The sequence below is a fragment of the Echeneis naucrates genome, chromosome 5 (genome assembly GCF_900963305.1).
Source record: "Echeneis naucrates chromosome 5, fEcheNa1.1, whole genome shotgun sequence".
Taxonomy (NCBI): Eukaryota; Metazoa; Chordata; class Actinopteri; order Carangiformes; family Echeneidae; genus Echeneis; species Echeneis naucrates.
Genome location: NC_042515.1, coordinates 9,402,789 through 9,531,670, shown reverse-complemented (window position 1 = coordinate 9,531,670; position 128,882 = coordinate 9,402,789). Strand labels below are relative to the sequence as shown.

Sequence of the window (128,882 nt, the reverse complement as noted above, 5' to 3'; positions counted from 1 at the left end):
AGTCAGTGTTCCATTAAATTCTCTTTCCAGTTTTATGGCCACTACCAGCCACTATAGAGAACAGTAGGGTATTCACATATGGAGAGATGGAAGGCTTTTAGTGTGTGTGGATTACCTTCATGTTGTGAGGAGCCAGATTCTCGAACAGGTGAAAGCACTGGTGACATAGTTACTATCATCCTTGGATGGATAACGTGCGGATGAATGTGGACCTTAAGGATTGGAAATTAAGTGCCAAGTGGGAAGTTCTTCCTGGCTAAATGCTGGTTTTTTTGGTTTGAATGATCAGATTGTGTTTCCTGTACCTGTGACATGTGCAATGACGATAAAGTTGAATGTAGACCAATCTAATTTCAAGAGATTTACATATTTTGAAGTTGTATTACAAAACGAATATGTATAAATGAATGTCTTTCACTTCCGAGCCTTGGCCAGATCACACAGTGCCAAGAAAGACATTTGTGGACCTGTTGTGGGATTGGCTTGACAGACAGAGCAATCAGAGAGCGTATGCTGGAAAAATCTGATAGTTTTGAGAAAGCAATCTGAGGCTTTGAAATCGACAGCAATGATAACCTGACATTTAACTTTCAGGAAATAGCAGTGCTTTTTTTTTCTTGTATGTACTCGCAATGCCAGAGAGGCGAGAGTTCATTTTCATTATTTTTGCCTTATCACCATATTTATAGCCATATTAGTCCTTAGTCCTTACCTCTGTGCACATGATGAGACCTATGAAGAAGGAGACTATAGACATGCCAAGAATCAGAAGCTCTCTGCGGTAGCCTCTCCTGAACGTCTCTGGATACATGTCCACCACAGCTGTCACTAAGCTTTCCACGCACACAAACTGGAACAAAAAAATATATATATATATAAAATAAAAAAATCTAAATAAATAAATAAATACATAAATAAAAATCATACATATATATAATATATATATATATTATGCACAATTCAATTACACAAGGCAATGAATATGTTCATAAAAACACAGTATGCAGTCCAAAACTAAACTACTAACTCATCTAAAAATCATATTTGGAATTTGCTAATGCCATTAAAACCAAGTGAGGAGTGCGGTGCTGCAGTACTAGAAGTAAAGTTGAGATGTTTTTCCTTAAAATTTCTGCCGTATTTCCAATAGTTTTATATGCAAATGTTCCCCTAACAAATAACTGATTATTTTAATTCCACTAAGGAGTCTAACCTGACTGTCCAGGCCGAGGAAGATGAGCATCATAAAGAAGAGACAAGCCCAAAGTGGAGACAGAGGCATCATCGTTACAGCCTTGGGGTAGGCAATGAACGCAAGGCCAGGACCTGCACGACAACATCCATGGCAGGAGTTTAAATGCAGAAGGAGTGAGTTATTCAAACAAAATGCAAGGCACAACAGAGGCTATAATGTTGTTGCTTTTCTTCATTTTTAGAAACTCGTAGCTTTGTAGACTGGTGTCAGTGATTATCCTGATGGGGCTTTTAGCTGAGCTTTGTTGTTTACATTATAGTCTTTTTAAGGTGGTAGTTGTGTGAGTTTTGCGGAACATTTAGCGTTCTCTCAATAAAACATATGCACTTCAGAACAAAATGACCTGCCAGCACAAGCGCAACAAAGTAAGAGTTGCACGAGTGCATAAAATGAGATGCTGTTATGAAATTGAGACTTGGCATGACGTCATAGCATAATCTTTTTTTTAGCACCTGCCAATGTTGAGAAACACATCATTTAAAACATTAAGCACTTTCTTCACCATTTTCTAAGACAAACATTTCAAATCACTTGCTCTGTCACTAAATCATTCATACCGACTTGAATAAATCATAATGCGCTGGTCTAAGAGCCGAGGTGAAAAGTGCAGGTTTATATAACTTGTTTTGTTTGTGCATCTTAGCAGAGTAGGAGAAGGGAGCACAAAGATTCAGACAGGCAGTTTCTGGTTTACTGTATCTGTGTAGCTTAATGACATAATTTGAATGGAGGTATGTAATGTTATATTGTCCGTCATTCTCTCACCAGACTCTGCCACAGCTTCGATGGGAACATTTTGTTCATAGGCCATGAAGCCCAACACGGAGAAGATGGCAAAACCTGCGATGAAGCTGGTGCCGCTGTTCAGACAACACAGCATGATGCAGTCCCTGAGGCGCAAGAGAGGGATAAAGAGTGAGAAATCATACCGACAGTATGAGCTGTCCCTGCACCTTAAACTGCAAGGAACGGTGACAGACTGTGATACTGTGAACACCAGTCTGTGTCTCACCTTTTAGCACCGGGGCTTTCCTACCGATCAGCAAACATCCCGGCTGCTGACGGCCAGAATTTCTTACCTGTAGCAGTTATTGTTGTAGGCATTGTAACTTCCCAGAGCAGTGAGACAGCCCAAGCAGATGGCGTAGGAGAAGAAGATTTGGGTTCCTGCATCCACCCATACCTGATGTGAAAGGGGACACAGAGTAGAGAGGAATGTGAGTATGCATGCAGGAGCATCCTCGTGTGAGATGTTGGTTCACCACAAGAAGGTGCCTGAAATTTGCTGCTACTCTCTGGTGTTTCTTCTTTTTTAGGCAATTTCACTTTCATACAAGAGACTGATATTTAAGGTTCGGATAGAAACTATACCAGTGAGAGAAATACTTTACAGACCATGCTGAGGTTAAATGTAATCAGTCTACACTACTAGGTCCAGTATGAGGCCCCTTGTCTAATTATTAACCAGGTTTTCCTTAAATTGTTTGTATACGCACAGCACACAAACACATGCCGAAATCAAAGTTTCGGAAAGATCTTTTATCATTCCTGATTAAAGTGTTGGTTTGACTCCTTCACTATTATCACTGAAAGTAATGATTCTTTATGTAATTTTTAAATCAATCATTAGCGTGAAGAGAATCCAATCCATCTGTGAACCACAAAATGCCAAGAGGTGACTTTTTATCTGGGCTAATGATACCACCTCCTTTTCTTTTGTTACCCTCCATCTACCAGATTTTTATCATTTCACTGACTCCATTAGGAAATTATGCCTCACTTGAACCATTTCCTTTCCTCCCTGAGAGGCAGTCAGAGCAGCAGCATGAATAATGGATTATTATCATGCTAAATGTAGCTACAAAAAAAGATTTGTCCAGTGTCTAAATAATAATTCTTCACTAACTCTGTGGCAGTGAGAAGAGCGGTGAATTGGTTTCATTTGTGGCCAAAGTTAGTTTTAAACTTCAACATTTAATTTTATTCGGTCTACACAATAGTCTGTGTATGGAATAGTAGGATAATACCATAAATTCATACACTTGAGTAAGCATGGAATGGCTCTGGCATACAGTAATTAAATAAATCACACTAAGCTACAACTACAGCAACCTGTTTAAGTGAAGAAGTAAATATTTGGTCATGAATACAGGTAAAGAGTTAGTTATTTTCTGTTGTATCCCATCTTTTATACACAATATTTAGGGATAACATGGAAATGGGACAGCACTTTCATTCATGGACTCCATGGGGATTTACACATGTAAGATTTCTGAATGAGAGAGCAATAAAATGTGCATTATGAAACTAGTTTGAAGTGCAGCACCGGACCCTAAAAACCCCCGTAGCGTGGGGTGCTAGAGAATTCAAACTTAATGCATCATGGCTCTTTGAAAACTCTCTCACATCACCATTCAGCCACTAATCTCATTTCCCCACCGAGAAACAATTGACAAACGCACGGTCTTCGCTCCCTCCTGGGAGTAACCACGGTAACTTCTGTGACCTCACAAACACAGGACTGTTCCTGTGGAAGAACAGGCCTTTCTCTCCTAATGTTCATTAATGTTCCCTTTAGTTCACCCTCGGCTGATGGCCGCACAGCGCCGTGAAACCTTAAAGGCCCAGGCTCGGAGAGAATCACTTGTTGATGTTGTGCCTAATTTGGCCAGCTTGTGTTTGGTTATGTTGAGACTGTGGCTCCAGGAAACTTTTCTACTGTGTGAAAGCTGGATGACAACAGCTGTAAGATTGTGTTCTTTTCTTTTAGGTGCTCCTCACATCCTCTCTTTTAAGGTATGAGATCCACAGGTATTTCTGTGACGCGTGACACATCCTGCTGAAATAAGTCAGTTTCACTCACTGCTTGCCTTCACTGGAAGGAAAAATGTGGCAAGACACATAAAAACACTCTGCGTTGAAAAAAATATTTTTTATCTCCACAATGGTTTCACAAAGTGGTTTGATTACCTTCAAACTACATTTATTGGTCCACCCACCAATGAAATTTTTTTTGTTCTGTTGTAAAAGACATCACGCTTCTGCACATCTGCCACCAAACCTGCTTCTAACTATCTGTGATACAACAAAAGGGTCCCAAATTAAACCCAGATTTAAGGTCAGCACAGAAAAACTTTCGTCTTCACTAGATTAATTTAAGGTTATGCGAAAATGCTAAACTCATAACAGAAGTGGTAAAAAGTTAAATAAGTAATAATAAAAAGCAGAACTTATTTGAATAGACAACAGCTATGAACATTGCTGCAATTTAAACCTCACAGAAGCACAACCAACAATGCAATTTTTATCCAAATGTATTTCTTGGAAAGGCTACAATAACCAAAGAAAGCCAGAAATGTCTCACCACAATGTATGAGAAAAAAAGACAGGATGATTGAAATTACACTGCATTATATTAGATATTATTTTTTCTTCAGTTCTATTGAATGGAATATTTCCATATGTTTGAATAATTTACCAAAACTAGGTATGCACAAAACAAATTGTGTTTTTATGGAAGCACCTCAACATTATCTGACGTTAACGGATGGCTCTGGTGTTCTTGTTCTCTTCAGCATCATTCTGGGTGAGTAAACAACTCCATCATGCCCAGATTTTCTGAAATAATTGAAGACATTCATCTCTTTGTATCAGTGCCAAGCTTTCACCTTTTTCACACAGGTCATACACTGATAGATGAACACATCAATCTTTTAACAAAGCAGCTATAACCGGCATTTTTACGCTAACAATAGATTGCATAACGTCTTGCATGTATGGAGACTGGACCCCCGTGAATGATCACTCTGCAGTTCTCCCAGAATATTATGGTGCTTCAGGGTGAAGTTTAACATCCCGCAGCTTCAGTGTTTTGACTGCTCACTGAAAACTGCTTTCAGCCACAGCAGGCAGCTGGTTTCTGCAAAAGAAAACCCTCAAATCTCAACTAGTGGCTGAAAAAGTGGAGCATTTAGCAGCTAAGGCGCCACATAGTTTGCTCAGGGCTAAAAGGGGGGAGGACTGGAGGTCAACACAGGCAACTAACTTCAGATTATACGTCAGTGCTGTTTCCTCATTTCGCAAAATCAGTTATTGCAGCTTTAAGCTTTGACTCCACTCGCTGTTCTACTTTTTGTCAAAGAAGGGAAGAAAAGCATTGTGTCTCTCGCTGTGTTAGGAAGTTTGCCTACGGATACAATAGCTTTGGCACGAGAGGATCCGGAGAAGGGAGACAAACCAGCTGTATAACATGGGAGGCTAACAGCAAACGCTTCGGAATAAGAGCGTGTAAGAAGTGTAAAAGAGAAGGGGTGATGCAGAGCGCTGGGTGGACGGTGACGAGGCGGGGGGGGTGACAATGAAGTTCAGGGGTGTAAAAAGAGAGGGTGACAGAGCCCAACACACACCTACTCAGATACACACTCCACACAGCCTGCTGGACAGAACAGAGCGCTGATTGTCCTTGAGGAAACAAATTTCACATTGGTGTCAGAAGTAATGTCTTCCTCTGCCAAGCAGCAGCACTTCTTTATCACCCTGCTTCCCTCTCTCTGCACCTGTGTTTGTGTCTTTGTTTGTCAACCCTTTTTGTTCTTCAACACCCAGTTGTTCTATGCAGTTTTATTTTTCGAAACTGCACACATGCAACACTCGGCTCCTGTGTATTAAAAACTGGAGATTTGCTCATTTCTACATGTATTGCAAGGAGCTGCCTGTTTTCTGAAAATGTTTTATTGTTTATTCTATTATCTATAAAATGATGGAATACACAATTTTATGTCCTGTCGTTTTCTTGTCCTGAACAGTCATAACAGCAATATGGAAAAATACTGGCCACTGTGCGTTCACCACAAATGAATGCTCATGCGATATAAAGTCAACATAGCATGACACTGTTGCTTTGGACCGTCTGCCAGTGCAGATACAAATAAACTGTATTTCTGCAGCATTTCACTGCTAACATTTTCTTGCTGTCATGTGATTAGTCTGCTGTTGCAATGAAGCGTGTAAAACTGGTGTTCAGATAAGAGGAGGTGATCAACAGTCTGCTAGCAGATAGTTCTGCAGCACTGTGATATGACCAAATGTGATACTTGACAGAGAGGTGCAATTTTTAAAGCAAACTATATTTTTATGAAAGTAAACAGGCTTTGAAAACAGGCACCAGCATCAGTGTCTTCATGCCTGATCCACTGGGAACTTGCCAAATTTCAATCTTGCTTTCTTAATACATTATCATTGTGATATATATACGCAATTAGAAATTTACAATGATGATACATTTATTTTTCAGCACAGGCGTCCTCCGGAATATACATTATGTGTTTTACCTCAAAAAAACGGAGCTGATATAAGAAAAATGCTTGCCGCTTCCTTTGACAACACTTTGTAACACTTCGTTGTTTTCTATTAGGCCACCTGCCGATAGAAAGATGTGAAACTCTGTACGAACAAACGTGTATCTATCAGCTCCAATCTGTTTGCTGTGTTCGTCACTCAGACTCTTCATCAGTCCCAATTTATGTTGCCATGACACCCCATCCAATGGCATTTTCTAGTGCACTGTTGCCTCGCGACCCAAAGCTGTCTGCCTTTTCCAGATGAGGTTACGGAGGATGCTCTCTGTGTGTGTGTGTGTGTGTGTGTGTGTGTGTGTGTGTGTGTGTGTGTGTGTGTGTGTGTGTGTGTGTGTGTGTGTGTGTGTGTGTGTGTGTGTGTGTGTGTGTGTGTGTGTGTGTGTGTGTGTGTGTGTGTGTGTGTGTGTGTGTGTGTGAGTTAAAGCACCAGCACTATGAGCCTCAAATCCTGAACTTTCAACCCGTCTGGGCTCTCAGAGCTCGCTGCTTATCTGACACTTGATCATCTAATCACCAGCAGGAAGACTCGGCAGGAGGACAAGGCATCGTTGTGGCATCATTGCCACAAGAGCGGTGTGCCTCAATATGCTTCCCTACATCTGCTTCTCCCCTTTTGCTAGGTGGGAAATAGCTTTCTTTCTGCATTACAGTAACCAGAGCTAACTAGCGATATGTAGGATACAAAGTACTTCTCTCCTGTTGCATTATATCAACAACACCACCTGTCCCACTGGCAGCCTCTCAGCTCCAGACAGGTGGCAGTGAGGCAAGGTTAGAAATGTATTCCCACGAGTCTCATGTCTTTTGCCCTTGCAATTCAGCAATTAGGATGGTGACAACAGTTCACTTGGTTTAAACACAATAGAGATCATTGGTCTGCCTTTAGCTTGCGGTTGGAATTACACAAGAATAACAGAAACATGGGTGTGAAGATGGGGAGAGTTAGAATTATCTGTGCCTCGGAGCGAAATGTGCAGTATTTATCGTATGCTATATAAAAGTCAGCAGTGAAATGGCCACATATAGACGTGATATGGACAAGTTACAGAGAAGGCTCATAATCAGCTTCAGTAACCTGCCAACCTGCTGCCCTCAGCCTCTGAGCAGCACAACTCAAGTTATTTTTCATGTTTCTGACCTGCAGTGTCTGGATTTGTTACATATGCATTTTAAAACTAAGATGTCAGCGGTTTGCTGACATTTTCTACTGACTGTTAAGGAAGAGTAGATCTTTTAAACTGCAGTAGGTGGCCCGGTGAATGTCCTGTGTTTCTGGTTACTTTCTATATGGGAGGGATCCAAACAGACAACTACAGATCACAGCAGGTGGCAAGTCCTAAAACAGCAATAACAAACTGCAGGTGGCTTTACCTACATGCTACCTGATTTGATGTTCATTTCACGATGACGGTCTGGTGACCACACAAAACTGTGGTTCGGCCAAGCCTACCTGAGGGTCAGAGAGACGGGAAATGTCTGGGTAGAGGTAGAACTTGATGCCGTCAAACGCTCCTGGCAGCGTCACACCTCTGATAAGGAGGACCAGCAGCATGACGTAGGGGAAGGTAGCTGTCACATATACAACCTGCAGATATAAACATGCACAAATTTCAAAGATTAATGACAACATCGTGAGTAACTGACATTACGTAAAATGAAGCCGACATGAAGTTGTGCAAAGCAAAAACCATGCAGGCAATAGTCAGGATTTATTAATCTTGGGTGCTGACCAACATTACAACCTCTCGTCCACCCACTTGCGTTGTTTTGTTTTTTCCAGATAAATAATAACATGTGACTGCTCACATCCAGAGGTGAAGGGATGCGACATTAACGCTCCACACATGTTCAGTCAGGAAAAGACAGGAGAGTGGGAAGAAAAGTGAGGTAGAGAAGAGATAAGAAACATGACCACAACTGACTTAGCCATGCTGTGCTGCAGTGTGGCAACTACAGAGAAAGAAAATTAATTGCTTGGGTTTTGTGTAGAACAAAGGAAGCATCCAGCAAGTTCTAACCAATATGGCAGATGTAGAGGTTGGGAGAACTTCTGTTCTATACACTATACACGAACTCCTCTGATTGATGTATACTGAATGTAGTGGCGGAAAGATAGTGATAGCTTCAGGTGCTTTTCAGTATTGCTCCGCAGCCAGTTTACTGGCTGTTTGCAAAACCAGATGAACCGGCCCTCCCCGTCAAAGCCAGTGGTTTCTATCCTTCAGTCGGGGACCCACTAGACAAACGGGTCAAAAAAATTACAGGGACACAAATGTAATTTCTGTTTTGTAGTATGAAGTTTTGGATCAGCTTACAGCACTACATCACACAGCCTGGTACCCACAAACAGCCATAACGGTACTCCTGTTATATAAAGCGATACATGTTGCACAGGATCAGAGTCAACTCCCGGACAGGAAGCCCATACCATCTGTACAGTAGCTAGCACTTTCTAACCATCAAACCTACACTCCCTTCTCTTTCATAGAACTATTCAGGTTTTGCAGAATTGTGCTCAACATCTCAAGACTCTTAGAAACCCCTTGAACAAAAACCCTGGCCTCTTGGAAGGCAGAGGCGGGCAACATACATCCCCTGGCTTGCTGGCATCCAGTCAAAGTCCAATTGAGGACAAAACAGGACAGAACAGAGCCAGGCCAGGGAACTGAAAAGAAAAGAAGGCTCCTCTGGCCCCATCTCTTGAACAGGAGAAGCCCGGAGGAGTGATGCTGGCAGTGTGGGAAAATGTGCTTCTCTTTGAAGCATGCACAGAATTGCGTGAGTACACACACACACACACACTTCATTCACAACCTTGAAATGGGTGTGCACATACAACAGATATGGAATCAGACCATTTGGCCTAAACACATAGAAAACACAACCTGTGAACATTAATTCACAGGTGTGCACCGTCTGGTCACATTAGTCCACTACTGCAAGCTAAACTTTTATGAATGGGCGATCCTCTTCGGGTGGGTGGGCAATGGGGTGAGTGTGTGTGTGTTTGAGAGGGAGGGGGGTCCTAACCAAGGTACTGTCTGAACCAGAAGGATGCATGAGACTTAATGAGATTGTCCACTCTAAACTCTCTTAATCCTGGTGTGGCCTAAAGGGAAAGTGTGGGAAAACCTGTCTCATGCCCAACAGATCCCTCCTTTAATTTGTCAGATAAAATGATTACACATTCTAAACCTTTTTTTTTTTTTTTTCCCTTTTTCTCCCCATCTTTCTTGAGATGAAATGCAAAATATTCAAGCTCTCCGTGAACTTTTGATGCTCCACATGCACCTTCCAGCTCACCACGGGTAAAGATTTAAGCCCACAACAAATTTACTGCTCAAACTTGCCCCTGCCTCGTAAATTTAACGGGAGGGCTTACATGTGAGAATGAGCGGCAAACACAGCCAACAATAGCAAACAGCCTCACAGAGTTGGAACTGAATGGGCTGTAGGGTCTGCGGAGAAGAAAGCACCTCTCTCTTGCAATGAGTGAGCTGCGGTTAATTTCTCATAGCCGGAGTGAGAGGAACAGAGACAGCAGAAGCGGAGGCTGAGGATACAATCTGCATGCTCCTCATGAACACTCTCCTTTCCCCCAGTGAATGCAGGAATCAATCTTGGACCAGCCGCTAAAGCCCAGCCACGAAGAAGCATTCTCCCCTCTTACTTCACAGCCACACAAAAGACACTTCAGGGAGATATAGGCACTGCCGCCTAGTTGTTTTTTCTCCCCCCGTCATGTAGAATGTGAACCCATTCATTTTTCGCTCTACTCTCTTTCATTCCTCTTTCTCGCTCCATCTCCATCTCTCTGCTCATTCTGGCTCATTGAATCTGAGAAGAATTTCTTGAGGGCAACTGAGCACTCATAGCAAGGTGCAGACTCCATGCTATCGTCCTCAAGGCTGCAAGAAGAGACTCAAAGAGGACATTAAAATGGAAAGGGTGACGGGGGAAAAGGTAGAAGTGGGTGGCACAGACACCCCTTTTGTTTCAGCTTGTAAGAGGAAAATACTTGTGGCTTCCTGTGAGGGAGTTCTTTTGAGGACATGAAGCTAAAGTGCTTCAGCTTGTGTGTGACTGTTTCAGCATTTAAGACAAAAATGAAAATTGCTCAAAGAAATAAAATTGGCATCAGCAGCAGCAAAAAAGCATCCGCCCACATTCATAAAGATGCACATGTTCCTCCATCATCTCAATTGTAACCATGAAATTCCAATCACTCTTTGTATTGCATGAGAAACAGTTCAAGCACACAAACATACACAATCACACACACAAGAACATAATAGTAAACATGCATTACTCTGTCTTACTTTGCCAGTTGACTTGGGCCCTTTCCAGATGCAGAAGTAGCAGATGAACCATGCCAACGCCAGACACATGGCCAGCTCCCATCGCACTCCCCCCATGTGCTCAATACCATCTGATATTTTCAGTACTCTGCGCCTGTTTTAACGCAGAAAACACAGAGGATTGCTATCGTTTTGATTTCAGGGGCAGAGTTAGTTAGACATGTTAAGGCATGGGAGAAATGCTTTCTGAAAATGCTGAAGCGATATCACTTCGTGGTGCCTCTACAGAGGTTTTAAAATCAGTCTGCAGACATTCAGAGCACAAACTCTATTTAATACATTATTAAATTAACTCTGAAAAAGAAAATGAACAATTTACGCACTGGTTTTGGCCACTGAAGCTCCTCCACTGCAGAGCAATTTCACGGAATTTACACATATTCACACCGTCTCTCAGGATGATTGATCATAGCCTTTTCCTGATCGTAACTGTCTCCCAGTGACTGAAGGAAACACAACATGGAGCACACCTACTGGGATCAAATGTCACTAACTCACTCAGTGGCTAACCCGAAGACCACTAACTACAGGGTTGTTACTGCAAAATCACAAGGAGCAGATGAGGAATAATGTCTGCTTTGACTAAGAACCCACTTTCTGTGGCTGTAAAAGCTGCACAGAAACCATCTCAAATGTTGATGGAATGAGGCCAGACCTATATGACAAAAGCTGTAGGTGGCAATGCAGTCTGAAGGGAAGATGGCACACAAGGCCACAACCAGAAAATCAATGTTTTCTTTGCTGCACTCCCTTGGCCCAAAGGTTTTCCCATAAAAGAAATTTCTATGTGTGACCATAAGCTGCTGACATCGATGGTCAGTAGAGATAGATAAAAGTTAACCATAGGAAAATGGAGGCTCCTCCAAAATGTTCAATTTGTGCAAATGTGAAGCTCTGCAGGAAGAGTGTGATGCCAAGAAGAAATGCCACGGTTATTATAAAGGCTTTACTGCGATACACCTACAGAGGTGGTGGCGTGGCTCACAGCATGTTTTCTGCGATAATGACATCATAGCTTGTCAGCTATGGTGAATCAACAGTTCATTTCCTGTTTGTTGAAGCGTAGCCAGGCATCAGCATTGATGGGAGGATGAGAAGTGGGAGTCGAAGCCACAGAGCCACATGGTCCTGCCAAATCTTTGCCACCAAGTTCATCCCCGGAGCTCCTGACCAGCCATTGATCATCGTGACATGTTCTTGGTGGCCGGCCACAGGCTACGTCCAACACAGCCCCCCTGCCCCTGCCTGGTCAGTCGAGAGGGCAAGATGTGAACGCTAATGTGTGTAAATACACTTGTCCGTGGCCTAAAGTGTGGGTGAATTGGTTTTGTATGGGCGCATAGAGTAGCATTCCTTTTGTGTGTGACTCACTCACATGCTGTTTATGTGATTTTGATGGAGTAGGTGTGCAAAGTGAAAAGAATGATCTATTGCTGTTTCTAAGTTTCCTATGTTGAGATATTCTCTACCTGATGAGACAAGACCAACAATTTGGGTTAGTTTGACCATTTGTGAAAATTTTAAATGTAAATGTTGATCTGGTAAAACTCTTACTCCGTCCACTTTCCTCCCTGATTGCAGTATTTTGTCTCCTGAAATATTCTTTTCTTTTTCAGACCACTTTTAAACCACTTTTGCTGTAATATTATTGGAAGTTTTCTTCATTATTACCATTACCCATTTACTCTACTGTCCAGACTCTGGGTGTACCATCAACGAGAAAAGACTTTTTTATTTTAAATGGAAGTTTGAATAAAGGAAATTTTGTTGAACCAACATAAAAAAAAAAACAAAACAAAACATACAGATGGCAAAATACAGCTTGTTTAATTTACGAATTTGCGGTTTGTTTACGCTGTATATACAGTACAGAACACAACAGTCTGTCTTGGCAAAGACTGAACAAGGCTCAGTAGGTTGCAATTTTTGCCAGCACCGTGTTGGTTGGCTCTTTGGGCCATGTCTGTCTCTGGGTTTAGGTTTGTGTTGCTGGCTCAAATTTGACATTTCCATCACTTTTACACCAGCCATTTCTCTTCTATTGGATTTCAGTGAACAACACACATTAACATTTAAACATAAGTGTCGTTTACCTAAAGTATTCATTTTGAAAAGATTCATCAGCGGCTTGAAAATGAGATTTGACCCAGCAGTGTAAACACAGCCACTGGCACTAGGACAGGAAGTGTGGTCAGCATTACACAGTGACAAGGCCTGATCTGTTGCCACACACATGGTTCTAGCTGGGAGGCAGCTGGCCTACCAGGCCCTGCTGATATACAAATATGAAAAGGGCTGACTAATTATTGGGGGAAAGGCTGGGGGAGGGGTCTGTGACACAGTCTGGAGCCATCATCAGCTCGGCATTTCAACAATAATGGTATATGATGACAGGACTTGTTAAGGACTGCCTGGACTGACAAAGCATCAACTCACGCCAGGGCAAATGCCGCTGTAACATTTAGCACCCACAGAGATAAAAGCCACAGCTACAGTATGTTCTTTAATGTGAGGTCCTACACTGAGAAAGAGAGGGAAAATGAAGATCAGGTGAAAGGATTTGTACTCACTCCCAGAACTCCATGACTGGAGAGGTTGCATTGGGGTTTGTGATGTTGGTTGCATTTTCTCCGTAGTAGTCAACGCAGTTCTCTGTCAAAAAAAAACACAAAACAAAAACAAAAGAGGGTGTACTGCAGGTGACACTGCATACCATACTCTGTATTTATAAAAAAACATGGACGTACGTGATGCTCTATGGTTGCAAGATTATTTTACTGTCTTATCCAACACTCCCTCCTCCTACCTGTGTTCCAGTAATGCCCACATCCAGCCCAGGGCAATTCAGTGGTGAAGCAGTTGAAGAGGTAGAAGATAGCCCAGGCTAGGATCACTACATAGTACACGTTTAGGTGAGCCTCGATCACCTGCGTAGCATATCCAATCCCTGAAAGGCAACGATTAAAAAAAGGAAAAAATGGGAAAGCAATCAAATGGTACATTTGATAACATTAGATCTGACCAGTGCCAGTACGAAATCCATAGAAGTCAGTAGTGATACAGTTGGGAGAAACTGGCCAAATAAATAAATACATAGAAAGCAAATAAATGTGTCACGATCATCGAAGGGAAAACAACCTGATATCATGCACGTGTGTTTGCGTACAATAAATAATTTCATCAGAACACTAGTATTTTATGCCTGTAAACATTGGACTGATTAAAAAGTAGTGAGAGTGTTCTCACCCTCAAACAGTGGGCAGACTTTCCTCCAGCAGGTGATGCCTCCTTCACTCGTGAACTGTCCCAGTGCAGTCTCCAGGAAAAACACGGGGATACCGCAGCACACGAAGAAGATGACATACGGAACGAAGAACGCACCTGTACGCACAACAGAGGAAATGCTTGTGTACTAGAATTACAAGGCAGATAGTCTAAAAGTTCCAACAAGATAATACTTATTAAATCCAATTTCTGTTAGGATTTATTCCGATTATTTCAGGTGAGGATGAGGGCAGTTGCTGTGATGCCACACTCATTGAGCAGGCTGACCTTTTTAGATTATGAGGAAGCTCCACACTGTGATGTCTAATGGTGCCTTAATGAGGGACGCCACCTCTGTCACTGACACAACTGTGCATAATGGATGTAATAATAAAGGACATCATATTGTGCTGCTTGTCGCTGTTCTGTTTACAGTCAGCAAAGCTCTCAGAGAGGAAATTTACATCCTCTTTGGCTGAAGTATTGCGAAACTTATGTACACAGTAATCTGTCGTACATTTTACCGGTCGAATCCTTTTCACCTTTATCTTAAACAGATGTGTTTCCCCTCCAGTCTTTCTAATCCCAGTTTACAGGTCCCTGTCATACCTCCTCTTATGCCAATCACTTTATTACAAAACATGTCCCATCACCTTGACTGTGATTATTGTTGTCTCTTGTGTGCATCCTAGAAACTCAGGTGAGAAATTCCTCCCTACCTCCTCCATTCTTGTAGCAGAGGTAAGGAAACCTCCAGACGTTGCCCAGCCCGATGATCTCTCCGGCCACAGACAGGACAAACTCGATCTTGTTGTTCCAGTGGCCCCTCTCATTGTACTCCCCGTTGTCTAGGCTGGAGCTGGACCCTTCCGGGTCTCTCCCTTCCTCTGGCTTACCGTTTATAACGGGCCCACTCTTCTCAGCTGTCATGACGCTCCAGCAGCCCGCTGAGAGACAAAACAACAAATAGACAGACGATCAAAACCAGGTGGTGCCGCAACAACAACTTTAAAATGGACTCTGACTTGTTATCTGAAATTTGAATCCGTCTTGGGACATCTAACTCTCAACAGGACTGCCACATTTATGCAGCACCAAAGCTGTCTGAGAGTCCACAGAGTCCAGAGATACATGTGGACTTCTTCACCAATAAACACACAACCAGAATGATAAATGCTTGTAAGTGCACAAAAAAAAAAAAGAGCACAACACAGTCCTTCAGTAACCTGCAACTAAACAACAAACTGATGTGAACGCCACTTCACTTCAATTATAACAGAATAAGAACACAACATCTTAACTTACTGAAGTGGCCTCATGATCCATCAACCCAATCATCATGATGTACTTACTACATATACAACAGCAGCCTAATGACGTTCACGTGCCAGTCAAATGATAATTATTATGGTTATTATTAAACAGAAGGGATCATGCCATCATGAATCAAACAAACGCAACTTGAGTGGCAGTACTCACCAGTCTCCTATGGATCAGTGGCAAACCTCCTCTTGGCTCCTGCGATTGGCTTCCCAAAACACGGGATGGTTAAGCCTGATCAGTGGGGTGAAAAAAGAGGAGAGAGAGGGCAACAGAGGAGAAAGAGAACAATCTGTATCCGCGTGGAGTGAAGTGGTTTTGTTGAGTCTCTCGTCTATATAAAGGAAGATCCCAGACGTGGCGGAGTGACGGTAGATCTTTGCAGCAGGCGATGGATAACCTGCGACTGCGCTCCCACTCTCCAAGCGGTCCACTCTCAAGCGCCTCCAGTTGGATAAGAGCCATGTGGTGACCAGAGCAGTCCTCACATCAGAGGGAGCAGGGTGGCACAGGGAGACGGGAGAAAAGTTCAAGTATCAGATGAAAAAAATAAAAATAAATAATAAATAAAAATCTACGTCGACATCACCTTGCTAATAATGACATGTCGACCAATATTAAATATGCCTACGCAGCTGTTCCAGTCAGCATTTTGATAATCAGCAAAATATGTCCAACATGCTGGTTGGATGTTTTGCTTTCCTTTTTCTTATGTGACAGTAAACTCTCCAGATGACTCACTAAATCGAAGGTATTTGTTAGAAGCCTCATTTAGTGTTCAAAATATCTTATATTCAATCCCAAGATGTTTCAATGTTTCCAAAGACACATCAGGACGTCACCAAACTCAATAATTATCCTCTATTTTGATTACTATACTGTATACTATATATTATTGGTACCATACTACTATAATATAATTAAAAATCTATTTTGGCAGGTTGCTAATGGCGCCTTTCAGTAGAGAGAACTACCTTTCTGGACCCATTTCCTGTTTTGAGTCTGTTATAGGCCCAGCTGGACAGCGTACATCATATAATTATTAACTTTTGCAATCTTCGGAGCTCATGAAGACTGAGAAGAAGTAGTGGTAAGGACACATTTATTTCACAGGGGCAATAAATACCACACGCAGGCACATATTCACGATAAGATCCAATAAACCTAATAGATTAACTTGGTTAAAATTGTTGGTTGGTTTTATCTCCCCACACATAAATGCTAGCTATATTGGAGTAATGCAGAAGATGAAGATGTTGCACACCAACACATTACATCTTCTGACCACCAGTGGGCACTGACAACTTTATTTTGCAACTGTAAATAATACCTAATAGCATTAACAAGCAAATTTCGCATGTAAAGCTTTATCAAAGCTTTTTCGTATGTTCGATAAACTTATGGTGGCCCCATATGTCATGAGCTTTAAAAAAAAATTCACACAGTGTTATTGCCATTAAAAATGCAGCATGTGTTGGGACCTAGCCATCTTGAATATGTATGTGATTTTATTAAAATGAGGTGTTCTCAACACAGGGCTAAACACCACCTTCCTCGAGGTGCTTGGCGGTACTACACTTGCAGGAAGTTGAGTCCTGATCTTCAAAGAGTCAGCGGCCCTGTTTGATTTATGAATTGATGTCAACAGTTTGGCCCCCTTTGTTAATGCACTTGCTGCTGGGGTCTGCTCCCAGCATACCAACTTGCATCTCTTTGTCCCCCTCCAGAAGTCACTCTGCACCCGAGTATAAGATCTGAATAGGTTTTCCTCATATACAATCTATCACTGTTGTTGTTGGCAAGCTGATGATGAATGATCGGCCCGTCATAGAGTCTTATAAACCCAAGCTGCTTGAAAAACAGCAGTTTTTTAAGTATACTTCAAAAAGGAGTTTGTAGTATTTGTAAGGTTTGTTCTTGCACATGTTGATCGCCTGGTTTCCAGGCGTGATAGACTCGGTGCACTAGGAACTCCCCTGACTCTAAAAGCCTGACCTAGTCTCTAAGAATCCCTTCACGCAAGGGTCACTCGTCATTAGAAGCTTAAAGGAAGTGCTCTGCATAAAAAGTATGGCCACCCAAAGCGACTGGCAAACACTCGCAGTGCTTTTCAGGCAGAGTCAAGTTCTTTATTTACGTTGCCCTGTCAAACATTATCAGATGGAGGAATGCTCGATGTGAATCAAACTTTGATATGTCTCGCAGGTACAGTTCGAGTGCACCAGAGGCTCACTGTTTTCGAAGCACCACATCAAGTCCTGCTAAAAGTGCTGCTTGTAGCTGCTGTGTGGTGAGTGGGATGGTAGTCAAGTGCAAAAAAACAACTTTTCACACCTCTTAGTGCAATGACAAGTCTCCCCTCTCAAACTTTGTGAAGGGCTCCAGTCACTTGTGGAATATGACCTGAGAGGGACTGATTGGAGGGGTCACATGTTAGAAAAAGAAAAGATTTCACTGGATGGTCTGTTGACACGACAGCCATTATCCTGCGGCACTACTGACTCCAGACAAGCAAGATGCTACAAAGTTATTGGCTGCTTCACTGCCGAGGGAGCACACAGTTGTTGTTCCATTGGTTGTGGGAGTCAGGAGGGGCAAAGTCACTTTGCTGTCCAGTTAGGAGACACAAAAAAAGACTTGTTGCTAGGATCAGTTTTTTACGAGAGACTGTGAGTGGGAAAGAAAGAGATTAGATAAGTGGAATAAAGGAGCTGTGATGTGTTTCAGGCAGCGGTGGAATGAATGAAAATGGAAAAAAAAAAAGAAGATAGCTAAAAATACAGAAGAAGTACTGAATGAAAAAAGAAAAAGTGGACTGGATATCACTGTTGCCTTCTACTTACCTGTTGTTATGGAACTCAGCACAACCTGCAAAAGGATACAATACCAGAACACACTGACCTCTACTGCACCATTTTGGGGTTGGATTGATGTATTTTTACACAAATACACTTATTTATAAGCCTTATGATACATTTATTACAGGCAGACACAACCAGAAACTCAGGGTTTGTTGAAGAAAACCAGCCAGACAAAAGGTTAATTTCAGTAAGTTACTATGGTAACTGACTCTGAACGTAGGTGATCTCAGTTCCTGGAGCAGAAACCCAGAAGTTCATATTAAGAAAATCTGAGTTTTCACTAAACCTGCTTTCTGAAACAGGACCCCGGAATAGATACTTGGTGTTTTAGGGGGTTGGGGTATTATGATCTTTCTTAAAAAGAAAGTAATTTAAAAAATAGCACAGCACTAATGATGCAATTATTACGCTCAGTGACAAGCTGATCTGGTCAGAAAAAATTCAGGGCTGCAGCTGCTGGCTGCTGTTTACATCTTGTTAGGATGAAAACTGAAGCTTGAGGCGTAAAGTGGTTTAACTCAGTCAAATACTGAAGATAACAGCAAAATAGGACATTTGACAGCAGCTGCAAGGTGATTGTTTTATGGATCTCATGATCATTCTAATTTTCTGGATTAGAAATAAATCAAATTACAGATTTGGTAAATAGAGAAAGAAAAAAAAAAAACAACAACAACAACAACCCAAAACTGTTGTCAAGCTTCATCCTATAGGACGATGTTGGAATGAAAGAGCATGTCTCTGAAAATCCACTTCTGATATGCTTGACATGTCTGGCGCTAAGCCCAATCACAACAATGACCCAAAGTGACTGACAAAAGACAAAGTCATAACTTCAGCCGGATCTACCATTCACCGCCTCGCAATGCTGCCGCGTCGCCAAGTGTAGAAACCTCCAGTTCAATGGAGACACCACCCCACATCTTCATATCAACAGCAATTTGTTTGAGCAACCCCCAGACGCCCCCAGAACATTTAAACACGGGTCACTTCACTGAGAAAGCTTTAGACTGCATTGATGCACAATTTTCACCACCAACAAAAAGAAACTGCAAGGGAAAGTGAAAAGAAAAGAAGCTAGGGGAAATACAAGACAAAGAGCCCAGCGCAACAGATCCCAAACTCAGGTTCAACAAACTGGCTGCAGCCAATCCACCGCGTCTATTCAGTCCACTTGAATTCAGCATTTCTTTCATCCCTGTGCAACAATCTGTCTGGTGTCCAACAAAGAGTAATATTTACATTCACAACAATAGCCTGAAAGTATTAGATAACAGCTCAAATCAACGAGAGTGTGACAATTTAGTTTGAATCACAAACATGCACGAGGGCACGCATCTATATACAGACACACACACACACCAGTGCAGACACACTCACTGACACCACCTTACTTTCCTTGGAGAGTCCAATAGCTTTCTTTGCTTGGCAAGAGCAGAGCATTAAGTAGCTACCAGGCCACCCAGTAGTGAGTGAGACCTGCCAGCAGCGGCTCTGGGCACATGCTTATAGAGCTGAGGGGGCCGAAAACGGTATGCTGAATATTGATATTATCGGGGAACGCCGCACATAAAAGAGTGCATGTTCAAATGAAGCACCAACATGTACAAATATAACCCTCTGAAACCTCATCATGGGACCCAACAGGCGTAATCGTTTGGTTTAGGTTGGTAAATACGGTGGAAACGCATTTTTATCTGCTGCGGATTTCATCTCAAGAAAATGTCCAGCACTTTTTTCATTTAATCACTTCACCTCCTCGAGCACATGGCAACTGGAAAACGTGCTAAGTCATTACAATTCAGGAAAATGAGCAGCAAGTGTTGCAGAAGGAGATCATTAGTTTCTCATTTTCTATCATTTAATCTGTCAGCGTTATGTCTTTGTTTTATTGCTCTGTCAAGCAAATCAGAATGTGAACAGACTAATGAGGGGGATGTCAATCAGATACCATCTGTACATGCCCACACATTCATGAGAAGATGTTGAATTAGGCGAAATAACACTTGTGTTGGTGTGTGTTATTATATGACTTTTGTTTTTTTGCTCTGTGTTAAGATGAACTATTTTAGCTCACTCAGTAAATGTTCTGCCGCATTCGTACTCCTTGGACGATCTGCTTTCCTACTCGGGATGCTGTTCTTCCAACTTTGGTGTGAGCACGTGCTTTTAAGTCAGAATTTGTAAACAAAATGGGTCCTGGAAAGAAGATGTGCTGTATCTCATGCTCTTCTGCAGGATTTGTGTTGCGGTTATGGTTGCACAGTGCTGACAAATTAGAAATTGCTTGTTAGCAAAAACAAACAAAAGAAGCTGCAGATGAAGTGACGTCCTCACACAGAATGCAGCCGTTACGTCAGGTATTTGAATGTCTTGCTATTGCACGTATGTTGACATTAAGAGTTGTTTAGTAACTGGTCTTAACGGGCTCTTCATCCATAGTTGCAGTTACAATACGCTGTAATACTCCCGCTGAGCAGCTCTTGCAGTGGGCAGAGTGCGGTGGATTGAATGGTTTCAGATGAAGGCCCATTTTTTTTGAGCCCATGTTTGTTGATATCTTCAAAAATGAAGCGTACTGAATGAGGTGTTTGCTACATTTCATTGCACTGAACTATTTAAACTGATTCATGGACATATATTTGCAATGAATTGTAACATAAATGTCCAAGAGGAAGTCCTGAGTCCATTTTTTTTTTTCAAAGAAGTGGCAATTGAGTTATTGATAACTATAATTTTTCAGTCACACGGTAACTGGCTTTGCAAGCACCAAGGTAATTTCTCATGCATATTTAACTTGATGTGCAATTATATATTCAGCCAATTCTTAATTCCATCTGTCACCATCCTCACCTGCCAGACAACCTTTTGATGCATGAGCTATTAGTACATCCTGGAGTGCAACTGACCAAGGTTAATGAAGACAAACTGGAGATGTCATACAAATAATGGCTGCTGGTGGCATTTCTCTCTATCAGTCATCCATCTTCCTCCACCTCTTCAACTCATCCTCAGATGAAGATGAAGTGTAGATCAAGCTTTGTTATATGACACCCCCACATCTTCCTTTGGATTGGCCATTTTACTTATCGCTGGCTGACATCTCAGTATTGACACAGTGAGCATGGGAATGGGGCTATCATACCTGAGAGAGTCAGATGTGGGACGGTAATCACGGACCTGTCCATCTGCTGTCACCAGAGGATTGAGTGCAACTGTGTGTGTCGGTGTGTGTTTGAGGGTGTGAGAGCAAGCAAATTGGCATGTTTGTGTATATGTGGTGCATGACTCTGCCTGTGTGTATATGCCAGGTATTTCAGCGTGAGGAGTTCAACTTTCAGAGCTTTATTAGCAAGATTTAGCAGTTCAATGTGATGAGGCCAGAAAAGCAAAAAAGATCTATGTGTATTTTGTTCTGGACTATATTGGCTCTACGTGTCAAAAATAATTGCACTGTTAAAAGCTCTTAACCAAATCTTGGCCTTGATTCCATTAGGTCATTTTATATACGCAGCTATAAATTGAACATTATTTTCGTAGAGCATGATGGGAAATATCACTAGAATTGGTCAAGCTAGTCAAACACGATTTTTTCTACGGCTTACAGTGAAACAGCTTTAATGATGGAAATCATTACAATTGTTGGTCTTATTGTTTAATAAAGGCAAGAATTTGAATTTATGAAACATTCCGATAAATTTTTTTATGAATTTTTTCATCATTGTCTTTTAAAGATACCAAAACTAAGAGCAGAGTGTGCCCCATGGGTCCGAATGAACATTAATCTAATTGGACTCATAGGAAAATATAAAATTTAGGATTAGCACATTAGATTAGCTCTTTGTTTAACCTGTCTGATTTCTTGCTTGTAAAATACTGGACAGTTCCTCGCGAAAACTTTTTCATCACTCTGTGAAAGAACTCTTCGAAGCTCATATGCAAATAGGTATTGATTTGTGGTTGGAGACATCAGACAAAAAAAGTTGGTAACAATTGAAATGGCAGGTTTATGTTAGCATGAAGGCCACAGATGACCCCTACTGGTCCTGAATCTGTACTGCACTGCTCTCTCATCCTGAGTAATGTACAATGTCAATTCTTCCATTCTCCTTAAATGACCCTCACTTTAGTTCCACATGAAAGTGTGAAACAATCATCATAATTAAAAAGAGCCCCATGTTCACCTCTGTGAATGCAACACAACGCTAAGTACATGAGTCGCTGCCATTTCTTTTTCTTTTTTGATTATGTTTGTGTTTTGCTTTGTTTTTTCAAACAAACAAACAAACAAAAAAAAAATCACTCCTGCCTAAAGGTATGTCATATCTGCTTTGGCCAGTGTGCTGAGTATTTACAGCCCTGTGGTGTATTTGGGAGATAACAAGTCACCACATATCGCATTCGCTTTGAATCAACCCACAACTCAGCTGTTAGTGCCATGAAAGCAACGTGTGTGTGTGTTTTCCCATGTCATTCCCACAGTCCCATCCCTCCAACAGGAACCATAGTCTCCTCTTATCCCATTAAGACAATTGCCAAGACTGGCATTCAAATGTATGCACGTGTGTGAGTGTCCTTTTTAGTGTGTGTGTGTGTACATGTGCATGCAACCGAAGACACACAAAACCCACATATACGGACGAATGCACACAAATATACCAAGCCATACACGGACTGGGCAGAGAAAGAGTAATTTCAAAATCAATCCTTTTGGAGAAAAAGAGTGAGAAAAAAAGATTGAGAGCCCCAAAACCTCCACCAGTGTTGGCTGATTGTAAAGGACTGTCAGTTACTGCAGCTCTCTATTGGGCCAAAGGGAAGCAGCAGGATTCAACTTGGGGCCCAATAAAGGTCTATTCTTCCTGGAAATCGGCCCTTGCACATGGACTTGAATGCACTCAGGCGCTAATCTTCTGAGCTGTGGGAGCCCACTCTATATTCACAGACTGTGCCACCCCAGAAGGCACAGCCACGCATGCTGATACCATCAGGCTACTACCAGGCTAACGCTGCAGCGTACACAGGGTTAATGCTGCAGCCCATCTGACTGTGGGATTCTTTTCTAACGCTCACGCTAAAAGCGATGGAGGCAGCTTTCTGTCTGGGATTCTGCCAAAATGGTTGTGAAATTACAGACGTGTAAAGCAAAATCAGACTCCCGCATTTCTAATTATTTTGTTTACAGTGCTGGGGATATATCTAAGCGTTCTACCGCCTCACAGCACGACAGAATTCATCAGGAAACATCACTGACAGTGAAAACCTCTCCCAGTGTCTTGTAGAGATTAGCCACAGTAACCAGGCATGCTGCAGACGAGTCTTTTAAATTCAATTTGTGGACAGCGTGAGCACCACGGGCACGATTGTTTTCAGCTGCTCTGTAGTGGGTGTAAAGTAGAAACGGCACACTGGGATATGACAAATAAATCCATCTACATGGACAGATACCACGGGGAATGAGCGGATAAGTGTGTTTGGTTGTTCACGGCTTATTTCCTTGTTTGTTTGGGCGATGTAATTTAGGTGACACAGCCCTAAAAATGATTCTATTTCTGATCTGGCAAATTTACAAGTATCCTGATCCAAACCTGAAAGACACGAAATAAAGCAAAACAAACGTTGCAACTCAGCATGTGCTGATGCAACCAGCACATATTTGACAGAGGTGCAAAAAATGGGCTTTAACGTCACGATAGCTCCTGTGTAGTACTGGGAACAGCAATGGCAATATGAAAGCACTTAAGGAAGATCAAAAGTAAACTAAGAGTCTACTCTGAATGTGGATATGATTTGTAGCCTATATTCACCCTGCAGTTCGCTAGGAACGCCTCACCATCTGCTCATTCATGAAAAAATCCAAGCAGCCAAATGTGTGGCAGCAGTTCAGCACTAAAGAGCAAATGCGGGTGAGCATCTCCTGTTGATAGGCACATCAACTTTAGAAAAACAGATGAAAAATGTGATCTCGGTGGCTTTTGATTTTATTACGGTCTCTGGACTTTTTACTTAAAATGGTGCCAAAACAAACAAACAAAAACGACAAAAAAAAAAAAATAATAATAAAAAATCCAATCAGCAGCAATTCTGAAATAAATAAATAAATAGAATAAAAAAAAATGCAGATCAACAGCTGAGATAACCAGTCATTCCAATTATGGCGAGCAGAAAAGTGCCTCAGCAGAAATTCAAGTTAGATGCTACTCCAAACAGCTGAGGACAAAATCATTTGACTGAATTTAACATCTGCAGCATGAATTTATGGGCCTAACCTATCTGGTCAGTTCTCTGTGCACCTTGGGATACACTTTAAGCAGAAACTGCTAATTATGAAATTCAGCATGCTTAACTTTCCAAATGTAAAGAATAACATCCTGAAGTTCTTTTATGTCATACATGCAACAATCTGCAGCTCTTAAATAGCATAAGTTTAATGAAGCTGTATATGATGTGATTTATGGCTCCCGGTGGCTTTAGATGGGAATCGCGCCCAAATGGCTCTTTTAATGCTGAAGGTTGCCGACCCCTGGCCCAAAGAATGGACAGTAGACTTACTTACAGGTCCAGTTCATACCTGCTGGCGATGGTGCGAGTCCTCACTCCTCTGAAGTGTCGGAGCCAGCTGTCAACCTGCAGGAAAACACTATTCACTGTCATGTTTATGCTGAACCTGCAGCCCTGCTCCCTGACCCAGCCACATTCGTGGCCTGACCTGATTCTCTCTCTGTTCAGGTGAGCGCCAGGTAATAATATTTTCCACGGATGGCACCACACCTAACCAGCAGCATGACTGTGGTGGTTGTGACCTTGATCACAACTGATTTTGTACGTAGTAAATACACTGAAAACTGCTGTGCCACTGAATCCAGACCTTTGTTGTTATTATTATTGTTATTATCACAGCATCTTAAATCTCTTTAAATCTCTTTTAAATCTTTTTAGCTTGTCCAGTGCACCAGTGCAAAAACAGAAAAGACTGATCTCTAGCTACCACTGTAAATTATTAATTAGATTTGGAGGAGATTAGTGACACCAGAAACGGATTTAATTACCTTCCCTAAACACCTGAGATGACTGTTGGACTTTTATTGACCATGAGGTAAAGTAAGTAAATGAAGACATCTCAGTTCTCATATTTCACCAAATGTATTCTAATCGATGGACTAATTTGAAAAGGACGAAAAAAATATCTCCACCTTGTGTTTGTACAAAACTTATGGTCAACCTAATTGGGTCTGTAAGACTGAAATGATATATATATATAGAAATGAGTTGCCAGTGATCAGGATTTCCTCTTAAAGTGTCTGAGTGCTTTGCTTTTCAAAATGACAACACTGAACAACAATATTACTTGTCTCGTAATAAAAGAACACCGATGCAGAGGAAACACTTTTCATGCTAAACAGTCACAACGGTGTCTTCCGTTATCTCTGATAAAATACTGCCCTCCTGTGGACTCAGTAGATATTCAGATAAAACGTCCTCCTCGCTGACCTTTCTGTTACATAACAAGCGCCTTCAAACACCCACAACATCATCACGTCTGTTAAATCAAACTACCGCTGGAGGAGCGGCTAATTAGCAAAAAGACAAAAACTGCTTTTACGTCTGGTGACTGAGCGGCAGTTTCCATCTCTTAGTTTGAGCTTGTGACCTTGATATGTTTGAGTGAATTTGTGCTGAGCCTTTCATTGAAAAGATGTCCAACAAAGGGTCTGAGTGATATCACTACATTGGTGGACATTTCAGATTACATGGAAAGAATTTTAAATCAGTGCAACTGTAATTTGTTGTTAAGGCACCGTTTCTCCCTTCTTACAAGAAGCTCCTTTAGCTCGCTGTAGGTTTCAGTGTTAAATCTGATAGATATTCGGCCAACAGCGGCTCTTGAAAATCGCTTGCCAACATGGTCTGGGACAGAGATACTGTTGTGTATTAACAACAAGAATAAGTCGGTCCTGTCACTTTGAATATAATCACCACTGTAAAGAGAGCTGTGCTACCTGATGAAGGAAACGTGGGAGGAACTGGAATACTTGCCCCTTCCTCGTTATCAGAGATGTTCTTCAGCCAAACCCTTCATCTCCAGAGGCCACAGATGTAACTGGTCTCTTTACTGGACTGTTTCCGGACTTACAACTGGAAGAATGGACAACCACAACCACTAAAAAAAAAAAAAAGGGTCAGCTTCATATAAAAAGTTTTAAAATGAAAAAGAAGTGACTTTTTCTCTATAGTGCAACTTTGAGGTTGACTTTTTTGATTCGCTATCAAACACATCATAAATACTGGATGGATATCTCCAGTCCCCTTACGTCCCCTCAGGATAAACTCTGATGACTGGCAATCCCAAAACTTATCCCTGAATGCTGTAACCATAATATATTTTACCTTTCAGTAAATGTTAAGACGCTACATGTTAAACTAGGATGATGAACAGAGTTAAAACTACAGAACTGTGTATTGGGGGTAAAAATCAACATTACTTTGCTTCACTGTGCCAACAACAGAGCCAGGTCGCTGTTTTTTGTATTGGAGGCTAGACAGACAGAGCCCACCCTGAGCCGGGAGCGGTGCAGTTACAGTCATAAGATTTTAAACCTTGGCTTACAGGATACCCCAAAGACTAAGGTGTATTATCTCACGATTTTCTTTGGCCAAATTAGTGAAAATGAAAAGGAAAAAACAAAACAAAACAAAACAAAACAATCCAAGTCAAAGTGGTTGCGAAGCACAACGAATCAGAACAGGACAGGTCACACGGGGCCAGGACACACCATGCTGGGTCATGCTGCTCTGGGAGATTTATTAAGTAATTTTTCATTTTTTTGTTTTTATTTTGCTTTTCACTTGCGCTCCTGTCAGAAGTGTGGTAAATGGGACAGTCAAGCAGCAAGAGTCACAGTTCATTATCATCACCATCATCATCATCATTATCATCATCATCATCATCATCATCATCATCATCATCATCACCGTCACCACCATTATTATTATCATCCACCTCGTGGTATCATAATAATAATAATTTTCATTTAACTTTTTCCTCAAGCTAGAAAATAATTTACATCACATTGTTTTTACTGACTTTTGAGACCATAAACATTCCAGCAACACACTCAGGGTTAAGGGTGGGTAACAATCAGAAAAGCATGACTTTTTGCATAGTATTAAATGAACAAAGACATTGACTTCTTTATTTACAATTATTGTATAGATAAAAAAAATATCATAAAAACAAGATGAACACTTAAATCACTTACCCATAAATGGAATGCCAAAAAGTTATCTGTTGGCATTTCTCTTTTTCTTTGTTCCACAAACTGCATGCTGCTAAATACAGTACATCGAGGCAGGTGAGAGTATATTGCAAGAAGTACCATTGATATCATCATCATCATCATCATCATCATCATCATCACCATCACCATCACCATCATCACCATCATCGGTGTCATCAACATAATTATTGGTTGTTACAACACATGTTATCATTTGGATGTAATCACGATGTTTTTGAAGTGTTGTCTGACAGGAGCAGTGATTGATTACATACAGCCAAACAGCTGTCGGCAGTATGACTCGTGGTGCATGATGGTAGACGTAGTCAGGAAGAGTTCCTGTTTTTACACACCAGTCCGCATGGAGTTTCTGTCCGGGGTGGACTCATTCCTGTATTTACAAAGATTATTTTTAAACTCCATGTCTTTGCATCCTCTTAAAGCTGAATGTCCTCCTGGATGTAAAAGTGGTTTGAGAATGTTGGCTTAAGTCTTTGTTGTCAGTTTTTTTTTTTTTTTTGTTTGTTTTTTTTTTTTTGTTTTTGTTGTTTTTTTTAAATTGAAAATGCTGTCGTTGCTGTTTGCGGTATTTTGTTGTTGTTGTTTTGTTTATTGTTTAAAATTTTTTTTACAGACAAATAAACAAATAAATTGTCAAGTTAAAACATTGGAAAATAAACTAAATAAATCAGCTGCTTCTAAGCGGAATATCAGAATCCAGACTTTCTTGTTTCTTTTTTTTTTTTCTTTCCCAACTCAAAGAAGACAGATTCATATTCAAATGGTCCATGTCATGTTTACAACACGCCTGAGCTGACCGGTAAAGCTTGTGCACCCTCTCCAGATGAACGGATTGACTGGGAAATGACAGAGGAGGAGGATATAAAAAGAAAAAGGTGGAACTGCTCAGATAAATGATTGTACATACTGTAGTAGTGTATAGGATTTTTTTTTAAGTAGAAAATTTCTCAAGTTGCATAATGAGCCTATCACGTCATGCTTGCCAATGACTTCGGTTAGTAATAGAAATAACACTAGCACAGACTAATTAAGTGGCCTTGTCCTTCTGAGTGCAATAAGACTTGGTAAATGTGCCTTCCGTATGTAACTTCTCTCTGGTAATGTCTGATTGGTCAAAGCACAATAAATAGTTCACAACTAGAGAGTACAGTTGAGATGCTAGAGTACTGTATATTCTGTGACGGCAGGAAGACAAGCTTGGTTAAAACACACAAAAGCACATCTAGAATTACACCACAGAAGTTTTTTTTCATTCATAACCAGATAGTGCAGAAAATGATAATTTTTTTTTATATATAGAAAAAGAGTCAAAGCAACATTCCATTTTGTTGTATTCTTTTTTCTTTTTTTTTCTGTGTCAGTTTTCCATTTTTTCAGATGTTAAAAATGCCAACAACTTTTGCATGTGTCTCTCTGGCCGAGGAAAAGAAACTCCTTTGAACCAAAACGAATCAAAATTTAAATAAAAAATAAACAGCACAATATATTCCATATTTGAACAAAAACAAAATTGAAGAAAAAGTCTGATTTAGTGCGGTACAGATAAGCCAAATATAACTTTGTAAATTTCTAATATGACTCGATTGCAGCCATTTGATGGTCATACATATTTTTAAAACATCAAGTCCTTCGAACAAGCAGGTTTATCTAGACAGTTCACTGAAAAGGTCCTGACATCAGCCTTTGACTGGAGCACTCAAGCCAGCACTGAAGCACAGAAAAAAAACGAAAACAAAACAAAAGCACACAAAAAAAAAGCAGAGAGAAAAAAAAAAAGAAATATTCCTCCTCTGTCACGAAAAGGAGGCCTCTGTTTAGAAAAACCAAAGGCAAGCCACTCCAAATTGATCCCAACAATCATATAGAGTAATACTAAGATTCCACATTTACTATGTATCCCACTATATTTTGGTTTCTTTTTGTTTGTTCATCTTCTAAAAATATCTACAGTATTTGACAAGATAGCAGGCAAATTCCAGCAAATGGTTTTTCAGTAATAACACACCAACACAGCTGTGGACCTTCTGAGTTTCAGCTTCACCTCCCTCTTTCTAGAAACCAGGAAGTTTATCTCTACGAGGTTGTAAACAAATTACATTCTCTTTAAGACATAAATAAGTCAAAGTATTTTTGAGCCATTGAAGCAGGAACAAGGCAACATGCCAACAAACAAAGATAAACTCTCTCTAAATATATTTATATGAATTTATATTTATAGAATATATCCCATAAATGCTATCATCATCAACATTACTTTGTGTTCCTCTTTTCTGACAGGTGCAAAACTACTGTGCAAGTTGAGCCCTACCACCTCGTTACACATTTCCATTTATGGATGAAATAAATTTTTACAGTCCGGTATATGTTCATGCCACACAGAGGAAGGAACTTTTGCAGGCCGGGAACTCAGAGAAGCTGTCTTTAAATTAGTAGTTCAGCGTGAGGCCTCGCCCATCAGAACGAAAGAACTCCAATAAAATGAAAAACCCTTTTAAATAAAACTTGAGTAATGTACATTCATGCAGGAGCAACAATAATAACAATAATAATCAGAATCAGAATAATAATAATGTTTTTTTCAATTGAATTTAAACTATCATCAGTATTGACAATGTTATTGTTGAGGAGAGGGGGTTTGAGGGGAGTTTTTAGAGTTTGTCCTGTTTCGCACTTTTCCCTCCTCAGCAGTGTCTCTCTGCTTGTTGTCCTCCTCCCGGTGCCACTAAAGACACAGTTCTGACATATGTGAAGTCAGCGGCACACTTAGATAGTACATGCTAACACTTACAGTCATACACACCACCGCTGCTGCCACCAGACACATACAACCATAAAAGCAGGATGGCTGTGTAGGATTTGTGGCTTTGTTGCGCTTTTTTGATTGTATGTTAGTTTGTTTTTTCTTTTCGCCTTGCAATATTACTTTAGATTTTCTCCATTTCTGCGGGGGTGGGGTTAGGGGGGCTTTAAGAGCTCAGGGTTAAGGGGCAAAGATGGACATTGGACCGGTCCTGTGTAGATGGTAAATTGGGGTTTTGGGGGGGTTGGAGGATAACAATTCAGCTGGCCTGGGTGAAATTTTTGGGGCTTGACATTTAAGGTTGCAGTTAAAGGTCTGGAGGGAATCGGAGGAGGCACACCCAGATTGCAAGGAAAGGAGGTTAGAGGTTAGAGCTGAGGTTAGGATCGGGGTTAGAGGCTGGTCTCCAAGCTGTGCAGAGGGCTGGCTGGGCTGGAGGAAGCAGCTGATTTACTGGTGTCGATGGTGAGATTAATGCCACTGTCGATGGCGTTGTTGTTCTTGTTGGGGGACGAGGGCTGACTGGAGTACTTCCTCCTCCTCCGAGCAGATTCTTCATCCGTGTCATCGATGAGGGGGATGTTGGGTGTGGAGTCTTCTATCCTAAACTCGGGGTGTGTCATGAAGTTGTGGATGGATGTTCTGGAGTCTGGTTTTTCCAGGCCTTCATAGAGGGAACTACGGAATGCATTCACAACACGGATCTGTCGTAGAAAATAAGGAAAGACAAGAGAAACAATAAACTATAAGGTCAGAGATGTGATGGAAGGGCTGGAGGGACCCTTAGGATGAGAGAGAAGGAGAAGGAAGTGAAAGAGAGGTGGGAAGGTAGAAACCTCTCATTTGAGGATAAAAAGGTAAAGAGGGAGGAGAAAGTGAAGAAGCAGCAAAGAGAGGAGGCAACTGCAGTCTGTGTTCTGCTTTCACAAGATAACTACTGTTCACAAATCACTCAGTTTTACGTGCAAGGAGGAAAACAATCAGAAAAAAATCCAACCAAATCATACATTTCAAGGAAAACGAATACCAAAGCAACACAAACGCTCGTTGTAAGTATACGCTTTAGTCCAATGTGCTGTATACCTAGAAACAAGCCACGTTAATAAATGAAATGCTCACAGAAAAACTTAAAGGAGAATATCACATGCAAGTTGGAAGAAATCTGGTGGACGAGGTCAGTAAGAAGGAAGGAGGCTAGATCTGAGAGATCCAATTAGGTGGTTTCAAAACTTCTGGAGGTACCAGAGCACTGTCTGGTACAATATCCACACAGACTCTGAATGGGACACACGTACACAGAAATATAGCACAGGGTGGGTAAAGCATGGTCCCAAACAGGGTGATGGACAGAGTCAAGTCTGCATGAGAAGGCTGCTTCAACACAAGCATCGCAGTGTAAAACTCACAACAAAACAACACATCCCAAAAAAGGTGGCATTTAGACAACAAGCAAACACAGCAGGTTACGATATTATGAACACAGTAAACAAGAGATAAACACAAATCACATGCACCAAGACGACAGGATGGTGAGGGAGTGGACACCAGCACACAGACTGCGAACACAAAACACATGGAAGTGAATGATGAAAATAATAACTTCACTATCAGAGGTCTGATGGGTCAAAGCATGTTCTCAACTCCATGCACATCTAAGTAAACACTCAAGTATAGGCCCCAAAGAGCTACTTGAAACTTTACTGTCATAAACAATCATCTTTTAAACAATCATCTCCTTCCCTTTGCAAGCTTTGTTTGCCTCCTCCGAATCCCTCCAAGGCCTCGTATCCTGTCTGCAAGTGAGGTATCGTCAACAATAATGAGGTTTAGGAGTTACAGGAATCATCTGACGCTTAAAAAGATTTGATTTGATGTTTTAAAGAAAATTCAATTATCAACACTGGAGGATATATGGAGGCAGTGGCGCCTGCAGCCATAATCTTGTACACACTCTGCGTACTTTTAGTTGATTGATTTTGTTTATTTAACCAAATGGTGACTTTTACTGCTCTTTTCTCTGGCGTGTTTGATGTAGTTTATAGGATCTTTTGTAGCCTACCATTCAAATAGATGTTGTTGTTTTCAGGCTTGTTGGTTGGTTGGTCTTTGGAAAGAAGGTTGTAGGCTAATCTGAGTTTTATGGGGGGATTGTGTCTGTAACACGAAAAACATCAATGTCTCTCTCTCTCTCTTTTTCTTTCTTGCTCAATGAGCAGACATTTATGTGTGTGTGTGAGAAATCTAAGGGCAGCCTATAAACTGATGGGTGGTCGTTGTGCGTACAATGAAACATAATTTTACAGCGCCACTGCACAGAGCGTATCATGTAACTGTGCATTGATTGCCTCTGTTGATGCCACTAAAGTATTTCTGCAGGATCAGTCCGGAATTGTAAAGCATTACAACTCAAATGAAAACTGTATTATTTTGAGTAAAATAGAGGATAAAGAGACAAAACAGAGAAAAAAAGCCTGTCTGGATGAGTGCATGTGACAGGATGTCTGACAGGTAACACTGATGGAGTGTCAGAAAAGGGTGGGGGGGGGGGGTGTTGAATTTAAGTTTCTGGTCTGTTACTATGGCAACATGACAGTCAACTACACTGACAATATGGAGCGACAAGACGGGATGAATTATTGGTACAGCACTGCTGAGTTTCTCAAGTACCCTCCATTCCTGTCCAACACACCCTAAGCATTCATAAATCCGGAGAGGAAAAGTGGGTGAAAGTGGGTGTGTGTGTGTGTGTGTGTGTGTGTGTGTGTGACAGAGAGAGAGAGAAAGAGAGAGAGATAGAAAGAAGAAGATGTTGATGGAGAAAAGCATTAAATACAGATAGTGTCCTCTTGTGGTTAGACTGTTTTGCACCGTTTGGGATCCCCATTTCACTTATCTTCTTTTAAAGATGGTACTTCCCCACATACTGTAGAGTCATTTATATTTCATCATTGTCAGGAGCAGAAAATAATTTTTGCTTTAGGTCGATCAGCGTGATACGTCTCCACAGAAGCAAACTCACAGATTAAATAAGACAACAGTGCAACTTATACTTGAATGTTTACCCAGTCCTTCGGTGAGTTGATTGCAATTAGTTCACATCAATGTCTCTCAAGACGTAAAAATGGGAGAATTAAGGGATGGGGTGATGGATGGGGAATGAGCAGAGGGAGACAAACTCACAACCTGAAATGTCACGCCGTGGGTATCACCCTTAGTCCTGCGCTCCTAGCACTCTGGGGAAACAAACACACATTCACCAATGAGAGGACAGTACACCCAAGGCATGGGAGGAGATATCAAGATGAATTTGAAATCCAGTATGAACAGCAAGGAGAGAAGAAAGAGAGGAAATGAAAAAAACAAAAACAAAACTGAGAGCAAGGAAGAAAAATAGACGAACCTTCAGAGATGCCACCCCGTGAGACTATTGCACTACTTTGTATTAAGAAGAACATGTGGTGAAAAGTTTGTTTTTGACGGGACGGCACCTCTGAAGCAAAGAGAGCAGAGAAGCAGACTGACAGAGTTCTGACTCACGGCCAGTAGTGGGAGGAGCAGTAGCAGCAGTAGTGCTTGTAGGAGAGGATAGGGCATTGGACAAGGACACGTGACTAGGACTAGAAACATTGGTTACATCCTGGGTCTGGCTGGTGGTGGATGATTGGCGTCTCAGAGCCCCCGCCCCCTGAAAGGAGGTGCCACTCTTGAAGGTGTTGACTACTTCAATCTGTAGAAGGAGAGCGGGACAGGAGAGGACAAATGGCTGCTCAGAGTGACACAGACCAGATGGCAACACAGGTTGACTGGCTGGGTGACTTTGGTGGGAAAGGGAGTACAAAGTATCTCAATCATGGTACAGTGTGTGTGTGTGTGTGTGTGTGTGTGTGGGGCTGCAAGGGACAGCTAGGGGTCAGAGTGTAGTACTGCATCATAATGTCAAAGGTCACTTAACCCAAATGACAGAAAAAGGAAAAAGAAGAGAACGTAAACTTACTGTTTCTGCCAAGTTTTGGATTTCTCTAACCCAAAACAACGGTTCTATTTCAAAACATTGAAAATAATATCAGTGTCAATGACACTAAATGTGTTGCTGTTTAATTATTTTGACACATTTTCAGTGCTGTTAGAACCAAAGACAAAATTGATCTCTCATCAGTGGTATTGTTTACTTGGATTTATAAATCATACACACACACACCTCAAATTCATCTTCAAGCCCAAAAACCACTTAAGATGGAAGAGAAGATATTTTTGGGGGATGAAGTGATTGTTTCAAAGACTGGCTAAATGGAGATTTTATCACACTCACAAACAGCCATTTATATCATTCAACATCTACTGTTTGTTTTCCGGCATTTCCTATCCCATCACTATAGGTGTTAAAGGAAAACTATGGTTTATTTCAGTTTTTTCCGGTCCCTTCTTGATCAGACCTGGAGAGTATTTATTATTTATTAAAAGAAAAGAAAAGGATGTAGATTATGATTGGTTGATCTTAGACGGTCTTTGTAGGTCACTTTATATAAATATATGTATATATACATATATATATACATATATATGTATATATATATATATATATATATATATATATATATATATATATATATATAAGGAAAACATAATGATTTCCAGATTAAAATAAATAAATTGGAAATAATTTGGATAGGCAGATGGTTAATCCAATTACCTGCCAAGTATTTTTTTGCAAGTGTCTGCACATTTTCCAAAGAAGCCTTCCCAGATGGTTCTGTGTAACAAACCATCTGGTGTGATAGGTTATAGGAGAACTGTAGGAGCGCAACTACAACAAGTATAGTAAGTCAAAGTTGAAGCAGGAAGTTGGCCTGTAACCTGTGATGGACATTAACAATGCAGTTTGTTTTCTACATATAAATCCGAATAATCTGGATTGTTCTCCCACTATTTTGGTCAAGATAATGTTATCAAATCTGCTCAAAGCGGTGGCTGTAGCTCTGACACGAAAAGTTGAAATAAACTGTAGCTTTCCTTTAGTATTAATGACTAAATAAGCCTCATAAGCCTGTTTTGGCTGCTTTTGTGGGACACCGATGCGCTCTATAGTTTCGTGGGATAGCTTCACCCTGGAAGTGAGATGAGATCATTGAACACCGAAATTCAACACACAGGCAAAACCGTCTTGAATTTCACAGTGATGGCGGTCTGCAGAGTTTGTCACACTTCGAACAAATCAGTGATATTTCCAGTTGTATGTAACTCAGAGCTCTGACCACAGATCTTCCACAGGTCCATGTTGGTTTTTATGTCAAGTCCAACGAGAAAAAGCTGCATCTTCAAGCACCTAAATAAGTTGTCTTTAAAAAAACAACAACAACAACAACAAAACAACTTTATGGCTGTTCCAGACTAACATGTACAACATATAGCATGGCCTAGCATTTTTTCGGGGAGGTACGGTAATGTCTGCTGTGGTGCAACCTATTACTGAAAACTGATTAAATGAGAAGGACAACAAAAACGTCACAAAACAGCACTGGTGAAAATTAAACTTGATGGTGTCAATTGTTCCTTCAACAAAATCATACATTTTCTGATAAATGCATGATAGTATTTTTTAAGTGTCTCCCTGTTTTTGCATACTCAATGCAGAAAAATCAGTTTGAATTGAAAATGCAAATCTCAGTTTGGGGATTGGACTCTCTCGTGCTCTCACCTGAGTCTGAATGCGATTGAGTCCTCTGAACCATAGTATCTGTCCTCTCCTCAGCTCCCTCTCTGCGTGGTCGATCTCTTCGTTTTCTTCGTTCACATCCTCTTCCGGTAACTCATCTTTCTGCGTTAACTGGCCAGCCCTCCTTAGGAAGCGCAACCTACTATTGGGTATAGTGGCTATAACCTAACCAACAGAGAGGATGGAGCAGTGGGTCAAAAGAAAAGCAATAGTACCGTAATAATGATGCCGAGATGGCGAATAAAACAAGTCAACAATGGCAGTGCAGTGGGAAAAACTAAAGCCAGAGATGGGTTTTCGTGTTACCTGGCCCCAGACAAGCTCCCCTAGCCCGAGGAAAACACACCACATCCACTTTTCCAGGTCCAGAGGCTGACAGCTGAATGGCTTCCCCCCAAACTGCACAATCACAATCTAAAAATACAAAGACGGAAAAAAGAAAGAATCATCTCTCAGTAGTTCACATCATATCATAAAATCTAATAATTTCAATCAGCTTACCTGCACAGCAAAGGTGCCAAAAACAATAGAGCAGAAGATGGGGTTCCTGAAGATACCATCAAACACGTTTCGCTCTCCGTGGATTTTTCGAGCATTTATCTCATTAAAGAGCTGCATCATGACAAATGTGTTGAAGATGATGGTATAGTGTTCCGATGGAGGAGAGTGCAGAGGTGCGTTACGGCCGCTGTCTATGTCAAATATTTGTTCACCTGGAGGGTAAAAAAAAAAAAAATTATGTATTTGAGCCGTCTTTATGTCGCTTCTGGAGGGTGCAGAATCTCTGATGTGCTGCAGAGCAAAATTACGGTCCGTACCAACAAAGAGCAGTGTGAAGATGATAACGAGCTGATAGACGCCGTGTCCTAAGATGTTCTTTGTCATGGTGCTAGAGATGAGAGGCTTGTTACGGCCATATGGCTTCCTCTTCAACAGAGACTCTGTGGGAGGCTCTGTTGCCAAGGCCAAAGACGCAAAAGTATCCATGATCAGGTTTACCCACAGCATCTGCACTGCCTTCAGGGGAGAGTCCTGGGAATATGGGAGGGAAACTCCGATAATTCAATAACACTAGCAGAGGTGGAAGGCAACAAATAACCACCCCTTTAGCTTCTTTGGATGACGGACCTTTTCACTCACCTGCTTCCCTGATTACCATCTGAAATATGCTATTCTTCTATTCGTTAAGCACCGCACTTCAATTCTCTTGAATTACATCTTAGACTAGGTCAGGGATCTATAAGCCTAGAGGTCAATGCTCATGGAAAAAGGACATGCATTTAATATATATTTCTGCATAAGCTGAAGCGAGCTCGACAGCTCAGATGTTACAGCCTATCAAAGTGCCGCACCTTTTCACAGCGATTGTACTGTTGGCCAAGTGAGACTATGAGCTCACTCTGTTTTAATGAAACTATTCATTGAATAAAGAAAAACTTGATATTATCTAATCAGATCTCAACGTGATTTTATTTAATTTCACAGAAATTTCACAGAAATAAGTAAATCCCGTGTACCAATGTAGCACCGCCTGTAGGTGCTCTATTTACCAATAACAACATTGCATAATTCTTAATGTTAAAGTTCAGCTGCAGTTCATGTGCAGTAATTAACACACACACACACACACACACACAGACAACCTGACCTGTGTGATACAGGCTCCGGTGAAAGCCACTATGACGGCCACAACATTGACAGTAAGCTGGAACTGAAGGAACTTGGAGATGCTGTCGTAAACGTTTCGGCCCCACATTACCGCCTTGACGATGCTGCTGAAGTTATCATCAGTCAGAATGATATCTGATGCCTCTTTGGCCACATCTGTACCAGCAATACCCTGGAGAGCAGACGTGGTGCAGTGATGAAGAAACAGGTTTCTTTCACATTATAGCGATTCTAAATTAGCTTATTTTCCAATATACAACACAGTGACGATGTGGATGATGTGGACTTATTAATTAAATAAAAGCTAAGTCTACACAGGACACCCTTCTCAGCAAGAAACCCAAATGGATTAATTGAGGAGCAGAGAATTGGTCTGTTGAGGGATCAGAGAAGAAAGAAACCAGCAGGCAGTGAGACAATGCATATGAAGATAGTTGACAGAGAGAACATCACATCAGTCTTTCTTCTCTGTGCTGTAATCTACTGCAGGGAAACTGTGCAGGCTCATTAATCCACTAGGGGGAGCATGTAGCCTAGACAGCCTCGGGCAGAGTGCCTGTGAGCAAACCCTGAATACTGCAGAGGTGAAGACATCTGCAGATATTGTCTCACACAGACAAAAAGGGCTACATTACCATAGCAAAGCCAACATCAGCTTTCTTTAAGGCCGGTCCATCATTGGTCCCGTCACCTGTCACAGCCACCACCTGCCTCTGGTCTGCCATCGTGCTGTCAATAATTCCTGTCAAGCACACATACGCACATAATGCACCGAATGCTGACTGAAAAAAAAAACCCAAAACAAAACAAAAAACAGAACAAAAAAAAAAACAACAACAAATCATTAGTAGTGACCAGAAGGCAGCAAATCAACTTTGAATTTATGGACACCAGGCGCGATCACAGCCATTTGATGCTCTCACAAAGCTCTGACTAATTTCATGCCTGGTAAAAGACGTGCTGCTGTAACCAATTTGAAAACAGGCTGCTTTTGTTTTCTCCAGAAGTAAATCAGAGTATGAAAAACTGAAGGTGGTTTACCTTTGACGAGTGTGTGTTTGTCAGTTGGGGAGGATCTGGCCAGAACTCGGAGTTTGGGCCAAACCTTGTCAATACGCTCCTGCTCCACCTGGAAGTCCACATGAATGTTCACACGTATGCGTACACACACACACACACACACACACACACACACACACAGGGAAATAGGACGGGACAGTTGGTTGCAGTCCCACTCTCTTCCCTTGGCATCCCATGTTAACTGGCTCACTCTGGCTTTGGTTACAGTACCTCTCCCTTCTCGTTGCGGATCCTCCTGTTGAACTCTTTGCCGTCGATGCAGAGGAAGTCCTCTCCAGGGTGGATGATGCCACACTTAATGGCTATGGCCCGGGCTGTGTTTATGTTGTCTCCCGTCACCATGCGTACTGTGATGCCTGCGCGCTGGCACTTTTGGATGGCATCAGGCACCTGAAATGTGGCACATGGATGGACGGCTTAATTTTTTGGGCCTTTTTTGGACAGTAGAAGAAAAGCTGTGAATTCAACGCTGATGTAACACCTTTTAAGAGGATATGATTAACTTTTAAACAAACGGTTTTCTATTAACAAATCAATCGTTTGTTCAGATTTGGAACTAACAACTAACTTTTAAAATTGATATGGACCTTCAGCTACTAAATGCTACACTGCGGTTATCTGCTAGCTGCTAACGTTTTCTGAGTGCCGTTCAGAGCTGGATAGACAGTGTATGTTTGTCCGCTGAAGCCAGTGAGACTGAACCAGTGAGATACTGAGTTAGACTATTACATGAGCTGAAAAATGCTCCTGTACAACAGGCAAGAACTGCATTGTCAGATAGTTGCCATCTTCACCAATTACAGCATCTTCCCATAAAAATAGTCATGTGATCCGGTGAAAATATTGATATATTCATTGTAACTAACGAACACCAACGGTACTCATACACATACAAGTAGAAATACAGAGTGATTAAATTCCACTTTGCTTTTACAGCTGTATCCTTCTGCCTCTGCCCCTTTTTGTGTTGCCAAGATGCATAATGAAGCATATCTGCATGCTCTTCCCTCTAGACAGCATTCAAGTAGATTAACAGGCAGAAATTACTGTATGGAGATTGATCAGTGTTGGAATAAGTGAGCAAACGCAGAGTATGAATTCAGAAACATGTCTTCTTCCTCATGAAGGTCAATGTGGGCGAGCTCTGCTCTCCAAACCCACACATAAACAAATGTGTGCTCATACAGTAACAGCAACTCACATGTACTCACTGATGCCTGTATTCTCTCTGAGGCACACACAGAGTCAGAAAGTAGATACAGTAATACTGTTAACGAGGCCCTTTAATGAGCTGGATGTTTGACCAAAAAAAAAATATATATCCAAATTGTAATTCCATATGTTATCAGTTTGTTGTATAATTGTAGGCAGGTGAAAGTGAGATTTACTTGACAGAAGCCAAAGGTGAAAAGCTGAAGCCTTCTGTTGGTGTACATTGAGTGAAGACAGTAAATTAAGTAAATATTCACCCACGGTTTGCTAACACAAGCCAACATTAAATATTATTAAAGGAGTGAAGGGTGTGTTTTATTGTTTTTGAATTAAACCTTTCATTGTAAAGAAAAGTAAATATATTCTCTCTGTCAAAAATATAAAAATTATATATAACTATAAAAATATTTCATGGACCTTAGAAGAGAAAAAAAAAAAAAAAAAAAACAACTAGATGTGTCTCAGGAAATTTCCATGTAGCAAAAAGCATAAATTACACTAAACCATTTGAAAACGATATGATCTGACGAGGGAAAGAAGGTCGTACATTCACCATTGTGGAACGCAGAGCACGTCTTTACTAAGTTATCAGTTTCCCATCTGCCAATCTGTTATCCCTGCTGTCTATTTTTCTCTGCTTTCCTCTGAATTCACAGTGCTGGTTATCCAAAAAAAGAGGAGGAGAGAAGAATACAATCTGGCCCAGCCGAAGCAGAGGGCAAATAGCTAGCAGGTGAGACTGAAAAACAAGCCTCCCGTGTCTCTAATCTGGATATGGTTACACTCTCATTTTCCTCCGTTACTCCCGTTACCTGTCTTCCTGTCCACCTGACATGAAACTGATTCTGAATGTTCGCCTTTATCAGTCAGTCTGTCTGTCTGTCTCTCTATTTCCCTCCTGCTCTCTTGAGTCTCTACTGGGGTAACCCCACAAAGCTGCTGGTTATTAAAAGAACAAATTAGAGACTATTAAACAGACCAAAAACCAGTTTATCACTCTGTGACCTTTTTAGCAGCAGGGAAAGTCATCTCATTTCCAATATTAGTTTTACAAAGAGGCCTGGAAAGGCGCGCAGGAAAACAGCAGTTTTCTATTTCGGTTATTGAAAATGTCAGATATTAAGTGGCCTTGTTTGTGAGGGGGAAAAAAAAAAAAAAAAAATTCCTGCCTTAGGGGGAAAAAGGAGATGAGAGGAAGGAGCTCAATAATGCAACACTCAGTTTCCTACTTCCCTGAAACTGTAACTGTTAAGTGAGGTCAGTTTTCCTACTGTACGCTGATACCTCCTTCCACTTTCTCTCTCCCACATACAGTTCTTCTTTCTTTGAGGTGAAATTCATCATGAAAAAAATTATTTGCTGATGAATAGGTTATTGGATAAGTTCTATTTAATCTAATTTTGTTGTGTTGTATCATCAGCACAACAGCAGTATACTATCTTGTAATTTCTTTGCATAAAAAAAAAAGCTTCAAATTAAAACAAATCACTAAAGACAATTAAAGCATTGCCACTATCAGCTAAAAACGTGATATTTTATTTTCAGGCCGAAATTTATTTTGGAGGGTATCTTCCAAAGCCGTGGGTTGTTTGTTATTAGTTTTCCTGGATCATGAAAGCAAACACATTCCAGTTTATCACTGTCACAGCACAAATGCACAGATCTGAGAGATTGTGACTGCCCCGGCAATAAGAAAAATACAAAATGGAGGAGCAGCAACAGGTAAACGGGAAGCGCCAACATATCGAGCACAGCAACAATTATAAATAACGCTGCACGTGCGTGAAAATTGACAAATAGATGGGACGTGGCAGAAATCGCTAGCTTCTGAAAGCCGCTTGGCCCTGTCTTGAGTGTGCCTTTCATTAATCAATAATCATTTAGTGAGACACTCATTAGCGAAGCAAATTCTCATCTGAACACCCAAAAGTCAACCCTTTCATAAGACGCGTCTCCAGGATGTGACTACAACCAGATTCCTGCTGCTGAGTTCCCTCCCTGAGCTCCACATTGAGAGCTGATACAGTGTTCAATAATCACTGTAGTCAGGGATTTTGCAATATATTTATTCTTTAACTGTAATAAACAAAAAAGCTGTAATAGCTGAATCAAGATTAAAAACCTAAATGTAAATATGTGAGCATGCCTCACTGAAATACTGTTACCTCATATTTCAGTCCCAAAGGTCTTATACACAGAATTATAGGCAGGTTGAAGATTGTCTGATGAAATTAAAAGCCGTAGAAAGTGTTATATTTTAATCTCATCTGTATTGGGAACAACCTCAACTACAGTGTGTAGCACAGTATGTAGGCAGGTGGGGAGAGTCTGCAAATGCTGTTTAATGCTAATTAGGGTTTCAGAATTGGTCTTTGAGTCTGAATCCATCTGAAGTCATTTAGTTTAGGAGTGCGTTACCTACATCAACATGCCAGACACTCATACACATGTATGAAATGTTTCTATCTGCATCAATACCATACCTCACATTTTCTTCCTCTCCCACCATTGACATTTCCTCTTTGCTATGACTACTCACGCTTACCGCCAGACTTCGGCGTCCACTACCCTAATCAGCACACTTGTTGATAAAGCAAATATAATGACTATCTCTGCATAGTACAACCTCACAACAAAACAGCCTTCAAATGCAGAATATATATGACTTTGTTATCTATCATTTTTAGGTCAATGTTGGGAGACTGAAGTCTGACAGATCAATAGTTCTTGAGGGAGAATTACATTGTTATGGCCTAAATACATAGCACAGAAAAGCGATAATGAAAAATGCTTAAGATCAAACTGCTGTCAGAGCAAACTGGAGCAGAATATGTTGAGGTTGAAATTGGCGCAAAACTGCTGCTTGAGCCAAGATCGACTATTCTCAGTGTGTAAGGAAAAGAAATCCCGCTCTCCTTACCTCTGGCCTGACAGGGTCCTCTATCCCGACAACACAGATGGCTGTGAGGTCACTAAGGATGTTGTTCTCCTCGTCCCAGTTCGGCTCAGGATCACTGGAAAAGTCACGATACGCCACACAGATGGTCCTCAAGCCGTCGCATGCCATGGGCTCAATCACCTTCTTCACCATCTCGTCCTTGTCCCGTGGTCGGAACACCCTTGACTCGCCGACCTCGTTCAGAATATGGCTGCATCTGTAGTTTGGCGTAGATTGGTAAGGACAGATGTTTTGAAATATGTATTGTTGCTGTTGGTTCATGTGCTTCACTGATGTGACCAAACATGGAAAACAATAATTACACCCTGATAATTAGATTTTTTTCTTTTTATATCATCTTTCAAATCTGTAGAGAATGTGTTTCTAAATATACAAAATATCTGCTACAGTTTCGACAGTAGCTCATCAGCAGTTTTTAACTACTACAGCCAAAAGATATTTGGATTTCTATTTTCTCAAAAGAAACTGCAAACGGGACATAAATATTTATACTGATGTGCAGGTCAACTCAAAGAGGTGCTTGAATTAAACTGTTGGCTTTAAGGCTTTAAGGCTTTAGCCTTAAAAAAAAAAAAAACTATGAGCAAACATAATTTAGGTGAGTGAGTCTGTATTAATAATTTCTCCTTTATCCATCATTCCCCTCTAAACTGAATTATTTGGAGCTTTATCTGTATTAACTGTACAGAGTGTACATGTATATTGGCAGAGTAACAAATTTAGCAAGTACACATGACATTATGATAAACACGTGTTACGTTAAAGGTTTGTTTTTAATATTGTTCAGTCTCTGAAGCAAATTTCTGCCTCCATGCTAAGTGGCTGAAGAAAGCACCAGAATGAAGTCTCTTATTTTTCTCAGAGTTGCTCATTTGTTGCTGTAATTCCGCAGCCATGTGCTGTAAAATGTCATAATTATGTGACCTCTTGTGGAAACTCCCACGCTCAGCGCTGAGAGAATGTGCAGTCGGTTGTGCCCTTACATACATTACTTCTTCACCTTTGCTGTGTGGTGTGAAAAAATAAAATATATAGCAGAGCTGGATTATATAATGTAACAGTAAATTACTGTAGCTGCTGTTATTACTGTCAGAGCCATTTCATTATAATCACAGAACTAGACTCACTTTTTGAGGACAATCTCGGAGGCTCCTTTGCTGTACATGCGGAAGCTCCCATCAGGCAATTTGATGACAGTGCTCATGGACTTCCTCACAGAGTTGAAGGTGTAGACTTTGTAAAGCTTCTCCTCTGGGATCTGGTTTCTTATTGGCTGGTAATCCCGCTTCAGTTCCAAAACCAATCCCAGCAGGCCGCACTCTGTCTTGTTGCCCACCTGCTTTGGCAGACCGCCTTCCTTATCTGGGGGCTTAGGAGACACAGAAGAAGAGATTTTTTACAGTATATTCAAACCCTACTTGAAAAATAAAAAAAGTGCTTCTTATTAATCTCAGGGTGGTTTTTCTTTCTTTATTATTGAAGAAAAAGATAATTTTCATAAAAGTTTGACTACATCACCAGTTCATTCAAACTGTCATCAATCTTATCCTGCACCTGTGGTTTCTCAGAAAGACTTTTCTTGGAGTCTCTTATAGGAACAGGCACAATTGTCTGTTCTGTGATCTGTTCCCATCAGTGACTGCGCTTGTCTTCTCTTTCCTTCAGTGCAGTTCGACTAATGCAAGGCTTGAAATAGCTGCTCGTGATAATTAAGCAGCTAGCAGGTGAAAGGGTTTCTCTGTGTGGGAGGGGAGGAGATCAGATGGATGGGATCATATTTGGATGTTTTTATTTCAGGCATGTTGCTCAACCCTTTGCAATCTATAATTGTGCATTAGAAGCCGTGTTTTTCTTAAGATCACAGCATCCACATGTCGGCATGACGATAAGCAAATGAAATGGGCCTTTTTTCCTCCAAAACAGTCTAATACTCAAAGCCATTTTCTTTTTTTTCATGGAAATAATTTCTTTAGTTTTTCTACTAAAGATTTTTCCCCCTGCTTGCTGCTGGTAAACTCTCTAACTCGCAATATGCTAACAACTGCTAAAGGAAAATAATTAGTGACAACCAAAGGAAATGGAACTGTCAAAAAGACCACCTGCCAAAATGACACTTGCTTGATAGTTTGACAGTTTGCTAAGTGAGTGGAATCTGGTTTGAGCTCGGGAAGCAGCCAGTGTTAATTCTGTTGACGAATCATTTCTGGCGAAGTCTATGTGACAACATATTTTTTTCTGCCGAAAACGAGACAATAACTCAATAAGAAGTGATGCTCCAGAGCAAAAACTCTGACTAAACTTTTCTCCCATTTATTCATGCCACAGTTGCAGAGGATCTCTGATGACATGAGCGGGCCCAGTGCAAAGAAAGTGGTACCGTCCCAGCAGAATATGGCAACAGCGCTGCAAATAATTCAAAGTACAAAAGTAATTCAAAAGAACAAACGCCAGAGGAGGAGGCCATAGCTGAGTGGACTGGGTGTACAGTCCATTAAACCGATAAGTGCATGCAGGAACTGAGCATCTTGAATGAGAAGATTACTACTATAATAACAGACAATGACTGTAATATGTTGACTAAATTCTTTTCCTTTTTTTTAAGCTATTTTCAAATCCAATTCAATTAGTGTAACAAGCAGCAAATGCCTGCTTTTTAAAATCAAAAATCATAGGTTATTGGTCATTTTTGTTTCATAATTAATTGACTAGTAAAACTGTTGCTGATTCATTTGCTAATGACTAACGGATGTATGATATGTTCCCACTGAGCAGCAGGAAAATATAATGCAGTGCATGATGTTAGAGGGGTAATTTCTCCGCCTCTCAGAGCTGGAGTGTGTTTATTATCAGCCAACAGCAACAGTTTAACCTTTTATTGTAGGTTGTGTGCACGCGTGCTCGAGTGTTTCGGTTCAGAGCTGCGCACAAGGCTGTTCACACACCATAGGATGCGTGTGCAGCACCACACATCCTCATTGTATATGCAAGTGTGCGAGTGTGTGCATGCGGTCAGCTTGTGGAAGACGCAGCGTTGCCATCGCAACACTGGGCAAAGCACACTTGGAAGGAAAGGCTTGGGAAAAGGGAGTGCGCTCTGACACTTGGGAATTCTTACTCTTTGGATCTGATTCTCATACAGGATTTTCACTCATCTCCCATCGCACATGCCCTTCCATGTCTGCCTGTTTTCCTTTTCATCTTTTTCTGAACCATGCTTATCAGTATTTCCCAATCCTCACTCCATCTGCTCACCGTTTCCCCTCATAATATCCCACAGACATGCGAGCAAAAAAAAAAAAAAAAAAAAAAAGAATGTGGCATGGCTATAAATCTTTCTCTGAAAATCGTCCTGACAGAACATATCTCATTACCATCAATATCCTACACAGGCTCTCCAGCGCACTGACCGTCATACTGGCACAGACACTGATGAGCTCGGACAGTGCTCACTGTCATTATTCCTAACCTGCCTCTTCACATAATCACACATTCTCAAACTGATGGCCATTTTAGTCCAGCAATGAATGAGTAGGGATAAAAAAAAAAGTATAATATTGTTGTTATTTATTGCTGTTACACAGAAAATGAGTGTAATGTCCCAGAGCTTGAAGCAGCAGCCTCAAATTCTTTATGTACATCCTCCAATCCAACATATATGCAAAATGGCAAATCTTAACACTTCAGGGGCTTCAATCAGAGGATTTTCAGTCTCTTTGCTTGAAAAATAACAGAAATTATGATGAAAGTAATTCATAATCTGTCACATTTTGGGAGGGGGGGGGCAGTACAGTGTGTCAGAAGCACGCTGAACCTTCAGTCTGTGCCATTTGACCCCAAAATAGACTGAGTGCAGGTTTTCTGTTCGGCTTCTACACAAGCTTCCAAACAAGACTTCATTTGAGAGGACATCTTGACATTTTGACATTCCCGCTGTTTATTTTTTCCTCACTTGGCACTTTCTGCAACGTGTTGAGAAAGATTGTGCATCTGCAGTGAAGTTAATCACATAAACAGTTTGTTGGGAATGGAGCATTCACATTCTCTCCTTTGTGATTAGCAGCAAGGTTTTGAAAATGGACGCCGACATCACTTGTCTTTCTAGAAGATGTAGCATCCATGCTCTGTTGTTTCCTGTTCAGGTTTAAGGATGGCGGTGTTGCACTGTATGCTGTGTACACTGTAAGGCCTTTTAAGGAAGATTTGTGTGATTTGTGCGGTTTGTGTAATTTTGGGATACTTATACCTGACTTGACCTAACTTGCTTAAGAGCAACAGCATCAGGGTTCCACGTTTGTGTTTGACAGATTTGGTTTCAGTAAGTCCTGCATCAAATGAAGCTGAATATCTTGAAAGGATTTTGAACACTTTGTGGAAATTTAGTTCAATGTCTGCTCAAACAGCTCAATATTTTGAAAGCCTTTTTTTTTTTTTTTTCAGAAACAATGGCCGTTAATTTGTTCAGACATATTTTACACGATTCTTCGGCTGCAGCTGATTCTGGTTTTCCAGTTCAGAGGTTCAGAGAGAAAGTCATCTAAAATCTCATTAATCATTAAAACCCAATCAGAGAGCTGGCCCATGTCCACCTAGTAATTGGACATATCTGTTTAATGTTCAGCTGTGTATCCCGCAGACACAATGTATAAATACTTTATACAGTTTGTTTAAATAACAGAATTAATGCCTTTTCCTAATGACCAATGATTACATCAGGAAGACGCTGCCTGTCATTGGCTAATGAGGGGATGGAACAAATGGGCTCATCTGCAATGTCTGCTAAATGTTTGGAAGAAAAGGCTCCCAGCAACAGAACAACAACATCCTAAAGCAGATAATACAAATGACAGCCTATTTTCTCCACACAGTTAGCACATGACGTTTCCTTGTAAATACAAAATGTTGTGCTCACAAGCTAACTACTTGAAGAAATGCAGTGCTATATTGAGCATGTGAACATGAAGAGCAGAGGGCCTGTATCAATGATTGTAATTATTCATTATGCATATTCACTGCTTCTTCAATTTTAGAAAGAAAAACATCTCAAATGAATGAAGATTGCAGAATATTGAATGTACAATGAATGACACTAGTCTACCTTGTTTTGTTTTTGGGATATCTAAACAGATCATACAAAAAGAACCCCACATTTTTATGGGAAATACACAAATCATATTTAAATTAGAAACGAGACGTTTAACTCCCACCACACTGTTAAATCACATTAATACTAAGAAATGTGCACAGACAAAACTAAAGGATGCAGGGCAGCAGTGAGTAAATTGACAGAAAACAAACATGAGCCATTTGTAGAGATTCCGTAGAGGTTCAGCTTGACGTGGGTTTCTACGCACAAGGGCAGTTGCTGGCATGGGATGCCCAGCATTGGCACGACTCGGCCACTGTTGGCACGCCCTCGCCTGGACGTGGCTATAGACCAGCTGCCCTCTCCCTGGTCCTTGGGTGTTCCCGCCGGCAAGGACATATGCCAGAGGGAGAGCTGGCAACTTTACTTCCTATACCACCTGGGTCTCTCCTTAATCCATCCCTCCTGTTCCTTCTCTCTCTCTTTTCTTCCTTGTTCTCTTCACACTCAACCCTGCTCTTTAACCGCGCCGTTTACTATCTCTCATTTTATACATTTCCTGTCTTCCCCTCTCACATTTCACTGTTCCTTACTTCCTCCGTCCTCCAGACTTTCTCCTCTTTCTTTCTGTCAGGTTCCTCGGTGTCTCACAAGTCTCGCCACCCCCACCACCTTTGCCTTTCTTCCCAGTGCCTCTTTTCATGTAGGAGTGAATGATATTCAAGCACTCCACATGACTGTACCAGCCAACTGGGCTAAGGCCTGGAGGCGTGCTGGAGGGCAGTAATACAGTCTTTCAGTACATGATGAGGACACTTGTCACACAAGTGTGATTTCTCTCTTCTCTTCTTGTATAATTTTCACATATTCTGTCATTCTTATTTGCGCTAATCCTTGCTTTACTTCCCTCCCCCTTTACATTCCCTTTCAGCCTCCTCCTCTAAACCTCTATTTCATTTATTTTTTTGTGTTTCATCTTCTAATGCCTTTTATATGCCCTTTCTACTGCAATATCGCAATAGAGATATGATAAAATTCTGGAAATACTATCCAACTGCCATAACAAGGAGAAGAGAGGAGAACACAACAGAACGGAACAGAACAGAGGAGATTTGGATTTGGATGAGTTTCTGTGTCTTCGTTGTATTCCAAACTTTTCCAAACACTGCGTTCTTCGAGTTACAGACATCCAAGACACTCTTATATCTACGCCATGTTGTGCAAACAAGCATATAATGTCCAGATAACAAGCTCACATAGCCAAAGCCAATTACATCTCCACCTCACTGTACACAACCGAAACGAGGCTGTTCATTTTAATTACAAGCTATACATTCATCATTTCAGACTAACATGTGACGTGAATTTAATTTTTCAATTATCTACATGTCAACCTCCAACACATGCTGTTGAGTCATTTAACTGTCCGCTAATTTCCATAAGCACATACACTAAAGAACTCAAGCTTGCGTGTGCATGGGCATGTGTGTGTTTGTGGGTGTGTTTGTTATCTACCGCTCTCGTGCCTGACCGGAATAATGACCTGAGCAGGTGGTTGAAGCAACATGAGCCTGAGTTCCCAGGACACTCACACAGCCAGTCTAAACACACACCACTGTGCTGCAAGAACATGCATCTGTGATCCGAACCCTCACTGCAGTGTCTGTCTGACATGACAGATACATGAGTGACATTTGTGTGTTATCCAAACTTCACTCGTTGTGCATTACGCACACAGACACACACAGTGTTGTAATTGACAACGTTAACAAGTCACATACACATTGAAAAGTAAAAAGATGTTTGCTTTAAATCCTTTTGAAACAAACATAGCAAGAAAAAAACATTTTCAAGGAGCGGCTGTTCGGTATGAGGCTGCAGCCGCTGGGGATGACGCACGTTCCTTTGATAGGATGTTGCTGAATGACGCTACACATTTCTATGTACCATGCATGATTTGACTTCAAGAGACATCCAAGGCTAAGTGATGAATTAAGGGTATGCTTGCGTGTTTTGTCTGCAAGTGTCCTTTTCAGAATATATGAATATGTGTGCACATGGACACAGTGTCTATGAACAGTGTCAACACATGAATGTCCATGTACTGTATGCGTGTGGGTTTTCACTGTGCAAATGTGTGTGCATTTGTCCCCCGAGCATGAAGCTTCTCCACTTCAGAGTCAGTATGTGCTGACAGAAGAAGCAGAACTACACCAGTGGCTGTATTATGAAGCCAGAGAGGCAGTAGAGGGACTGATACGGGTATCAAAGCCTGCCTCTTTGCCTTTGTGCCTTTGTGCCTTTGTGTGGTGGCCATCAAAGACTTCCATAGCCATCCTGGCATCCCACAGGATTGGCCTCTTATATAAGAACACACCATCCAACATACTGCAGGAGTGGCGCCGTGGGAGTCGGGGTGGTTGGTGGAAGGAAGAAGGCATGCAGTAAATATTCCTCAGATATTTCTATTTTGCATCCTTCTTTTTTGGTTCATTTTGTTCTTTAATTATATCCTTCCTTCGTCTTGCTTTCTCTTTGTTACTTTACTTCATTCTCGTACAGTCCTCAGGAGATGAGTATGCATAGAAACATGGTGCGAGCTGCTATTTACATCCTAAATTATATGTGCCAGACAGTAATTATCCAAGTATGTAATTTGTGTATTTATTTGTGTGTCTAGATTAACTGATGCATCAGGATTTATTATATATTGTTTTCATGAATTCACTGAAGTTAGTTAACTAGTTGGCAAACTAACATACATGCAGGAAGTTGAAGGTAACAAGAGGTTATAAGCTGACGACTGAAGTTTGCCTCTTATTACTTTGGTGCGGGATATAACCTCTTTTATGAATGAAGAGATGAAAAGCGCCATTTTATCCACCAGGGCTAAGCTGCACTGCGCCACTGCCTAATTCTCAGAGTCCCAACAGTAAAACTGATTCATACTTTCAACTAAGCAGGAATACTCATTTATCAATCATCAATAATATTAAGCCATCTACAATTGATGAAGTCACATACTCTATACAGGTCTGAAGTAGTCATAGTATTCTTCTACTATTATCTGTGCTTGGCCTTGAACACGGATTGCACCTAATGCAGTTTTTTATTCTTTTTGGTTGTGTCTTCGTTGACTACTTGAGTCAAATGCAAGTTCGTCAAAGAAATTGAATATAATATAATGTGCACAGCAAACGTTTTCCATTTGGGATACATAGTTCTACAGAACTTTTTGGACTTTTTTTTTTTTTTTTAGATAAACCACATAAATTTCTATTTCTGAAGGAACATGAACATAAGTGTAAATCAGTCCATATTTATTCAGCACACACCAGATCTAATTAGTAGCACTGCACCACAATCTTTACTGTTCCTATCTAATTTTAAACTCTTTGAGTTAAGCTTCATCACAGTTGTCTCTGTCTGTGAACAACAGTTCATCGCAGCACGAAGAATATTAGATGCTTTATTTTCCTGGCTTTGCTGTGATAGTAAAACCTTCATTTAAACAAAATAGGACATGTTCATGCTAAGAACCTGTTACAGAAATAAGTGTGATTGTACCTCTAAGGCTTGTCATCAAGTTGTGCCGAGGTCTGATAAGGAGCCGCTCATTTGAATCATCTAAAAAATGCAGAGCAGTAGCTCTCCAGTGCTGGAGGTGGAGACCTCTGCTCTAAGGTGAACAAAGTGAAATCTGTGGGCCTGCTCAGCTCATTTTCCATGCAAGCCGCATCGGGGCATTTTTATGGGTTGGTCATCCATAAATGGATTGAAACTATGACGGTTTAAGAGGCTTTTGTCATAAAGACACACAAATGATATGCATGCAAGTGCAGGTGAGTGTATATGGTGGCGCTGGGAGAGAGACTACCCAGCATGTTCCTTAATTCATCCTTCATTTTCAGGATATGTTTGCTGTGTGTAGTTATAAAATACAGCAGAATGTGTCAGCCTGCCTGCCCATCTACATATCTATCTGTTTCCTTTTGCATGCAGGTCTAATAGGTTTTTGGGTAGATTCCTCTTCGCTGCATTCACTGTAAACAACAGACCATCTCCAGCACTTAGACAGATTGGATTCAATTACAGTCTGCTACGCTCAGAATATCAGATAAGACAAAATTACACAACCATTCTCAAGGTGACAAGTTGAGCGAATGCCTGATGAATCTAAAGCAGCAGCCAAGGACACTGACTGCCTACGTTGCCAAGAAGAATGCGCTGCAGAACCGTCTCATTGTATCAGACCGGCTCTCACGTCAAAATCTGAAACGTACGTCTCAACCAAATAGGCTTTAGCAGACTAAAGTGTCTTGAATATTGTGAGCTGAGTTCATGCAGAGTGCAACATAGGTTTTATGCAGTGATATATTACATGCATGCTTCTCCAATGAGAGAGGTTGAGAATGAAAGTGTCTTAACTGGGTGTTGGGGATTTTTGCAGGTGGCTTACCAGTATCTTGGTGGTATAGGCACTGTTAATGGAGATGGCATTGATCAGTAACTCCAGTGATTTGGGTGGCAGGACTCCAGGATCTGGGATTTCTTTGTAGTGCACATCTCCGACGTAACACTGCACAGCTGTCATGCGGTTGGTAGTTAGTGTGCCTGTCTTGTCGGAGCAGATAGCGGTAGCGTTTCCCATTGTTTCACACGCATCCAGGTGACGCACAAGGTTGTTGTCTTTCATCATTTTCTGTTGGTAAGGAAAAAAAAAAAATCATAAGCTTGCTCTGCTTCAACTTCAAAGGCTATAATAATTATCAACACCAAAAGAGGGATACAGTATCTGTGCTTACATAAGACGTGAAACTGCTTATGTAAAACCCCAACTCCAAAAAAGTTGGGACGCTGTGTAAAATGTTAATAAAAACAGGATACATTGATTTGCAAACTCTCAAAAACCCATATTTTATTCCCAGCAGAACATACATCAGATGTTGAAAGTGAGATATTTTTTGCCATTTCATGGAAAATATTAGCTCATTTTGAATTTGATGGACGCAACTCATCCCAGAAAAGTTGGAACAGGCCGATGGTTACCATCGTGCTGCATCCCCTCTTCATTTAACAATTGTCTGCATAGGTCTGGGGAGCGAGGAGACACGTATCTGGAGTTTTAGGAGAGGAATGTTGTCCCATTCTTGTGTGCTCAACAGTCTTTGGATAACACGGTGAACTGTGTTCACAGAAGTGCTCCTGAGAGTTCCTGATGCCCAGAAGGGAATCATGCAATGCCACGTCAGTGCCCGAAGATCACAAGCACCCAGTTTTGACCTTCGGCTTGTCCCTCGCCTACAGAGATTCCTCCTGATTCTCTGAATCTTCTCATAATACTATGCAGTGAAGATGGTGGGATCTTCAAAGCCATCATAATTTTATGTTGAGGAATATTTTTCTAAAATTGTTCCATAATGTTTAAGACACAGTTTGTTGTCTCCAATTAACCTAATTAGTAGTCAAATGCTCCTCCAATTTTCTTTTAATTTGGGCTGATTACTTTTACAGCCTTTTGTTGCCTCCATTCTAACTTTGTTGAGATGTGTTTGCTGCCATCAAATGAGCTAATATTTTCCATGGGATGGTAAAATGTCTCAGTTTCAACATTGATGATGTTGTTTATGCTCTCCTGGGAATAAAATATGGATTTATGCGATTTTCAAATCATCGAATTCTGTTTTTATTTACATTTCACAAAGCGTCCCAACTTTTGTGGAACTGGGGTTGTCATTCACAGCAACAGATGTGCTCTACATGGCCCTCACCATAATTGGCTTTTCTGTTTTTGGATGTGAGGAGATATGAACAGTTGCATGTGGCGTTTTTCAGTTTTGAAAAGTTTAATTAAATTAACCCCTTGATGCCAGTTGTGATTCAAACAGCTTCCATTCAGAGTGGAGCCATGATAGCATATTTATTCCCCCAATGCTGGTTTGCGCATATTCAGTGCATACCTTCATTTATTCTATGTGTTATAGTCAAATCGACAATCTACTCTTATGTTAGCACCTGCTTGAAAGCCAAATAAACACAAATCATTAATTTTTTTATAGATTTGTAAATACTGGTATCAAGAGGTTAACAGCATCCTGATGAAAATGATGCAAACTGCAGTGAAGCTCAGAGAATCTACATGTTGTGTTTCCAATTGATAAACCTACACACTATGTAATGCATATCAATGTGTACAATGAGCAACATTTAAAGCAGATATACAACAGTACCACAGTATGTGTGCACTATGTGGCATTCCTCACCTTGACAGAATAAGCCAGGGAGATGGTGACGGCCAGTGGCAGCCCCTCGGGCACGGCCACCACCAACACAGTCACACCGATGATGAAAAACTTGACAAAGTACTGGACGTAGATTGGAGTGCACTCTGGCATCCAGGGGTGCTTCTGCATCACGAAGGTGTCAATGGCGAAATATAAGACCAGGATGATGACTGTGATGGCCGACATAAGCAAACCTGAAAAAGAGAGCAGGAATGAGCTGAAAAAAGGGAAGATGGAACACAACACAATTTGAAGTATGCATCTGAGAAAAAAAAAAAAAAAAAGCGTTGTGCCAAAGGCGCCAAGCGTCTGGTGATATGGCCCATGAGTTTAGCAACATGGAGAGTAAGTCGAGCTCTTGCCAGTGCTTTAGCCCAGAGTGAGTCCAGATTTTAACTGTCACATGCATGTTTTGGTGTTGGCAGCTTCACTGAGCCACCGTATCTGCTTAATTGAGCTTCACATGACCTTTAGTTATTACTTGTAAGCATGCCTAGAATTAACACAATTTGTTTCGGTTGCTTTAAAGTATGTGCAGGCATGCAAATTAATCTTATTAAATTAAAAACGGGCATTTGCGATGTGGACATGCGTAATGTGAAAAGGTATTGAGGGGGCTTTGGTAAAATAAATATTAATTAGACTATTATAATGCAGTTTCATTAGAATGGGGTACATTAACGGAGCAGTTCTGCCGAGGTGCATTACCTGGCTAGGTGTACGTGGGGGAGTCGTCACAGTTTACAGCCCAGGTGAGGCTTATTAGATGTGTGTAGAAATCAATACAGTGTATATAGTATTGTATTGGCTGCACACACAGGAACACAGTGCATGAATTTTATACTGCGTGCTAATCCGTCCATGGTATTTCATTGTTTTGGCTCCACGTCCTCATTCCATCACTCACACAACAGTCTCATGTAACAGCATGCTGCCAAAACACGGACTTCTAAAAATGTAAAACCTTCATTGGCTGCTTTAATAATGTCTTGGGGGTCAGGTTCTTTTATCTAACTGGAATAGCAAGCAGAATATTTTCAGAGTTTGAGGATTCTACTTTAAAGAATCCTGAATTCTCCAGACTGGTCCAGAAACCTTGGGATTTCAATTGTTCAATAGTAATCCTCCTAAATTGCTGCTAGGAGGACACCCACAATGTGGGCGCGCAGGAATGTGGGCATCTGTTACTAAAAATGCTTGCTGGTACAGATCTATTGCAAGCATGTTACACATCCAGTTCTCAGTGCCACTTTAATTAGTTTTGGTATTGGCTGTATTTGCTGTGGGCAGCATGGCGGCATAGTGGTTAACGCTGTCGCCCCGCAATGAGAAGGTTGTGGGCTTGCATGTTCCCCCCCTGTGTCTGCATGGGTTTCCACCGTCCAAAGACATCAGGTTTGGGTTGACTGGTGACTCTAAATCGTCTGTAGGTCTGAGTGCGAGTGTGCGTGGTTGTTGGTCTCTGCCTGTCTCTGTGTGTTGGCCCTGTGGTGGACTGGTGACCTGTCCAGGGTGGCCCCGCCTTCACCCAGATTGAGCTGGGATTGGCTTCAGCGCCCCCGTGACATGGAAATGGAAAAGCGGTAGAAGATGAATGAGTGAATGAATGGGCTGTAAAATGGGAACAGTAAACAGGATCAGAATCAGAATCTGAAATAGAAACACGCCACTAATCCCCAGGGAAAATGAAGTGCATATTAAGACGCTTGGTAGAGTTACTCTGTCATGAGTTCGATAAATCACTGGATTACAGGTCATTTAGAGGAACACAGGCTCCTATACTCTTCTGTAATGACACATAATAAGCATTCTTCCTAATCGCTCTGATGTTAGTCTTTGAGTCTTGTCTTCATGCCGCCTCTAGTTTTGACGGACAGGATGATGGTTCAGTAACTTGCCGTCCTGATTTTTACTGCTTAAGTGAGTAATGGACTTCTGTCTGTGAGCAATTTGCTGTACCTGCTTTGCCAATCTGGACAGCCAGTTTGGTCAGCTTCCCTTGCAGCACAGACTTCTCTTTCTTCGAAACTGACACTTTCTTCCTCTCTTTTTCATCAGCCTCGCCACCTTCAGCACTTTTTAGAGGCTGCATCTCCATGGCAGCTGCTCCAGTTTGCTTCTTTACTGAAAACACCATAAAAACAGACCACAGAAGTGTTAGAATTGAAGATTTAACCAGTGAAATGAGGAGGAAGTGGGCATATCCAGGTGTTAAATTAGAAAAGACCATATGAGGTCCCATGAACACATGGGACTAAATAAAAACCATTTATGTACCATAAAAAAGGATTGTCTGTGTTTTTCCCCCACACCAACATCTTTGTTACATCTAACGAATCATCTTAATATGAAAAATACATTTAAAAGAAGCAGCTGATTCTCATCATTTATCCCGCCTTTGCATTCCAAACATATTTACAATAAATTAGAAATAATGAATTAGTCCTACATCCATCCAATGTAGAGACCATGTTCCCAGATTATCTAAAAGCCTTTTGGCAGAATGTATCAGTGTGTCACAGTCAGTGTAGCACAATTTCACACAAACGAGGAGAACTCAATGTGCTTCACATAAAAAAATTGAAAATATCCAGAACAGAAAAGACAAAGTGTTAAAAGCCCAGGTTTGTTTCATGGTGGAGTCCATTACCTTAAGACTGCTCGGTAGCCTTTTGCTTTTCTGGTGTTTTATTGTGATTATTTTCTGTCTTCCTTTTGGAAAGTATTTTAAAATTTTACCTTGGAGGGGGTGAATTTTCTAGATGCAAATATATTCTAGCAGCTCGGTGATGTGCAGAGCATGCTGTATAGATGTATTATAGCGCTCTTTAAAATCTGTAATATAGCAAACTGGAAAACAGATGGACAGCTCAGTCACAGGTTATCTAAACACATAAACAAGCAATAACATGAACGCTGCACTGCATTAAAGATCACAGAGTTTGAAACCTGTTCTCTGATAATCATAACAGGAAACAGATCTTTGGAAGTCCCTTAATAGTAAAACTAAGTAATCAAACATCTTACTCGACAAAGGATCTCATCAGCAGGCACAAGCCGCACTGACCCTTACAAAAAAAAATCAATTCAATAAAACGTCTTTCAGTCGTCAAAAAGCCAAAATCAAATGACTCACTTTCCAAAGTGTATACTGACCCGAATATATTACATATAAAGCAGTTGCCTTTCTCACTTTGACAGCAAGAGATTCTGATTCATGCTGAAGAAACAAAGTCTTTACTGTTCGGGCTCTAAAACCAATTTTCAATAACCCCATCTGTCTCCATCTCTGTCCTCACTCTCTCTCACGAACACGCACACAAACACACAGCGCAGGGCTTCTCTGTTAATGTAACCCATTACCATTTCAGCCTAGGTTCCCAATCACAATGAGGCATGTGTTTCATGATTACGAAAAACCTTTTAACGTTCCACATTTGTCATACACTGTGGCCGTGCGTTCTTTTACCACCTCCACAGCCCTGGACAGAAAGTCTATTGTCTGCATCGAGTTTTGCTGCAGAAGACCATACAGCTAAAATGAAAACACTTTCAGGAGAAAGGTGCATTTTCTGAAAGCTGCAGCTTTTGTCCCTTTCTCTATCCCACCATGGTTTTGTTTTAAGACAGCAAAACATAGTGTGTGTTTAACGTCCGTTACCTTCTCCAATGTCTAATGTCTTTGGTCAACTCGTTCAATGTGGCACAAAGATTTTGACAAGCACCAAATTGTTATGAGTCAACTAATGTGTTGGGGCATCTCAGGAGAGAGAACTTCACAGCTTAAATAAAGAAATAAAGGATCTGCCGCTAAAGCTGTCCGGGGTCTATTGGAGTCGGTGCCTCTGAAGGTTGGAGCCGCTTTGGCTGCATATGAAGGATATTAGGTGTGGGTGGTAAAGTTGTTTTAGCTAATCAGTGTAATCTGACATGAAATTAATGCTTAGACTTCTGAAATTTTTAAACAAGACAGTTAAATAGCCCAAATAAATTAACAATATCCAAATCAAAGTTTGGAAAGAAAAGTATTCTAGTAGTAAAGAATACGACTGTCAGTAAGGCATTACTGATATGGGAAGAGAATGTTTCATTGTTGTCTTGCTTTCATCATTTCAATTAAAAGCTGACTATAATAACAAGCAGTCATAAAATTTTTTATGTAATTCCTTCATTCTCACACAAATATAAATCCTATCTGATATAACAAACAGCAGAAAGGGGAAACCAGGGTGTCCAGATTGTCCAGATTTTGGTGGAAAGGGGGAGTCTGTGTAAGACGCTAACTGAGGACTAGGTTGCCGTTCTCTCATAGAGAACGAGACAAATCAAACAACACAACAAGAACAACAACAACAACAACAGAACAACAGACCAGGGACAACACATCGATGACAGACGGAGTGAAGAGGAGGAATTTTCTAACCTAATATGATCGCAGGTAAAACCTCGGTCAAATAACAAGTCTGATTCCTCTCAAGACGCCAATATATGGGACTGTCAGCGGACGGACAAAGTCCCTTATAGTCCATTCTGATTTAATTCTGCACAGGCCTCTGAGAGACCATGTTGTATTTAAAACAATATAGGCTGGAATAAATGAAGTAACAGAGGAGTTTTCATCTGCATTTGACCCAGAACTTACACCACACACGACAGAAGAGGAAAGATGAGAAAGTGGAGGAGAGGGGGAAAGATATGGTTTGGTTACCTTTAATCTGGTTGCTCTCCATATTGCCATCTTGCATTTTACCTATGATGGAGACATACAAGACAATAACAACAAAAATAACCAAGGCAGACAAGTCAACAAATTATCACCACAGAGACAACACACAGTGAGAACAAAAATCACAAATAAGAAGACAGGAAAATGACTTTTAATACAACCTCTCTGTGACAGTCACATAGAAAGGCTTGTGATATGTAAGTGACGTAATGTAACCAGCAGCTACACCTACAGGCAAGGGGGATGATGAAATAAATTTTAATTGAAAGTTGTTCTAACTCAATTTAAAGGTACATGCTGCTGTGTGCAGAGTTTAGTGTAATGAAGTGGGAGGAAATTAGGCTTTAATAGAGTTCATTTTATTGCATAAGCAAATAATCATGTAATTAAAATGCTTAATGGGCCTTTCTAATATAGTTATTTTTTTTACATCAAAGTATGTCAGGTGTGACATGGTATGATACATTTTTTAAAAAGCTGAATACGTTCCCTCAAATTTCTCTTTGTCTTTAAATTTTGTCTCGAGCAACACTCACAAGTAATTCCAAACACAAGATCAATACGCGTCAAATCGTCAGGGTATAAAGTTAGATATCGATACATAGATAGAGCATTTACAGCGGACACTGAGTGTAGGGAAGAGTACACAACAAACACACAGACACACACCACACACACGTAAGATGCACACAAACAAGGAACAGCATGCATAGGAGGGAAATTCAGAGAGCACATGCAAGATCACACACTCAGTGGGAAGCAGACTGGAGATGTGAGCAGGGCTGAGAGAGAGAGGGAGAGAGAGATAGATAGATAGAGAGAGAGAGAGAGAGAGAGAGAGAGAGAGAGACAGAGAGAGCGAGGGTCTGAAGGGAAAGCCTCCCACATGGCAAAGTTACATAAGAACAACTGGAGGAAAGCTGAAATCTAAGTTTGGGGACAGCGCATTTATTATGCTGTTGGAGTCAGCTTAGATAAGGAGTGAACAATTAAATGGGTGTTTAGATCAAACAATACTGTTATAAAATCGATTTGCTTTTGCTCTCACAGATCATCGAGGATCGATCTTAGAAGAACACATTCAGTATACACCATTTTACAGATGAAAAGAAAAGAAAGAATCTTGTGTTTTTGAATGAATTGACTGCCCAACGTTTACAAGACATTATAATTAAGAGGGCATTTATCATATACTGAGGAGTTGATCCCATTATCTACCCAGGGTATTATTATACAGATATGTATTGTGCGCCTCAGTGGTAAGCAGGCTAGAAATTGCACAAAATCTGCAATGCTCTATGCTCAAATGCCAGCAAGAAAATCCCTCAGGTAGAGCCAGGAGACCTGATTTTCCTTGAAATCCTCTGCATGTTTGTGGAAAATAAATGGCTCATTTCACCTCCACCTCCACATTTACCAGCTCTCCAGAGTCACAATAAGGCTGAAGATGACAAATTGCTCTTTTCCAGCCCAAGACAGCCCAAGGTCACCATTACAGCGCAAATCATAACCCTCCTGCCTTCAGTGCAAACACTTTGAGTCTGCTCTCCGAGGAGACCACCATAAAACTGAATCCACAGCAACAGAGAACAAAGTTAATCTTTCTGCATCCGCGTCCAGCTAACATAGACAAGGAGGATTTACGTGATGTCATCTCAGAGGACACCCGAATAAGAAGAGATGGCCTTACAGTCACCTTACTGCCACCTGAATGTACTAAGTATCAATCCAATCAGATATATATATTGCAAGGGGAGACCAGGAAAGGTTGTAATACGGGACAGTTGCAACACAGCTAGAGCGCTAACACTCACTGTTCCAGTTTTACAACTGTATATATTTCATAAAACCATTGAAATACATTGTTTGAGTGGCTGATATCTCGAAGTTTAAAATGTATGTAAGTGGGCAATATAGCATAGCAATATAACAGTTTTTGAATTATTGGAAAAATCACTAAAATGTTTCAGCCATCCCCGGTCTCCCCGTATTCTTTTCTTTTTCCTAAGCTGCATATACAGCAACACTGATTAGCTCTGTTTTATGGAAAATACACTTGACTTTCTAGTCCAAAGTAACGCGAGCAGATGAAAAGATCAACGTCACTCTTAGTTTACGGACAGCAGACAGCTAAACCTAGCGTCAAAAAAAGTTAAAACTGTGTTTGAGTTTGGTATAATTCGTCTAGTGATAACATAATCCACCTACAAGCACCTTTAAAGCTCACTAATCATCATGTTATGTTTGTTAGATTTGTTCTTGTTTAATCTGTACAAAAACCAAAGTGAAAAACAACATGTGGGGGTTATGAGCTGGCCTATTTATTGGCTGAGAGAAGTGGTAATAATCCACTAATCTGTCAGCAAGAATGGAAATAAATATTCCACAGAATGTTAGACCACTTCAAATAATGAATATTAAACAGTTTTACATGCGTTTTCCTAATTTAACGTATGAAGGGGCCTGATTTGTTTCACTTTAGTTGGCATTTAAGCTGCAAAAAAAAAATCATTGCCAATTTTCTCCACACACGAGTTGAAGCATCACACGGAAAACAATAGCGTAAATAGAAGAAAAGAAACAGAAAACTAATTTCTACAAATAAAGAAGACATGCACTGAGAGCATGGATACAAAGGGGTCCAACACAACTGAGAGACGACAGTGAGCACTCATGGTAGCAAGCAGTTGGACAATGGAGAAGGTAGAAGGAGTCACAACAGAAAGAGGTCAGAGATCGGATCTTATTATCAACCTACCATTAATTAGGCTGGCACTGCCAGGGGCATTAATGCCTGCAGCCCCATCCGTGGCTATAGTTGCAATTGGGTGGATTGGGGGATGGGAGCAGTCTAGCCATGAGGGCCAAACATGAATGAACAAAACAAACACATGCACACACCCACGCGAAAAACACACACACGCACGCCCACACACGCATGTGCACACACAAGACAGTAAACAGAAATAACATGGTTATAGCACATTCGAGAGATTCAGCATATGTGTGTGTGAATGCTAAAATGTGACTGTTGTGAATTATAAATACAAAGATTTATTTAATAAAAATGAAAGGATGAAAATTTCTTTAATGAAAAAATGTATTACAGACTCCTGTGATTTACCAGAGGTAAAAGTGGGATTGTTAATAAACAAGCATCAGACAGACATGTAACAGGAAATCTTAACGTAACGTTGAAAACAATAGAACAAAAAGTGAAACCAGAGCCACAAAAAAAAACTACTGTAAAATTATGTACTATTTGATTGTGCATTTGTGTATTCTATTTTTTTTTTTTTTTTGCAGTGTGAATTTCATTAAAACCATGTTATTCATGTAAAAGATTTTTGCATCAAAAAATAATCATTTGAGCAACAAACCCAAAACAAATATAAGGTGTTGCGTAACCAATTTGAAATGAAACTTTCCAATGTAAAAGTAAATAAAATGTAAAAGGGTCCAAGTATTAGCCAGGCACACGTTCCAAGTAAACTAGCTAAGTCGTGGAAATACATCCATATATTTCTTTTTTAAGTTGTCCAAACTATAAGGGGCTTATTTTGCATTGTATCTTAACATATATGATAACTTTGCTCAGAGTTCAATCTTAATTAAAGCACATGTATTTATAGTAGTTTAAAAGTTTTATTACAATCCAGCATTTATTTTACCTAAAAAGTAATTACCTCAGTGACGAAAGAGCCAAAAGGTTGGAATTGGGAGCAGCAATGTAATCTCAATAATACCACAAAACTCTTAGCTGATCAACAAACTCATGATGTCGAACCTTGTTATGTAATCTAAATGCAATTTAAAAAACAAAGTTAACTATTAAAGCCAGCCTTACCTAACATATTGACTATAATGTAATATAAAATATAGTATTGTAAGATATGTGAAGGATTAGGCGAATCAGATATATTAATGTAAATGACTTGGATATATTTAGACAATGACACCGTGCTTGGGCCCAGATTACATGTTACACTTTTACAACAGTTTGTTTTTAGTTGATCAGAGGGCATGACTTCCCTGGGATGATTGGTCTGATTGGACCGATCAAATGTGGGACATTAATGTCTCACCACCGTACTACAGTCAGATCACAGCCGCATTGTTCAGGATGCCTTAACATGTGGTATTATTTACTGTTCAGATCAGATTAAGGAAATCTTCTCCACATGCATGTGGGCAATGTGATCATTCGCAAACAGGACTGAAAAAAAAAAAACACAAAACAAAACATAATATGCTATCTGTGCAAGCTGCTGGTGTTCATGTTTATTGAAATTACAGGACTGTTGGAAGATGCACAGGTTACAGTGGCAACAAATCATTACTGGTTCATATGTAAGGTGTCAAAAGCTCCTAATACGAATTTTCTCTCTACTGCTGGTACACATGCTGCACAACTGCAAGGCTCTATTCGTGCCATTCAACATGGCAGTGACACAGGACTGCTGTTGAATGCTAGCTAGCCAGTCAGACGATTACAGCGATACCAGGAGAGGACTAAGCATTTTGAAAATGTGTAATCTTTTTCGGCAGTATTTTGGTGGTGAGGCTTCTCTTTTTCAGGGAGGGACTAAATTAAGGGGAAAGGTGCTCGGCTACAGGAAGAGACTGAGGCGTGATAGTGGGTTACGGGGAATCATCAGGGGTTAAAGATCAAAAGGCTCAGGTACCACTCCCAGGGGTCAGAGAAAGGTGATACTCTACCTGTGTTCTGGTGTCCGTCTTCCACTGCCCCTCCTTCGAGGCGAATTTGGAACGATAAGAGAGTAAGGACAATAATGCACCTGAACCCACAGAACCTGGATACTGCAGCTCACAACTGTACCACCAACACTCATTTCAAACAGTGAGAATATTTATAAAAAACACACACACACACACACACACATATATATATATACACACACACGCACACACATGATGACACATGTCAGGTATTACAAATACCTACAAAAAAGTTCACTTTGTTGTTTTATTGAGTTAAAAAGGAGGACATTTGTTCATTTTAGTTTATTTTTTAATACCCTTCTGATAACAAGCACAGTCTAAAAGACTAATGTTATGTAATGAGCATACACATAAGGTAGTAAGACGACAAATAGCTTTTTCAAGGGTACGTTGCCGGGCAACACTGTCAAAAAAACCCCAAAACAAAACAGTTTACCTCAGTACTCCTCAAGCAACTGGAGAAAACTCTTAACAGACTTGTTTGTAAAATTATAAATTCATGAGATAACCCTCTTACCTTTCTTTTCTTTCTTTTCTTCTTCTTCTGTTCCGGCCCCCAGCAGGGTGAAGATGATTCCAGTCTGAGAGTTGACACCGACGGCGGTCACCACCATGCGCCCTGACCCCTCCATGACGTGAGTCCCTGCGCAACAGGCCGCAGAGTGTTCAAAATAATACACCCCAGCTGGATTACAAATTATTTCAGCGTTTCTTTGTGTCAATATTGTGCATATTTGTGTTCATGAACAGTGACCTGGCAGAAGTCTCAACCCCGCCCTGATAATATACAACAGCATCATATAGAGTATCCTCACGCAGCAGTTATATTACTGCCAGTGTGGTCTAATTATAACAAATAGGAATTGTTAATATCCCTGCTTTGTGCTTCAGTTACACAGTACAGCAGAGTATTACTGTAACAGCGTTTTCGTTGCAGCAAGACTGACTTCAAGTACATTTAGTGGGTTGCTTTCAAAAAAGGATTTGTTGCTTTGGTTCTGTATATCAAACATTATTTAATTATTTTATTTTAAATTTAAAATGGGCTGGAGTTGACTGAGAAAAATGGCACGCAAATACGTCCAGGCTGCACACTCTTGTGTACGGGAACATGTGCAGTGCACACACAGAAGATGCTTAACCTTTTGTCAGTCCGTCGATGTGCGTGAATAGGAGGCTAATTAAAGGAGGCGGCAAAAAGGCACAAAGCTAATTATCCACAGGGAAAAAAATTAAACAAGACATGAGAAGAGATTGGCCCATGTTTCAGTGATATTCTTCATTTTTAAGAATCACACAGCTGCAGCAAATACTAAACCAATCAAGAGAAAAACTAGATTGAAAAACAGTGTCTTCCAGGCAGTTGCCAGCGTCTTCTGCATTAATGTCTGGTTCATAATTAACAACCCATTGTCTTCTGTCTGGGGGAATGGCGAGACTGTGAAATCATTTGGTTTTATTCACAATAAATTCTAAAAAAAGGAGCTAGGAAAACCAAAGCTAGGACAAATAAGTAACAGCAGGCACAACTCAATATTAGAACAACGTGAAGCCGTGAGGCTCTGGAGTTTAGAGTCAACTGAAGTGATTATAAGCACTCATGGTTGTTTTGCAGAGTTTCTGGAAAAGAATATAATTAAATATAATTAAAAGGTGACATAAGGATGGTAAATATAACAATGCAGGCACATGCTCATGCCAGATGCAGGTTCACACATTGGCTTGAGTCTATTGGGCGAAACGAGACATTTTTGGGTTTGTTTGAGAGAAAACAGAAATAATTCTCCCACATGAGGATGGAGGATTGTCCCTTTCTACTTTACACAAGTGACGAGCAGTATGCGCCGCTCCGTCGCAACAGTGCACAAACTGAACGTCGTACCAGATAACAGCATCGGGTCCTTGTCTGCAGACTTCTTGACGTGGTCAGACTCGCCGGTTAGTGATGACTCATCGATCTTCAGGTCATTACCCTGGATCAGCACTCCATCAGCAGGAAGCAGATCACCTGCAGCAGGAGAGACGGCAGAGCTCCTGTTTTCAATCGACAAATGCATACTTCTGGAGCTGATGTGATTCAGGACAGACGATGACGACTGTAGCATACATTATTTTATTATGAGAGGACATGTGCTGCTTCTATTGTTAGTTACTCAGCCATGGGAAATATGTTCACAGTGGACAACGATAGTGAAGAGTCAGTGGGCGCATCCATTTTGAAAGTGGTCTGCATCTGCTTAAGGTTCAAACATTCAATGGCTTCTGTTTCGAAGAGCTGCTCATGCCTACCATACTTGATCTGTGCGATATCCCCCACTACTATGTCAGCCACGGGCAGCTGGATGACCTGGCTCCCACGGACCACCTGGAACTTCTGCTCCTGCTCGATGCGACTCTGCAGCCCGCGGAACTGCTTCTCTTTTGACCAGTCATTGAAGGCCGTCACCAGCACCACACACACCACAGACAACAGGATGGCCGCACCTTCGATCCAGCCAGCATCCGCCTCGCCCTCATCCTCCACCCCACCAGCTGCCGTGCCACAAGCTGCCGTTTGGTAAGCGTAGCAGCAAGGATAAGAGGAAACGATATGGCTGTCAGACATTTAAAGTGCAAATCATATATGTTTACAGACTGTTGCTAGAGGTGTTCTTATGCTTTCATATACAGTTGTACATGTTTATTCTGTGTGCAGAATAATGAAAAGAAAGAACTCGTGAAAAAAGCCTTTTCATTCATTTGCGCCCTGATATCTTGCACTCACACAATGCAGTGTATTTAAGAATGAAGCAAGGCCTATTCTCAGTCCTCCTTTTACGACTTTTCATAGTAGTCTGGGAAATATTGTGCAATACACTCCTGACTGCCTGATTTTAAAAGCCCAAGGAGGGGCAATTTGATTTGGACACTATATTCCATTTTTAACTGACACGAGCGAGTGCAGACCTCTTATTACGGACATTACATATGCAGGGTTTGAGTCAACAAACAGCTAGACTCTAATTTGGACTAGCTGGTGTCCTGTAGGGGGAAAATAGAGGGAAATGCATGCAGCAGGAAAAATATTCTCAAAGATCTATACGACAACCACAACCATTGCACACACATGTTTTTATGTGAGGTTTTTAGCATAGTCATATTTATATACAATTATTTTGTAATTGGATTACTAATGGTAGCGTCATTCCTTCATATGTATTTATTTTTCTTTTCACACTGTTTTGAAGAAAAATAATTGCAATTCAAAGAACACCTTCTGATGTTATTTGTTCAGGTTAAAGTTACAGCTCATTTGTTCAGCTATTCAGAGATTTGTCTATATCCTTAAAGATTATGCATTTTCAGATTATGCGCAGTTTGTGAGGTGAAGCTGGCTGCAAAAACAATGATCAATAAAGACATTGTTAAGAAAAAAAGTCAGTGGATTCTTTCAAAGCATTTCCAGCCAGTCAACCGTGCGACTGCAAACACCGAGAGCAAAATGAGGAGTGGTGGCTGTCCATGGTGCTGAAATACCAACGACCAGACAAAGTTTAGATAAATCTGATGTTTGCAGCCGTTAAATAACAAGTCAGTAAATGTCCATAAACTTCAGATGCAGTTAACTAAATGATTTGGATCATTTATTTTCAGCGTCTACTGTATTTTTCACTGTTTTATTTTGTTACGTGTGTGTGATACATTCAACAGCCGATTCATTCAACTGCCGCCAAGCTGCTTCATATGTAAATGACAGTTAAGTCATCCTACCACTTTCTATTGATGGACAACGGCGCTATGTTTTTTGACCTAGTAATAGACAACACTGTTAATCAGCAGTGAAAGATGTGTGCCTGTGCACATCTGGTTGGTTCGTGTTAACGTGTCACTTTTGCTGTGTCCTCATAGAGTTAAGCCAATTTACACGAAAGTATTATTAGAAGCCAATATAAGTAAATGTGTAATGCTATTCAGTGCATATGTGTTTTATAGATTCAACTTTAGAGTAATTTCTCTGTGTGAATTTGGAAGTTTAGGGAGTTTATGTGCGATTTGTACTTCTAGTTTCCAAATATTAATAGTATTTTCAGATTTGCATCTTTTTTGCTTCAAATCAAAGGAAAGCTCATTTATGTGTTTGCAGTTATTAGCATAATACCTGCTTAGTATTTCTCAGCTTTATTTGGACTTGGTGATACTCATTTATAAAGTAATCCAGATCAAAATATACACAGGAGATGGGGAAAGATTTTAATTGATGAAATTCCATTATAACTACGAAATTAATTGAGAGGCTAACTAACCTGGTATTTCTAAGTCTATAAGAGTGTTCGAACCCCTTAAATAATGACTGGTCTCTTTGGCAGGATAGCTGAATTCCATTACTGTGATAATGCTGCGAGCAATGAGTGATGTTGCTGACTCAGCACCTCGTTATGGCCTCTGTCTTCATTTCCTGTTTCAGGGCTCGAAGGGCTGATGTATGGGCCCTGAGAGCTCAAGGTTATTTCTCTACTCAACACTTCATTAACCTTCCTGGTAGCTTTCATACGCACATTTAACTAATTCATAATGCGCACACGCACACACACTCACACAAAAATGTGCCCTGTGCTCAATGAGTCAGTTGACCTCTTGAGGCAGGTCACAAACAAAGTATGATCCGCCTTGCCAATTAAAAGCTGTGTGTGCATACATGTAGGTGTGTGTGTGTCAGCAGGTGTCAGAGGAAGTGATATCAGTGGGCGAGCGCAATTATAATCCTTTGCTGTCCTCTGCAGTGGCGGAGATATGGTTTGTGCTCTGTGTGCATCTCAAGACCTTGAACCAGACGACACGGAGGAAGTTTTCCTGAAAGTGATGTCACAGGAGCTGCTTTACTCACACTCTCCGCCAGTCTCTCCAGGAGGGTGGTAGAAGGAAAGGCCCAAGGATATCAGTGCGGCGATCTCCAGGATGATGAGGGTGACATCCTGCAGGGCCTCCCATACCAGCTGCAGGAAGGTTTTTGGCTTCTTTGGAGGTATCAGGTTTTTCCCAAATATTTCTTTTCTCTTATCCAGGTCAAGTTGGGCACCTGCAAGACCTGGGAGAGGAAAAGGCTTTGAGATTTATTGACAGTATAGCAAAATGCACAAAGATCTGAGGGCATAGGATATTCTTTCCGATGTGTTGCAGTGAGTTTTCAATGCGTCGTTAAAGCACAGCAGTGCAGATCAAAAGCCAGCAGCCTTTTTCTTGCATCACTTTTTATTTCTGCATTTCTTCTCACTCTCACACCACACACAAAACACTTCTAATTACCAGATCGAGCCATGGCCGGCCATGCCTCTGCATTCCTTATATAATTCTGCTGAAGAGATGAGGGCTTTGAGCTTTGACCTCATCCACCTCCTCATACAACATGAAACTCTGTTCATAAATATGTTTCACTGTTTCATCTGCACCACTTCACCCTGGCTTGAGGCACAATGTACTTTTAGACTAATGTCCAGGAAATTATTCTTAAACAGCAGCGGTGCTTTGACAATGGATGATTTAAGGCTCATAATCCAAACAGCACTACCACAAAGGAGCAAAATTTGGTGTGCCATTTTTTTTTATTTTTTTTTTAAAATTCAAAGTGTACTGTTCATGTTTTCTTTTTTAACCCTAATCACAGAACAGTGTGCACTGTGTATGAACGTGGGGCATTACATTGATATAATAATATAATTTTCGGGCCTTAAAACAAAGTATACTTTACCTAAATACTGTGCTTACAGTATGTCATGAAGTAAGAATGATATATGTTCATATAAATCAAATTATATTTATCACAGCTACACTGCTGAACCAGAAAGTGCTTTGAACCTTAAACTACATGTACATCAAACTTTCAAAGCTGGAGGGATGGAAATGAGTCCTCTCTATCTTCATTTGAAACTATTCATCACAGATTCCTATTCAGCTTTATCACTGGTCTGTATAGGGTTGTTTTCCAGCGTAGCTCTGCTATCAGGTTACTGAGCGCACAGACACACACACACACACACACACACAAGCACCATGTGCAGTCATTGTCTCTCTCAATCTATGTCTCACTCCCTCACAACCACACACACTACCACAAGATTATGTCACACATGGCACGTCACCGGGTCTCCCAGGAGTGGCCCTGTGCTCCACCTGATAGCATCACTGCTGCGCTCCACCGTTTCGCATGTCTTTGACTTTGAAAATCTTTAATGTTGCCCCGAAGGGCAACTGGTTTTGAAACAACATTTATCCCTACAATGCATATCTCATACGAGCGCAATAAAATCAGACACCATACAAATAAATACAATGAATGCAATGAGTACATGGAGTCATCACCATTCCACCGCTGCATCAATCCCTTCAGCTCGCCTACAGCTTATTTAGAAAATCAATGGCAGATGGGACAAATGATTTAAGGTACCTGTTTGATTTGGCCTTGCAGGGAAAATTATACAGTCTCTTAGAAAGGAGAGGGTGAAACTCTGCATGAAGAGGATGAAGACGGTTTGCCAAAATGGCATTTGCCCTCTGAGTGGCTCAAGCTTTGTAAACAGAGTCAAGATCATTTAGGCCAGTGCCGCTCGTCTTTTGGCAGAGATTAACCACGTTCCTCAGTTTATCCTTGTTTGGGATGCTGAGGTTACCAAACAACGGATCATAGCAAAAGTTAAAATGGATTCAATAAAAAATAAATTAAACATTTTAAGAAACTTTTTTACCAACGTTAAAACAGCTCACTTTCCTCACATAAAACAACCTCTGAATGCCACCATCTAACAAAATAGTCAAAGACTGGTCCCACCTCATGGTCCTGCAAGAGGCCAACAATCACAGAGCCATCAGTAAATTTTATTAGAAACCTTGACTCGAACATGCTCTTACAATCATTAATGTGGAGCATGAACAGGCGAGTTGACAAGACGCACCCCTGAGGCGAATCAGTGGAGCACAACAGGCTCTCAGGCAGAGTTTCATCAACACAAGTCCTCTGCAGTCTCCTTGTCAGAAACTCAATTAGCCAACATAAGGTTCCAGAATCAATGCTGGGTATTTTAGAAAGCCTGTGAGCAAGAATATGAAGAAAATGTGTCGCTACAGCCTCATCCACCCGTGTCCTGGGTTGATAAACAAATTGGAGTGGATCGATCACTGTCTGTGTCATCCATCCATCCATCCATCTTCTACCGCTTTTCTGTTTCCAGGTCACGAGGGAGTGCTGCAGCCAATCCCAGCCAACATTCTGTACACCCTGGACAGGTCGCCTGTCCATCACAGGGCCCACACACAAAGACAAGCAGAGACGAGCAACCACTCACCCTCGCATTCAGACCTACGGATAATTTAGAGTCATGCGGACAATTCCTTTTTTCCATACGCTCAAAATTTTTCATCACCACTGAGGTGAGAGCCACAGGACAACAACCAGTTAATATCTTTGGTGATGGTACCTTCACCACTGGGACAATATTTGATGTCAGCACATATGATTTATGATTTTGGACATATGATGATGCATCTGTATCCGACTAAGAAGAAAGAGGATAAAGAAAAGACAGAAACAGAAATAGTATGAGAGAAAAAGAGAAAAGAGATCAGCTTCACTTGCTTGAAGAAAAGGAGGAGTTACAAAGAGGGAGAAGGAGCGGACAGAAGGAGGGCAGGCTGAAAAGAGAACAAATCTAAGCTCCTACATAGAAGAATGCCCTGGTTACAAATAGATCAACTATAAATAGCCTCATTATCCATTTTCTTTTAATTGCCTCTTACATGGGAGGGCCTTGCATGGTCTTCCATTGATCCACAGCCCTCTGCCTCTCATCACACACAAACATATCTGCGTGTGTGTTTGCGTGTAGGTCTGCGAGTCATGACCTCTTGCATGTGCTATGTGCATTGAGGTGTGCGTGTGTGTAATAAGGTTGCCCAAGCATGCCTGCAGTTGCTTGCCCTGTCACACTGTAAATAAAACGACAGCTCATATCATCAGGCTTTAGCCAGCTGCAGTTGGTTAGACACACAAACGCACACATAAGCACATGCACAAGCAGAGATTAACTTCTTTATACATATCCACTTTCAACTTGTTTTGAACCCCTTTGACGTTCTTACCGAGGACAGGTAGACATTTGCTCTGACAGGAATGCTAAACTGCTATAGGCGTAGTTTAAAAATGCACCATTCTGCACCTGGGAAGCCACTTAGTCTTTTTCTGCTATGTCATACTGTATGCAATGGTGCATTGGTTCAGGAGGTAAAATGCTTGAAGTACATTCTCCTTAAATGCCCTGGAGATGTGAGCTATGCTGTGATCAATCTCCCTAATCATTAAATACTCATTGCTTCCTGGAGAATCCTCTATTACATCATCATTCCTTCCTGGATTGCCAATCGCAGTGCTGCTTACTGCTGGAGATTCATTTGCCAGATTTTGAAACATTGCAGGCTAAATACTGTCTGCCCACCTAACTGCTCTGGCAGTGGATTTTTACGAGGCAGTGAGAGGGCAGAAAAACTCTGGTGATACACACATGAGTCACACAATTCTCAGAAAGGATTAAGGTTGATAGCAAATGAATCTTCTTGCGAAAGCTCATTATCAATTACTAAAACCTGACCAGATGCAAAAGAGTCCGTACTAAATGCATGTGATCGATCAATGGGAATGGATATGAAAGGGGTGCTTAATGTCAGTGAAGCATATTGCAGTTGTTTTTATGAAGGTCCAAAACGTGAACCCATTTTGGCAAGGAACTTTGAGTCCACTTATGAAATGAGACAGGAGATGACACTTTATTATTAGCTTTAGCTTGCAGTTCCTTTTAAGAGCATCAGCTGATGGACTGAACAGACATTGGGCATCTCAATATGTTAAATGGCAAAGACATATACCATACCTGCAATACATCCTGCATTACAGTCAAATTCATGAATTAATGGTTACACCGGTGATCATAGTTATCATGGGTTAGGGTTTCCAAATGAGACTTTTTATACTAACTTGAATGTATACATTAGAGGGATACAGTTACAATTTTGAATGTGAACACCCATGAGACTTAGAGACATGAGGCTTAACTTCTAATCATGGCATTCATCATTATTTGGTTCTTTAGGTTCAGGGGGAAGGGAAACTCTGCTTCTGTAGTTTAGTAACCAAGTTGGCTTTAAAGGAGCTTCTTTAGAAGACCATGCAGTTTGGCATCATAACAAAACTAAAGTGATTATAATAAAATACTGTACCGTTACAATTAAATTGTTTTACTTGAGCTACAAAGGTTCTTTTCATTTATCAGTCAATTAATTGGCTGATTTATCGTCACAATTTTTAATTTGCAAATGACTGAGCAGAACCCAAAGGTATTTAATTTACGTTGATATACAACAGCAAATGTTCCCAATGAAGCTGGAACCACCAAATATTTGGTCTTTTTGTTTATTAATAACTGATTACTAAAACTCCTGTAAATTAGTTTTCTGTCAACTGACTAACTGACAAGGCTACGCTACATAATTGTGTTGTTAGTTACTTTTTTTTTTTTTTTTGACTAAATGAAGATTCCTCTCACCCTTTTCTTCACCATTCTTACTGTATAATTTATGGCTAGTAACGCACTGATCTGTCAATCAAACGTAGCAGGATGTGTGATTTAGATCTGCTGTCAGTCCATACCTAATAACCTAATATCCAGGTATCAAATAGACAAGACAGAAAAATGCAAAAAGATAAGAAAAAAAAAAATCTTTTTTCTGCATGTGAGGATGAGGATTTTTTTTTTTCTTTTTTTTTTTTTGTACACTGAGCGGGAACATGATGGTGTATTTTAACAGTTGGCCGTTTTTTGTCACTGGCTAAAAATAGATCTCCATGGAAACACTATGCATCCCATTCCTTTGGTGGAAATACCCATGACTCTGAACCTTAGAGAATATGCAAATAATGGAAGTGTGTGCGTGTATATATGTGTCTCTTCTTTGTGCTTCTTGTCTGAAGGCATGTTGGCATGAGTACCGGTTTGTTCTGACAAAGAACAGCTAAAACAGATGGGATGACCTTCAAATGTCCTTGTAACATAGACACGTCATAGACGAGCAGCACGCAAACACCGTTTGGTTTTTCTTTTTTACGGCATGACACATTACTATAGGTCAGGTCAAACGTATCTCGTTGGGTCTCAGAACGCAGAACGCGCTTCTTTCTCCCTGCTTTGGTTTTATGTTTGCATCAACTTTTTTACCCGCTTCACAATCCTGTGAGCCACAGTGTTCAAAACAAGTCACCATAGCAACAGGGTTGTGCGATGATCATCATCACTGTAATGGCGCAAAATATCGATGCTTTTTTCTTCAGTGAATCAATGGCTTCAATCCGTATTTTTTTCAGCTTTCATCATTTTAAAGAGAGAGGGGCATGTGGGGGGGGGGAAGACAGAAGACAGAAAGGGTTGAAGTGTGACTCATGAAACATAAGAGAGTGAAAACGAGGGAGACAGGGACTGGAACAGAATGAGAGTAGGCTGGATGTGGAGTAACTCTATGAATAATAACCCATCAGTGGCTAAAAGGTGGATAATTATCATGCCTTCATTAGAGGATCGAAAGATGGAGTGACGGAGAAATGTGTCACGCCATCCTTGAGAATGACCTCTATCATAACGACACATTTTACGCCATAAAAGAGGAGCAGTTTGATACCGTCCATACAAAGACAGGATCGAGGAGAAATGGCCTCAAAGGGCGAATGTTTCTAAGCATGACACTAAAAGAAGGTAGAAATGTTACGTGTCGATTAACGACTTGTATAGCAGGCTTTTGTTTGTTATAAGAGACAAGGTGGGAGATGCTACACTATCACATTCATTTTATTTTATGGGGCTAGTTCAAGTTTGTAAAAGCAGTGGATACTTTCACATTAGCCCTCTACGTATTATCCTTCTTGTGTGTTCATTTGTATACAATGTTCTTGACGTTGTATATATGTCCAACAAAAATCTTATCTGATACATCTTTGGAAAATATTTGTCCAATTAAATATAGATTAGGTTTTTCTTGTAGTACATGTGTAAAATCATTGTGGAAATGGTCCATGGCAATGTTTAATGCAATTTTACTTCATTTTACATCATCCAAAGTGATACATCTTCCACACAATAAGTCTGTGATAAGTTAAATTCTAATACATTTCTCTAGAGAGAATAGAAATAAGATAATATGAGGGGATTAATCAATGCTGAGCGAGATATTAGGAGATAAAAAAAAAAAACAACGAATTTACAGTAAGCACAGTTTTAGAGGAAATGTTTCTCTTCTATTTAAAGATTACTGAATAAATTAAAATGAAAATGTGTTTTTCCTTTTTGGATACGTGCTTGCATATTTATGCTTATGGCGGGCTGATATATGGGGAAAAGGTGAATGCAAAGCCCTGGGCCAGCATTAGGGTAAAAGATAGTTACTATTTTTGAACTACTTTGAATTTGAACAACTCAATTACACTAACTATTCCTAAGGGTGCCCCCCCCACCCCCAGCAGCACAGCAGGCCCACCCACTGCTGAATGAAGACACTTTCTGTTGAATTAAGCCCTTTGCCTCCATTAAACTTTTTCAGGGATGGTTCTCTAATTTGTTTTAGTGTACGCCTGTTTGACGGGCTCATTGCTCAGACAGCAATGTGTTTGTGCATGCACTGATTTTCTTTATGCGACGTGCACTGTCAGGACTGAGAGGGCACAGCAGGAGCAGAGCCCTCTCCGTGAGGATGAGATGATGTGACATGTCTTCATTGTAGCAAAACACACGCAATCTTGCACTTTTACATACACACCATTGAGCACTCACATTCTCGCAGGCCAAACATTCAAGCAGACACACTGCAGTGTATGCAAACAAACAGCTGAGGAAATACATTCTCTCATTGCATGTACAGTCACAGGGTCACATGAGCATGAACACATGCTTGCACGCACACACACACACACGTATGCTCTATCATTCACTCCCCTATGGACAGCCCCATCGAAAAGGTAATGGACTGGAAAGTGACTCTGAGTAGTGTCTGACACCATGTCTATCCCATCGTGAGTGTGCTGTATGTATGTGTGTATGAGTGTGAGACTCATGTCACCATTCTGCGCTCCATAATGGTGGGCTTCTGCTTGTGTGGACAGCATCATACATCAGTCTAATATGGCAGATGCCCAGTGCTACATCGTGACACAAAACAGAAATCTGCTCAGAAAAAAAAAGCCGTACTTGCCTACAAGGGACCACCTTTAAGGCCTTTTAGCCTCAGTTTTTTCAGTCCTTCATTAGAAGCCTGAACATTTGAAAATATCCTTTGACGTTTTCTACGAACATGTCCAAATTCCAGAGCATTTTTCAACAGTTACCCAACAACCCAAATTAAATGTATGCTGAAATGCCAGAAATTAAATATGCAATAGTGTGCGAGTGTGCATGTGCTCGAGTCTACGGGGGCAGCTGTACAAGTGGGTGAGTTTTGCTGTCAGGCTTTATGAGCTCTATGAGTCTGACTCATGCGAGAGATGGTGAAGCGGAGTGAGGGAACACAGCGAACAGCTCTCTCTCTCTCACACTCACATAGACATACATGCATACATACCTTCATGCATATGGACGATATAAATACATCTAAATCGATGCATGTGAAGTCACAAACCTAAAAAGGCAGACCTCTCTTTCATTAGGATAAATCATTTTTATGTCACAATCATATCTTGCACAATAAACTAACATAAATGAGCAGGAAACTTGTATGGCTACATCGCGAAGATAATTATTAACCTCACATTCAGCTTATAGCTATTAATACTCTGACCTAATGTACACACCTTTCTTCTGACGATGCCTCCTGCAGTCGTGAAGAAAAAGCTGATTATGTAATGTTACGCAAGACAAACAGGCCTCTGCAATTACAGAACAACAACAACAAAAAAGACCAAAAGCAGTGATTGGTGCATGCTGCTAGGGACGACAGCATTTGAATATCCTAAGGTTCACTTCTGAGACATTTTTTGGAGGCCTGAAAAGTAGCGCATGAAGAGCAGCACATAGGGGAAAACAGAAACAAGCTGAGAGTGACTCATGTGGGATGAAAGCGTCAGTGCAGATGGGCCTTTCATGAAAACTCTGTGCTTGGGTGAGGGTCCGGTTAAACCCAGTAGGTTTGAGCATATGACCAATATGAGAGGGAAAATACGAGTAATCGTATTACTCGTAAGATTACGCCTCTATGTGATCTCATTCTTATGTGGCTATGGTTCTGAAATGTTTGCATTGGTGGGAAGATCCACTGCGTCTAACCAAGTGCTTTAAGCTGTATCAAATAAAGACAAATCTGTGGGCATCTGTGGGTGTATGCTTCACCAGCTGGATCAGATAAAAGGTTCACCGGGTTTCTTCTGTTTTTGCTAATCTGAGCTGCTCTTCACCCAAAACAAAGGTCTGAAGATAGAGGATGTTCCTGGAGGCATTTTTTTTTTATTTGTGATGAAGGGATAAATATAAAAGAATATTTGATTTGACTTTGTTAAACTTGGTCGTTGCTGCTCGGGTGTACGTCTACTGCGTCAGTGTGAAGGTTCATTGTACGAAACAAAGAACAGCTGTATGTGTTCCCGCTCTTTACAAAGCTGCTTCTTATAGAACAGAAAGGTCTACCAAAGACGGCAAACAATGTGCATCTGAAAGTATCTGACAAAATTTAGGATACTGTGAAGAGCTCCCCCTCTGTGCCCATGGCAGTGAGTGATAATAAGAAAAGAGCTTTAGCAGGACATTATGATGTCACATTTAAGTTGAAACTTGATGTTTTGGCTATAAAAGGTTAAGATTCGATTCTATTATAAATTTGTTTAGATTTTTTTCAGTAATATTATATGAATTATGTGATCTTACATTATATTATTATCTTAAATGTTAAAATGGAAACATTAAGAGATTATTGTTCTTGGTCTGTACCCATAAAGTTTAGCTGAGATGATTTCTATTGAAAAGATTTTCATTATTAAAACAGATGATGTTGTGCTCAGACAAAATAAATCACCAAAACTTCACTTTGTTCTCCTGTACCAAGATGAATGTGTGAACAAATGTGTTTATTAAGCATGAAAAATAAGGGAAATAACAACTTGAGCCTCTGATTGAAGTTATTAGTCATTTGGTGTAGCTGTTTTACCAAAAGACCATCAGACACTCTAACGTTAGCTGGACCGACTTCCCTCGACGTGGAGACAACATAAATGAGACATCTGTTTACTGCTTCACTTTGTAAGGGGAGATGTGCGTGTGTGTGTGTGTGTGTGTGTGTGTGTGCACAAGAAAGGGAAAGCGACAGCATGTGAGTGTGTTTAGACACAAGGGCTTAATGATGAAGGTCATTAACAAGGTCAGTAACTTAAGCTCGCAGTTTCAAACTGTTCGACATTTCTGTCAGTCATCTAGCCATCTCTTTTAATCCACTAACTGTCCAGCGAACACGATTTCTGTAAAACTGCTGGAAGTGCTGACAGTCTTCAGTCTCCTTCGACTGATGAAATGTCACTGAATTCTTACTTACTTTGGAGACGTTGTGATGAATAATAAAGAGCCGCTGCTGTCCACAAGCTTTAACAACCCAACTGTGCCTTTTTCACGTCTGTCTCTCATTTCCACGCGTGCATAAAGTCAGACACCTGTTATGCTTCATTTTATGTGTAACCAGGTTGTAACTGTAGTTATATGGAGCTGTTACAATGACTTTTTAAAAGTGTTAACATTATGGAACAAATGACAGCTTACTGCAGATTCTCTCTTGCATATAATAATAATAATAATAATAATAATAATAATAATAATAATAATAATAATAATTCATTTTAAGTAATTTCTAGTTTTCCCAGAGGGTGTTTTTTTATTCCTTACCCATAAAACATAAAAATCTAATTCTAATTCCACACAAATATGCGCCTGCACTTGCACACAATTCATCCATTCAGCTCGATAGCACCCAGCCACCCACCCCTCACCCTTGAAAGTGAAAAGGGTGATCATCCACAGCCAAGAGGCTGAAAGAGAGAGCGACAGTGGTCTATCTGCTGTCACCCATCTGGGTGTCAGTCTCTGGTTTCGCCCAGGGGCTCAGATAAGCTCCAGGCACAATAGGGAGAGCTATTAAAATTCAAACTACCAGAGAGAGTCATGAAATAGTCATGACATGTAAGGGAAATCTATATCCTCTAATGTGCCTGCTTACTGCCTGTCTGCTTGTAACTGCAGGAAAAGCATACGAATACCATGTTTTCTTTTTCAAACAGAAATGACCATGCACGTCTGTGCAGAGTAATGCAGAGTGATCTTTGCGTCGTGCGGTTGCACTGCGATCGGATTGTAACGCGACTGAGTCCATGAAATCCCTTCCAGAAAGTTCCATCTGGTGCACAAATGGATGAATGCATCATCTTTAATATCACTGACATTGAGCATGTAGTTACAGTGTGTTCAGAACAATTGATTTTTCCACATGCCACTAATGTTAGGCTCTTCATTTGCTGTTGGCATGGTTATGTTTTACGTACTTCTGGGTAAAGTCCACTGTAATACTGCGGTGTCAATTCAGCGCGTATATAACTGACACCCTGAAAACCAATTCTACCACGGAAGGTTTTCGCAAAAAGTCCGCAAAAAAAAAAAATCCCAAAAAGAAGATTCCCATGAAGCCCTTTCCATTATATTTCGGATAAAATTGCGATAGCTGTGATGCCGTCATCTGACCTTGTAAGACTGACACACTGTAATAGCTGTAATGATTTGTTTTCATAACAAGTCAGTGACTGATTTTAATGCTTTGATCTCTGCCCGTGGTAAATGTGACGAGCTTCCCCTGGGCACAACATTACAGGCTTGGCTTCTGCTTCCTTCAGGCCAATGGGCAAGGCATGCAAAGATCATTTAAAGGTTCGTAGAAGGCGAAATTCCAAGTTAGTATGAGACAGTATCTATGTTTCTGTTCCCTCTTCAGCTGCTGTTCGGCTTTTATGGATCATTCTCTGCAATATGCATAAAATCAAAGTTCTGCGCCCTTGAGCAAGGCATAGCTGGATCCGATCCAAGAATGTGTCTGTTCGTGTGCCCTTGAGAAGCAAATGTTTTCTGTTTGAGTTGGCAGCAGTGCTACCACCCTTGTTCTGCCCCACAGCAGGAGAAGAGAGAAGAGAGAGGTCAACGCAGGAAAAGAGCTGACATGGGGGGGAAACAAGCTGGTTATAGCCTGGGACTCTGCATATCAGGCTAAAAGCATCACCGTGGCTGTCAGTTTGCTATCTATACTTCTGGCCAGTTCAGATACAGGACGGCTGAAAGGACAAGACCTGGGAATATATTCAGCATATGACCGCAACCTGGGACACAGAAGCATTTCGACAAATTCCGTTTGCAGCGACTTACATTCACTTGCCGAAACTTAGTCGGCCCAAGGTTCAACGGTTACCAGTCTTTGAAGTGCCAAAGGGTGTGACACTACTCTGTGTCAGCTGTACATCCAGGGCACTCAAGTCGACAAGACTGTCACCCAAGTAAACGTAAAAAAGAACAAGATCAAGCCTTGATGAAAGTGCTGGTGATATACCATCACTTATTTCAAACGCTGGCAGCAAAATGTATATCATGTGTTAGAGATGACCACAATAACTGAATTATATGATAATGAAATTAGATTAGATTCAGATTTCAGATGCCTTTTACAGTAAGTATAAACGATAGTTTGACATTATTTGGTTAAGTCATTTGGACGCTGGCGATATCTGAACTTACATAGAATAACTGTAAGTGGAGTGTAATGATTTGTGGCGTTGCATTTCAAATCTTGAAATACTGGGGGAAGTTTGTGTCATGCCTACTATATACCACTCTGTACACTGTTGTATTCCCTCACACAGACACTCATACTGTATACTGCGGTGAGTCAGCATCAGGCTCCATGATTTCAGGCAAATAGAGTCTGGTTTTTGTGGTTTTTGGCATCTGTCCTCTTAATTCAGTCAGACATCTCTTGGGACATCTGACTCTACTGCCAGCCGTGTCCAGCATCTGGGTTCGTGCGTGTATGTGTGTGCAAATGTGTGTGTGCGCATATCATATATGTCTGACACGGTCACATTCTGCAGCCTCTTCAATGCTAATAGTTTCACAAAAATCCCCTTCCATTATAGCTGGTAAAGGAATAGGGTTGACCAGCTTTACTTTTGAGAAGGAAATGTACAGCACCATGATTATATATACATTTAAAGCCCGTTCCTCATATACAGATTAAGGTTTAAGCTTGGGCATTGGATTGTTATAAATTTTGGTTTTAGACCTTGTTTACTCTCTGTCTGGGAAACCTGCCCAGACTGTACTTGTCCAGAGACAGTGCTGAAGCCCTGATATAAAAGCCCAAACATCTGAAGTGATTGCACTTCATGACATGTCCCAGCAGAAATTTTCAGAAGCCATTACCATTTGTTTTTTTTCTCTAAACCTTGTTCATCTTTTTTTGCCGCAATAAAAAATTGGCACCACTTGGCAACAGCGCATTCTTTGGCTTCCTGTTTTATGTCAGACCATCAAATGTGCAGTTATAATAAAATGTAAGAAACTCACTGATGAAGGGTGGAGGGCTTTTCAGTTTACAGTAAGCTATCAAGCTTTCAGAATCGTTTATTCCAGTAAATTATCCTAATTTGCCGAAGCAATCTTCAAGATGATAAGGACAAACAGTCTAAGGGACACGTCCTTCGTGAAAAATGCAAAGCTAAAAACCAATAGATTGTTACCTATACAATTGTAATATATTTCTATTTCTATATACATATTTATATTTTATATTAGATAATATCTATTTCATACAGAATTACAACAGACATACAACAGAAAAATCTTAAACTTCTTTGCATTTGATTAATTATCATTGATCGGAAATGAATTAACATGAATTTATCATTATTAAAATCAGGATTTTTCAAGACATAATAGCATTAGCTGAACTGCAGCACACTCCTTGCTCCGATAAATCTTCTTTATGTTGCATATAGAGTGCTAATGCAGTGTGAATGACTGACCACTGAACGAAAATACTGCCTCAGCCTGCCTCAAGGTCACCGCTCCTACACTTACAGAGGAACACCTGTGTGAGTAGGTGTGTGTGTGTGTGTGTGTGCCCATGATGTGGTTTTGCTCCCTCACAGAGCAAAAAGACTCTGTATCATTTATAATTTGTCCTTTGAGAGCCATTTCTCTTTGCCTCCTTCCCTGCCTCCTATTTCATTCTCTTACTTTTCCTTACCTCTCCTTCCCCTTTTATAGAGTCACTGGGGGAAGGAAGGAGAAGGGAGGGCAGAGCGGAGAGGACTGCAGGAGGGGGAGCAGTGGAGTTGCAGTGCAGGAGAAATTGTCCTTATTAAGGAGATGGCGGCTCCATGTGAGCGATCCCTTGTGGGACAGAGATTAAATAGACTACGTCAGAGGGGAACGCACTCATGGTGCTGCGACTGGAGGACGCGATTATTATGATCACCAGGGAGGGATTGCAGGAGGGTGAAAAAGAAAAAAAAAAAAAAGCAAGGAGGAGAGGTGGGATGAGGGACAAACAGACAGAGAAGAGGAGGAGAAGGGTTAAGAATAGAACAGGAGAATGTGAAGAAATTTAGAGGAACATACTAAACTGTGGACACTATTTCAAGGGAGGGATAAAAAAAGACTACACAAAAAAAAAAAAAAAAAAAAAACAGGAGGGAGGATGGCTGTGAATCCACACAAATATAAATAAATAAAATGGGGAAGCAAGGAGATGAAAACGGAGGGCAGAAAAGGTGTTTTAGCCTAATTCTGCAGTCCCAGACAGGAAAAGGGGAGGAGAGAAGAGAAGAACTAGAGAAGGTGAGGAATGATAGATGATAGTGAGACAAGTACCTGAGTTATGTATTAAAGTCATAAAAGCCTCGTCACGTGAAGAACACATAGGTCAGAAACAAAGTCAGACTTGTAGGAGGAATAAAAGAAGTAAAATTAGTACAGATAATGGAAACTACAACGCTACGTGTGATGCTTGATGGGCAAGGAAAGGAAAGGCTCGACCCGACCCCGGATAAGTGGATGAAGATGGATGGATGGAAAAGAAAAGGAATGGAAAGAAAAGTGGAAGAAAATTGGATGCACAGGAGCTAATTGTTGGTTACAGATCAGTGTGTGGAGGGGAGGATTTCAGTGTGTACGGGTGCGAATCACATGGTGATTAACAAGCCAGTTGCCCATCTCAGTGATTGGACTGCACAAGAACCTGTGACAGCCTCCTCCCATGAGAAATATGGGCACAGTGTGTAATGTATCACCTGGCCACCATCCAGTACTGTCATCACTGCCACAACAAGCTAATCAGGGCTGCTCCCATCTGGGATTTGCTATAAACTCGACTGCCCTCAATCAAAAAATGTTTTCTTTTTTTAAATAGGTTTAGATCCTACTTCTCTCTATCTTACAAAACGTGAAGCTACACTTATCTTTCTAGTCTTTGCTGGCGTGGAGCGATATTAATGACCATTAAGTATTAACTTGGGTGCAGACACAAGTTTAATGTAGAACTGGTGTGCTACTTTTCCAGCACTACTACACTGATACTAACTCAGTTGAAGAAGTGAGAGCAGAAGAGAGAAATGATGAAGGTTATAGATGTAGAGCATGTCTTTTTAGGCTACGCTGTACACCGGCCCACTGGGAAACCAGCGGTCGACCAGCACACGGAAATAGAAATGGGAGCAAAGAAGATAGAGGAGGAGATGTAAGGTGTGGTGAAAGATAATAATGGGAGTGAGAGAGATGGATAAAGGGCAGGTGGAAGGACTGATGAGGAGGAAGTCTGGAGGAGACAGGATGGAGAGGTATGACGGGAGAAAAGTAGCAAGGAAGATTAAAATAAGAAGACATCTCTGACAGGCTTGATGCTTGAATGAAATATTTCCCCTGTTTTCAATTTAAAAGTTTCCTTTTACAGTCATTTGCTTTCTTGCCAGTAGTTAGATGAGAGGGTTGATACCACAACCAGGAACCACTTAGCTTAGCATCGAGGCTGGGAGTGTGGCGACAGCTAACCGAACAAACTAAATCCGCTTACCAGCGACTCTAACGCATTATATCTCATTTGTTTAATCCTTTAAAAAAAAAAAAAAAAAAAAAAAACACGGTACAAAACAATCATTTACTACTTTAAAGGGGCTTATATTACAGACTACTTTCTGGCCAGGAGCAGTTGCCAGGCAACCAGCAGAGAAAGCCACTGCTTCTAGGCAAGAAATGGACTCAGATTGGTATCACGTTTCTCATCCAAGTCTGTGCAATTAACTAGTATTTTACTTACAATGATTTAATATAACGGCCAGTAGTTTAATAATATTTGTCTGCTACTTGGCATGGAAAACACAAGGTGGTGGAAGTTTTAATAAGATCAAGCCTAGGGCAGGACTATTAACACTTTAGTCAAGATGTCAGATTAGATGTCCATTTTTATGGTTGATTAACGACCAATACACATAAAATACAATTTTTGGGTGGTTTAGCATTGGTGAGTATCTGCTGGTGTCTCTGGGGTCTGCACAAAGGATATGGTAATGTTAGATATGTAGGTGAAGGAAGACTTTCTACTTGCTGTGAAAGTCATATCAGGGAACTGGGGGCCAATAACAGCTGGAGAGGAGAAAGCAGTTTTAAAGCGGCTGAAATGGAGTGTGGTGATATTGTAGAGGGCAAAAAGAAAATATTAGAAGTGAAAGAGGTGAGAGTGAGAGTAGAAAATTGAGGGGTCTTGGTCTGTTGGAAACAGATTTATTAGATTTATTTCCTGGCTCGATATAAGTTATTTAAGAGAAAAACTGCAGAAATTTCCTGTTGGATTGATTTCCTGCTGCATATTCAAAGTTCCTGCTCCATTAATTGGCATTTAGCACTATCTCCCCTCCGCATGCATGAGATAACACACTTTGGCGTGTCAAGCCAAAGTGATGTACAGCTCTGCAGACAGTGATCTTGAAGTTACTGAAAAGGTGACGATGACAGTTAAGTTTTTAAAATTTGTCTGATGGCTGATTTGATTCGGATCCATGTGTAAGCTAAAAATCCACAGAATCGGTTTAGTGATTTACATTTAAACATCATTCACTACTTCATCTTCATTAAAGTGAAATTTACAGACATGTTACCTGAATGTTTCTCACTGTTTTGGGGACAGAGTCCATGTGTACAGGGTAGCATGTACATCTATATTTATTTCTATTTATTTCCCCACAAGGTCTGGCTAAGCACCCTCCTACCCCCTTTTCCGACAACATCAAAGACCGTCTCTTCATCCTCCCAACGCTTGAGGAACAGCTTTGCCCTCCGTGCCCTCACAACACTCCACTCCCTTCCCATAATTATTTACCACCATGCTGCAGCTTTCCTCATTTCTTAAGAAAACTGTTGCACTGTGCACACCCACAAGTCGTTTTTTTTTTTTTTTTTCCTGCCAACAAACAGGCTATGCTTCAGGCCACTTCCTGACACTCCTTATTGAAAACTAAGCAGTAGGCTGACATCTCATCTGGACCCAGAATGACTCATGCCCTTCACCTTCAGGCTGCCAAAGGAAAACGCTAGATTCTTTAACCCACAGTCACCTACAAGGAAACTACAGGCAACTGCATGAAGTGTACAGGTATACAGCACAACGAAGCAGGCTATTGGGAAAACTGGATGGTCTAAACATGTTATGTGAGCTTAATCATGAATATAAAATGTATGGAGGCAATCAATGCTAACTTAAAAGAACAACATGAATTTTTACTTTGTATGTTTTAATTGCAATTTTATCACCTTTCTCCTCCGTGGAGTTAGGAAATTGCACATCCAGTCAGTGAAATGAAAGAGAAAATGAAAAACAATAAGAAAAGAAGCATCTTTTGATTCCCAACAGGTTTAGTGAGCTATGTTGTTTTTCCAAACCACGATTACGGCACTGTATGTCCGGCACTGTTTTCCTAAAAATGATAATGCATAGTGAGTATCTGTGCTGCAACGTGCAGCGAGCAGAAAGGACTCTAACCCTAAGGCATACATAACTTAGATTTCTTATTATAGGAATAAATAAACCGGCTCTCAAATATCTGTCCGTTGGACTATTATTTGTGTTTTATTTAGACTTCATAGTATCATGTTCTTCAGCAACACTGCTGTAGTATCTTGTTGGTTGCATTTCTTTAGTTACACAGCCATTATAAATTAATGCTGCAGAACGGAGTATAGCCAATCATGAAGTGTTAGTATCATGTAAAAAGACTAGTACAGACTGCAGCATGCGGGGATAATGGGTCAACTGTGCAGCTTACCATCAAACTCAAGCCCCCGGCGACACTCACACATTAACACCACATGTTACTACACATGATGACAGCAAGTAGGACAAAATACCTTCCAGGATTATTTCCATGATCATATTTCTGAGCTAACATATGTTGTGTGGAGCAAGCACACAGCACACCAGGGGACCCTCACAACATAAACATAGAAACACCTGGTATCACTAATGCAAATAGATGCACCAGATACCATCAGTCACTTCTCACTTACTGTTCCAGTGAGAGATATAATAATTAGCTAACTATTGATAATTATAACCAAGGAAGATGGCAGCACTGCGGCATAGTGGTTAGCGCTGTTGCCTCCAAAATAAGAAGGTCGCTGGTTCAATTCCTGGAGCCTTTCTGAGTGGAGTTTGCATGTTCTCCCCGTGCTTGCGTGGGCTTCCACCGGTTTCCTCCCACCGTCCAAAGACATCATGTTTGGGTTAACTGGTGACTCTAAATTGTCCGTAGGTCTGAGTGTGAGCGTGAGTGGTTGTTGGTCTCTGTCTGTCTCTGTTTGTTGGCCCTGTGATGGACTGGCGACCTGTCCAGGGTGTACTCCGCCCTCACCCAGGGTGAGCTGGGATTGGCTCCAACACCCTCTCACAACCAAGAAACGGCTCAGCGGTGGAAGACAAAAGAACGGATGAATGAACCAGGGATGAGAGAACAGGGGCATCTTGTTTGTTAGAATGACTGCTAGATATTAACCAAAACTCACACTTAGGTGTGTTCACAATGCTCAGTGCTGCTGGTTGTCAAAAAAGTGACTATTTTGCCAGTTTCCAGTTTGGGACACACAACATTATTAGCTATCTGTGGAATGCTAAAGGGAAAACGTGAAGGAAATACAGTCCAGTAGTTTGCTTGAGAATTGAGAAGCATGATATCTCCTCATTTACTTCAAATTGTTTCTTTGTCTCTTTTGAGGCTTTGATATGAATTCGTGAGTGTTGGGCAAATGCCATGTTTGGAAAATAACTATTGGCTTCCACTCTTTGAGGCTGCAATGTTTTAATTTTTGAGTCATACTTTTCTCATTTCTTCTCGTCTCTTTAAGGTAATTTGTTACCTTGAACAGGGCAGCAAACAAGAAGACACCTATAGTCGTATGTCGCTGCCAAGAATGTTAACGTATGAGAGCTACACTGAAATATCAGTTAAAGTGTGTAGGCAAACCGTTTATATAGAAACTCTGAATAGTCTTTACCGAACTGTAATGCTGTGAGGTAACCTTTAACATCCGGAGCTGACGTACAAATCATTGCTTTTTCTTGTATGTTTTAAGTTCACAAAGTTTAACTGTTGGACACAGTGATAATAAAATGACAGGTTCAACAAATCAGATTACCACAAACAAACAGAATGTAAATAATTACAATATTCCTAATTTTATGTGGGAAGTTTCATTACTTTAATTTATGGATTTATTACAAGTCTGCAGGCTTCAATCCCGCATTAGTGTTTAGTGCACTGATAAAATGTAACATTCATGTATCGCATCAGAATACTCGTGAGTGCGGGAAAGGGAAATTATAATTTTACGTCTGTTATGATAATTTTATTGCCAATCCAAATTCAGTTTGATTTCAGAACTGCTGTATCACAGCGCTCATTGTCTCACTATGATGTTGCCAATATACTGTAGCGATGAGCATTAGACATCTCACCCAGCATCGCACACACTGTTCACAAGTGTCTTTATTTTAATCTTTATTTAACTCTCTGACTTGATCTCATGTACTCGGCTGTTGTGTTGCTGTAGGTTGTACCACCAGCTGATCACAGCGCTGTTGGACGACAAAGTCAGGAACCACAATCTTCTGTGACTGATCTGTCTATAAGGTAACAAGTTACCGCCGATGTCACACAGGTGGCACGACATGAATACTGATCGATGAATGTGGATGATTTCAATAAATAATGGATAGACAGCTAAAGAGAGAAGAGCGGTTCTGCATTAGTCCTTTGCTGTTGCTCCAGGTGAAGCAACAAAAATTGTACCCACACATGATGTGACAGATTTAAACGAGTGCATGACTAATTATTTGAACTGCTACAGGATACAAAATACATACAATAAAAGGAGTCTGCGATAGTCGAAAGGGCTCACATCACCATGCGTAATGTGATTCCTTTTTTTCTGAAAAACCTACGTCGAAAGTATGTTGCACATGATACAATAAAAACATGGAATTAGAAATGTAGAACTGGTATTGCAAAATGGAAATAAGTCCTGTGTTTTTACAAAACAAAAAATATATACATAGAAAACAGGTACGGAGATGGGTTTTCTGCTATCTCATTCCATTCATTCCTACTCCATGTTTGCAGACACATCAGTACAAGCAATGTGGCCAAAACCTTTATCCTGTTGCCCCAGAGACCTGCCCCTTAATAAGGCTACGGCTGATTGGCTGACAGGGAGGGTGGGCAGGTGCTTGTGTGGGAGAGGGGGATCGAGGGAGCTAAACTGTCCAGAGACATATCTATGCATGCTAAAGAGGTCTAGCGTTCACTGACCTAAAGATATTTCATTAGTCCCCCCCCCCCCAACCTTCTCGTGCTTTTCTCCACGTTCATTACGAGGTTTATGCATTTCTGCTTTCACCAATAGATTTTTTAATCAAATAAAGAAGATATACTGAGTAAATAATGATCAATATCGAAATCGGCAGCTAATCCATCATCAATGCCATGATTAGCTCAATAACGAGGAGTAGAACAAATTCCTCAACACACACCCACGCACGCACACACACACACCGACCAGTGTGGGAACTCACCTTCTGTGGGTGAGGTTTTCAGTCGCTTGCACAGTCCCTCTACGCCCCCGTAGTCCTCCTGGAGCTTGACCACCGCCTCTGTGCCACGCAGCTCCATCAACGAGCGCAGCTCCATGAGCGAGCAGCCGAAGCCTGCCGCATGGTTGCCCTCGTTTCTTTGGTTCTTGGCATAAAAATCGCTGTTGGACATGTCCCCCATGATGTCAGCTTGTCAAGTCAGTTAGATTAGAGTTCGTTATTGCTTATAGATCAATCAAAATGCTTGTACAACAGAGACGTGAGCTCAGTCTCATCCAAAAAAATCCAAAAGAGTTATCAAGCAGGCAACAACCGAAAAAAAGAGGGGGGGGGGTAAAAAGTGGGTAAAGTAGACGGACACAGAGATTAAAAAGGGAGGAAAAAAATCCAAGGGCATAAATCGACGAGCAGCTTCTCTGTTTCAGAAGAGGACTGTCAGATTAGCAGACCAAAAACCATCAAAGACCAGAAACAGAAGAAGAGGAGAGATAGCAGCAGAGAGCGAGGAGAGGAGGGGGTGAAGAAACACAAGTGGGGAGCATCCAGGTGAGCGTTGGACAGCCCCAGTGGTCAGGTCCTGAGAAGGGCAATGATGGTGGTTGCAAGTCCTGTCGGTCTCAGGCTCACCACGGCTGCAGTCCAAACCCGCTCCATGTGTGGCTTCCCATTGCTGCGATTCTGTTGCCTCCGCTGCCTCTATGTCTCTACATGGTGGTCTTCCCCATTACTGCTACAGAGAGAGGGAGAGAGAGAGAGAGAGGCGAATTCATGAGATGAATTCAAACAGGACAGGAGGTGAAGGGAGGAGGAGGGGGAGACACGGAGACAGCACTCGGTGAGTGTGATCTCAGAGCAGGGCTGAATGCAGCGGTAGATGCTGCACAGCTGAAGAACAGCCTCTCCTGGCTGCTGCAGTAACTGTGGCTGTGCTGCCTCGATCTACTGCTGCTGCTGCTGCTGCTGCTGGTAACCTCATTCTGAGGACACACTGACGGAGACAGAATGAGGGAGAGAGTGAAAAGGAGAGAGAGAGGACATGAGAAAGAGAGAAATAGAGAGAGAGAGAGAGAGAGAGAGAGAGAGAGGGAGGGAGGGCGGAAAGAAAAGGATGCTCCTTTCTGGTGCAGAGCAGAGAGGAGCTGTGTGCGGGTGGGAGGCTCGGGCTGCTCTGACGACAAAGCGGAGAGGCAGCACGTAACGCTGCACTGTCATAGGGAGGGTGGGCTGAGCTGTGGAGCTGCTGCTGCTGCTATCCCACCACTAGTTCTCCCTAATTCTACCGTAAGTGACCTCTCCTATGCAGACACTATGGTGAGACATTCCTCTGCGCCTGTCGGGTTAATGATTGCACCTCATGTTTGTAATTCATTTGCATTAACTGCACATACATCTGGCTTCCCTACTTTGTCTATACAGGTTTGGCTGATGTTTTTCTCCAATTTCAGTGGCCAAGCATAAATTGAACAAGCTGAACAAAATAATGTGCAATATGATTCAAGGCAAACATCTGGCACGCTGCTGCTCCTTTATTAGCAACGTACCACTGATACAGAGACCCACTGGACTATCACTACAGAAAAAGAATTTCTCTGTGCGATCCTCACAAAGAGGTCCTAACACAGCAATAAAAAGTAAAAAAAAAAAAAAAAAAAAAAAACTAAATGTGAGAGAGCCCAGTGAAGATCATATTCAGTTAACATCAGCTAAAGTCAGGCAGAGCAACTAGACTGATATTGTGAGGTCAAAACAATCAGTGTGGCTACAGATCCGTACAAGTGCTTTGCCATTCGCTCAAGGTTTTAGTCCACATTCAGGACCTTAAGGAGTTCATCTCACAGTAAAAGTCAGACACGTACAATGCATGTTTAATGTCTTCAGAATAATCCATTTAAATGAACAGATAATCCTGATGTGTTTCAAATGGGTTAAATAAAAAATAAAACCATTCCAGAGCCGACAGCTGCAGTGTTGTGACTCTAATGTTCTACTTTTAACTTTTTATTTTCCACACAGTAAAAATTCCTCATTGCTTAAATGGTTATGTCCTATCAACATGAATTTATAATGAATCTCTGGCAAGGATATGAGGCAACTTGGTTTGAAAAACTATTTTCTGTCATAAAAATTATTTTCTGCAGTAAAAATGTCTCTTATTTAAAATCTTCTTAGTCATCAGCTTCCCTGGCTCAGTGGCATTTACTGTACATGAATAGGACATATATCAGCTATTTTACTGTTACAGGACTTTCATGTGAGAATGGTCTCAAGAGAGGGCTCGGCCCCACCTATGCTGTGAGTCTAGCTCCGCCCCTGTACAGATGGGACAACCACCAGAAAGGATTGTGTGCTCAGGAACAGCAGGCGGCGACCTTGTGTCAGCGGGATGGTGAGAAGCCCTGCCGACATGTGAGTACACATCTGTAACTCCGCAGGAACCCGCCCTGTCTGCTAATGAGCACCACGCCTTTCTGAAGTGACAAAGCTAGACAGCACTGCCTATCAGACGGGACTGACCTACTCAACCTGCTGAAAATGGATCTACAGCAGATTGAGGAGGGAATTTTTGGACTAAGCTCTCTTTATTTCCCGCCTCCAGATTACATCGGTAATAAAACCTTATATATCCCAGCTTCCTCAGGTTTTGGGATGGTTTTGTGATTTCTTAAACAAAAAAGAACAGCACAGGACGTGTTAGATCTTCCTCTGTCCCCCCCCCCCCCCCACCCTTCGTCTGCTGATCAGGTCCAATCAATGTTTGCTGTATTCTGTGAATGCCAAGGCAGACATCTGTGCCAACCAGATCTTCTGAAACCGTCAAATGAAAGCAAACAAATGTTCTCCCAGGATTATATGTGTAAGTGTGTGTGTGTGTTTGTGTATTTGTGTGCTTGAATGGTTAATCAAGTGGCTGGCAGAGGGGCAAAAACTGCATCCCACAGGTAATTCTCTTTTGCACCAGATGGACTACCTGCAAAAGAGGGACACTACCTCCATCACCACTTATCCCATGTACCTGCACTGCACTCCCACACCAAAGTATGGACTGGTTTCTGCAAATGATCAAATTATAAGTCAGATAAAAGACAGAAGAGGAGCCAGCAGGAATCTGGTTCCTGCAAATAGCCGTTGCAATTTTGAGCTGGTATGTAGTACAGGTTGTCGATCTGCCTATCTGCAAACCAAGAATGCTTCTGTTCACAAAAGATGAAGTAAATGCACCATGATATGCCAAGAAACATCAGCGTTATTCAAAAGATGAGGGCAATCAGTCCGTCTGTATCCTCTATAATTAATAATGTCAAACAAGCTTGAGGGCATCAATTAATTGGGAAAAAATCTGAAGAATTGGCAGCATAAGAAAGCCATGGAATTCCCCAAGCCAAAGTTTGATTTAAAGTGGGCCTCTGCATTGTTCCTCCTTAATGTTCTGCCCTGTTCTTTATTGACATAAAAAAAATATATATCATTGAGAATAGAACTCAGAATTACATGACAGATTTAACACCGAATGTCAGTGCAGCCCCCTCAGCAACATCTGTTCATGGTCAGGCATGTTATGCTGTATATTTCCAGCTTCACATGGCCGTGTTGGTGATGTAAACGGCTGGTAGTGGTGTTATATTCTGCTGGCAGGCAGTTGCCTATGTTTAAATTACAGTGACGTGCAGGAGTGGGAGAGATTGAGATGTGGGAGGATAATGAGGAAAGGAGAGAGGAGGAGACAGGAGGGAAGATGTGAATAGCAAAGGATTCAGATCGACAGAATAAAGAGGGGAAAGCTTCGTAAGAGTAAAAGAGAGGGCAAGAGCAAGCGAGCGCCCCGAGTAAAAGATGTCCTTTTGATAAAATGGAAACTCAGAGACACATACACAATATATACAATGCCATACATATACAGTATGCACACAAAATTGATATCCTCGTTCCTGGGAAGAGAGGGGCAGCTATTGTTGATGTTTTGTCTGCTTTCACAGAAATCCCAATGAGGACATTGAGGACAAAATGTTTCTTCTTGCTGTTAAATCCTTTGCACATCGAAGGAGAATTTTTTTTTTTTTCCTTTCAGTTAATAAAAACCTTCAATGCTTCCACCACCACTCACTTGCTGGCTACACGTATACCTGCACCCTAGTCTGCCTATATAAATGCTCATGATAGCTCGACAGTGACTAATGAGTAACATATCACACAAAGAGAGAGAAGAGCGTTTGAAATAATTACATGCTTTTTACGTAAAATGCGAGGACACTTAATTGGACTTCATGAACTCGAGCACCATATGGGATCCACATTTAAAATGTGCAGCTCAGTGGCCGGAGGCTGAGACCAACTGAACCACATACTGTACAGTGCTTGCTTTATGAGCGACTGAAGAAGAAGCATAGATGGATGCACTTACGCGGCCAAAACGTTAAATGAGCCCACTGCTGGCAAGCAACAACTCTCTTTGCTAACAAGAAGTTTGCACATAATATGATACAATATAATATACTAATGTGCTCAGTTCATGCATCACAAATCAGTTGATACCGTGTGTCTTCCTATCTAATCAATAAATTGGTACATTGATATGGTTTAGTGATGATATATTAAAGGAGGGTTAGGCTAAAAATTTACAGTAGATGGCCCTTTTGAAGCTATAGCTTTTATTGCTGTTGAACAAAAAGTCCAACAAAGTAAGTTTTGGCTGATACTGTGATTCTGTCTTGATGATATCATCGTCACCAGCGTTATCAACAGCTTTAGTTTCTCTCTTCATCTACCTTCAAGACAAACCTGCTTAAAACTATCGCAATATAACATTCCGCCTTAGTGTTGATTTCATCGTCACCTAATTTTGATTTGCTCTCTCTGGATCATGCACAATGTTTAATCCGCTGTGTGTCTGTTCTGATCTGCAACTATAAAGAACAAGTGATAATGATGAAACATTGCTGGAGAGCAACGGCTGTGTTTTCTACCATCCGAAGCCCCTGGACTGGCAAGCAGTGGGCCGTTTGCTGTCCTCCACTGTGAAACCATCCGCATTCTCCGTATGTGCCTGTCTCAAAATGTCCTTGAGCACAGTGAGGCAGAGCAGAGGTAAGAGCTGTGCACACTGCACCATCACCAGCAGCAGCAGCAGCAGCAGCAGCAGCAGCAGCGCTGACATATAGCCCCCCCTGCCTGTCACAAAAAATGCTGCAGGAAATTTCAATGACGATGGAGCAACGCTGCACACCTGCATGAAAATATCACATTATAATTTCAGATGACAAGCTGACAAATGCCCATGAGCTTGAATCAGAGTGCAAGCGTTTCATTTCAAATCATTTTTAAAGAAGTGATCCGGGTTTTTCATTGAAACAGGGTGCTCATGTCAAAGGACCAAAATCACACAATCGCCTTACAATATGATGCAATTAATGCAACACTAGTTGGGGGGGGGGGAACAAAAAAAAAAAAGAAAAAAAGAAATCAACACAGTGTCACATGCAGCTGCACGAGGACAGACCTTCTAAATGTGTTGATCACAGTGACTCCACTTACTGTAAATTACAGCAAACGCAGAGGAAGGGAGACGCTGGTAAAATAAGTGCGTCAGCCAAACGGTTTCTGCTTTCTTCAGTTCAAAAGGCTTTGTATATTATTAATTGACAGGGGGACAAATAACGCACCTGCAACATTCAAATAAACAACCCAATGAATCCCAAAATAAAATGATTTCACTGTGTCTGTGCATTATAGTTTCTGCAGCTATTCATTTGTAAAACTGATTGGTGAACCATGTTAAGGGAATCTCCTAATACACGCGCATTTGCATACGAGATGGCAGCTGCACTGCAATACTGCATTGTAATATCCAAGCGCGCGCACGCACGCACACTATCACACACACACACACACACACACACACACACACAGAAAACCAGGAATAGGAAAGAAGACATGTTAACAGACATTGTCTCTGAGGTGAATTGTTATATAACAACCACATGAAGAGCCTCCTTTCAGCCACCATCAGTGCTCTCTAATTGGGTTGAAAGCAGCTGTCATGCTAACTAAGCGCAGGAGAGGGAGTCTAGCGAAGAAAAGGGGCTATTTTGGAAACCGGTGCAGGAGCTCTGCAGCTCCAACTCAAATCATTCTGAAGAGAAGATAAAGCCAGAAAGAAAAAGAAAAGAATCAAATAAAAAATAAGGAGAGATGAGTCAGAGAAAGGACGACACACACACACACACACACACACACATCCTTGCATGTGTACTGTATCTGTGTATAGCTTATGTCAGGTTACAAATTGTGAGGAGCGTTTGAAGAAAGGCAGTTGGCCAGGCAACCCCAATAGCTGCAGGGGTTGCAGTGTGTTACTGCAGAGTGCGATTGAGAGGAAAGAAAGTGAGAGCTGGTGATGATATGCTATAGCTCTGAGGCGGCTGGGTTAGAGGACAGAGGATGGGACACAGAGAGATATGAGCCTCTGGTCCAAACTGAGAAACTACATCATTCATATCGGTGGAAAACAGAGCTAAAGGAGTGGCTTAATAATATGTGAAGGTGTACCACTCACTCACCCTCCTACTGACTTCTACACTTCTATACTTGCTGTTCTGCCTCTGTAGCAGGCACCAGTTCTTGCAGGTGTGCACGTCACCTTCGCACTGACCTTGGCCAATGTTTCAACTGCTTGCTAACACTCACCCAATTTCTTTTTTCAGTGGAACATCTTTCAACTAATCTTCATATTATTAATATTAATAAAAAATTGGTGCCTTTTTTTTTGTCCCGCCCCTCTTTCTGTTCTGAATACTTTTATCTGGGGTTCTTAGCTTGCAACATTGTGGGAATGTGTCACCCTGCCTGGAGTAGTGGGGTGAAAGCACATTCATAACACCAACACCAATAACCAAATCAATGCTGGCATTTTACTGTCTGACATTTTGAAATGTAACAAGCAAATGCCACACATTAAATGCTTATGTTTATAATTACTGAAATGAATGCATGTTAGCTTAACAAACGGGAGGATGCTCTGCGGTTTCAACAGACTTGGCAGACAATCATCCTGTACAAGAGGAGCAGTTTCACTCTCGTCTGGTAGATTCTCCAATTACACTAAACTCATCTCCTGATTCTTCCAAATCATGCCGCCTTGCTGCCAATCACCTTGAATCCCGGTAATTGATAAGGTAGGAGGAGTGAAGTGAAATGCACTTTGCTGTATTTAACACTTCTCCATTCTGTAGATTCATTAGAATTTGTTTTAATGAAGCAAGACCGGTACAGATGGTGATACAATGGCGTAAAAAATAAACAGCAATAAGAGGAATCACAGAAGACGTCAGAAACAAAGACTGTTTATGTCTGAAGGAAGATTACCATTAATGATGACCTCACGTTCTTTTCTGGGGAAGAGGAAGCATCTGGCATGTCAGTCATGCTACGAGGGAAAATCGGTCCAGCAACTTCTGTAAATATGGATAAGCCTTCAAATAGCGATACAATCACATTGTTGCTCATCTAAGCATTCATTATTCAGAGCCAAGCACAAAACGTACGGGCAAATAACCAAAATATGAAAATCTGAGCTATCTCCCCAAACAGAGAAACGCAGTGGCAGACTGTCTATGAAGGTATATTTTTATTTAATGCAGTGGAGCCACAGCTACTGCATGTTTTTTTCGGCCACACTAACAGCGTAGCTTTAAGGGTGTTAATGTCCGTTGGTTTTTCCGCCAGTTACGTTCAAACTGACATCTCAATTGTTGGATGTGCAGCCATGAACAGTAGATTCGTACAAAGCTTGTGATCTAACATATCGAATGAAGTACAGATCCAAATACCAACTCAATGCAATATTTTCTATTTTGTATGAACATTCCTAGTCCCTGGATCATGTTTACAATAATCCCCATGATGCCATGAGGTCAAACTTTTGACGAACAAGTCACACTGCTAACGCTAATCTAGCGACTGATGCACTCGGAGGAAATAGTCATGATTGACATACTGATATGTTGAACATTACCTTCTAAGCCTGTTAGCATGATGATATTACTCAAAGCCGTCATGTGTCTGACCATCCGTCCACAGTACTGCTACGGACATGGACTGCAGTGGGCTGAAAGTTTCTTCACTACGGCTAATATACTGCCTCACTCACGGCTGAAGGACACACTTAGAATATTAAACAGCTTTCTTCAACATAACCAGAGAAATGTCAAGGACACGATGCCTGGTAGACTCAATTGAAAGACTGTATGTAAAGAAAATGAAAGCCGTATTTGGGTCATCCTCTATGACGTGACAGTCGCAACTTTCACAGCGTGTTTCTAAAATAAGGTGAACCCAGAATCAGTCTGTTTTAATCTGTTTCAGCGCCCGATTCACTGCCTTCAGAGCATCAAACAAGCGGGTGACAAATGGGCTTGTGGGGATTTTACTAATTCTCACACAGTATGACACATGATGCAGTCCACATGCAATATGGCTCACAGAATCGTAACGGTGCCGAGTCTGACACCATCCAGAGAGATTTCAAACCAAGAAAGGTCCTGAAGAGCAAACTGACTCATACTCATTTTCAAGGTTCAATGCATACAGCTTCTGTGTAATGAGGTGTAAACTGCAAATTTAAAGTTGTATGCTCAAGTTTTGGTTTTAGTCTCTTCCATAATGGCATACAGATGGCCTTGGAAATTCAAATGATTATGTGAGTATGTGACGAGGCAGAATCTGATATTTCCCATTTCTTAATCATTAATAGCACAGAAGCTGCGCATTCATCTTCCAGAAGATCTATCTATAGTATATATTCCTACAAGTCTTGAGAAGAACTTTAGTGATGCTTTCATCTTGGTAAATATCATAAAAAAAAAAAAAAAAAATCTAATCTGCACTGTCATACATGAGCACACTGACACTGGTCCTAAGTCCAGCATGTACATAAAAGCCAACTGTAAAAAACTAAACGAGTTAGACCCCCAACCTCTTCCATGTGTTTCCCTGTGGGCCAGGTTACTTTATCTGGACCAGCAAATGACCCATCGATCAAAAAGCACGATAGCTGCTCTGTGCATCTAAAGGGGTGACATGGTCAAATGCTATGAGATAATATAGAACCTGAATAAAACTGACTTGGAGGAGACTGCCAGATTTGAAATTCTTCAAAAATATTCGAGGTTAAGTTTGATATGGGACTCACGCACAACTCATCATTTCCTGAATTTCACAAAAAACAAGGCTCTTATAGCTACAACATATAATGCAAATAAACATGGAGACCACACGTTTCTGTCACACTTGGCTCTCTTTGACCATTATCAGCCATTGGGATTCGGCATTAATGTAGAATTGTAGGACAATTCCACATTCAATAAATGAAATGTTGATGGTTTTAGATTAGCCAGAAACCAGGAGAATAAAAACCGTAACCCTTTGAAGTTCATTTGTGTCAGCTGCCTACGATTTTTCCATAAAATGCCGTCTCAGCCTGAACATTTATATGATTTGCTTTGTGCTATTACATCAATCACTCCTGATGAACGACCACTAAATTACCAAGAACGTTCCTAAATGCTTTTGGTAGCATTTATGCCCACCGATGTGTTTCTTTCTACAGCTTCTCTGCATGTAGTATTTCATTTCTGCCACCAGTTCACTATTTGCCTTCTCTCTGTATGGAATTGCCATTAATCTGTTGGTCTCCTTCCTATGCAGGACCATTTAAAGTCTGTTCGGATTGCCTGATGATTAGACGACAACATGTGCATGTGAGGAATTGGTATATCTGGAAACACTCTGGCTGCTGGTGCACTGAGGATGCTGTGATAAAAATCTACAATGGCCACCCAAACATCTGGCCGTGGTGATGCTGTTGCGCCATTGTCTCAAGAGAGCGTCTGTGGATTTAGACACAGGAAGAAAAGAACTGATTCTGGTGTTCCAGGTTTCACTGAAAAATGGGACAACAGGCGTAAGGCCTAGAAAGATAGACTAGAAATAGAAAGAGACACGGAGAAACGGAGTCTGGCTTTGAATTGGGCCGTCTACAAGGAGATAAGGAGGAAGCGAAATGGTGTGACATTGGATTTAGTATGCACACCGTAGAGCACGTCTGTGTAGCAGAACAGAACAAAAGACAGGACGGACTCAGTTCATCAGAAAGCCTATTTCTTCTCAATTAGAAGAGACTGCACTCAAATCATAACTGAACTGAGGGAATGAGGACTGAGAATATAAATTACAAATTTTTTCATCATACATACAGTAGCGCATTAATCTGTGGCCGTGTGTCAACAGCATGAGATCACACAGGCACTCTCGCATTTTCATGTTTATAATGTTTGCTCATTTCTATACAAGCACCACCACACACACACACAAACACACACACACACACACACACACACACACGTACACACTAACTTCCCACTGCAAGGTAACTGGAATAAAGAATGACTGCTGTGGCTCTCTCTTTGCTCTAGATGAGCCTGTAGAACTCATGAGGGAATTATTGGTCTAATTAAATCCAACACATGCAGGCTGAGAGTGCCAGAAGGAGTCTAAGGAGAGGAGAAACTACCCTAAACTGGGAACATGCGAATCGCTATGAAGTGTCATATGTGATACGTTAACAAAATGTGAGCTGGTGAAGATATGATGCAAGGTGATATCACCACTAGCTTAACACGGACTCTCTGCTCCTTCACCAGATTATCTGTGGAGTCAGGATTCTTCCCACCTGTCTCCTTTTCTTTTCTCTCTTCTGTTCCACTGATGGACAGGCTTACAAACTCAAAATGAGGTATTTCTGAAATCACCATCCATCAACATGTGATTTATTGTTAACAACAGGTCAATAAAAAAAATGATGACAGCACCTGCCCTTGACTTGAGTCACCTATTCAAAAGATGTTTCTGTGGAAAAATGACAGTCAAGTCTCTCCCACTGCATCTGTCGCTATGCTACATAGAGGTGATGGTGACACAGCAAAATGTAATGCACTGCAACACTAACAGATTCTCTCCTGACGAAAGGAGATATGACAGAGCAGTGCAATGCATGGCGTGGGGTTTCTGTGAACGATGTGTGTTATTGTAAAGATCTGATGTACGCCATCCTTAAAAAAAAACAAACAAACAAACAAACAAAAATATTTTTGGGTCTGTGTATAAATAAGTGCCGTCCAAGTATTTATCTGAGTTTACTCTTTCACTACTGTGGATGACAAGTTCAAACAGCACCTTACATGTTTTAAGGACCTGTTTGTTCTACCTTTGAACAGAATACAGTCGACTAAGTCACTGTATGCTAACTGTGCCAACCCTGTTCAGAAATGCCATCAAATGTGTGGCTAAGATATTTAAACGGTGCTAGGAAAAGATCAAGGCTGCATATTTTTTCATCTCTCTTTGGTGCTAAATTTTCCCTCTTTCCTCCATTTTCGGTCAGTGTTCACGTGTGCGTTTCTTCCTTTAACTGTCTGATCGTGCGTTTTATAGATTAAATTAAAAGAAAGAAAGGGACAGAAAGAGCACTGGCACTGTTTTTTGAGCTGTCTGGCCATCTTGGTGCAGTGGAGTTGATGGTTGAGGTCACACAGTCATCCCGGCCCCAGCAGAGGAACAATCAATTTCCTATGACAGCCTGTCTAACGGTGAGGCTGACTGACTGAATGGATGGCTGAGAGACTTGTTAGCTGGGCAAATGGCTGACTGGTTGTTTGACTCGCTCGCACTGCTGTTTCTGAATGAATTTGTTTCCTTTTGTGTGCACACTGATTATCTGGCTCGCCACTGAACTGACTGACAAGTCAAGCTCCAGAAAACAACCCAATGACTGAAACATTTATGATAAGATAAGCAAGAAAACATTTCAACCAACCAGTCAGAGAGATTCCTTATTCATCGGCTTGTGACAGCAGTCAGCCACAGAGCCGGCCAAACAGCCAGTCGACCAGAAAGGAGACAGCTAACAGATCAAGGAGGAGATGTGATAATGTTCCCTATTAATTCAGTCACCGTGCCAAAACAGTCAGTTAGCGAACACAGTGAAGACAGCTACAGAGCAAATACACATTATAAGTTATGGCAGCAAAGCCTGCTGCTATGACAGAAGCAGTGAGAGAGAAGTGAGACTGCATACTTCACTCTGCTAACAGATGGCCAGAGTGACAAGGTGAGCAGCAAAAACTGATGATTTGAATTCTCTTTGAATACAGTAAATATACACACACATACATATACACACGATAATATATATATACATCATTTAACAGCGTTACATGTTGATTTGCCTGCAGGCTCACAGCCCATACATGCAACACACTCTCATGTGGACTCTTTATGAGTCACACAGAAAGGGCTGGGACACCCGGGGATGGTGAAAGGTTGGTCAGTTTTTTTTTTTTTTTAAGGTCCTCTGGCCGACTGCTGCTGGAGGATTTCTCTTGGTGCTCCCAATTGCCAGTCTGACTATGATGGACATCAACTGAGTGTCACAGAGAGAGAGAGACAGGGAGAGGGATACAAGTGGGGGTGAGATGGGTAGTGGCTGTGGTGGATAGCTAGGGATGCAAATTGGGGACAAGACGGTGGGGACAAAGAGATGTTTCTTACTGTCACTGTGCAAAGTTGAAAGTTTTAAGCATTAAAAGTGTTGACCCTGTAAGAGAATTCGAGTTGGGTCTCATGGACAGGCCACCCTGCCTACAATACTTCCATAGATCATATCAGGATACATAGATCGCCCTTGAAGTGCAATCACGGATACTGCTTCAGCCATTGTCAGATTTCTTTGTCTTCACTTAACTGCCTGGACCTGCACCCTGATCATTACTGGTGTCTCAGTCAGCACCTGTGGTTGGTTTTTCCTGTCCGCCTCATCACTCTCCTTATTTATTTATTCATTTTTAATAATCACCGATGGCTTGTTTCATTTTTGTAAAATGGACGGAGACTGAGCAAGAAAAAGAAAGAATGCTATTTTCCGTATCCACCCCAGGGACATGCCAAAACTGTGTCAAGAATTTTAACTGGCACATTCTCAAGAAAAAAGGTTGCTCACTGTTTGGAGCCCTGCTCAATGATAGATGTACACGTGTCAAATAGCTGGCCACACATGACTCCATTCTACAGGAGAATAATTTTTCATAGAGTATCCGTCATCCTCATGTCTCTCCAGCGGATCACCTGCTCCCTAACACCCTCGCCTGCCTGCCGACACAGAGCTACAATATTATCCATGTTCTGCATACCAACAAACACCAAACACAGATGAAACGTGTTCCACATATTAACATATGATATTCACCTGAGCCCGCAAACATGCATATGATTTGCACCAAGATGATCAAAATCAGGCAAACCAAAAAAAAAAAAAAAACAAAACAAAACAAAAAAACAACTAAAAACAAAAAATAGCAATCATAGCTAATCAGTTCTTCTTCTTCCATTTTGGACACTGAAATAGTATACTTACACAGCAGCAAGGTTGTCACCACCATCGCCCTGACGTGAAAATCCTCCCACCTAAAAATGATGCAGCAGCAGCGGACTAACCACTACAGCGGTGTTTGGGGTGTGTGTGTGTGTGTATGTGTGTGAGTGTATGTGCGTGTGTGTGCGTGTGTGTGAATGTGTGTATGTATGTGGGTATGAGTGTAGGTGTGCGTGTGTGCAGAGACTCGCTAAGCTGCACTCTCGCTGCTACTGCCTCAGCTGGGGCTGTCTCAATGCACAGCCTGTACCATGTCTGCAGGCAGCAGGGGTGGACGTGTGTGCGCGCATGTAAGTGCGTATGTGTGATTCTAGTTTTGTGAGGACCACTTTGAGTTACAGACGCTAGACAGAGCGAAGACATGTGGACATGTTGTGATGGTCGGGGTTGGCACTTAGTTTTGGCGGTGAAGGTTATTAGGGGGAAAGGAAGTGCATTTTGTCCACTGCAAGCTAGAAACGTGTGCTTGAATAGTGCCGCATGGCAGAGAGGCCCAAGACTAGATACAGGGATCGCAATAGATAGCTGGGAAGATGAATTGATGGGGACACAGAGAGAAGGAAGGGTTGAAGGAGATGGGAACAGCTGTGGCAGTCAATCCTTGTCTACATCCTTCTCTGTGGCTCCCTCTCGCTCACTGTCTTTGACAGTCTGCCCGCAGAGCAGGTCCACTGCAAACATGCTTGCAACTCCCCATTTCAAAAGATTTCTATACAAGGAAAAGAGATGGTGGATAAAGTGAAAAGAGACAAGGGAAGACAGAGGGAATAGATAATGTGGAGGAGGAAGAGAGGAAGAGAAGTGCTGGAGCGCGAGACAGAAAGAGGCCTTAAATGGACGCCAGAAAACAAAACAGCAATTGGAGAAAAACTGGGTGGGCAGGAAGGGCAGAAGGAAGGCTGAAGTATGTCGAGGTTAAAAAGGAGCAGATGCATGAGTGAAAACAGAGAGGAAGAAAGAGGAGGGGAGGCAACTTTCAAGGACTCGCATCCTTAGAAGGATTCCTCTCGTCTTCCGCAGGTCAGTATTTCCAAACAACACACAAGCTTGTGTGCGACTCAGCCCCGGGGACACGACGGCTGCAGGACATGGTGTTTGTGTGTTTACGACTGGCTCATCCTACACTGATACACACCTACACACACACACACCACACTCACACACCTGTCACAGCTCCCTCTCTTATTCGTCCACGGATATTCTTTCCTCCCCGTTATCTTTCTTCCACTGTTGCTGCCATGCTTTGTCACAGGTGTATTAAGTAAATATCAGATGTTGGACGGAATCACGAGCTGCATGCTGCCAAACTTCAGCTTTTTAACCATCCTGCTTATTCTCTTTACATCTGAACAGAGTTAAACTCAACACATCCAAGCCTGGCTGGGACAGCTGATACAACACACAGCATGCACCGACATACCTCATGTATTATAGAGGATTATGGACTTTTTATTGCATGCTGTTCAGTAGCACAACTGTTTTTTCACTTGGGAGGGAGTGCATGTTTTTGTTTTTTGCTAAGTTTGGAGTTAGAAAACAAAAGTTTTCAACACAATGTTTGAAAAAAAAAAAAACAACAACAAATGTTCGGAAAAAAAAGTCTGCATACTACTGCTGGCACTATTCTGAGGCGCCACGTCTTACACGGGACCGACATGTTAAACAAAAGAGTTATTAACTGATACACTTTACCTGCTTTGAAGACGCCTTTTATTCATTCATTCATCGTCTACCATTGATCCGTTTATGGGTCGCGGGGGGTGCCGGAGCCAATCCCAGCTCACACTGGGCAAGGCCATGGTACAGCCTGGACAGGACACCAGTCCATCACAGGGCCAACACACAGAGACAGACTGAGACCAACAACCATTTACACTCACACTCAGAACTACGCACGGTTTAGAGTCAGCAACCGGAGTACCCGGAGGAAACCCATGCAGGCACGGGGAGAACATGAACACTCCACACAGAAAGGCCCCAGGGCCAGGAATCGAACCCGCAACCTTCTTATTGTAGACAAGATTTTTTTTGGTCTGAAAATTAAATGTAAAATTCAATATTCATTTATCACCCTAATGAAGACCAGCTGGCATTAAAGTTGCTCTTTAGGGGACAATTAGTCAAAGAAACAGCTTGTTAGCAACATGACCAGAACACAGCTGCCTCAGAACATGCAGCAATGCAGGTGGAAGAAGGTGGAGGAGAATAAAACAGAAGAGAAATACAGCTGTTGGACAGGCCTGGAATCGATCTACAGACAGATCACTCTGCACAAGGTTTGATTACATTAGTTAGTTAAGTCTTTTTTAAAGCATTTTCTCTGGACATGCATGTACTGTGACCGGATGGATGGCACTTATTGACTCTGAGGAAATGATCAGACTGGAGATAGGAATATGCGCGTGGACCATCACACACCACCACCAAGTATTAAATGCAACTGCAATAAACATTCATCTCAACCAAAGCATGCAAAGAGAGAGCAGGGAGTCACACACGTAGAGAGAGATAGGAGAGAGAAGGGGGGAGCGAGAGCAGTGATGGGGATCAGAAACAGGCGCTGAATATCAATGCAGCAGGTCTGAGAGATTTCAGGGCTGCAGTGCACCAAAACTTGTGAGAAACGGCAAGAACAATAATATCACAGGCAGCAGGAGCTGGAAGTAGCTGTCCTCACAGACAGGCCCACGCTGCAAATTCTCACTGTCCTGACATGAGATTCCCTTCATTTGGATTTCCCCCCTTCACCTGGAAACATGACTGACAGACCACAGAAAACACACACACACACAGTTAACTGAAGAGAAATATATGCCATCCATCTCCATTAAATGGCAGTCATCTAAGAAGCCTGTTAGACACATTAGTATAATGCTCCTCATCCTCTTTGTCCTTTCCTTTATAAATGGCCTCTCTGCTCCCGCCCATAAAAGCTTGATTTCCCTCCAGAGGGGATCTGTTAACCCATAAAGTGCCATGTTTACCTCAGGCCAATCAGACATCTCGTATCCCGGTCACCAGCCACCAGCCAGTAACCATTAGCCTTATTAATTGCGGAAGCCTTGGACCATCTCCTGAGTGCGGTAGTAAAAAAAAATAAATAAATAAAAAAAATCATGCACTGTCAGTCCGCACACACAAGCGTGCAGCTAATGAGATGACTCCCAAAGGTCTGTAACCTTTCTCTATGAGAGGTCACCATCACACACACTCTGTCTAATCTAATAGATGACTTACACACTGCGTGTCTGCACTTCCTTGCAGCAACAGTTTCAGACAGTTATGAAGAGTGAGAGCCCCTTTCAGGGTCTACATCATGACTTCATTGCTTGTTTCGTCCAATCTCCAAGATGAACGCTATTATTGTAACATAAGGTCATTGATTTCACATTCATTTTCATGTGTTTCACTGCTCAGGATAACATAGGAGGAATCCAATCAAATTTTTATTGCCTTTCTCCAACTTGCATGATGACATTATTCTGATTTGTGCTCCACAATCAGCCATTTTCTAAGATGCCTTTTGATGAGCTGTACTCAGCATTAAAAAACTTTTAAAATAAATAAAGAAGATGAATTGCCTCCACACATTTACTTTCCTATAGGACTTTCCTTATATTGCTGGAATATAATGATCTGTTTAAGCATCACCGAAATCCAATTGGGACTGGGACTAAATGTTTATTCTCATTATTGATTGATTCACTGATTTGTAGCTTTGAGCAATGACGCGAGAAAATACATAAAATACAAAATCTTAAATGACAAACACAATCAGAATATTTCCCATTTTTGGTCAGAAAAGAAAAAAGATCGCCCTGTTGTTGAATTTTTTTGTTATGTAATATGCTGAAGTTTTTAGTAAATATTGACCATCCCAAAGATTCACGAAAGACTCCTGTTTTCTGAAAGAGAGGAATGGATATATAATGTGTGAGCAGCATGGCAGATCATACAGTACTATGAGTCTCTTCCTCCCGTTGCAATTTCCTTTTCTACACTTCTCCTTACACCTCCGTGACGCCTTTCTATCCTCTCAGTCCTTGTTCCAAGAGTGATGGAGAATTTCATCGAACTCCCCAAGGACGGCCATGAGACTAATGGAAACACACACACACACACATACAAGCCTGGAGAGTCGCACAAAAACTATGACACCTACATCCACATACACACACCAACACACAACGCCAGCAGACAGGAAGACATCATCTGACGGGCAGGGTGAACTCAGTCAAATTCTCCTCAGAGAAGCTCGCTGCATATCAAGCTGAGAGGCAAGGTTAGGTAAAGGAGATGGGGACATTACGCTGTGACAGATCGCACAGGTAGAACATAAAACAACAGCAAACGCTCAGTTTTACTTTTCTCAACTGAGCGTGTACCCTTGGTATGAAATATGGGAGTTTGCTAGAGATATTATATTAAGAATTGCCTGTTCATACGGAATAAAGCTCATTGTGTAAGCACAACAAGCCTGGTCAGTGCCATAGGACTGTTGTGTTATCATTATGAAATGGGGCATAACGTTGCTGTGTATCCATTGGTGGATATTAAGCATTCAACATGCCGGAGATGTTTTGGCATATTGCCATCCAATATATTTCCTTAGACCTTGATGCAATGCTGTTGAAAACACTAAATCATCACATGAGAAACCATTTACTCCCTTTTTAAATATGCTTCAATATGTATTTAATCAACTAATTATATTGTTGTGCTCCTCCATTTGTACGAGATACAGCTAATTACATTTAATGAAGACATTGCGGACAGGATACAGGATATAAAAGCCCAGAATAAAAAAAAAAAAAGGACTGAATAAATCAAAATGACGTATGAGCTCACAGTTCATCAAGTCTTAAAATAGATTATTTACTTTATGCCTCTGAGACTCTGTTGCTTTTTCCCTTGGATGCAAGAAGCTTTAGTCTATGGCTTTAGTCTCTTTTATAACCAGTCAGTCTCACCCAACAAGCTCAGGGTGTGAAGAAGACAAAGACAGCAGGCATCAGCCCTATTATACTTATATCTGGGTATATTTTAGACTTAAAACGAAGAGTGAGCTGCACAGAGGTCAAGCTCTATGTAAACTGTGATAAGTGGAGGCTAACATAAATTTATAAACACAACAATGACCCAATCTTTACTTCACTGAATCCAGAGAGAACACTCAAAGAAACAGTATCTTTGACCCAAAAACATATGACAAAGGCTGAATGGCAGTGCAGACACTGAGCAAAGAAGTATGAGGCTTAGCTCTTGTGGTGATGCTGAAATATTAATCAGTGACTACAGAGCCAATTCTTAACACATAACGAGTGAAAACGCAGATTTCAGAGGGTCGTTAAGAGTCTGGGGAAGAGTAATTGCGTGCGTGGGTGGAGGGCTGAGGCTCACTGCTGAGACATTCATGTCTAACAGACATTTTACTTTTCCTCCCCGTGTCATCATTTCACTTTACACACTTTTCACTTTCACACTGCACAGCTGAGTCACGGTTGCACATAGAAGTGGTGACTGTATTTTGTTTAAACCGATGCGTGCGTGTGTGTCGGGGGGGGGGGGGTTGATCACTTCTTTTCCTAGTATTTAGACTAGTTAGATGAATATTCAGCTTCTACATAAGAGGAAGATTTCTCAAACTGTCCAGGAAGCAGGTTTGGATGAACGTCTAAATACGACCTCCCAAGTTTTGTAGGGGAAAAGCCTTCACCTTGCTGACGGTGGTCATTGTTCCTCATTGTTTGACCCTGGGGAGCAGAGCTGAACATTGTTGTACTGATAATCTTACAAAGCTGCTAGATTCAGATTCAGTGAGGTACAGACAAGAAAAGCTGCGTGTCCAAAGCCATTAATCTACTCCAGCTTCCTCTTTTGTTTCTTTCTTCATTTATCTCCTCTCCCTCACTGTCTCCCTCCTTCTCTCTACACACACACTCTCAGTCCTAAATAGCCATATATTCAGTTCCTATTCCCCCATTTCCAGGGGAAATTAATGCTTGGTTGAGGTGAGGTGTGAGGATTAAACTGTGGCAGAGGATTAATCACTGCTGCATGCCTGTAAGATGGACAATTCCAGATAGTTTATAAAAAGACTGGAACATGCATATGAATAGATACAGCCAATTTTGATTGAATATAGTTCATTCTCAGCAAGACTGGACATGGAAATGCTTTTACATTTTATTGTTGCAGTACTTTAGGACTCCTTTTATTTCAATAAAAGGAATAATTTCAGAATAATTTTGTTAAATTAATATTAAAATCAAAAGGTCAGATTATGTATCACCTCTTTTTATAAGACTATTTGCCAAGTAACAGGAACTCTGATGCCTTGGAATGACTCTTCTCTTTTAAGGAATAAGCTTCCCTTAAAGGTGTCAAGTTCAAGTTAATGCAAATGCAGATATGTAAAACAGTTCTGTTCAGTTGACGTCAGCACAGGTTTTCTGAGCCAGTGGCAGTTGGGGAAATGAGCTGACTCCGAACACACTACGATTGACAGTCAATATTTTTTACAAAGGCCTGTCAGTTTAGCTGCAGGCAAGGAATATCCAATAAGCATATGCGGCATGGGGTGAATTCTGAGTCACTTCATCGTAGGAAAGTTGAACCCTGAACCCTAAGTATGCTTCCATGTATTTAAACGGCCTTCACACTGGAGAGGTGGGCAGTCCGTCGCAGGACCAATGTACAGAGACAGAAAGAGATGAACACTCAGACCTACGGACAATTTAGAGCCACGATGTTTGCATGTTAGTCACCTAAGCATGCATGTCTTTGGACGGTGGGAGGAAGCCGGAGTACTCGGGGCAAACCAACACAGGCACGGGGAGAACATGCACACTCCACACAGAAAGGTCCCAGATCCGGGAACCGAACCCGCAACCTTCTTGTTCTGAGGGAACAGCGCTAACGATTAACACCGCCCAAATCTGCCCAATACTTTGGTTTAAACTTAGTTTTACTCCCATGAGCCACTGATGCATTTCGATTTTAGCGTATTTTAGTGAATTTTAGCATGTTGGCATGCTTTCTCTGACAATGAGCACAGCAAGCATTGTTCCCAGTAACTAACATTGCCAGTGGAGCCTGTTAGCATGCTGATGCTATCATTTGTCTTCAAGATAAACAGGCTTCAAGTTTGATTGGGACCCCCCCATGAAGCTGGGAACCAGGCTAATGGCAGACAACCGCCTTGAGAAAACACGTTTATATTCATGAGGCAAGGTGTCATGAATCCTGTGCTGAATGCAGGAGGATCCTAATGCTGCTGAAAAGAGTATGTGCAGCACAGGCGAGGCACAGCTACCTGGACCCGCGCCAACCTCCACGTCCAACACGGTTCACAAGAGAACTGTCCACAAATAGATACCGAGGCACCTTTGACACTTCACGCTCCATCTAAAATTAGTTGCTTTGAGGTAACTTTTCAAGGATCATGCCTTTTTTTAAAGCAGCCAATTAATCAGAGCCAAGTTACACAGAACGATTGGCAACAGAGGGGCAGGACAGAGGGCAGAGAAAGAGGGAAAGAGGAGAAGACAACACAAGAGTGCTGAGAGAGACGTAGAAAACGGGGGACACCCCATGTCCTGCTCAGGCTGCCTCTCATCTTAACTGAGATGAACACAGCAGATGGATTATCTAACTGTATGGAGTAGCAGTCCAACACATCCACTGCCTGTCTATGATGCCTAATGCATCATCCATCAGTCTATTGGTCGCTGTCCATCGCTGTGCCAGAGCCAATACAACCTCACACTCAGAGACCGACTGCGTGCTGCTCAATTCTTTCTGTTTCCTCGTGTTTGACTGCTTCGGGGAGGTCATCTTATCTTTGTGACGGTAACAGCCAGAGAGCGGTGGTGCTCTCAGGGCCGGCTCCCCCCTGACATCAGCAGCACAGCTACCCGCCAGATGTCTTGCTGATATTTGGTCAGATTTCCAGACGTTTGCTGTCAACATCTGTCTATTTTGGCGGTTCAGAGGGATTCATAATAAAAGCTTTCATGGCACTTATTCTAACAAATTCTCAACCTGCCACAGCATTTCTTTGCTTTGCTGAAGTGCTAAGATACACACGACTACAGGACAGGAGAGATAATTGGAAACGACTGACAAAGAGTAGGCAGAGAAAGAAAAACTATGTATTTATTTTTCTATGTTAGTACTTTGCTTGTGGGGCGTGATGGTGAGGGTGATGGTAGGGGGTAACACAGATATGCAAATAAGGTTTTATTTTCACACATTACTTCAGGTCCCCAACATTAACCGTGCTAATGAAACGCAGGACAGACTGAGTGAGGTAAAGAGGTTAGAATACCAGGAGGACGCTGTCGGAACAAGGAGAAAGGTAATCTCCAACAAGAAGCAAGCAGTTTAACTTGATTCTACTCTGACCTCCGGCACCATTCAAAACACACGCACACACACGACAAGTCCTGCTGGGTAAGCACTCTACAGAGCCATTAATGTCACTTCTCACCGCGGTCACTTCCGCAACCTTACAGGACAAAAGATCACTTTATTGCAGACTGTAAGCGTTCGATCAAACATCTGTCTGTGCACGCGGATGTTTTCATGTATAATATCCCACACATTATTTTTATGACCTCTGCTGCAGGAAATTTAACAATGCACAAGTTTTCCTGCGTGCTCACCGTGCATGCTCCTCTGAGCATTTAGGCTTTTGCGTGTAATGGGAAGTGTAACGTGCAGTGCCAGAATAAGATACGTTGAGCCTCTGTGCCATTTACAGCAGACTGGGCACTGCAATGAATTTATTCAGCAAGTGTTGCATTCAGCTACCAAATATTGGGGAAGTCACAACAAATATTCAAGAGCTCAAGACGCCCCACTGTATTACAGCTTATGTCCGAGATGAGATTATTTTATGATTTCCTCAAACCTTCATGAATACGGGAATTTGGGATATGCGCACTATGTGTGTCTTTGCTTTTGCACTGTTGTTGTGCTTGACACATTCCACTGTAAAAGATTTCCTGCCCTGAAAAAGTTCTTGTTGCTATGCAACTGATCTGCCTGGCACTGAGAATAATGCTAGCTTACATCGGCTACACAGAGTAACCCTCCCAAACACACACACACACACACACACACACACACACACACCAGGCAGCTCTTAGTCTACATTCTGTACTTGTTAAAAAAACATTGGACTATTAAGTTAGCATGGACAATCTTTAAGCTGTATCGTTTTTGACAAACAACAACAATAAAAAAGAAAAACCTTTTGTATTTCTATTTTAATTCCCTCCTGCTGATGCTTTAACATTTACACAGGATAATGTAAAACCTATTACGCAGAGACAAAAACAGGCACATTGCAGGATTCTTACCATCATGATCACACAGTAATGAAATTTGTGGACAGATTTACACAGAGTGGAATAAATAGACAATACAGAAAGAATTCACATGAAAAAGAAAGACAAAGGGGAAAGGCAAAGAAAGACACGGAGGCACTAATCCTGAAACATACCTTAAAGGATGTAATCCTTTTACTATCAGTCAGTTATTAGCTATTTCTATTTGCATGGAGGCCCTCAGGATGAGATTTGAACTCTCCTGGCTAACACACCTGAACTCTTAAGCATGCACACACACATGCACTCACAGGACTTGTGCATTGTGCACTTTACTTCTTACTGCTGCCCCTTTTATTTATTCATTTATTCAACTGTTGAGTGTTGTTGCTTTTGTCTATTTTTATCCCAGGGAGTTGCATTTGAATTTCGCTGTAGAGTGCACAATGACAACAAACGCATTCTTCTTCTCTGCTTCATCTTCTAAAGGCCACAATCGAAGAAGGCAGTCCCTGATGTAACACCTTAGTATAACGATTTTCTGTCATCGCTAAATCCTTTACAATCTACATCTCGCAATTTCGATGCTGCTGTTACTTCATGAGTCAAAATCAGCATCATGTGTTTAATCAAGTGGACATGAAGGTGGGTTGGTGAGCAATATAAGATAAGCATCAGTAAATGTGACAAAATGTTCCAAATAAAACAAGTTGGTCTCTCAAGCCCTTGGAGGTAGAAGAAGAGTCAGATTAGGTGACAGGATATATGTGAAGTACGTGATTAAGAGTGATGGAGGGAAGAGAAGAGCCAAAACTTGTTTGGGAACGGTGGGCTTCGGAGGACAGATAGTCAGGGCTGCATGTAAACCAGAGCTGCCTGACTGAGCTACATGTTACACAAATAATACAGAGCACACACATACACACACAGGCACACAAACTGTTTCTGTCAACTTCTATCTCTTATTATCCAAACACACACACAGTGAAAACAACTTGCTTACTCACTCACTGGCATGCTACTGCAGAGCTTTAGCCCATCTCCCTCACGGTCACACCAAGGGCATCCACTCCCTGAAACAGCGCACACTGTAGCTCATCACTCAGAGGAGAGGAGAGGAGAGGAAGTTGTCTGTTCGGTGATGCATGCACTAAGAAAAGAATGAATATTATTCAAAGACCGATGGGTGAGGTGAAATGGCAGAAAACAGACAACTAAAACTGACAATGCTATGGAGGGGAAGAAAGGAGGAAAGACGAGACAACAGGAGATGGTAAAAGGCAGAGAGTCTCACTCAGGACATTGCCGGGTAATGGAGATGAGATGTTAATGTGCCTGCTAGTGATGCACTGCAGCAAACTGAGGGGAAAAGGAGAGAGAGAGAAGAACAAGTTAGAGGAGGTGGTGGAGGACACGAGAAGACGTGGAGATTACAGGAAATGAGGAGGAAGAGGAAGAGAAGGAGCGGGAGAAAGCGAGAGGGAAGAAGACGGTTTTGAAATCAGAACTTTGATAAGGCTGATGATGCAGCAGGAACGATAAAGAATCAGCACGATTTCAACAAGTAAACTGTTCCTTCTCCCATCGCTACGGCCCGCTTTCCAATTAACCTAAATGTTCAAAAAAGGTTTGAAACAGAACTTCTGACATGAACACATCTTTGATGTAACAGTTTAACTGCTGGGGAACCTGCAAAGCAGCAAATCTTACACATACAGTCGTCGTTTTCCAAAGACTGACAAAAATAATGGAGCAATTTCATTAAAAGATGGAACTAGGAAAAAAAAAAAAAAGCAGATCAGAGGGATAATGAAAAACATAAGCATGCCGTTAAAATCTGACACACTGAGACAAAAACACAGTACACATACATGACAACTGCTGCTTCTCCACGGGGATTTTAAATAATCGCAAGAAAGCAGCTCAGTGTTATGAATTGTTATTAATCCATAAAGTCAGCATGAGTCCTAAAGTGAAAACTCACCACAAAACTGTCTGCAGCCCTGATAGGTTTTTACTTACTTCGGTCTAAAATTTGCTCTGCAACTGTTTTTCAGCGAAGCGTTGTAATAAGTGCTATTTAGCTTTGCACACAAACTGATGTGCTCTTTCATGTGTGATGTGCTACTAACCAGTCGAGTCACATATAACACAGACTTCTAAACCTTTATGCATTGATTTGAAGGCACTTGTGCTTAAATTCAGCATAATGAAGACACCACCATCAGTAACGTGAATTATTTAAACGCAGTGAGCATCCCGTTGCGTGACACGTCTTTCATGACCTCATAAAACCAGCATATTATTTCATACTTCATGAGTGGCTCCCATCACAATACCAATACATCAAAAGAAAGCACACCCGCCACTTTAGACATCATGTCTATATTTATCTCTAGCCTGAGAAACAAAGTGCAGAAGACACAGGACACACACAGGACACACTCGCCGCATGTTGGATTCAAGGCTGGCCCAAAGCAAGGCAGAATTACATAAATGAGTGAGGTCTTTGTAGTGTGGAGCATTCACATGAAACATGAATGACGAAGATCTCAACATGCCTTTGGCTGGAAGATTTATATTTTATATGTTCAGTGTTACCCTTACAGAGGGTGAGTTAAGGTAAAGGAAAGACGGCCATTGCCATTGAGAATCTTTTAATCCTCGCAAAAACTATTTTTCCTCTCCACAAACTCAAGCATGATCTAAAGGGGAAGGCCGGCGCAGACGAAACGAATTCACCATTCTGTGGGAGCACCAGAGGGAGAAAGTTTCAAAGCACACAGCAAACCCACTAAATACTAGATGTAAGGAGTGTGTTTGTTTTTGCTGATATCATAGTGAAAAATGCAAGGCCTTTCTCCAGCTAGGATAGCGCTACACCTGTCAGAGCTTAAAGTAGCTTCATATGAACTAAAAAGGTTTGTTTGTGTTTATTCCCACCAAACGCAAACAGCTCCGAACTTACACAACAATGCCACGTTTATGTAAAGGTCCAAATAATTCCAGTGCTCTACCAAAGTACCAGAAAGCACACTAAACATGTAGAATGTGCACTAACAGCACAAGTTCCTGAGCCAAGTAACCAAAATCTGCGTGCACTGACATCCAAAATAATAACAATGACTCAGAGGTCATTCTGGTTTTTCTTCCCCATGCTTTGGTTGCTTTCACTGAGCAGAGGATTGTCTGAGTGTACTTCTGACTGAACTGTTGTAACTAATAAGGTCCAAAATGGACACACTTTTCCATTTTGGTTCTAATTCCACCCTCTGAGCTAAGAAAAGTCACCACTGGCACCATCTGTGTACAAAACAAAGATATTTGTTTTGTTTTGTTTGTTGTTGTTGTTTAAAGTATAACTTAAATAAGAGAAAGCTTGATGTTTCCTCATGTGGAACTGAGGCCCTGTATCACATCATATCATGCAGTTTATCACAGTAAGCCTGGCACGCACTTCTATCTCATTTCAGGAACATTCATTTCATCTTAGCGCGACTCTCCTACGATTGATCTTTAACTCCATATCACACACACTTATGGACAAGGCCGGGTGTGCGGGGGGTAAGAGGCCATCTACGCCACAGAGAATCCTCACATACACAGAGTGAGGAAAGAAAAACAAAATCAAATATAGATTATGATGTCGCTGACAGATGGATGGGAGGATGGACTGAGGGACTGATGGATGAGAGCGTGGAAGTGAAAGAATCAATAAGTGGAAGGATAAGTGAAGGGATAGCAAGTCAGGATGGGTATAAGATGAATGGCTGAAGGTACTTCTATTTTTAGTCTTTCTTTTTCGTACCAAAAGGTTTCTTAAAACTCCAGAGACTCTATCCAGCACATTCCATCGACATAGGCGTTACTAGAGTAGCGTCATGTGAACCGATACAATTCTGCTAATGGCAACAACTGGTATGCCCCGCCAATTACATTTTTATTTGACTCTCAGAGGAGGAAGGGTGATTTTAACAGGTTATCTTGTTGACTTTGTAATGTAACATTACAACATAACATTACATTTCTTCTTTACTCTAAAAAAAAAACTAAAAAAAAACAACTGTGACTGCAAGACCTTAAAGCATTAAAAAAAAAAAAAAAAACATCTTAGAAATGGGATTACGACAAGAAGGCATCCGTGGAAGTTATAGCCACTGCACCACAATGTTTAAACAATGGTGCATGAAGAAACTGGGCAGGCGTCCAGCATTATCTCTGCAGCAGAACAGGGTGATACGTAACGCTCTCTCATTTTATTGTTCACTCGCTAACACACATGCATATCGACAGCACTCTATTTTGAGCATTTAATGCCCAGGTGCATCAGGAATGGTCTTTTTTTTGGGGGAGGGGGGGGCAATGCAATGACCAGAGCTGCACAGTTGGAAGAGAGCCCCGATTGGGAGGAATATTTCATTTTTTTAAGTGTCAGAGCTCAAATGTGAAGTCTTTGCATGTATGTTGACAAGTGACGGGGAAAAATACATTTTGAAGAACGGGTAATCTAACTAATTACTGTTTCCATCATTACAACACTGCTACCGCCACTCTGCTCATTAAACTGTTGTGACCGCCGGCTCGCTCAGTCAAAGAGGAGCTGGAAAGTTAAGTGCTAAGTGATGCTGACGTGCTAAAATAGAGTTTACAAACTGGAAGTGCAGACATCACAATGTTTGCTGCCAGTACTTTATCATACGAGCCGTCAGTTTAAAAAAAAAAATGCATTTAAAAAAAAAAAAAGTAATGCAGTAGTTACTATATAATGTATAATTCGATCACTAACTTGGTTACTTGGTTCTTTGAGAGAAATAACTACAAACTACTTAGTTTTCAGAGTAGCATGCTCAGCACTGGCGTTAAGTCACAGCTTGTTTTTTAAAAGTTATGACGTCAAAGTTCCTTCACTGATAAGTTTACATACATTAGTCAATTATGGCCTCATGATCAAATACCAGATTGGATTTCTGAAAAGTTTCATTACGCTGAGAAAATGACTAAGCACCAGACAAACATCCAGCTCAGCAGCGTTAGAAGATACTATGAGTGCGACAGGTTGTATTTAGCCGCCATATTAAGAAGCAGGTAAATGAGCTTTGAATGATTTCATTAATTTTAAGTGTGCTGAGCAAATGAAACCAGATTGGAAAGATTCATTCAGATAATAAGTTGTGCTGCAGGTAGAATTCACGGCAAGCTATCAGGCTGGGTTAAAAAAAAAAAAAAAAAAGAAACAGAGCTGAGCTAACAGGCTTCAAAATGAGAGGGGACTCCACTGTTGTAATTCTCCGGATTAAACATATGTTCTTGTGTGAGACATCGAAGAGCTGCTTTGGAAAGTAAAAGCACAGAGCACACATGTCAAGCCTCGTTATATTTGGATATACCTGAATTAAAAAATGTATGCAACTAGCAAAGCCAACAAAGGCACCCATATACATGTATACTAATTAATGTCATGTTTTTTACTTGTTCTAACGTTCAAAATGTATTTTTGTGAAGCAGAATTTTCCTCAGGGGCATGGCCCAATTCATTCTCTCTGAATATTCAAATTACATTGGGTCCCAATTAATTGCAGGGTGCATGTGGGAATACAGTACTGCATCTCAGAAAGGCCCGTTTCTATGTCTGCACAGAGGGATGTTATTGCTCCACTGGATGTACTTATAGACAGAACACTATATCAGTGCACTACATCGCATGATTTCTGGACAATAATGAAGTGGATGAGACCAAATTGTTGTTTTGAAGCAGCAATTTGTAATCAATACAAAGTAATGATACGTTTCTTCTCCAGCGCACTTGAGCTCTGTCCTGCAGCTCAGAATGCAGGCCCAGTGTCATCCAAACATCACTCTAGTTGAACACTGACAGCTTGATGTGTCTTTGAAAAATGGAGTCACTGATTCTAGTTTTACATCATCCTTCTGTTTTGCTCTACACTAACACAGCCAAACTACACAATGCATCACTGCTGTCGAGGACTTGTAAAAATTGCACTGACCACATTCTTTGTGACCTCCAGGGACCTCACATCCTGTTTCAGAGCTCAGTTTAGAGCAATTTCATTATATTGAACACAAATCAGACTGAACTGAACATGGTAGCAAACTGTCGAGTACGGCCCCTATGGTCAACCTCAACAACATCTGTGGGCGTTTTTCTATCCAAGCTGCTGATGAATCGCAGACATTTAAACATTCACTGGCCTTTGAGCTCTCGTTTGTTCTCACGTCTTAGATTCTTCTTGTGTAAGACTTTCATTTCACTGCACTGTGTGACGGGCATCTATAGAGCACGTGTAGGAAAAAACAAAACTAAGTTGCTCATCTAAAGTCAGCTTAGAAAGACAACACAGCTTGCCCCCCCCCCCCCACTCCAAACACACTTTTCAGGCAGTATTGATGCAGACCTCAGACAAAGACAGGTATTTTTGCATTAAAAAAAAAAACAATGTAGGGGGGAAATACATACTTATCTCCCATTCTTTTTTCTTCTCTTCCTCCTTCCAGCTGCATTCATTATGAGAAGCTAATTAACTAAGACCAATGACTGAACTGAGTCACCCCACGAGCGGATCAGGGCAGCATCTATTTTAGGAAGAGTTTATCAGTTAGGGCAGTGAGAGATATTCTGCCTGAAAACAACCAAGTCCCTCAGAAACAAATCAACTGCTAGGAAGTAACATAATATCTGTGTGTGTTTCTGTGTGAGCAGCAGGCATGCAGGTAGCTCCTCGCTGCTCTTTGGTACACTGAGTGCATGGGTTTGTTGATTGTATCTCTCTCCTGGCACTTTAATGGTTGTGGTACACTTGTCCACGGACCCGGCATTAGCATGGTCAAGTTATTTCGTCTCAGGGGTTATTTCCACTGACCGAACAGGATTTTTCCGTTCACTGCCTCAAACTTGAGTAAGAAACCGACAAACTGTGTTTTTCCATTATTGCAGATACACTGGCTGGTGATACAGGGAGCAAGACATATCTGTGATTTATCAACAGAGTCTTGCACTCCACCTCTGAAAAAGTGTATTGTTTTTTTTTTTTTTCAATATTTCTGCTTGAAACCAGTTAAACCTCTATTTCACTTCTCTCTTGGTATTGTACCACTGAGACTATCCAGTAAAGATTCACATTAAGTAAATAAGTAAATGGATGCAATTATCACCCGAACAATTCGATAATGAATGAATCGCCTGTGAGTTGTACTTATAGAGAGGACTGCAACAATCAATGATCAATGCAGTCAAACACTGCACTGATACTTCATTTTTCTTACTTTCATTGTAGCTCATTCAGAGCAATCCTCATTTCTTTTGGTCCAATAAAGTGAAAAATAAAATCCGATGTAAACATAATGTTTAAAGAAAGCTGAATTCAGTCTACGTGGGGAAAGAAAAAGAAAAGGAAGCAGAGTAGAGAAGTAGGTAGGAGATAAGGGAGGTGAAGATGGGGAATCAGGAAAGGATGAATGAAGGGAATTTCAGGTGCGAGTGCTCTATCACCCAGTAAATGATGAGGGGATGAATTTGGGTGACTCTACGCACATGCACACATGCACACATGCACACATGCACACACACACACACACACACACACACACACACACACACACACACACACACACACACACACTCTGCTGGATGTAAGCAGTGCCGTACTAGCTTGTCAATCACCCTGAAGGACGCCCCAATCACACACCTTACACCACCATCCCCCAGCCCTCCATCCCCATCCTTCGGGTGTCTTAGGTGCTGCACTCTTGGAGCTCTCTCTGTCCCTTTGCTGCGCTCATTAACCGGCGATTCTTCACGGCACAACATGAAAGGATGGAGGAATTCTAAAATAAGAAACCTGCCTGCCTACCGGTAAAGACTTTTCAATATTTCAAATGTCTGATGGTACTGGCAGAGGGAGCGAACAAAGCCCAACATTTCCCACCAGAGTGTTACTGTCTGCATGGAGGTAATATTTAACACATTTAACACATTGAATGCTGACAAAGATTTTCATCAACAAAAATAAACTCCAAAATTTGGACACAGGCTACGCGTTTGGTGTTGGCCATTGTAATTAACTACATACTATGTAGACGCCCTCTCTAGTGAGCACTCACACACACGTGTGTGTGTGTGTGTGTGTGTGTGTGAGACTGTATGTTCAAGTCTCTCTCAGGAGACTTTCCAGTCCCTTCATGTTGTCACAGGGTTTGGCACTGGTCTTGTTTCCCCAGATGTTCCCACCATCCTGTTTCTCTTGCCTGTTTTTTTTTTTTTTTTTTTTTTAAATCATCTGCCTACTCTTCATTTTCCATTTACAGGGATGAGAAACTCACTCTTTCAACTTTCCATGTCTTGCTGGTGTGGTTCCCGTGTCAAATGCAAACTGCCACTAAGTCATCCCCATCCTACCCCCAACTCTGTGCTCTGTAACTGATGAGGAGGAGAAACGTCTTCTTTGCATGTGCAACTACCTGGAGCAATTCCTATTTAAACACACAACAAAGGTGGACAAAACTGAAACTCACAAATGAGGATAGACTAAAATCCCAATCACTGAAAAAAAGTTGCTCTATGTCTGCCATTAAGTGGAGCATGTTTGTACTATAACTATTGTGCAGAAAACAAAGACAAGCAGAGGAAAAGCTGATGTCTTTGTTAAGAATTGATGTTGACATCCATACATTGACGGCACCATTCAGAAGATGACCTTTCTATAAACACTGCCACAAAAGGTCCCTTCTCTTTGCTTTGAACAACAAACAGGGCCAATAGAAGACTCAAGCACATTTCCTCTAAGAGGACTCCGCTTGGAGCAGGGCTGATTAATGAGCCCATCTCAAAGAGAATCTGGTGTACTGAGACCAACGCTGCAGTTGGCTCCTGCTACTGCAGTTACAGGAAATATTAGGCAGCACCTTCAGGATTAAGACTGAAGTAGTGCACTACTTGTCAAGTGTAGTTTTACTGCCCCTAACTAATCCCTTAGCATATCTCCACCTTGGCAAGAGCAGTCTCTCCATTTGAACAAAAATGCCACTGTTTTGTTTTAAAAAGAGCTTACTTACAGTCAAACAGCAGAGAGAGGGAAGCGTGGCGGTGGTGCAAGGTCCGATTTCCACAGATATCCCTTTTGGTGCTGATGATAGTTGTAGCAGCAGGGTGGACTGTCCAAGAGTGAATCTATATATAACCTAGAGAGCTGGTAGCAGAAGCAGACAGCGGGCCGAATCGGGCTTTTTCACGTCGTACAGACAGTGTGTTTGCCGTAAGCAAACTCATTCTGAATGGCTGGAAAGCTGCACAGCACAGGAAAGTACAAGAACAAGAAGCTTCACACTAGGGCTCTGTCCCCAGAACAAATGAAAGGAGGGAGGGAGACAGGGAGGGAGAGATGGAGGAAGAGAGAGAGGGACGCAGGGAGGGAGAGAGTTGGTGGTGTGTACATACAGGACCTGCTTGCATGACCTCTTGTGATGAGGGCACATGCTGACACACACGCACAAAGCTAAAGACCGCAGTCACTCTTGAGAAAAAAAAAAAAAAAAAAAAACCTTTCTGAAGAACGGACACAAAGAAAATAATGCTGTGTTTGCACTCTCTGTTCTTCTTATGTTGTGAAAAGAGTAAAAATGAGAAGCATATGTAAATGATCTTAAATGACACAAAGACGTGGTGCGCGCCCACACACACACACACACACACACACACACACAGGTTCTTCAGTAATTCAAACTAAGATTTTTGGCTTGGTCATTAAATTCATTTGGACTCTGGGTTGGAGCTAAGTAAACACACTAAGCCACACTGCAATGTGTTATAATACAAAGGAGCTGTTATGAAGTTAAATAAGATCAAAAATTCCCCTCTTTCCATTCAATAGCATCTTAAACAGAAGGTCTGAATAACATTAAGTTTGTTATTAGTTTACAGAGATTCATAATCAGTCCATCAGCAGACTGTTAGCAACTATTGATCATAATGATCAGTCTGTTAATAATAAGTGACTAACTGAATCTACATATAAGATTGCCTTGTTACATATTTAATACATTTATATATTTTTTTGTTTTTCAATTTAAACACAATTCAATTCATTTAAAACATTTAACATTTAGCCAATAAAAGAAAGAATTGCTCACATTCATAGAAAGCAGCAGTTGCACGTTAAGTAATCAAACATGGTGGTTTACCAGTGCTTCAGATTCCTCATGTTCAGATTAGGTGCCGTAAAATAAAAGTGGTGGAATTGAATGTGAGCCTCACACACCTTTGACACCAAACCGGTGACCATAAAAGTGAGACCTGGATTGTTTTCATGAGGAGGTCCAGTGGCCAGCTGAAGGGGTGTTGTGCCAGGCACCTGATGACGAAGTTCCAACTCTCAGTCTCAAGCTGATCGACGGCCTGGTGGTGAGTGTCAGGCTTTAAGACGCCCACTGAAGCTGCTGTTGTGTTGTGATGGCTAGTTCAAAGTAAAGCTTTTGCCATGGGACATTATTTTTTACTGAATGCGCATCAATATTCATCTCCATCTCCACGACAACTGTGCGAGCTATGTCCCCAAATTAACTCTGTGAAAGTTGGGCTTGTGGTCAAAAAGAGCACAAAGAATTGCATTTTTGTAATTTAGGAATATCCCAATGTATTTATTTTCATCCATTACATTGGGTCCCAAAACATTCTTCATTTCAAAGTAAAATAAAGTCAAAGGAAAGTTTGTTTCTGTTTTCTTGTTTCCAACCCGGCCTCTCTCGCACTCTCTGAATATAATGAATCGCAATCATTGGAGGAGAAAGAATTCAGCCTTGTAAACAACCGGCTGTGGGACGAGCCGCGAGCAACATTCGAATCCCGTTGGCCAACTCTCCCTGAAAAACCATGAGTGTGCACGGGCATGCAAGTGTCATATTCTTTTACTTATGCACTGGAGACTATTTTCAGCAACCTTGACTTCAACACACATACACACACACACACACACACACACACACACACACACACACACAGTCCTTCAAGTCGTAACAGAAGAGGATGACACAAGGAAAAGTGGAGGTCTTCCCATGGCCCCCTGCCCTCTCTGTTGGACTTGGACATCTCCCACAGGCTGAGCTATAAATACCAAGTACCCCGAAAACCCTCTCTCTCTCTCTCTCTCTCTCTCTCTCTCTCTCTCTCTCTCTCTCTCTCTCTCTCTCTCACACACACACACACACACAAAGAGAGAACTAAACTTAGATGCCATCTCTGGCTTGCATCACGTACTCAAAACACCTCTCTCCATGGTGAGATGGTGCCTAACAACATGGTAGTTTAACCAAATATGAAACTGCATCTTCCCTCTCGCGTCAGTCCGATCAACTTTGTGATTTGCATATCTCATTGTTTTAGCACAACTTACCAAAGTCCTGCTTGGTTCGATATTCAGTTGCAGAACAGATATTTCACCCCATGCCAGGGTTTTGAAAATCATCAGGCAGCCAACTGATGGGCAATTTTTCTAACGAGAAAATCACCCTGTGGATTTGTGCCATGTGTAACTGCAGTTACAGCACTACGCCAATGCAGCAGCGCTGTATGAAATCAGCTCGGTGCGCTGGGAGAGGCTGCAAGAACTGCGGAGGAAGACACCCTCAGAAATTTCTTCTGAACTGAAATGGTTTGTTTACGCCGGCGTGTGGGAGTGTGTCAGTCGTTCCCTTTTCATTTCGGTAAAGCCATGCAGATATCAACTGAATCCTGGTGTAACACTGTCAGCTCTGAGAGTCGCACAATCAGCAGCAACTGAGAAGTGACAGTAACCAGCGATGTAGATGATCAGAGTCTAAGTCAGGACGAGGAGCATTCAGTCGCTAAGGCAAAATCTTTGTTACCATCATCTTCCTCCAACATTTAAAACCACAGACTGACCTAATTCAGACAAATATCTGCTATAAAAATACTTATCTAGTACAGATGTTAAAAATATCTTGGCACTAACAGTCACACAAAGGCAGCGAAGGTTTTGACTGAAGGCAATTCTTATTCATTGATTCATCTTTAAAATGTGAAAAAAAAAAGAGAGAGAAAGCTCCTCAGTTACCAGCTGAAGGTGTGCTGCACACGCATTAGGACGGTAACCACCTCCACCTAATCGTGGACGTTTGGAGGGAAAGAGAGGAAGATATAAAGTAACAGCATGTTGCCAACATGAGGGTGTGACCATTGCAGTAAGCCATCATGGTGCATCTGTTCAGCCGCTGCAGCCTCTTGCTATCCAAGAGAAGCTTTAGTACAACGCCAGCCAATCACACCTGATTAACAGGAACGGATACGATGAGGCAGCGTGGTCTGCTGAACCAGAGAGACCACCTCCAACCTAGTTTTCATTTATCATTGTGTGAATGTTCTGCTCTCTGTTGTTCAAATCGTTTCACTTCGAAAGTGCTGAGTGTGTTAATCCGACTGAGCAAATTTTTATTTTTTTTTTTAATTTTAAGAGAGTGACACACTTCAGCTTTGTTTGTTCTGTGCTCCCACGCATTGCATTTCAATGAAACTGCAATTATTAAATTAGAACATGTTTGAATCTCGGGTTCAATTTGACGACGGTCCACATATTAACATAAGACAACACTCCATTACAGACTCCAGCTTTAGTAATCAGTGAGATGTATATGTACTATTAACAGAGATGATGGCTTTGGCTACTTTTACTTTTAATAACTTCTCTACTTCGCTCCTGAAACTTCAACAATCTGCATGTGCAAAATGAAACATTTAAAGAAGCAACAGAGCAGCAGCGGTGCATACAAATTTTAAAGACATCAAAGCAGCGATGGTGTTCACGCACTGTGCGCTTCATAACAGCTCGTCTCAGATAAACAGTGACAGAAGACAAGACAAGGACGACTCCGTTGCCACAACAAATCCATCAAATGATAGAGGATGTGAACTGGCGAAAGACCTTCGTGTTGTATATCACCGTGAACACTGATGCACACCTACAAACTACAGGTAGAGCTGCTCAATCAGCTGATATCTTTATAAGGGATCAAGGTTCACTCCACACGGTCACCTCATGACCCAAACCCATCTCATATATTATTCCCTTATCACCCATATGCATCCGTCATCCCCATCCCAGCTCATAGTGGATGTAAATGGCTTCCATGTCTAGTTGCCAACAACAGCGTGAACAGCTGTACATAACATATGAACCTGAGATGGAGACAAATGATTTGACAACAGATACTAATCCTCTGGCCCTGCTGTCAACATTTCTTTATTATTAAAAATAATAATAATAATAATAATAATAAATGTTGAGTTTGTAGAGTGCTTTTCAACAGGACTCAAAGACACTTTACAGACCGATAACAGTGCAAAATATTCACTCTATTCACTTATTTTAGCCAGTTTCCACTCCTCAAAGTCACCAGTTTGAGCCCCTCCTCGACACCGCTGGCATTGCCTCCTCTTGGCTAAGATAGGTTGGCTAACACAAAGAAAAACAGTCCTCCACCATCACCAGTTGCATTTTTTATAGTTTCGTCAGCCTCAGAAACCCAGGGACCAGCGCTGACTCCTCCTCTATCCACCTTCTGCGTGCTCTTCCCCGTTGTAATGTCCTCCACCTCCACTGCTATGCAGATGACGTCCAGTTCTACACATCTACTGAATTCATCAACAGTGAATTTCCCTCCATTCTCACCAACTCCATCAATGAAGTTAAATTATGGATCATCCTCAGACATCCCCCCAAAAGGAAAACCAAGATTTCTTGAATCCATTCATTTTCGCATCACAGTTCAAAACTCACCTTTTCAGAACTATTTTTAAGGTGTGATTAATGTTGCATCTTTAAATAGACTGAAGTAGATCTTTAAATGTGTTACAATTTTAATTTCCGGATTATATTACATAGGGCCTGTTGTTTCTGACAGGAGTGAAGTGTCTGTCTGGAGAAAATTGGAGCGGAAATTTTGGGGAACTTAGTTTTTTAAAAGCAGAAATTAAGACTGAAATTGGATAAACTTCAGCAATTGTCAAATAATTGAGGTCGTTAACATTCCCTGTTGTGCCCTTTGTTTAACTTCAGTTCCATCAATTGCCTCTGTGGCTTCCTCTACTCTAAAACTAGCATTGAAATAGTGATTAAAGCTGTATGCCTCCTGCTGTATGTCGACTACTGTGGTTCTCTAGATGTGAGAAAGAAATCCTTCCCACACAGGTAATTCAACAAATAAATAAAGCTGCACTCCAACTTTTCAGACTACTAACAGTGCATACTAAAGGCTCTATCATCCACAACATCTCCCAGGAACTGGCTTTATTCTTTTTTTTTATGGGCTTTGCTTCATCATACTCTCAGACGCTATCTGGAAATGTCTTTGAGCAATTCTATTCACTCCTGCCATAAAACTTTTAACGATGAACTCTCCCGTTCACAAACAAATGATTCACTATCAACCTGCAACATAAAAAAAACAAACAAAAAAAAAAACCTCACACTCTTCTAATGCCACACAGCCATGCACAGTGATTTCTGTATCAGAGTGAGCGTAAAACGAATACTAAATCAGCAGGAAGGAACTTAGGTGACCACTCAGGAGGTACCTGCTGTGCCTCATACACGGCAGGAATTTTAAGCCCTGGCAGCAAGAATATGAAAGAAAAAATCCTAAAAAACAATAGGTGTATAAAAGACAAACAGATACATATGATGTTAAGTGTAGTAGAGAAATCATTTCAAAGTATTATATAACAAAGCTACTAAGTTAGTTATCAGCAAGTTTGTTACTTACGTTGTTGTAATGCGTACGTCCCCCCAAAAAAGCTTAACGTTTCTTTAGTCTCACTGGAGGCTTTGTTGAGCAAAAGGGTTGACCTGAATGCTCCCAAAACAAACAGTCCACTGTAACCTTCTAATGTGCAGTTTACCCAGAAGTCTAGATTATTTAACTGCAAGTGCTGAAAGCCCATTTCTGCCAAGACTCAGAAATCAGGCAAGTTGACACAGCGTTGCTCACAAATGCTCCTTACATAATGTGGTGCTGTAAACAGCAGCACAAAACCAAACTTTGGAATAAAAACCAGTATAAAATGTCACTGCTTATATCAGCGTAAAGTGGCACAATTAAAAAGACTGCTTCTGATTAGTTGAAGGGTACAATTGATATGCAAGGCTGTCACTCTTTCTAGATGGCTTCATGCATAACAGGAGTTGGAGGGCCTGCTGAAGCAAACACATAGCATTTGTTTTATTTAGGTGTGCTGCAAAAAACAAAATAAATAAATGGTTTCCTTCACAGACCATTGCATCGACTGAATATGGAGTCTCACCGTCACACTTTGAAAAATACTGGCCACGCAATTACCACAAATCAAACTGAAAAAATAATATAAAGGTGTTAGCAACTTGAACTGCCTCCTGAGGCCTGAAAAATAAAATTAAGCAAAGAATACCGAGCTGTGTTGTAGGATTGGATAATACGGTGAAAAATTCAAAACAAGTATCGACTATTAGTCACCTTAATGGCTAATCCCAACTATTTGAGAGTATTTTTATTTTAAACTGTGTGCATACAGCAGGTCAGCAAACCAACACTGACAATCTTTGGCAAGTTGTGTGAGCAAAAGATTTCAATGCTACCAGCTTGAAATTTGCTTCAAGAAACGGTTATGAGATAGCTCCGATCTCAAGGATTTAATTAGCACATATGGGCAACACGCATTCAATCAGGCTAGTGAGTGGGATTACGAGGGGTGAAGTGAGCCGAGAGCAGAAAGAATCGCACAAAAACACCATCAGATACTGATTTTTCATCCATCTGTCCACAGATTCTGTGATGATACCATGCTGCCTACAATGATTCTGACTGTTGCAGTGAGAACTGGTCAAGGTTAAATTAATTCTAATACTGTGCCATGATATGCAAATGACAGACAGAAGGAAGACTGAATGTGCGGCATTAATCACACACACGTGGTCACGAGTCCCAAATGATTCCTTACAATTCATATTATTAACTAATGAGGTATTTTATGTGTGAAAGTGTAAACATAATGAAAAGGCATTTCTTTAGTGAAATGCTGAATCTGCTGCCACATTCTGATACTGATTTGGCCAAATCCCTTCTGCTGGCTCAATCACACAAGATGTTATTTCCAACTCAAACTGTGTAGTTATCTATATATTATTCATTTACAGTGTCAAACAAGCAGCACCGAAGGAGCTAATGTTTGGTCGGAGTGGTACTGTAATGGCAGCGTGCATTTCAAAACTCGACATCTTTATGTGGAAAAGCAAACATATTTTTGATATTCATTACAGTTGGAACATCAAAATGTACAAATCTGACTTTTCCATTTTAAATGGTGTTGTACAGACTAAGAGATGCCTTTTCCAGCAGCCAATATTGCAACCTGTAACAGGTTAAAACTATTGCTTACCAGGTAACATATGACTGAATATTATTTCACCCAAACCACTGATTGCTTTTGAGGATCCGGGAAATTCTCCAGATCAGCAGTATGTGCTGTTACATAGCCAGATGCTTACATTTTACAACCAATAGCCCGACAGTGAGTTGCACTGCTCTTTGTATGAGATAAGAACAGAAAAAACGGTCGCCCTGTTGTATCATCCAGGAGTCCTTGTGAATTCAAAGTGTGTAAAGTGAATACAGAATACGCGGCACACGTTCTCAGAAACGGAGGAGGCAGAAATCAGAGACCGGCTGGTCGCATCCATCCGTTCTGTCTGCATACCTGCATCACAGAGCACGACTCTGAGGCAGAGACAGCAGACTGACTGGGCAGCAACAGTGTGCCGCTCCTGCCAATGCAGCTGACTACAGATGCCAGCGCATCTCCGTTAGGACCGACCCCCATCTCTCC

The 128,882-nt window shown here is 41.2% G+C and overlaps 2 protein-coding genes across 4 annotated transcripts in view; both read right to left on the bottom strand.

Moving 5' to 3' along the window:
* The window catches only part of slc6a11b (solute carrier family 6 member 11b), an 18,801-nt gene extending 3,637 nt beyond the window's left edge, over nucleotides 1–15,164 (bottom strand). The window contains exons 1-10 of the mRNA XM_029501495.1: nucleotides 14,954–15,164; nucleotides 14,217–14,351; nucleotides 13,777–13,917; nucleotides 13,541–13,622; nucleotides 10,932–11,064; nucleotides 8,063–8,197; nucleotides 2,335–2,438; nucleotides 2,021–2,145; nucleotides 1,214–1,326; nucleotides 713–850 (exon numbers count right to left, since the gene is read on the bottom strand). Of these exons, the coding sequence (XP_029357355.1) occupies nucleotides 713–850; nucleotides 1,214–1,326; nucleotides 2,021–2,145; nucleotides 2,335–2,438; nucleotides 8,063–8,197; nucleotides 10,932–11,064; nucleotides 13,541–13,622; nucleotides 13,777–13,917; nucleotides 14,217–14,351; nucleotides 14,954–15,164 (1,317 nt within the window). The remainder of the gene's footprint in view (nucleotides 1–712; nucleotides 851–1,213; nucleotides 1,327–2,020; nucleotides 2,146–2,334; nucleotides 2,439–8,062; nucleotides 8,198–10,931; nucleotides 11,065–13,540; nucleotides 13,623–13,776; nucleotides 13,918–14,216; nucleotides 14,352–14,953) is intronic.
* Nucleotides 15,165–28,427: 13,263 nt separating this feature from the next.
* Nucleotides 28,428–121,275, bottom strand: atp2b2 (ATPase plasma membrane Ca2+ transporting 2). 3 transcript variants are annotated; one of them, XM_029503300.1, is made up of 25 exons: nucleotides 121,070–121,275; nucleotides 89,171–89,918; nucleotides 68,847–69,047; nucleotides 66,272–66,529; nucleotides 65,865–65,990; nucleotides 64,500–64,625; nucleotides 63,959–63,991; nucleotides 61,998–62,090; nucleotides 59,222–59,263; nucleotides 56,473–56,637; nucleotides 54,493–54,707; nucleotides 52,689–52,931; nucleotides 44,274–44,515; nucleotides 43,108–43,342; nucleotides 39,186–39,365; nucleotides 38,937–39,024; nucleotides 38,531–38,637; nucleotides 37,876–38,067; nucleotides 37,046–37,259; nucleotides 36,729–36,940; nucleotides 36,534–36,641; nucleotides 36,210–36,392; nucleotides 34,052–34,241; nucleotides 33,698–33,747; nucleotides 31,107–31,218 (listed from the first exon to the last, which is right to left on the bottom strand). In XM_029503300.1, exons 2-24 carry the CDS (start codon nucleotides 89,367–89,369, stop codon nucleotides 33,740–33,742), a joined length of 3,660 nt encoding a protein of 1,219 aa, XP_029359160.1. In that variant the 5' UTR covers nucleotides 89,370–89,918; nucleotides 121,070–121,275; the 3' UTR covers nucleotides 31,107–31,218; nucleotides 33,698–33,739. The 3 variants fall into 3 exon arrangements, with proteins under 3 accessions (XP_029359158.1, XP_029359160.1, XP_029359159.1); XM_029503298.1 differs by lacking the exons at nucleotides 33,698–33,747; nucleotides 34,052–34,241 and having other exon boundaries at nucleotides 28,428–31,218; XM_029503299.1 differs by lacking the exon at nucleotides 31,107–31,218 and having other exon boundaries at nucleotides 33,721–34,241.
* Nucleotides 121,276–128,882: the final 7,607 nt, after the last annotated feature.

What these genes read in the sequence shown, in the direction of transcription:
- atp2b2 (XM_029503298.1), bottom strand. Translation starts at nt 89,369, where the DNA reads ATGGGGGACATGTCCAACAGCGATTTTTATGCCAAGAACCAAAGAAAC. An exon ending in CCCTGGCTTATTCTGTCAAG is followed by an intron (nt 52,932 to 54,492) that starts GTGAGGAATGCC and finishes CCTTACCAACAG; the next exon opens with AAAATGATGAAAGACAACAA. An exon ending in GGGAGCTTGTCTGGGGCCAG is followed by an intron (nt 36,393 to 36,533) that starts GTAACACGAAAA and finishes TCTGTTGGTTAG; the next exon opens with GTTATAGCCACTATACCCAA.